The sequence below is a fragment of the Mirounga leonina genome, unplaced genomic scaffold (genome assembly GCF_011800145.1).
Source record: "Mirounga leonina isolate KUSES-001 unplaced genomic scaffold, KU_Mleo_1.0 Mir_174, whole genome shotgun sequence".
Classification (NCBI taxonomy): domain Eukaryota; kingdom Metazoa; phylum Chordata; class Mammalia; order Carnivora; family Phocidae; genus Mirounga; species Mirounga leonina.
This window is the reverse complement of record NW_023270451.1, coordinates 29,559,346-29,703,524: the sequence shown is the minus strand read 5'-3', so window position 1 is coordinate 29,703,524 and position 144,179 is coordinate 29,559,346. Positions and strand designations below refer to the sequence as shown.

The 144,179-nt window shown below is 38.8% G+C and overlaps 2 protein-coding genes across 4 annotated transcripts; both read right to left on the bottom strand.

Annotated features, from left to right (window-relative positions):
- Positions 1-5,743: 5,743 nt before the first annotated feature.
- Positions 5,744-9,676, bottom strand: ARL4A (ADP ribosylation factor like GTPase 4A). Of its 3 annotated transcripts, none has more exons than XM_035020657.1 (3): positions 9,503-9,676; positions 8,788-8,911; positions 5,744-8,344 (listed from the first exon to the last, which is right to left on the bottom strand). In XM_035020657.1, the coding sequence occupies exon 3, from the start codon at positions 8,256-8,258 to the stop codon at positions 7,656-7,658; it is 603 nt and encodes a 200-aa protein (XP_034876548.1). In that variant the 5' UTR covers positions 8,259-8,344; positions 8,788-8,911; positions 9,503-9,676; the 3' UTR covers positions 5,744-7,655. The 3 variants fall into 3 exon arrangements, with proteins under 3 accessions (XP_034876548.1, XP_034876546.1, XP_034876545.1); XM_035020655.1 differs by having other exon boundaries at positions 5,744-8,347; positions 8,788-8,916; positions 9,503-9,675; XM_035020654.1 differs by having other exon boundaries at positions 5,744-8,347; positions 9,503-9,675.
- Positions 9,677-54,409: 44,733 nt separating this feature from the next.
- On the bottom strand, positions 54,410-135,737 carry SCIN (scinderin). The gene is made up of 16 exons (XM_035020653.1): positions 135,477-135,737; positions 128,979-129,133; positions 124,457-124,618; positions 111,315-111,464; positions 90,275-90,367; positions 80,843-80,975; positions 80,340-80,428; positions 79,314-79,529; positions 77,172-77,293; positions 71,390-71,480; positions 68,279-68,449; positions 62,121-62,298; positions 61,722-61,843; positions 58,499-58,576; positions 56,506-56,566; positions 54,410-55,252 (listed from the first exon to the last, which is right to left on the bottom strand). The coding sequence occupies exons 1-16, from the start codon at positions 135,673-135,675 to the stop codon at positions 55,125-55,127; spliced, it is 2,148 nt and encodes a 715-aa protein (XP_034876544.1). The 5' UTR covers positions 135,676-135,737; the 3' UTR covers positions 54,410-55,124.
- Positions 135,738-144,179: the final 8,442 nt, after the last annotated feature.

Genomic DNA, 144,179 nt, shown 5'->3' with positions numbered 1-144,179 from the left:
TTTACTCCATATATTGCCTTTCCCCAAGGCTCTCTCAGATTTCCCTTAGCTATCAGATCTGAGACATCCCTAAATCAGACAAAGTTCTGAGTTTATTTTGACATCAAGGTCAAGCCAATAGAAAATCCCACCATACAGAAAAAAAAGGGGGATCTAAGACAGCCAGGTAAATGTTCACCTGGCCAGTTCTATTTATGATCTCTTTATTCCTGCCACTAAACATACCATCCCTCTGTCATCCCCAACAAGGCAATGGTTCTTAAAACTGACTGATGGAGGACTGTTAAAAAGCTAGAAAATAAATTACTGGCTCCATCCCCTAGATATTTGATTCAAAATGCCTGACGGAGAGTCTAGGAAGTTTTAAAAGCTCCTTAAGCCATTCTGAAGTGTAGCCAGTTTGGCAAAATGTTGTTGTAGGGGACCCCATTTTGTTACTGACCCATTTCAGGGTATCCCAGGTAGATGATGGATTAAGGAACGCAAGTATTTCTCATTTTAAAATTTAAAAAAATACATTGGCCCACTAGATACCCATGGCTTCCAAACACTTGCTCTTGGGTTATTCCATTTCTGCATTAAAAAGGAAACAAATGACTATTCATATTCATGTTGGCATTATATAGAGCAGTGGTAGAAAGGCAAGAGTCCTTTTTCAACCAGAGACTATTCTATGGCAGATGTCTTCCAATGCAAAAAACTTTAAAAAACTTTAACTGGGTAAGTCTATTTGATTTTTTTGAAGAAGTATTTTCTTTTACATGTGATGATATTGAGATTGTTTTTAAGAAGAGTGCTTCTGGGTGGCTCAGTCAGTTAAGCGACCGACTCTTGATTTCCACTCAGGTCATGATCTCGGGGTCATGATCTCGGGGTTGTGAGATCGAGCCCCGTGTCAGGCTCCATGCTGAGCGTGGACCCTGCTTAAGATTCTCTCTCTGCCTCTCCTTCTGCACCCTGCCCCACCATGCTCTCTCAAAAAAAAAAAAAAAAAAAAGTGCTTATCTTTTAGAAACACACACCAAAATATTTATAAATAAAATGGAATTTTTAGGACCTCAAAATAATACAGGGGAGGGGGGAGAAGAAAGGTGGCAGAGAAGGCAGTAGGTGGGAATATAGAGTAAAGGGGATTGGCCAGTTGATAATTCCTGAAACCAGATTGAGTGATACTTGGGTGTTCATGATGCTATTCTACTTTTATATAAGTTTGAGATGTCATAATAAAAGCTTAAGATTTTTTAAATTTATTTTATTATGTTAATCACCATACATTACATCCTTAGTTTTTGATATAGTGTTCCATGATTCATTGTTTGCACATAACACCCAGTGCTCCATTCAATACGTGCCCTCTTTAATATCCATCACCAGGCTAACCCATCCCCCCCATACCCCTCCCCTCTAGAAACCTCAGTTTGTTTCTCAGAGTCCACAGTCTCTCAGGTTCGTCTCCCACTCCGATTCCCCCCTTTATTTTTCCCTTCCTAATACCTTTTTTTTTTTAATATATAATGTATTATTTGTTTCAGAGGTACAGGTCTGTGATTCAACAGTCTTTTTTTTTTTTTAAAGATTTTATTTATTTATTTGAGAGAGAGAGAATGACAGAGAGCACATGAGAGGGGGGAGGGTCAGAGGGAGAAGCAGGCTCCCCGCCGAGCAGGGAGCCCGATGCGGACCTTGATCCCGGGACTCCAGGATCATGACCTGAGCCGAAGGCAGTCGCTTAACCAACTGAGCCACCCAGGCGCCCCTTTTTTTTAAAGATTTTATTTATTTATTTGGCAGAGAGAGACACAGCAAGAGAGGGAACACAAGCAGGGGGAGTGGGAGAGAGAGAAGCAGGCCTCCCGTGGAGCAGGGAGCCCGACGTGGGGCTCGATCCCAGGACCCTGGGACCATGACCTGAGCCGAAGGCAAACGCCCAACAACTGAGCCACCCAGGCGCCCTGTGATTCAACAGTCTTACACAATTCACAGCGCTCATCATAGCACATACCCTCCCCACTGTCTATCACCCAGCCACCCCATCCCTCCCACCCACCACCACTCCAGCAACCCTGTTTGTTTCCTGAGATTAAGAATTCCTCATATCATATGTGAGATCATATACATGTCTTTCTCTGATTGACTTATTTCGCTCAGCATAATACCCTCTAGTTCCATTCATGTCGTTGCAAATGGCAAGATTTCGTGTTTTTTTTTTTTTGATGGCTGCATAATATTCCATTGTATATATATACACCACATAAAAGGTTAAGATTTTTATTTAAAACTAGAGCATCACTGAAATGAATCAACCTCAACATCTCTTCAACCACCCATTTTTAGAATGCTACACTGCTACACATCTTAGGAGATTTAGCATACAGTAAACAAGCAAAGCTCTCTTCTCTTGTATATATGTGCATGTATAAAATAAATTTATAAGATATGACACATAAAAGATAGTGTTTCTGCTGGCTTGATTAAAGTTCATTCAACTAGGTTCTATTGGATGCTACTATAAATCAAACATCATGCTTTTGAAAAAGTATTTTAAAAAAGGCCTGAATCTTATGGTATTGGAATTGTCTTAATTCAATTTTTTTAGCATGGTAAGTGACTGGATTTTCTGTTAACTCAATGGTTACCTTTAACGAAAATCAGAATCACTTGATGGGCCCAATCTCAAATTTATATATTCATACATCCAGAATAGAGCCTGAGAATCAGCCTTTCTAGCAAGTTTCTTGGTAGTGCTAATACTTCTGGTCCAGGGACCACACTTTGAGAACAGATATGTTAACCCATACCAGTTTCAATCACTTAGAGGAGGTAAATACAGCACGCATACACACACACACACACACACACACACAGCTGCATTACCTGTTAGTCTTCAAACAGGAAGGGAAGGGCTGGGGAAAATGATCCAGATAATACTTCTATTCTGGCACTGCTTTAATTTCTTCCTTATTACAGACTCAGAGAGGACCAAAGAAAGTATGGGTTTATTTTGGCTAGTAACCCAGGATTTTCTACTCAACTCCTTTATAACCCAACACCTAATGTGGGTAATTTCAACTTCAGCAAAACATAAGCAGAACACATAAAAACATGACCCTAAGCTGAAAGTAATTGGAAAATAACACAGCACACACATCCGTCCGGCAAACACAAATCACCACCATCATCTACCAGATGTGCCCACAAATGTTGGCAAGTTTCCACAGAAGGGTCGGCCTACAGATCCCAACTTATTAGATAAAATCTGCAAATTGGTAACAACCTTGAGGCTTTCTGAACCACAATGTACACAGTTCCAGATTTTTAATTTCTGCAGTGAAGTATTCTATTTTGATTTGTGTCTATACCAAAAAATAACCATGTTTTTAAATTTTGTTTGTTTCTTACAAGGGAAGGTGAGATTATATTGTGCTAAAATAGACTGGTACTTTAGAAATTTAAGGAAATGACCCAGATTTCAAGAGAATTCAGTATGTTTAGTCTTTCCCAAGCTCCACCAAGCTCCCATTTGTGCCATGCTGCAGGAAAGCTAAGAAAAACAAATTAAGAGCTTTTTGTGTAACATTCCCCTCCAAAACAAGTTTTCTTTGAATATATTTGTCAAAAAATAGTCTGGCTATTAATAACAAAGATCCATTAAATGTTTACTATGTGGCAGGCATTCCCTAAATATCATACATTGTTTCATTTAAGCCTTTTAGTAAATTAAACCCAAATAGTTAGGCATATGCTTCAATTTGCCAGTGAAGAAACTAAGGCTGAGGAAAATAAATTGTCCTAAGAAAGTAGTACATGGTGGACCTAAGGCTCAAATCTGAATTTCTATAGCCATTGTCAACTGCCTCTCAACACCTATTGATCCATACTGGTTAACAATAACTGCTACCATTTATTGAGTTCTTATGAAATACTTGGTGAGGCACTAGTTTACATTATGTCACTCAATCCTCTCAAAATTCTATGTGACAGGCTTCATTTTCCCAGGAGGGCATTCACATGAGAAGTTTCAAAGAACAAGCCAAAAGGTCCCGAGGGCATAGCGGGAGAGCCAGGATTTGAACCTACTCTGACTCCAAAGCTCCTGCTCTTTTTAGCCAGTACACATATCCTCCTCAATGAGCCTCCCATGTAGGTATTCCTAGGTTTCTAAATGCATACACAGATTTAGTACATACTTCAGCTGTGGTTTGTTGAGACTATTATCTCAGATTATCATGTATTTTAGTATTAACTTTACAATTATGAGTTTACATGCTATATGTTCATACTGTTTTTTTAAAGATTTATGTGAGAGAATGCACTTGAGTGTGGGCAGGGAGGGGGACGACAGAGGGGAGGAGGAAGAATCTCAAGCAGACTCCTGCTGAGCACAGAGTCCAACGGGGAACTTGATCTCACACCCTGAGATCATGACCTGGGCTGAAACCAAGAGTCGGATGCCCAACCGACTGAGCCACCCAGGCACCCAAGTCATATTAAGCTTTAAACACTCCAGTGTTCCATAAAATTTCTAACTGAATATGATCTCTAAATTAGGATGCTCTCACTCTACTCTTGGCTGATTCTTGGAAACTAAGTGTACACTTAATATCATAAATTTTTAATTGTGGTAAAATGTACATAAAGTTTACTATTTTTAACCATTTGGGGATGTAGAACTCAGTGGCATTAAGTAATTCACAAGTAGTGATACAAGCATCCCTACTATCCATTTAAGAATCTTCCACTAAATTTAAACCTTAAATGTAAAATTCCAACTTCAAATGATGGTATATTCAAAGTTCCAACTTGTATTAGCTAAATGTTGACTGTTACGTCACCGAAAGTTCAAAAAAAACACCATTTTTTGTGTCTTTCATGATCACTGAAGAAACCATTGTGTTTATATTACTGATGAAATTGTTGTATTAAGTAGAACCCTGAAACACTCTACCAAAGACCTCCTTCCAGGTCAATATGAATAATTAATTAAACACTGTTTAAGTGTCAAATGCCTTGTACAGACAAAAACGTTCTAAGTCTAGGTCTTTCCCTCTGTTCAGAAACCATCATGCTTCTACAGGCTACTAATTCTCTCTCGACAGACATTTATTTTTACTAGTAACTTCACTTTTTGGCTTCCACGGATTTATTCACTTTTCCATGATTTTTCCATGATTCTTAGTGAACCTATGCTGTCTACATAAACTACACAACTTTTTTTCCTAAGTGCTTATAATCCATTTAGGAATAAGCCTAGATTTCTTTATAATTATCCTTGATAGTAACTTGAATTTAGAGTCATCCGGTCCTTGATTAATGTTGGGTATTAAACCAAATAACCTTAAATACAAGAAAATATTTTAGGAATATACTTTAGAAAAGGTGTACCTTAATAAAAAACTAGATATAAAAGCACTGTCTAAACTCTTCCAGGTGTATTTTGGGAAGACTCCGTAGCAGAGTGGAAAATATTACGAAGAGTTTTGGAGTTAAAAATATATTTTATAAATCAAAGCTAATATAGTATTCAAGACGTTTTCTTTGTTTTTGTACTTGTAAGCTAAATATGAAACACTTAGATAACATGGATTTGCTTATCAAATTCTTAGGCTACAAAATAAGGATCAACACACTTAAACTTTCAAGAGATAGTTAAAATAGTACGATTTTATGTATCAAGTATATAAAAAGTACAGGTGGGCTAAACATCTAGTCCATTCACTGATTTTGTTTTGTTTTTTTCAGCAAGCTTTATTAACCCATATCAGGTCTAGTGATATTGAGAGTATATATCATGATTTCATTTAGTGAAAGGTTAAAAAGAAATAAAAAAAGGTTCTCCCAGAAAACGGCCTTTGGTGCCTCTGTCACACTTGAGGAAAACCAAACTACTATGGGACTATGTAACCCAGCTGTAAGAGTTGTTTTTGCACACCTAATTAAAAGCTTCAGCAAATGGAAATACATTGAAACGCAAAGTCAAAACACTGTTCTCCTAGTGCCTCCATTAGTTTATTGGTAGTTATTATCCACATTTTTATAAATATAAACATTCTAAGTGACTGTCACTAGTGCAGGTACATTTAACAATGAAAGCTCCACAGGAAGCTACTTCATTTTGTGTGTAACAAGAAATCAAGGTTCCAAAAACTTAACCGTACCACTAAAAACAAGAGAACCCCCAAAACAGAAAAACCCAAATTGAAACAAAACCCTGCTAGCAAAGTGCAGTTCTTTTGCTATCTTCAGAACAAACAGCTGTTGGCTTTACACATAGAATTATGCTGAGTTGTTAATACAGGATCACTGGAAATAAGTCCCTGCTTGTGGATAAGCATTAGGCAATGGGTTTTCCTCCTTTTAATTTAGAGGGTCTTTTGGATTCCAGTGTAAACAGCACCAGCGAGTTTTACAAAACATAGCTTTGCTACTTTCCCCTTCATTTTCTAGAATCGTAATTCTTATCTGCAGAACTGTATCATTTCTTCCTACCTTATAATCAGGACTGGACTGCCCACTAACACTGCTGAGATTGTAAACAAAAAAATTAAAGCTCAGAGCACTTGCAGGACATCTCTTACATTCTCACTCCACAGTGCATCAGGTGTTGTTTATAAAGCTTCTGCTCCTCTCAAAACACTACAAAAATATATGAAACCACATCTGTGTTCAGCCAGCAAGGATCAATAAAACAAATATTTTACATCTGGAATACGTTAGAGACCATGTATTGTAATTACATCCTCTTGACTGAATTCGTCAACTGCTTTCTTCATAAATCCATACATATACCAAGCATATGCATTTATTAGTCTACATGCCCTAATTTACTATATAAAAGAATTAAGTAAATTATTTTAGGTTCTTCAAGTGAAAGTGCTTCTGATAATAAACTATTTCTGTAACAGCCCTAAATCCCCAAAAAGGTGTTTTAAACCTGACCATGGAGAAAGATGCATAGCTACTTCTAAAAAGTAAAAAACTACACACCAAAACATGCATTGTCAGGAAAACTAATCCATGCACTTGAATATGCCCCCAATACTTTATTTTTATTATTTTAAGTTAGACCAACTTAAACATTGTCTAGAATTAAGATATAGCATTACATCACTTGATTCCAGAAAATGTCAAAATTCATTTGGCCAAAACTTAAAAAAGCAAACACTTCCTCCTTATCCCTTACTGGTTGGACCAATGTGATCAATATAACCGTTTATATATATTAATTTATCTTAACATTTCCATTCATTAGCATTTTATCTTAACATACAAAGCCTTATATGCAATTTCCTTGTAAAGGCTTCCCCCCAAAAGATGTAAGGACAAAACACTAGGCAGACACTCTTCAAAGTTTTATTTCACTAACTTCAGGTCAAATTTCCACAACTGTTTTCTGGTCAATTTGCTATCCATGCTTGGCTTCCCAGAATGGTAGTACCAGAAGATTTGTGGGGTAGGGAGAAGAGACCATTTTAAGAAGCACTGCATTTACTCATCTTCCACAAGGCAAAAGAGTTGGGCATCTGATTGTTCAACAAAACAAAGCTTTTTCAGCATCCAGGAGGGCAGGCGGGCAAACCAGGCTGTAGACACTCTTCCATTTGTCAACATCAGGCCAGAGAAAACCTACTCCACACAAATATAAAAAGGATCACCATTCATCTCTTCTTTTTCTGTTGCCGCAACATTTTTCTTCTTTTAATGATCATATCATGTAGTTTCTCAAGTCCTTCCTTTAGTCCATCTCCTATGATTGCACAGGTGGGCTGCAAATGCCATGGAGTTGATGAGCTCAGTTCACCCATTGCTAACAATTTCTCAATTTCTGACAGAGACAGTGAGTTCCTCAGGTCTTGTTTGTTAGCAACTATAAGTACAGGGACTCCCTGATTTTCTGATATCCTGGTTATTTTATGAAGTTCAGTTTTGGCCTCTTCCATTCTTTCAACATCAACAGAGTCCACAACAAACACAATACCATCTGTGCATCTGGTATATGACTTCCACAGTGGCCTTAATTTCTCCTGGCCACCTACATCCCAGAAGTGAAAAGTGACTGTTTTAGAATTTCCCAAGGTTACCTTAATTTTTTCAGTGTTAAATCCTTTGGTAGGTACAGTATTTACAAATTCATTGAACTGCAGCCTATATAACACAGTCGTCTTTCCAGCACAGTCCAAACCCAGAATAACAATGTGAAAGGACTGAAACGAAGGCAGGCTGGACAGGATAGAAGTCTGGTCTGACAGGCCATTCCCCATTTCCAGGTGCAAGTAAGTGATCCCAACTGAAATGCTTTCTTCTCACTGCTTTAGAACTTCTCTTCCTAGGGGATCCAGCTACAAGGCTGCTGAGGGGGGAAAATGAATAAGTTATTCTGGTGAAATAACGTACTACAACTGTTCTTCTCTCTTTCTGCTTAAATAAGCAAGACGAGGAACTTGAAAAACCAAACTTGCTTCAGTAACAAACCAAATGAAATATGAAACGTACGCAAACCAAGGCAACCGACAGAATAATCCTTGTGATTGCAATTCTTTAACATTCACGGAAATTGCAGTAACACGTACTTCTCTACTTCCCTGGGTTCCCAAATCTCAAAGACCTCATTCCGAAGACAACCTAGTCACTAGTATCTGGTCCAACTCGCAATAACCACAGAAGTGCCTCTTTGGGCAGAAAACTCGTAACACATAATCCTATCTCGGGGATCTAATTTCACGTGCTTAAGAGCATACCCAAGGTTACTATTATCCCCCCGACCCCCCAAAAATAGCACAATGCTCTCACCTCCGGAATTGGAGTCTGGGTCCAATTGAGAAAGCATTTGTTAGGCGTTCTTCTAAGCGGGGTTTTTGGGGGAGAAGCACCCCACGTCCGCTCAGCTCAGCTCTCCACGCAGCTCTGGCAGTTGCTGCACTAGAAACCGTAGATTCAGACTCTGACCACGCCCACTCCTCACGGCCCACCCATGAGCCCAAATCCCATTGGTCCCCCGCGTCAGCGCGTCTAATTCACACCCGCCCCAGCGCACTAATTGGCGAGAGTAACTGCCGCTCCCAGTGCGGCCAAGCTGGCTTCTCTCTCGGTCCTCAGGCACCACCTGTTGCCCTTAAGTTAGAAAGGAAGGCGCCCGCAGAGGGAGCCGACTGGCCCCCGCAGGTGAGGGGACGTCCCGCCTGGGCCGGTCGGTCAGGTCGCCGCCAGGCCGCTCGCTCTGCCCGCCCCCGCGCACCTGCAGCGCGGCCCGCGGACGCCGCACCGCGGCTCCCACATCCGGGGCCCGCGGTCTCCGCCGGCGCGTTAACCCTTTGTCCGCTGGCCGGAGGGTGCTGGCTGTGGTCACGCCGGCCTCCAGGCGTGACTGATTCAATGTGCGGCGCCCGCAGGGGCGGGCCCACTGTTGCCGCAGCACGATCCCCTCACGTCGCCCCTCCGCACCCGGCCGGCTCCTCTCCTCCGGCAGGGCGTGGCCACACCAGCTGCCTGCCCCGCTGCGGCTCACCTGACTCAGTCCTTCCTCGTCCGGACCCGACGTCGCTCACAGCCGCTCGGGAGCACGCTGGTACCTGCGGGAAGGCACCAGTGAGGCCCGGTTGGTGGCCGGAGACGAGACGCCGCTTCTTGGGGCGCCGGGTGGGCGCCGCGCGCCAGGCAGCCTAACGGTGCTCTGCCGATCGCTCCCCGCGCCAGCCGCGGCCCCGCCCCCTTTCCTCGCTCGCTGGAGCGCCGGCCAGTGGGGGGCGTGCGGGAGCCGGGTCTCCTAGCAACGCCAAAACAAGGTCACGTTCGAACTGGCCTAATGGGGACCGGCAACCGGCGAGGTCGGGCGGGGCTTCCGGCTTCAGCCTCGGCAGCAGTTACGTCTCGCACGCTTTCTCCAGCCGGCGGCTGGCGTCAGGCGGGCCCCGCCGGGTCCCACCCTCCCTGCCTCCCTCGGGGCGTCATACGGTGTCCCTCTGGGCGGTGGCCGGTGACGTAGGGTCAGGGATTTCAGAAGACACCAGACGGGCTGGCCCCTTATATAACGGGGTAACGTGGGCGTGCCTCAGTAGCTGCCCTGAGCGCCTGGGCCCGACTAGTGCCTGAAACTCACCTTCCTTTTGCAGAGCCAATAAATTCGCTCTCCCACAAGAGCCTAGCAACATCCCGGTGAGGTAGAAATATCCCGGTTCTACAAATGAGGAAATAAACTGGAAGATTGAAGAGCTGTTTCTATTGACCCAAGGAAAGTAAGTGGTGGCCCCGGAACTCAAAGTCTACTAGTCATTAAATGCTTAATGCTTACCATTGAATAATTCTGACCCTAAATGTCAGTTCTGTGCTTGACCCATAAATTTGCAAATACTTACCGAACACTTAACAGGCAGTAGGCACAATTCTATGTGCTTGGGGATAGAATGGTGAGCAAATCACACATTGGCTTTGCTCTTGTGGAATATTGGTCTCATGGGAGAAAAAGAAAGTAACCAAATTGCCAAATGAATAAATTTTTAATGTAATGAGTAATAATTTCAGGGTACTTATGACAACATAGGAAGGGGGGGTACTGGGAAAGTGTCAATCAACAAACATCTTTTTCGGGGGGGGGCGCTGTAAGAGATTGAAACTTGGAAGAATTTACATGGTGCACTTTAAAAAACATTGCCCTTTTTATTTATTTATTTTTTTTAAGATTTTATTTATTTTAGAGCAGAGGAGAGGGGCAGAGAGGGAGAAAGAGTCTCAAGCGGACTCCGTGCTGAGCTGGGAGCCAGAGGACGGCCTCTGTCTCACCACAGTGAGATCAGGGCCCTGAGATCACCACCGGAGACAAAATCAAGAGCCAGATGCTTAACCAACTGAGCCACCTAGGCACCCCAAATACTGCACTTTTTATATGCAGATTGAAGTTTCCTCAAGAAATTTTTTTATTTTTCTCAACGCCATTATTGCTAGTGATATTTACTGCTAGTGATATTTACTGACTAGCACAGGAACAGTACTTATTTTATTAGTTTTTTAAAGTAACAAACAAAACCTTAGGACTAAGCACAGGGTATATTTTTAAGACAGCAACACCAATTTTGAAAATAAAGCTAGAAGTCTCAAATAGCATATTCTATCAAGTTATTGTATCTAGTATAAGCTAAAGCTTGCCATATTAGTTATAATTGTAGAACCTCATTAGCCATTTACAGTAATCAGCAAGTAAGTAATAAAGGGCTTGATGCAATGACTAGTCTCCTTTTCTTAGGAATTTAACAGGTAGGGGCGCCTGGGTGGCTCAGTTGGTTAAGCGACTGCCTTCGGCTCAGGTCATGATCCTGGAGTCCCAGCATCGAGTCCCACATCAGGCTCCCTGCTCGGCAGGGAGTCTGCTTCTCTCTCTGACCCTCCCCCCTCTCATGTGCTCTCTCATTCTCTCTCTCTCAAATAAATAAATGAAATCTTAAAAAAAAAGAGAAATTTAACAGTTATTCTTTATTAAACTGGAAAAACTTGCAAATTGTCATTAAATCAAGAATTAAAAACAAAAGTTTATAACAACCTTCTGTTTATAATAACTTTACAATCAAGTAGACCTTTCACATATTAGTTGCAAGGGTGCATATTTGTACAGTTTTGCCTGGAGCAAAATGGAGGAGATAGGAAAATACTGAGAGCTTCTACCCTTGCAGAATCCCTTTCACTGAATTGCACTTAATGCTATAACTTAGGCTTATAACTAGAACAGCGTTTGGCAAACTACAACCTGTGTGCGTGTGCAGGAGATAAGAATGGTTTTTACATGTTTAAAGGGCTGCAACACAAAAGAGAAGAATATACAATAAATGCCATTTGTGGCCCCCCAAACCTAAAATATTTACTCTCCTGCTCTTTATAGAAAAATGATACTCCTGCTCTATAATAACAACCATATGAAAACTGCAATAAATTATATAAAAAGTGATGAAATTCCTGGAATACACTGTCTATTTGGTTTGCACAATCTACCTATAGAAGGCAAGTTCAGATACTTTATTTAGATGCTATTCCAGGAAAATGTTCCCTTTAAGCTATATTTGGTTCATAGGCTTGAGGGACTCTGGGTGCCTCAGGAATTCATGGGGATTCTATGGGGTATTCTAACTTTTTTGAGGGAAACACAGTGCCATCTGTTGGACTCTGTTAACAACTGTAACTATTGTCTGGATCTATCCACTTAAATGTAATATTGGGGTATTTCTTCTGGCCTGAGGCACCATGAGAAAATTATTTAGACACTAGAGGCTCTGTGAACCTCGGCCTTTAGTTATGGTTTTCCAAACTTTGCTAATAATGAGAAGCATCTCGTAGTGCTTGTAAAAATACACATTTCTGGTCTCTATCACAGACCTGCCAACCCACAGTCAATAGGGGAGGGGCTAGTGATCTGTATCCAACAGGAATCCCCAGTAATTAATGATTAGATATTTTGAAGAAATACTGATCTTAAAAAATTGGTAAGCTTTCTCCTTTTAAATAGTACAACTGAGTAATTTACTTTGTTTCTCCTTTTTGAATACCAGGACCCAAATCAAATCTGATGCCTGTAGCATTTTTCCTGTCTTCCATAATCTGATTTTCTATGTTATGCCTAAATTAAGCAGGCACACGCTGTAGCTAATGTCCTTCATTACCTTTGCCAATCCTTATTTTTATATACTGTCTTCTCTTCTAGGATACCTCACTTTATTTGTTTCAGTAGATATTTACTGGAATCTCCCAAGTTTGAAGGTCTGGGTAAACAGAAGGCATGGACTATAGTGGAAGAAATTGGCTCAGTGGAGGCAACAGACACACAGCACATAATTGCTATGAATACAGTGGGACTTCTGGGTGGCAAAATAGTAGTTATTATCAAGTTCAATGCTTGTACAAACTTTATCTGACAGTCAGGTGGCTTAACAGAAAAAGATGTAATTTTATTTATTTTTTAAAGATTTTATTTATTTATTTGAGAGAGAGAGCACGAGTGGGGAGGAGAGGGAGAAGCAGGCTCCCCATCAGCAGGGAGCCCGATGCAGGGCTCAATCTTAGGACCCTGAGATCATGACCTGAGCTGAAGGCAGATGCTTAACCAACTGAGCCACCCAGGTGCCCAAAAGATGTAATTTTAAAGCTGACTATTAAAAGAACTCAACACCAGACAAGGTGTAGGGGAATAGAATTGCAGGTGGAAGCCACAGTATGCAGGGCATGGAAGCATAAAGTTTATGATATGTTCAAACACATCCAAAAAGAGGAGATTACAATTTCCCATAGGAAAAAAAAAAAAAAAAAAGATGTGTTAGGGGGACTTTAATACCCACTCTCAACACAAATAGATCATCCAGGCAGAAAATCAATGAGGAAACATTTGAACAACACTATAGACCAAATGGACCTAACAGACACATACAGAACATTCCATTCAACAGCAGCAGAATATACATTGTTCTCAAACCCACATGGAACATTATTCAAAGTAGATCATACGTTATACTACAAAACGAGTCTCAAAAAATTCAGGAAGATTGAAAATACCTCAAGTATCTTTTCTGACTACAATGGCATGAAATTAGAAGTCAATAACAAGGAAAACTGGAAAATTTGCAAATACATGGAAATTAAATAATGTATTCTTGAACAACCAATAGATCAAAGAATAAATAAAAAGAAAGAAGTATCACAAGACAAATGAAAATGGTAACACAACATAACAAAACTTATCAGATGCAACAAAAGCAATTTTAAGAGCAAAGTTTATAGCTATAAATACCTACATGAAGAAAAAATAAAGATGTCAAATAAACAACATTAATCAAGGTTGGTCCCAAATATGCAAATCAATAAATGTGATACACCACATTAATAGAATGAAGGATACAAATCATATGATCACCTCAATAGATTCAGAAAAAGCATTTGAAAAAATTTAACATCGTTTTATGATAAAAACTCTCAATAAATTAGGTATAGAAGAAATGTATCTCAGCATAATAAAGGCCATATATGACAAGCCCACAGCTACATCATCCCCAATGATGAAAGGTTGAAACCTTTTCCTCTTAGGCCAGGAACAAGACAAAAGTGCCCACTCTCACCATTCCTATTCAGCATAGCACTGGAAATTCTAGCCATAATAATTAGGCAATAAAAATAAAAGGCATTTAAATCAGAAAAGAAGAAGTAAAATTATCACTATGGATATGATCTTATATATAGAAAACATTAAAGACTCCACAAAAAACTGTAACAACTAATAAGCAAATTCAGTAAAGTTGCAGGATACAAAATCAACATACAAAAATCAGCTGTTTTTATACACTTACAAACTAAAAAACTATATGAACAAAATAAAACAAACCCCTTACAATAACAGCAAAAAGAGTAGAATACTTAGGAATAAATTCAACTAAGAAGGTAAAAGATCTGTACACTGAAAACTATAAAACACTGATGAGAGAAGTTGAAGAAGACACAAATAATGAAAAGATATTCTGTGTCATGGATTTGAAGAATTAATATTGTTAAACTGTCCATACTAACCAAAGCAATCTATAGATTTAATGCAATCTTTCTCCAAATTCCAATGGCATTTTTTCACAGAAATAGTAAAAATAATCCTAAAATCCGTATGATACCACAAAAGACCCCAAACAACCAAAGCAACTTGAGAAAGAACAAAGGGTCACACTTTCTGTTTTCAAAGTATATTACAAAACTATAGTAATAAAAACAGTATAGCACTGCAATAGAAACAGACATATACAACAATGGAATAGAACTGAGAGCCCAGAAGTCACCATGCATAAATGGTCAACTGATCTATGACAAAGGAGCCAAGAATACTCAATAAGAAAAGGATAACATCTTCAACAGAAGGAAATTGGAAAACTGGATATTCATAGACTAAGAATGAAATTGGACTCTTATCTTTAAATACGTAGATGTAAGACCTGAAACCATGAAAATTCTAGAAGAAAATATAGGGAAGAAGCTCCTTGACATTGGTCTTGGCAATGATTTTTTGGATATGATACCAAAAGCACAAGTTATAAAAGCAAAAGTAAATGAGTTGGACTACACCAAGCTAAAAAGCTTCTGCACAGGGGTGCCTGGGTGGCTCAGCTGGTTAGGCATCCAACTCTTGATTTTGTCTCAGGTCATAATCTTAGGGTTGTGAGATTGGGCCCTGCGTTGAGCTCCGCGCTGGGTATGGAGCCTGCTTTGGATTCTCTCTCTCCCTATCCCTCTGCCCCTCCCCCCTCTAAAAAAAAATAAAAAATAAATAAAAGTCTTCTGAACAGCAAAAGAAATAATCAACAAAATGGAAAAAATAACCTATGGAATAAGAGAAAATATTTGCAAACCATCTATCTGATAATAGATATGGGTTAATACCCAAAATATATAAGGAATTCATACAACTCAATAGCCAAAATATAAATAAATAAATAAAACAATATAAACAAAATCTAATTAAAATGGGCAAAGGACCTGAATAGACATTTTTCCAAAGACACATTCATGGCCAGCTGATATACCAAAAGGTGCTCAGTCATCAGGGAAATGCAAATCAAAACCACAATGAGATATCACTTCATACCTGTTAGAATGGCTATCATCATGAAGACAAGAGATAACCAGTTGGCAAGGATGTGGAGAAAAAGGAACCTTTGGGCACTGTTGGTAGGAATGTAAATTGGTGCAGCCACTGTGGATAACAATAGGAGGTACCTCAAAAAATTAAAAATAGAACTGTTATATGATCCAGCATTAAATTGAAATCACTGTCTTGGAGAAATAATCTGCACCCCTATGTTTATTGCAGTATTATTCACAATACTAAGTGTCTGTTGGTTGATGAATGAATAAAGAAAATGTGTTACATGTATACAATTGAATATTATTTAGCCATAAAAAAAGAAGGAAATTCTGCCATTTGCAACGTGAATGAACTTGGAGGGCAATAGGTTAAGCGAAATAAGTCAGAGAAAGAAAAATACTGTATGATATCACTTATCTGTGAATCTTAAATTGAACCATAGAAACAGAATAGAATGGTAGTTGCCAAGGGTTGGCAGGAAGGAAAAATAGGGAGATATTGGTCAAGGGTACAAACTTCCAGTTATAAGTTCTGAGGATCTAATGCACAGCATGGTGACTCTAGTTAACAATACCATATTGTAACTTGAAAGGTGCTAAGAGAGCAGATCTGAAATGTTATCACCACACACACACACACACACACACACACAAATGTGAGAGTGTGATGGATATTTTAACTAACCTTATTGTAGTATCATTTCACAATATATCAAATCATCACATTGTACACATTAAACTTACACAATGTTACCTGTCAATTACATCTCAATAAAGCTGGGGAAAAAAAACAGATGTACCAACAAAAGCGTATTTTCCCAAGTCCCAAATGATAGAATAAAAGTGGATGCATTTTATGTTTCTAAAGTGTATCAGTATCATTCATATTATGGTAAATTATTCATGTTTTATAATCTTATAGTCAGAAAGCTCTTTCATCACTTTTGCTGAAACATGGCCCTGCTCTTTTAGTCCCTGCTTTGGCTGTTGGTAGTTCATTTAATAGCCCCAAGTAGAATCACAGAGCCATTTTAAAAATTCTCTGACATCCCACTTACAATTAGCCACCAATGTCTCTTTAATCCATTTCTTTCTTTACATTCCATTTCCAGTACTTACATCTGGTTCTCATAATGTCTCTCCTAAACTAGTTAATTTGCCTCCTAACTGATTTCTCAGTTAATAGGCAGTGGTGCTGGGATTTGTCCCCTATGTCTGGCACCAGTGTCTCTTTTCTTCTTCATTGTGCTCTAGGGAGTCCACATTTGGGCTAACTCACTTTGATCAGCATAGCATAAAGCCAAGGTACAATTGGACAAGACTTTAAAAAGAAAATGTCAGAAGGGAAGTACAATCCCAAATTTACATAGAATAACTCCTAGATAAGAATTCACCAGGCCCACAGGTCCAAAACCCTCCCCACGAACTTCTTTTTATGGGCAGCTTCCAGGACTTCCCTCACCAGGTTTCAAGTCATGGGACAGTTCACCCCTTCCTCTGAGAGGGCCGTCACAGGCCTCTGGATACTTAGTCATGCCCAGCTGCCAAAAGACATGCTGGTGGAAAGGTCTCATGCCATACCGAACAAAGTCTACCTTCTATGTTCCTATTTCCTGGCCTTGGACCTCCTCTTCGGGCATGATTGACAGTGAGAATGTCCAGTCCAACAGGACCCCAGTAAGACTATCACATCAGAACAGAAAAGTCCTGATTCTTCTTGTTTTAACAAGCACTGTGTGTTGGGACACCTGGTGGCTCAGTTGGTTATGCGTCTGCCTTCAGCTCAGGTCATGATCCCCAGGTCCTGGACTTGAGCCCTGCGGCGGGGAGTCTGCTTGTCTCCACCGTCCCCCTCATGCTCTAGCTCAAATAAATAAATAAAATCCAAAAAACAAAAACAAAAGCAAACAAGCACTGTGTGTTATATTTGATTTCAACAGTCCAGTCCTGTCGTGTCCTTTTTACATTTCTATCTTCTATCATGAACATTGTAATCCTCCCCATCACATTCATGTCCTCTTGTTGGAATGCTCCAAAGCTCAGTCTTTAGGCCTTTATAATTTCTCCTTAGGTAATCTCATCCAGCATCAGGACTTTAAACACCCTTTACTCTCCCAAATTTGTTTCCAACCTGGACCTATCCCCTGAACTCCACAACTGAGATGAATATAAACATCTCAAACAATTCCTAAACCTACTCCTCAGCCTCAAGAATTCCCCGTCCTATAGACTAGCACCCAATCTACCTACTTGCTCCGAGCAAGAACCCGGGAGTCATCCTCCTACACCGTATCTAATCCATCCCACGGACACATACATCCAAACCAAATTACTTCTTACCACCCTACTGCTGCCTTACCATGCCACACTTCAGTCCATGTCCAGTGTGTCCCTGGTCCTCTTGCGTGGTGGTCTCTCTGCTTTTGGGGTTGGGGGAGAAAGTTGTTCCCTCAGGCTCAAATGTCACTCCTGAGAGAGGTCTTCCTGAACATCTTATCTAAAGTATCTGCCCTAGGGCACCTGCGTGGCTCAGTCGGTTAAAGCCTCACATTCTTGATCTCAGCCCAGGTCTTGATCTCAGGGTTAGGAATTCAAGCCCCATATGGAGCCCACTTAAAAAAAATAAAAACATAAAGTATCTGCCCTGACCAACCTCCCATCCCCCTCACCACTTTCTATCCCTTACTCTGCTTTATTTCTTCTTCCTAGAATTTGTTTATTGTGCACTCTCATTATCTGTCTCATTTTCCATTATAAGTTCCAGCAGGCAAACCTAATGTCAATGTCATGTGCCACTCTATTCCCAGTGTCTACTGCAGTGTCTGGCACATAGTAGGAGGTCAGAATTTATTGAATGAATGTTTCAGATCCTAAGAATAATTGCTCAAACAGAAACCAACTGATCTCTGTAGAAACAAGTGATAATCTTGAAGGCATAATTCTACATAGAGAAAAAACCAACAAAACAACTGTGCCTGTTTATTACTAAGTAGGCAACAGATCCTATAGAAACAGTTTTGAATGCACCACTATGACAAAATAGATTGCCTAGTTCCTCCATGTAAAATATCTTCATTAAGTTTAACAGCTATTTTACTACTCCTGAGGCTAATAGGTACTTACTGTTTTTACAACTAATGGACCCCTTCAAGTGGTTTTTTCAATCCCAAGAGCAGGGGGACCCAAAGTAGTGTTCAGATCTTTACAACTTTTGAGGCAGTAACTAATTACCATTTTGAGAATAAGAATTTCCTCTACCTTCAAACCATCCATGTTTCAATCATTTTAGCTTAAGTTTCAGCCAGATTTTTCTGTTTTCAGTGTTTCCATTTCTTTGTTCGCACCCAATATTTGCTTCTTTGTTTTGTTAGTGGTAGTTATCCTGTGGTGGGGGTGGGAGCACTGTTATCAGAGTATACTTGATTAACACTGTCACACTGTTCCTCTTAGATAAGGAGTAAAAAACATTTTTACCACGAGTCAAGAGTGGGCAGAAATTCCCCTTTTCAATTTCTCAAAATGTATCCTTATACTTATAATGTCAAAGATTCATTTGTGCCTGGCATAAAATATGTAAGATTCACTTTTTGTTTTGTTTTGTTTTTGTTTTTGATGTAGTGTTCCATGATTCATTGTTTGCATGTAACACCCAATGCTCCATGCAGAACGTGCCCTCTTTAATACCCATCGCCAGGCTAACCCATCCCCCTCCCCTCTAGAACCCTCAGTTTGTTTCTCAGAGTCCATCGTCTCTCATGGTTCATCTGCCCCTCCGATTTCCCCCCTTCATTCTTCCCCTCCTGCTATCTTCTTCTTTTTTTATTTTTTTCTTAACATATATTGCATTATTTGTTTCAGAGGTACAGATCTGTGATTCAACAGTCTTGCACAATTCACGTAAGATTCACTCTTGAAATGACTGTTTAGAACCACTATATATAATTGAAGTGCTCCCTCTCTTGTCAAACACAGAATAAGGGATTAGATAACTCATTTCAAATTCTCTAATCTAAATTGAACATCTAGGGGCACCTGGCTGGCTCAGTCAGTGCAGCATGTGACTTCAGATCTCAGGGTTGTGAGTTTGAGCCCCATGTTAGGTGTAGAAATTGCTTAAAAATAAAATCTTTAAAAACAAAAAATAAAAAGAAATAAACTGAACATTTGTATAGCTAATGAGGGAAATTAGATGTTATCCAACATGGAATTGATATCATAGCAATTTTTGGTGTTTTAATTGAAACAAAATAATATTCTAACATCTAACGAAATGGTATGTAGTCGGAAAAAAAAGTCCCCATTATTAAAGAAATCCTAACAGTTTAAGGTATTTTTAAATGAGTCTTATGAATATACATAAACAGTAGATTAGTTCTCTTTGCAAAAAACAACCTAGTAAGTAATTTTATTGGTACAGTTTAGAAAGACTATGGCCTAATATCCTAGGGAAAATGAGAAAAGTTCTGTTACATTACTCTTAAGCCCATTTTATGTGTTTGTTAATTAACTTGCTTAAACACAAATTTCACAGAGTTTTTGTAGAGCAAGTAGCCTAGTACTAGAACAGATATTTAGAAAACCACAAGTTGATCTTTGCCCTAATGTGTGTGTGTGTGTGTATCTGTGTGTGGGTATAATGGCATTTGAGTAGTTGACCAGGTGAGGCAGTTTATAGTCTGGAAGGAAGACAAAGGTTAAGTCAAGTAATTAAATATAATTTACTATTCTGAGAAGGAATAACTAATTTATGATGGTAAATAATATAATAAACTACTTTGTCATTGCCTTACATTTAGCATTTAAGGGCAGCTTGAAGTTTGGTTTATTTTAAAATTATAAGTCAGGTAGAATCTTCACTTCCATTCTATGGTTCTCATGTAACAGTGAAAAACAACATCCTTTGTTGGGAGCTTTGCTCTTGACAGATGAGAAGAAAAGATTATTTAATTTAGAAAAAGAAGACAAAATACGTCACATGTGTTTGGATATCAGATCTCTCTCACTTTATAAATAATATATTTTGGCTGCCTATGGAGAATATTACAAAACCTAGATGAGCTTTCTGTTGTGATGCAGAATTTATAATTAAATTCTAACTCAAAATAGAAAGAGTCTTCTATATTTTATTTTTTAAAGATTTTATTTATTTATTTGACAGAGAGAGAGCACAAGCTGGGGGAGCGGCAGGCAGAGGGAGAGGCAGACTCCTCGCTGAGCGAGGAGCCCGATGCAGGACTTGATCCCAGGACCCTGGGATCATGACCCCAGCTGAAGGCAGACACCAAACCGACTGAGTCACCTAGGCTCCCCCTTTATTTTATTTTAAATTCCTATTCCTTATTTTATTTTACATTCCAGTTTACATCAAGAAAATCTTTGCGCACATCTGAGCGGCATATTGAATGCTTCCGTGCTACCAAATGTATGACATCAGTGATTATACTTTGAAGTTCATGTTGCTGAGCATATAGAACTTTCTTACGGTTAAAAATATAAGTGACGGGGGTGCCTGGGTGGCTCAGTCGTTAAGCGTCGAGCCCCGCATCAGGCTCCCTGCTCCGCGGGAAGCCTGCTTCTCCCTCTCCCACTCCCCCTGCTTGTGTTCCTGCTTTCGCTATCTCACTCTCTGTCAAATAAATAAAATCTTTAAAAAATATATATGTAAGTGACGACTGATAAAATGATGTGGACAAAATACCATGGTTCGTCCTTTGAGATGATATTTTAATAGTAAGCCAATATAAAATTATAAAATGATATAAAAATGGATATAAAATTAATAGAATAATTCAATGTCAGAAAAGATAAAGGCTCTAGCAGGGGTCTACATAATGCTGTGAGAATGGCCGAAGACATGGACTTACCTACAATCCAGAAGAACAGGCACACCTCACTGAAAAGATGCTATTGACGCTGAGTCCCACAGGAAGGCTTTGAGCCAGCGTGTGCTGGAGGAAGGCAGGACAGAGGAACAGGCCAGGAGAAAAAGCTGCATTCCAGGAAGAAAGAAGGAACAGCATAAGCAAAGGCACTGGAGAGAATAAGGCTGTGTTCCAAGGAAATAGCAAGTAATTTATCAACGAACAAGAACATAGGGCTCTGTGACATGAGGCAGATTCAGAAAGAAAAAAAAAAAAAAGAATTGACCCTAATAGTGGAGAGTCTTGAATATCTTGGTAAGGAAGTTGGACTTCAGCCATATGATTCATTGGTATTATCATCCTATACCAAGTTAGTTCCAAACTACATACAGGACTTAGTAGAGTGCCTGACCAGAGTAGTAACGCCTTAAAAGTAAGTGATAATGTTCTATTTCTTGATAGTCGTTACAAAGTTGTTTTCACTTTCTTAGAGGGTACCAAGCTGCACACTTATGATTTCTGTGCTTTTTTGTATGTATTTTATGTTTTTTGAAAGTAAGAATAAAAAAGATAAAAGAAGTATAAGATGTTACAAAAGAATGATACCGGACTGGGGCTGAACAAACTTTTGGAAGCAATGGTCACTTGCCAAAAATTATTTACCATGCAAAAGGTCACCGAGGACCTCCCAGAGAATAGTTTCAGTAGAGGTGGAAAAAAAAACAAAAACTATTCAATCAAGTGTCAATAAAACAACTCTAGTTATTACTAGAGAAACAGATTAAGTTTTAGTGTAAAGACAAAAAAAAATTATATCCCCATAAATTACCCTCCTTCCATCAGAAAGTAAAATTAATATTTCAGCAAAATGCACCATGTTTACACTATAGATTTCAATACCCCCCAGACACCTCCATGTTTCCCCAAAGTTGTAGTACTCCACTTTGTAGAGCTTTGATTACTGTTTTTTTTTGGCTTCCTTTCTACTTCATCAGCTACCCTTCCCTCATCCCCACCCTCATTCCTGTGTTCCATCCACACAGAACTATTACTTCCCTAGGTTTTCCCTGGCATACCACACTAATTCATGCCTTTGTCCTTTTTATACGATGCCCACAATGTCCCGTGTCTATCCCCTTTCCAGCCCTGCACTGACCCTCATCCCCTTGGAGATCTATTTATTGTGCAATGCAAAGTTCTGGAGGCTGCACCTTGGTGAGGTTTTTCTCAATTTCCCAATCAGAGGAAATCACTCTTTCCTTTGGGCCACGTCGGTTTCACGTACCTACCACCACTTAAGCACCCATCGCTTTGAAATTCTGTTTTCACATCTAATTCTCCTGCGAAACTCTTTGATCTCCAAAGCCTTGCACAATACTGGTACAGAATTTATCACAGCAAGGTGATTTATTAGGCTGATTACTTTTTTAATCCAAACACATCTGCCATGTACAAGTTGCCAGTTGCCTCTCTGACTGGGGGTAAGTGTAAGTCTCCTTGAGGCATATCTTTGGTTGTAAAGAAGCAGGTTAAATGCCCTTTTTAGCTAAATAAATGCAAGGCAATTAGGTAAAGATTGCCTAGGGAGTGAGACAGAATAGGGCCCCTTTTTGTAAACAGTATTGCCACTCCAAATGGAATTGTTACTTAGGGAAAGTTACAAAACGGTGTCTGAAGTCAAGGAATTTCTTGGGTGGAAGAGGAATAAAAGACCTTGTATCTTATTGAATCTTCTTTTTCACGTTGACATGGTCTCAATCAAGGTCTCTAGCAGGAAGGGCCTTCAAGTGGGAACTTCTGAGAAGTGGCGGGAAGGTCTGCCCTGGGACCTGGACTCCACAGCAGCGTTTGAACAGAGGTGGGAGAAAGGCCCAGATCTGGTGCGTCCTGGGGATGAATGCAAAAGTCCCCCCTCATCCTGCCTTCCCAGCGTGGAGGACTTCCTCCGGATTCAAGCTCGCTCTTCCTTTATGTCAGAACTACCGCAGGCTTTGCAGAGATCTTGACCAATAATCACCTTATGGATAGTAAGTGTTTGGAACAAGCAACACTGCAGTACAGACCAAAACAAAGTGGCTGAAAGACAGGCCAATGGGAGACCGGTCATATTATCCTTGACTCTATCATCACAAAGTACTTAAAAGTAAGGCTGGCTCTTTAAGATCTCATGGGATCATTCACAGGTGAGAAGAAGCCCTAGGAGGAAAATAGTGGTCTTCCTGCTAACCAAATATTTGATTCTGAGGTGGTCTTACTTTGAAAAATAAGCTCTGTGACCTTCCTTGTACCCTCAGCTTCTGAGGTGGGTCCCACCAATTACAGAAGGAATAGTCAAAGATTTTTTTTTTTTTTTTTCATTTGAAGACGGCCAATTTCAGATCTGTGTTTTAGGAAGACTACTCTGGCAAAAAAAAAAAAGGGTTAAGAGTAGAGCGGGGAGGACTAGTCAGGCAACTTGTTAAGACTCCTGGCTAGAGGTAACAGAAGTCCTAAATAAGGCAACAGAGAAAATGGCTTGATGGGGAAAAAGGGGGCTAAATAATTAGGAGAGAAGATTGACAGGTCCTAGAAACTGATACATGAGGTGAGAAGGGGGTCACAGGGCTCTTATGTATTTAGACAGAACAACCAGGAAAATGTTGGAACCATTAACAAAAAATAGGAAGCACCAAGGTGAAATCAGCCCGGGAGAATTTAAGCCCTGCGAAGTGAGAACGCAGGCCGGACGTGCTGGCGAGGCAGGTATACACATACGAGGCAGGGTAGCCTGGTGGTTTTCCAAACTCACATCAGAATCACCTGGTGAGGGCTGCTGGTCTGTTTAATGCCGAAATTTCTGTGACAGTTGGAAGTTTTAGATGACAGATAATGTCACGATTGATTAAGCAGGTAACGCATTTTGATTTCCTCACACTGCTACAAAATGCCTGAGAACGTGACCACGAGCAGAAAGGAGCACGGAAATAATGATTGGAAACCAGCAGCAGGCATTAAAATAAAAGGTGTTTTCTTGGGCAACAGCCACTTCATGTGGCTTTACGCCTCCTAGGTCAATAATTTTTAAAAGTCTAAGTTGTATGTAAGGATTCCTGTGCTGATAAGAGTTCTGGAAGGGCACTATTATGCAACTCGATGTAAAATCGTAGCTGGATGTGCTTGGTTTTGTATCTATTTTATAGCTATACTTACTACCATTTTTTAAAAAAGTGTAGGAAAATTTTTCTCTATATGACTAAAAATTTTTAGATTCTAATTCTCTTGTGTAATTTTTCATCCAAACATTTGCTTTAATACTGCACTTTGTGATAAGGCATGGTCTCTTAGGCATACAACTCTGATGTATGGTCGAAAGATTTTACAGTTTTCCCATCCACAGCCACGAAATCAGACTAAGGCTAAGGTCTAAAAAAAAAAAAACCTTCTAGAACGAAAAGTAGCTGGAAACCTCTGACTGAAGTAGAGGACAGAAGTCAGTACAGAATACATTTCCAGCTCCTGGCCAAATGCCGGGTAGGTGTGATTACCAGAGACAAGGGGAGGACAGAAACTTGGAGGAAAGGCTGTGTTTCCACGTTCGTAGAAATACCTAAACGTTGCATTACTTTGTACAATTGTTCGACGGTCAGGAGGAGGTCAGAAGAGATGGTGCCAGAAGAGATGGGAGTCAGAAGAGGTGTGTTTGCTGTGGCAGGGGAGACTGCTTCTCCGTTATGCAAACGATCCAGGCCAGGCTCTATGAATGTGGTGGCGTTTGTGGGCAGAACTGGGAGAGGGCGTGGGCAGAGGCCCAGGAAGGAGTTGCTACTGGTCAGCTACATTGAATCAACACTGATACACCAGTCTTCCTTTCCTTAGGCGGGAACGCAGGGCATGCCCCGCCCACTAAGGCTGTGCTGCGAAAGTAGAATCAGTTTACAGTGGAGAACCGAGACAGGCGTGAAAGGGCGCCCTCTGTAGGTGGCACCAGAGTCGAGGATGACTCCAACAACCGTTCTTAAAAATTCTGCGAGACCCCACCTGTCAACTGATGGAGGCCTTTAGAAAATATTCGGAGAGTGAATAAATAAGCAAATTAAGTGTGCCTCGGGGTCTTTGTTGTGCTTTGCTTCCTCGTTGGCTTGTTTTGGGGGCATTGAATGAAGTTAGTCTGTGCATAACACCAACAATGCTAGATAAACTAGTACTTTATATGATTTCATAGCATAAAAATGGTATTTTATTTATATATGATTACTTTTATTTTTTAGCTTCCTGAAGCTCACAGAACTTATTACCTAAAAGCATTTTATTTTTTTAAAAGATTTATTTATTTATTTGACAGAGAGATAGAGAGCACAAGTAGGCAGAGCGGCAGGCAGAGGGAGAGGAAGGAGCAGGCTCTCGCTGAGCAGGGAGCCTGACTCGGGGATCCATCCCAGGACCCTGGGATCATGACCTGGGCCGAAGGCAGACGCTTAACTGGCTGAGTCACCCAGGCGCCCCTCCTAAAAGCATTTTGGTTCTAAGTAATTAGAGTTTAAAAATTACTCTAAACTATTGAGATTTTTTGCATAAAACAGGTAAACAGAGCAAAGATGCAGCATCATGTTTGACCTATTGAAAAGAAAGGTAAGATTGTTGGCTATTGGGCGCCTGGGTGGCTCAGTCGTTAAGCCTCTCTGCCTTCCGCTGGGGTCATGATCCCAGGGTCCGGGGATGGAGCCCAGTGTTGGGCTCCCTGCTCAGCAGGGAGTCTACTTCTCCCTCTCCCACTCCCCCTCTTGTGTTCCCTCTCTCTCTGTTTCTCTCCTGTCAAATAAATAAAATCTTCTAATAAAAAAAAATGTTGGCTATTTGTAATTTAATGAACAAACTCTTAAATTTGATATCTGATAAATCATTAACATTTTATAAAAATTAATTTGTTAAGTAAATATATGAAGAGTAGTTACAGTGTACAAACTTATTTAAAAAGGGGTTTTCCCCATTCATCAATTATCCTCCAAACTGCCTTATAAGCAAGATCTGTATGATTTGTCCCAATTTTATAAATGAAGAACTTGAGGCTCTGTGCAGTTAAGTGATTTATTTGCCAAGGGTCACTAAACTAGTGTTTTTCTTTTTTTTTTTTTTAAGATTTATTTATTTATTTTAGAGTGCGCTTGCAGGGGCGGGGGCAGGGAGGGACAGAGGGACAGGGAGAGAGGGAGAGAAGCAGACTCCCTGCAGAGCCTGGATCCTAACAGCGCTTGATCCCATGACCCTGAGATCATGACCTGAGCCAAAATCAAGGGTCAGACACTTAACTGACTGAGCCACCCAGGTGCCCCACTAAGCTAGTGTTTTGGAATTGTAACTTGGCTAACTCCAGATAAGAGCTCTGTCTGTGACCACTTGCTGACTTAATTCTGGGATGTGGAGAGCAAGGAAGGGAAGTTATTTCAGAAAGTTTCCAGGATAACAGATTAGGGCAGCAAAAAAATAAGGAAAGTCAACATGTCCTTGTTTTGAATGTACACTTTCTGTTTTTAGCACATTAATTCTTAGTATGCTTCATTTATCATGAAGACATAGTATTTGAGGATTAATAACTATCAGTCTGGAATCTACTGAGAGTTGGTAGCAAATTTATGATATTCTCAATCCAAAAGGATTGTATGGTCTTAAGTCATATCCAGATGTGTTTCAATGAAATCAAGCGGAATGAAATCAAGTTTAAAGCTTAACACTCACAGAGAAACAACTGGTGTTGAGGGACTGTCCTGCTGTCTTCTATTTAAAGATAGCACTGCCTTTTAGTAGAAAATTGGGGCTTTTTTTTTTTTTTGACAGAGAGAGAGAGAGTGAGCAGGAGGAGCAGGAGAGCGAGAAGCAGGCTCCCCGCTGAGCAGGGAGCCCGATGCGGGGCTTGATCCCAGGACCCCGGGATCATGACCTGAGCCAAAGGCAGCTGTTTAACCAGCTGAGCCACCCACGCGCCCCATTTCTTGATGCCACATGTGATGTGATCACCAACTGGTCTTCAAATGTTCTTTAGATAATAACTCTCTGTGATATAAATTGAAAGTGTGCTGGATGGCTTATTAAACTGAGAGTCAATATGCTTTGTCAGAAATCTAAAAATTAAATCATCCTAATAGACAGAGAAATCACTTCTGTTATAAGTTATAACTTAAGACATTACATAGAAATATTGTACCAAGTCAGGTTCTCAAACATTTCTATAATGCTGAAATTAAACTTGTCTCCATGATGCCTACATACTAAGTTTAATAAGGTAATGTTGTGTTTAACAGAAGATCTGAAATATTAGAAAGCTGTGTATGTGAATTATTACAAAGATAAATAGTGTTCAATTTGAAATCCTGCTTGTAATATAGAATAAAATAGAACCCAATCCTATCCTTTTTGTCTCAAACCAGAAAAAAAATTTTATTTCATTCTAAAACAGAGGTACAGAGAAAGTATAAATGATCCACCAAAATATGTTAACATTTGATTCTAACAATATATGCTAAATTATTCGTAGCAGAAGATCAATTTAAAATGTAATGCTTTGTATCTAAGAGTAATATTATACCTATTTTTAGTTCTGTTTATTCATACATATAAATGGGAAATATATTTGGAAAATAATTTTGTACATTCTGTTTTAAAAAGGAAATTATACATGATGAACATGGTTAATATTTTCTACTTCTTTTTTTTAAGGATTTTATTTATTTGACAGAGAGAAACACAGTGAGAGAGGGAACATGTTCATGCAAAAATTTGTATATGAATCTTCAGAGCAGCATTATTCATAATAGCCAAAAAGTGGAAACAACCCAAATGTCCATCAAAGGATGAATGGATAAACAAAATGTGGTGTATCCACACAAAGGAAAATTATTTGGCAATAAGAATAAATGAAATACTGTTGCATACTATATAACATGGATGAACCTTGAAAACATGCCAGGTGAGAGACATGAGTCACAAGGACCACTTACTGTATGATTCCATTTATATGAAATATCCAATTTGGGCAAATCTGTAGACAGAAAGCCTATTTGTGGTTGCGTAGGGCTGGGAAGAGAGAGGGATGAGGAAAAATGGTAAGTGATGGCTAATGGGTCTTGGGTTTCTTTCTACTGTGATAAAAATGTCCTAAAATTGATCTTGATGATGATTGTATAACTGTGAATATACCAAAAATTATTGAGTTGTTTTTTTTTAAAAAGGAGGATAATAGCAATCTCTCAAAAACTAATCAGTTTGTACAAGTAAATCATGTTTGTTTGTTTGTTTAAGATTTCATTTATTTATTTGTCAGAGAGGGAGAGCACAAGCAGGGGGATTGGCAGAGGGAGAAGCAGGCTCCCTGCTGAGCAAGGAGCCTGATGTGGGGCTTGATCCCAGGACCCTGGGATCATGACCTGAGCCAAAAGCAGACTGAGCCACCCAGGCATCCCAATCATATTTCTTTTAAAAAGACTTACACACTCATCCAGACACCAGCATATCTAAATCTAGCACATTCATAGTGGTAAAAATAAAAAAAAACTCCTGGGGCACCTGGGTGGCTCAGTCGTTAAGCGTCTGCCTTCGGCTCAGGTCATGATCCCAGGGACCTGGGATCGAGCCCTGCATCGGGCTCCCTGCTCTGTGGGAAGCCTGCTTCTCCCTCTCCCACTCCCTCTGCTTGTGTTCCCTCTCTCGCTGTGTCTCTCTCTGTCAAATAAATAAATAAAATTAAAAAAAAAAAACAAAAAACAAACTCCTACTCCAGCTCTCCAGGATAGATGTATATGCTACCATTCATGGTGTGTTCAGAAGAACAGACATTCGACTGAATTCTTTACAGTTCTTTTACTTCAAAGGGCAAACTCTATCAGGCTTTAATAGCTCTTGAGTTTTGGTATCAAAATGTCTGGTCATCTGAAGAGTGATTGCCTGACAAGTAAATAAAGAACATGAACTAGCTTCAGTTACATATGCAAGACTTCCCAAAACAACAGAATGCCTTTGGGGGATTCAGTTTAGGATTGTGTCCACTATGTTTCCATCTCACAGATAATTCACTCCAAATAAAGTATAAAAATTGCACGGCTACAACATCAAAGAAGAGGACTAAACAAAGATTAAGTGAAGGTATTTGGCAATCCACTGTGCCAGTAGATGGAGACACAGATCTCAGTTTTGACAGCTGTGTTTGTATACATTCTAATCCAGGCTGAACATTCGGACTCCTTACTGAGCTGAACACTCATGTGACGGGTAAAACTTCGGCATAAACACAGACAGTGTTATGTATATGAATTCCTTTCTGCAGCCTGATACTTACGTCTTACAAATTAAACATGCACGTGTACAAAGGCCGGGTATATCTGCACATTTGTACAATATTTATAGAGTCTCTTCTTGCCAGCATTGTGCTTGGCTCTGGGGAAATGAGATGCATATTGATACCTATTTATAAAAAAACATGTAAAAAATTACAAGATGTTCTTTAACCATTGTTACAATAGATCTCGCCACATATTATCTTCCTTCATGAGGTTAGTGCTAAACACACTATAAATTATTTAATCAAATACATAGAACGCTGAAATTTAAATTTGCTTGGTTTTCCCCTGTGCCTCTTCTATGTACATAACTTTAAGTGACTAAAAGAGACCGGGACACCAGATTTCTCATTTGCCATCCTGAGGAGATCTGACAACACAACATTTCACACATGGAAGAAAGAAACTCTGGGTTCTTTCTTAGATTTTTAAGATATCCGAAATTATCTACTAGAGCAACTTTGGGGAACTCTCCCGAGAGGACAGAACTTTCTGCATTATCCACCAACGTTCTGGAATCACAGCCCTCACTGAGGGAAGAATTAAAGGTGATTGCATCAGAAAATCATATTTTTTTCCTCAGGAAACCCTCAATTCCAACACTTCGGTCTGCATGTAGGTTCCAAGCTGCCAACAAATGAAATCAGTTCCACTTAGTTGAGCAGAAAGGGAACATATAAAAATGTCAGATAGCTCTTTGAATCTTCGGGAGAGCCAGAGACCCTGGCTTAGGGGCTGCACAGCCAAAACCCCTGCCAAACTTCTTTCAAGAATTTCCTGTACTAGCTTTTTCTATGATGTCACCTCACACTCCCTCCTCAGCCTCTGAGCTCCCAGGGTAACTGCTCTCCGAAGTCAGCAAAAGACTGTTAGAGCTGCATCTGACAGACAGGGCTTGGATCTTATCTTCCTTGATCACTCAGCAGCTTTTGAGACTGAAGACACCTCTTTCCCCCGAATTTCTCAGATATCACAGTCTTGTTTTCCTTCCCCTCCTTCTTGGGCCTTTTCTTCTGAGTGCCCTTGGAAGCCTTTATTTTCCCTACTGTATTTTTTAAAATGTTATTCTTTCCCAGCCTTTGACCTTGACCTCACGTTTTCTTTCTCCACATACCTCTCTTAGGGCTTCCGCATTTCCTCTCATGGTTCTGAATATCATCTAAAAGATGATGACTCCCAGATCTATATCCTAGAGACACAGCCTGAGCTCCTGATCTGTGTTGCCAACGCTTACACTCGCATGGCCTCATGGACATCACAGACTCAGAATGCTCAACCCAAGCTCATATTCCTCCCTCAAAGCTTGCCTGTTTCCCACTCTCTCTCTCATGAAATGACAACACCACTTGCTCAGCTGACTAATCCAGAAAACTGCCATCACCTCTGCTCGTCTATTTGTCTCACCCTTTGCATCCAGCCATATGCAAAGTTCTTCCTGTTGATTTACTACTTCAGTATCTGTCAGAACTATTCACTTCTCTCCATCCTTGAAGCGACTACTCTAGTTTTTACCATTACTGTCTCATGTCTGGATGGCTGCCAGCTTCAGTTGGTGGTTCTGCCTCCACTCTTGCCCCTTCCAGTACATTCTCTACACTGCAGCCAAGGGAACTTTCTATTATGCAAATGTGACTACTGGCTTCTTTATCTAAAAATCTTTTAGTGGTATCCCAAAGGCTCCAAGGATAAAGTCCAAACACTTTAACATGTTTTAAGGTCTTTTCATTGAGCTTGTTTCTGCTTGCTTCTCAGCCTTAATCTTCACACACAATGCCCCAGCCATCTGCACTAGATGAGATTACATCCAGCTATATATAAATGATGACCCAAATAACTGAAATTGGAGGGGTGGGTCCATTATTATTATTTTTTACCATATCAAGAAATTCAGGGGTAGACAGTTCAGGGCTAGAACAGTGGTTCCACGATATCATCAACCTCGTAGGCTCCTTATTATATCTTTTAACACTACCACCCCCAGCTTGGGCTTTTCTCCTTATGGTTACTTCATGGTTTCAAGATGGCTGCTCCCCCTTAGAAGTACATCCATAGTCCAGATAGGAGATGAGGGGGGAACAACAAGGAAAAAGAGATAGCACCTATATCAGGAGAGCTAAACTTACTCAAATCACCTAAACAACTGCTTATGTCTCATTGGCCAGAACTCTGCCAAATGGCCTTTAACTGTAAGTCAAGCAAAAGCATGTAGTATTTTTTTGTGTTTGTTTTTATATCTTTTAACCTAGATGCTTTTCTCCTTTGAATAAAATCAGAGTTCTGTTCATAAGAGAGAAGTAAATATTACATATGGACTAGGGATGCCTGCGTGGCTCAGTCGGTTAAGTGTCTGCCTTCAGCTGAGGTCATGATCCCAGGGTCCTGGGATGGAGTCCGGCTTTGGGCTCCCTGCTCAGTGGGGAGTCTGCTTCTCCCTCTCCCACTCCCCCTGCTTGTGTCCTCTCTCTCTCTCTCTCTGACAAATAAATAAATAAAATCTTTAAAAAAGATTACATATGGACTAAATAATAGCATTTACCATAGAAGCTTTCTCTGAGTTCCTGAAATAATGAAACATTCTCTGAAAGGTCCCTTTGTTGTTGTTCCTGTAACTCTTTCCCCTGGAACAGTTTTTCATGACACTTATTTGCCTGGCTAACATCCTACTTATACTTCGGGTCTAGCTTAAATGTCACTTCTTGTAGAGCATCTTCTGTGAGGCTCTCCTATCCTACTCTCCCTCAAATTCCAAACTAGCCTCCCTACTACTCTCAGCATGATTGGCTTTTTAAAATGTGATATAATTTTCTCTTTAACACTCTGACTTTTCCACTGGACTGTGTCTATTTCGATCACCACTGCATGTTTGTAGCACATTATGTACTCAATATAAATTGCTGAATAGATATGAAATAAACCCGAATAGGATAGTGATTGAAAAGATATATATACATAATACATTATATGTTATATATATTCCACATCGTATAAAGAGATCCAAAAAATTAGAATATACTTGAAAATAAATATGGGGTGAATCATAAAAGATGGATTAATTTTATTTGCAATTAGTAATATATCCCTCTGCCCCCTGTCATGGTACTAGAATTATCCTTCTCTGGGCTACTTGCTTATTTTTCTCAGAGGTATCTATCATACTCAAGTGTTAGTATATTTAAAACAGATCGACGAGATTCAAAGGAGCTAGTTATTTTGAAGAAATGAACAACTAATATAAGGATCAGGATTAAAGAATATATCAGGTAATGGATCAAAAGGGAGATTCTAATATTTCTCTCTTTCACTTGGGCAATGAAAGCTTCCTAACTAGAAGAAAATAGCTTTATTTCCACTTTATGAATTCTTACTCATGTTTTAAACTATCAACATCAACTTTCAAATGTTATTATGCATCCTCTCACACTTACCAATATCTTAGCGGGCACTAAATAAATATTTTTGGATGAAATATGTACCAGGAAAGTGGCCTTTCCCTCATATTAGGAGAAAAATAATGGAGGTTTGATAAAACCTAGCTTAGAAATTCTCATCTAGAGATTTGCATATTGGATTGTGCAGAAAGTAAGACTCCAGGCATGCTTCCTAGTCCTAATTTTTTCTCAGTGCAGAATGCTGTACTTCTTTGCTAATCACTCTCTTATGATCTGTACTGATGATTTAACACAGAAATCCTCTCTTTTGGCTAAACACGGGCTCAAAATCTAGATAAATTACTTATGAATTAATGCTTTCTGAAAATTAAAGAAAAATTAAAATATAAACTGAAAAGTAAGATTCAGGACATGTTTATATTTGCTCACTTCATTCTAAGTAGGACAGCCAGAAGAGACAAGACTTTGGGAACACGAGCCTTAGCTTTGAATCAAATAAACAATTTAACTCTAAACTTTCGCTAATATAAATAATGTAAGACACTAAGTGATGACATCTGGGGTGAAGCATTTGTAATTTCAGTGAGCTATCATAAGGTCTAGAACACATGATGAAAACAATTAAATAAAAAATAACTTAAAGGTATAAGTGAAGTCAAAAGTCAACTTGTAAATAAACCATTCCTTATGCATTTTATATATCTTCATCTAAATTTCTCACATGCTGTAATATGAGGGGTCTCCTGGATTTTTCTGGGCAAATGTTTGCTCCCAAAACTAGAAGAAGTATTTCCCCATTTTTTCTCTCATTTTATTTTTCCCCTGTATTGAGGTATAATTGGCACCTAACATTGTGTAAGTTCAAGATGTACATGTTGATTCAATGTATTTATATGTTGCAAAGTGATTACCACCTTTTTTGTGGTGAGAACATTTAAGATCTACTCTCTTAGCAAAGTTCAAGTATATATTACAGTATTATTAGCTCTAATCCCCATGCTAAATATTAGATCCTCTGAATTTTCTTTGTTTTCAAGTTATTTCAGTGGGCCACTGCCAAAAAGCTCAGAGCCCTTATTTGCTCCACTGGCCATTGGAACATCTACCTCCATGCACATCATTGCTTCCCCGTAGAACTTGCCAGACTCTGCCAGGGGAATTATTTTTTGTGCTTTCATTGTTCTTTAATCAACTCTTTGCTTTGGATTCTGCTCATTCTCTTAGCCTGTTTCCCCAGCTTTAATTTTAATTCATCCTCTAATTATGCTTATGATACTTCCAACTCAACTTCCGTGCCAGGCTGTGCTTCTCAGCTGCAGCCAGTTTCCTATTAGGGGATGAAGAACTTCAACTTTAGTTTCCTATCCTTACACTATTATATTGCCTGGTGTCTTAAAAAGGATGCAGAGGTTAGCAGAAGCTTGCTCCGTATTTGTTAATAGGAGACCAAACTATTGGTACTTTCTCCCTCTCACTATCCAAAATGTTTTACTTCTTCCAGTCCAAATAAACCCCTTCTCTTATAACTGAATCTCCATCAAAAAAACAAAAAACAGGGCGCCTGGGTGGCTCAGTTGGTTAAGCGACTGCCTTCGGCTCAGGTCATGATCCTGGAGTCCTGAGATCGAGTCCCGCATTGGGCTCCCTGCTCGGCAGGGAGTCTGCTTCTCCCTCTGACCCTCCTCCCTCTCATGCTCTCTGTCGCTCATTCTCTCTGTCTCAAATAAATAAATAAAAAATCGTTAAAAAACAAAACAAAACAAAACAAAAAACAAAAACCTACCCACTGACAACACCCAAGAGCCTTCCTTTTCCCTGCTTAGATGCTCTTGCATCATAAATACATCACTCAGGCTTGTCTTTGGAGAAGTCAGAGTGATATGGGGTGGTAGCTCTGCTTTGCCCAGGCTGATTACTAGTCAACAACACCCTGGCCTCTCAGAATCCCTGAAATGTGTGTTTGGGGACACATGGACTCCAAAGCGTTAATGCATGCCAAGCCATACTCACCCCTCACCTTGTCCAGTCTCCTTTCTTAGAAAGTTTCAAGGACATTTTTCATGTTGAGCTGTCACAAGGTCACAGTCTTTCTAACTTCTGAGGGATAAACATATAGATGGTCCATTGTTGATGTGCTCAGGATTTCTCAAGGTATCGAAGCACACCCCTTCCTCTCCCGATAAAGGCAGGGATGGGGCAGTGGTTCCAATTTAGTCCTGGCTGATTGAAACTATCTTGAAATAAGAAGATACTCCCATCTTTCACCTCCTGCTCTGAGCTATATTCTGTATTTCAACTATAGAAAAGGTGCTCCAAGTTCTAGTGTAGGTCTGGGTGGTGGGGAGTTGGCATTACCAGGTAGAAGCACTTAGGCAGTCCTGGGTATTGGCTAATGATGGGGCATAGAGGTCAAAAGTATATGCTCTTTGTTCAAATCACAGATCAGTCAGTTTTACTAGCCTACACCCTGGACATTTTCAGGGAAGATAACAGGGAAAGACATATGTCCATCTAGGCTTTTATTCTGTGCATAGTTATACAAGGAAATTTGAGTTGGTAGTGTTCATTTGTATCTGTGAATGTGACCTCATTTCAAAAGAGCGTTCTTGCGGATGTAACTAAGGCTCTTAAAATTAGATCATCCTGCATTAATGGGGTGTGCCCTAAATCCAATGACAAGTGTCCTTATAAGAAGAAAAGACACAGTGAAGGAGGCCTTGTGAAGGATTGGCAATGAGCCAAGGAACACCTGGAGCTTCCCAAATCTGAAAGAGGAGGAAGGATTCTGCCCTAGAGTCTTCATAGTGAACATGACCCAGAGGACACCTTAATTATGGATTTCTGCTTCCAGAACTGTGAGAAAATAAATTTCTGTTGTTTTAAGCCACCAAGTTTGTGGTACTTTGTGGTGGCTGCCTTAGGAAACAGACAATTTGGGAGAGTAATAAAATAAATACAATTAAATTATAAGATTTGCAATCCTCCCAACTCCCCCTCCCTTCTAAGGAGGCAAGCATCTCAGCCAGCTATTTTTTTTTTCTTAAAGATTTTATTTATTTGACAGAGAGAGACACAGCAAGAGAGGGAACACAAGCAGGGAGAGTGGGAGAGGGAGAAGCAGGCTTCCCGCCAAGCAGGGAACCTGATGCGGGGCTCGATCCCAGGACCCTGGGACCATGACCTGAGCCGAAGGCAGACGCTTAACCATCTGAGCCACCCAGGCGCCCCATCAGCCAGCTATTGTTTGCTTGTTTGTGTTTGTTGTTTTTGTGTTTGATCATGTTGAAGGGTGAAAAGGAGAGTCAGGTTAAGAGCAGGAATTGGGCTGGAGGGTGTGGAGAGGGAGGGTGGGAAGAGACTAAGTAGGAAATACGGCAGCTACTACAAAGAGAAGATTTGGGGGAAGGGCTCCTCTATGTTCTACTATATTAAACCCCCTTTTGTTGCCTTCTCAAGAGAACTTCAACAAACCGTGGAACTACTTCAGAGGCTTCCTGGAGTTGGGTCTTTGTCTCTTTAGGTTGCATAACTAGCTGATATTAGTGTGGTGGTGAGGGGCACATAAATTAGGTTACATTTTTATAACCAGAAAATAAAGGTAATTTCTCCTTGCCAAAACAAAATGTGTGTGTGTGTATGTGTGTGAACACCAGGGTACTCTTGATATCTTGTATTCAGAGATGGCTATAGATGTTCAGGAAAAGAAAAGATTCCTTTACTTCTGCCCTGGCCAGGGGCACCCTGACCCATCCAGACTGACAACGCTGGATCTATGCCTCCAACTGGACAACAGATATTTTCTGCTAGTCTTGAGAGCTCCTATCGCTGCATGATTTGCCTGGGAAACTGACCCTGAAAGTATTATTCCCTTATCTAAAAATGGAAATTGCCTGTCCAGTCTGCCTTCTGGGCTCTGTGGCACTAATCCAGTTACAATCTGCTGTAGCTTAGAGCAGCTATGGATAGCCCCCAGGCTCCTCCTTCTTTGGCCCCATAGCCTGCATGCGTTAGCACTGCAAATATGCCATAATCTACAGGCAGGGTGTTTCCCCAAAACAACAATAGCAGCAGCAATAGCAATATTATGGAACCCCTTGAGTCCCAGCAGTCAATGTACCGAAGAGGCCCAAACATGAGAATACCCCCACTCTGAACACTTTGCTTTTGTTAGTTGCCCTTTGATTCTGAGTGAGTGAAGCCATTGTGTGTACCAAATACTTACACACAGCAGGCTGCATATATAAAAATTCCAAGGCTAAGTGTGGTGTGACCTGTGCAAAGTTGGGGGCTGTATACGTTGCGTGGGTTAACCTATGGCCCGGATTTGCCACGACGCCATTTTAGCCAACCACTGTATTAAACATATTAAATGTGGTTTAGAATAGGGACAGTGGTTTGTATTATGTTTACTCATGATATCTGTCTCCAGGTCAAGTAGTAGTAAAATGGATTATTCAAACCATTTTCTTCCCCTGCATGACCATAGAGACACTTATTCTGGATTTCATCTCCTTTATTAATACAATGCTATCATGGAGCCCCAGTTCGGGGAATCTCCTGACTCCATGGACAGGTCTAGCTATCTGATGTGTGGCTTCTGATTTTTAAAGGTGGCGCTCAGATTGTCCGTATTTGCCTGTCTACTGTTTACCATCCATAGAAAAGTGGGTCCAATCCATAGACAAACGGATGAGCAAATGTACTCTCAAAAAGCATATGCAGTGGTGCCGAATTAAAAAATACAGCAGCTCCACCCAGAATGGGTTATGCTCTCTAGCAACTACTATTTCTATTTCTCATATTCCGTGAACTCTCCAACTTCACTGATAACCCCATGGTAATTTGTATCTAAAAGAAATAATACGATTGATATATATATACCTCCGGGACTCCTTCCATAGGCAAAGGGCAGGGAAAAACAGCAAGCTAGAGACAGATCACACGAATGAGCCTTGGCATGAGCTTTCGTCACAATCCCCCTTTCCAAGCATCTGATCCTTCTAAGATGAAGGAGACAGTCAGCTCCATTTCAATTGCCTACCTGCCTTTTTCATCTTATTCCCTGAACTCTATCTGACATGAGCTCCGTGGCGCATAACAAAGACCTAAAATGTTTTCCAGAAGATATTGTTGCTGAAGACTCCATATTCAGCTGCTATTTCCAGTTCATTGGAAAAGGAAGAGGTCAAGAGGGATTTCCACCTGTATAGCATCTTTGGTGGCTCAATGTTCCAGTGAAAACATGTCCCCGTTCATCTCTTCCTTTGACCATTCTGAGGAGTTGAGGGCCATCCCCTGTTGTTCTTGCTCCATTGAAGCCAGGGATCATCGGTTCCCTGGGAGGAAAGATCTTATAAAATATATCCCAGCACATGCTAATGTCAATGTCAGATAATTAGGAAAATTGAAATTATCTCATTCTTGTTTATTTGTTTACTTGGGAGGTGACATTAGCCAGAATAATTTGGATAACATCAACATTAATCTTAATTCATGAATTATTAAAACCTTAGACTGTGTCATAGTAAATTTGCAGGAATAATATTTTAATTCAGTACTGTTTGTAATCAGTATGGAAACACATTTTATGATCAAGCATTTTTAATAAAGGTGTCATTTTTATCATAATAACCTTAAACATAATCCCTCTAAAGAAAATGGACTTTGTCATAGTAACTACATCAAAAGACCTGTTTTTTCAGAGGTTCTAGAAAACATTATGACTACTGAATTCTCATTCTGGCATTAGGAGGAAAATGTATTGGAAATCATCATTCCGAAGACATGGAGACCGAATGAAATACATGCAAATATCATAGTCCATTCTGTGCTGAAAATGACATCTTAATACTGGCCTGGTGTTGTCAAATAAGTCAGCTGCCATTCACGTCAGTGTGAAAGAGAAAAACACAACACAAGTTGCAAAGCACAAAGCAAATAATAGCTCTGATTTGCCTTCCACTGATTGCGTTATATAAGGAAATTGCCCATCAGTATCTTTGTTTCTTTGCCAACGCAAAAAAAATATAAATTTATCACTTAAATATTCAGTTATACCTTTTGGTGCACTTTTGTGTGCATATCTGATGGGTATATATCATGGAGTGAAATTTCTGGGTCCTGGGGTACATACGGATATGTTCATTTTAATCGAAAGCGAAAGTTTTTCAAAACCAACGTATCAGTTGAAACTTGAACCAGCAGTAGATGAGAGTTCCAGATGCACCACATCCTCACTAGTATCCTTCCTTCCTTTACTTCCAAGTAAAATATTTGATTTTAGCCATTCCCTAATGAATACTGAAGTTGAAGTGCTTTTTATAGGTGTAATGGCTTCCTTCATATTGTTTTTGGTGAAGTGCATTTATAAGCCTCTCGCTCCACCCCCAGGTTGTTTGTCTTACTCAGGGGACAACAGCTAACCGGAATGAATGGTCATTCTACATATGCTGGGCATAGGCTGGCCTCTGAACGAAAACCCTGTTCAAATGCATTAGTCTTAAAATAAATGTTAGGGTTTTTTTCCTTCTAATTCGAAGTAAGTTTCAACTTACTATATTTAGTCGAAGGGTTGGTTGCTCTATACAACAGTATCGTCGCTCGAAGCGTGGAGCTTTGGGAAATGGTCGGCAGAGCGGCTGTGTGGCCGAATGATGAGGCTGGTGGACAGATCCTTAATGTTTGAATCTATAGGGCTTCTCACCATTACTGGAGGCCAAACGTTGCTAAAAATACAATATGGAGGCCGTTCTCTTTACCAGGACTGTTAGAAGTAGGTGGTGTGAAGACTAATTCGATAAACTACTGAGATAGGAGATATGAATATCAAGAATTATGCTGGAATAAGTACAGACGATCTCTAAATGGCACTTCTGACGGGCTGTATTTTCTTGTAGGAAAATGTATCATATTTTTTTCTTTTATGCCTTCTGAGAGCATATGCTTTTGCTGTGATGCATTCAGAAATCATATAGCTCTGCTTTGTTCTCTTCTCATTTTGGGCAGGTTACAACTCCGCAACAAAACTGAATAATCGTTTTAGGCTTTCACAACATAATCATATTGCCACCTATCCCATCTGAGATTGCCATTCAATAGTTATTCACTGAGATCTTTCTATATGCCTAGAAATCAGAGAAGAAAAAAACCACTAAATTACAGAACCATCGTGAAATACAATTTACACTGAGCCACTAATCTTGCTCTTTATTAACTTTGTGAAAAAGTGCTATTTCCTTCTCATCAGCCTTAAACAAGTATAATATTAAGCTTGCCTGATACTTATAAATATATTTTTATTATTTTTCATTCTGTTACTTTCTTAGAAATAGTTAAATGCCTTCCGATACCATTTTTGTCGAATGTTCAAGTGCCATCTTCATTAGTATACAGGTTAAACCTCTGTAGCAAGAAGATTACTTTTTAGGTAAATGTCTATTAGGTAAACATCAGTACTGAGTCATGTGGTCACAATGGGCTCCAAATAAGGCTGAGAAATTTCATTTCTACCTGGTCAGCCATGTATTTGCTAAAATTTTGGTTAGTTCTATGATTAGAAGGAATTAAGGGATACTGAATACTAGGGGACACTAAGTAGCTTCTACCATGACCTATTTGCATGGTAACTCAGTTATCTCCTGTCCCTTTCATCCCACACACGTCTTTTCCAAGAGTGAACAATGTAGAGTCCAATCCAGTTTAGCTCAAAATCTAGAAAGTCTGCATTACAGGATTTCCTTTCCTTTAATGCCCGTGGTTCTTGGTCATGCCACTGGGAAGAATGAAGAAGTAGATCAGATGAAGAGTGGTGGGCAGCAAAGCATAGCTTATTGAGTGACAGAACAAAGCTCCTGAAGAGGGAGGGGACCCGAGAGGGTTGCCTTGGCGTTTCTAAGGCCAGGGGTATTTACGGGCTTGTTGATGGGCTGTTTTAATCTGATTAACCCTCCCTGCACCTGTCACCCAGTCAGGTTTTTGTCCACGTGGTCATCTACCTATCAGGTAGTTATTCACATGGGAAAGGGTGGAGGGCTCCTTCCAGGGTGGTGTGTAGAATAAGATGGGGTCTTTTTCCTTTGAAGGGTAGTTTCCTCTTAGGATGGGGCCCCTTGCCCCTGCCTGCCTTTCTTCCAACTATCTTCCATTATCTAGGTGAGGCAAATTACTTCCATGAACCCCGATGAGGCTTTGTCTGATTCCTGTGACCTATAAACTAGTAGATACTTTCACTGCCATGCCTCCAGCACCCCCACACAAGTGCAAATACCCTGACATACAGCGATGAAATAGAACTAGGAAAACTGTAAGAAAAATTCCTACTTGGACATGCAAAGAACGGGAAACATACAGAATCACTTGTTTAGAGCAGTGCTGAGATCTTGCTGGGCAGAAAGTGTGAAGACTACCCTCATAGTGGTGGAGAAAGTTCCTTAATGAAATTCTTCTTTGCTCTCTGAAAAAGTCCTGTGTCCTTTTGGTCTCCAGGCTTTGTTCTTTGCAAACTCTCCTCTGGCCGTAATCCCCTGGGACACAGCTACTATGCGTGTTGGAGAGCATACCCTCTTTTCCATTCTAGATGGGATGATAGACAAGGAGTTCTAGGTTTTGAGCAGAATGTAGCACAAGTTTCTCAGCTCTCTGCTGAGAAGATCTCAGGAGGTGCTTTATGGTTAAATAATTGCAAATGTTTGTAGACTAGACTTGTAAGTTCTTTAGTAGTATAATTGGCTCAAAACCAGAACTGATTTCTTGTCTGCTTGGTTCCAGGTAGCTCTATATGAGAGAAACCACAATCAGAGGCTTTATCTGGTTATCACGGTACGAATCATCCCTCTCTCCCTTAAATTAAGAGCAGCTACATTGAGTGGGAAAACACCCTTAATCTGATTTTGGATTGGCTCACATTCCTGGTTGAGAACACTTAAAGGAAGGCTCTTGAATAAGGTCCTGAGTGACAACTTTATCTACTGTTATTTTGTTTATAGAAACAGTTGGCTTTTCCAAGTTACTAATGCCTTAGTCAATTTAGATTAAAGGCCACCTGCTGAGAAGAGAGCAGACTTAGATCCCCTTTCATCTCTGCTTTAAACTGATTAATTCTTGCCTGACTTCATCTCTCTCTGAGAGCACATTGCAAAAAGCTGCAAGGAACAGCCAACACACATTACCACTCTGCATTTTCTCAACCTTAGCCTGAATCTGATCTGCCTTCTTAGTTACCACTGGTAACAGTTTTATTTAATAGTTTTACCATATAAAGGATTACGTGCAGCTCAGCCTAAAATATCTATTTACTCACTCTTAGCAAGTCTGTCATTAAGGCGGGATGCCATATATTAGAACATTTTTATGAAAAACTCTACTTCTGATATCAGTTTTTATATTAATGAAGGTACAGGCTAAACTGGTCTGAAAAGACTCCACAATACAGTGGCTCAAATATGACAGAATGTTCTTTCTTTTTATTTATCAATCTTAAAATAAGCAGATCCAAGTCATAGTAGAGAAGGTCTGTCATCTACTACATGTGGCTTCTGTCTCTGGACCCAAGGGAGCCATTCAAGCTCCCGTCACTTTCCAGCGAGTGGGAAAGGGAACAGAAAAGTGTAGGACAGAGGACTTCCTTTTTAAGGAATTGACTAGAAACCTGCCCTTATAATTCAAAGAACTTCTGCTCATATGTCATTGGCTGGAATTTAGTCAGACGACCACACCTTGCTTCTGGGAATGAGAAGAATATGAACTATGAAGGCATGTAGGTGGGTTTCTATTACTAAAAGGAAAAAGTCAAGAATGCATAATACAGACTGATTAGCAGATACAGATATAACATTAATATGTTTTGTTCCTCCCTTGCTTGTGTTTTTGACATCACTTTGACATCATATATTTAGAAACAGTATTTTTAGCTCCCAAGTTACATACAAAATTACATCTTTTCAATCTATATTTCATATCTTTTGAATATTCAGACTGTTTATCAGCACCAAGTCACAATCAATAAAAATATTATTTATTTGCAATACATTCTGCTTTTTTATTGTTCTTTGTCCTTTAAGTTACACTCATTTTTTTTTTTTTTCAGAGCTAGAGAGAATACCTCTCTAAACTTCTACCTTCTACTTTCTGAATGTTCAATATAATTGCAATGTCTTACTGATGTGCTTGATGGTAGAAGACTCTATCTGGTAAATGCAAAAAGTGAGTGGATATATAAAATGGTTAATAACATTCCTATATGAGGTGGATATTTTTCTCCCAAAAAATTCCTTCCCCAAAAATTTCTTCTGTAAATGAAGGAATTTTCCCTACCTTCTATATAGGTGTTGTTTATTTAATTTTTTACTTCTCACCTTTGCTTATATAACAAATCTCATCGAGCACTTCAAAGCAGTAAGAGAGTTTCTGGCACTCAGTTTTCTTCAACATCGCCCCACCCTCACCACCATTATTGTTTTATTTATTCTACTCAATCCTTGAGCTTCTCCCGACACTCCCTCCTTTTCTTGCCAAGGTTTCTATGAGTAGTGAATAATTAATTAAGCTTATTACTCCATTCCTCAGCATATCCACTTTTTGACACGTCTGTTAATTTTGGCTTTGTTCACACAGTTTATCTTGCCTTCTCCATATTCTGTACATCAGAGACTGGCCATGCTCTTGTTCATTGTCTCCTTCTCTTGTCATTTGGCTTAGCCTGGGGTGGCAGCCCAATGACCTCCTCTGACTTCCGGTGTTTTTCCCAGCATCCACACTCACCAGTGAAGGCTATCTTATATGTGGATTGTAAGGTGAGTAGGCAAGCAAATGTATGCTTACCTATTAGAGAACCTGAGGTTACAGAGTAATTAAGCGATTTACCTAATATCCCCGTCCCGACTAGTAATGATAGAGCCAGGGTTCTTCCCAAGGTCTCTTTTAGTTAAAGGACCTATGAAGACACCATGCAGTGTTCTTTAGTGTGGCGTTGGTACCATAACCAACTTTCTGACAAAACAAAGGAAGTCCAACAGATCAGTAATCTTTCCATTATATTTATATTAGGTGTCACCATAGGGATGCCCAGGAGGGCATCTGGTTCTGCTGAGACTGAGTAGTTTCCTTTCTGTGGGAAAAACCATGCCTGGAATGAAATCACACCCTTTCCTTTTTGGTCTCATGTAATGATCACCCTAAAAGTCCACAAGTACTAAATACATTAAAAAATAAAAACCCATAGAGCTAGAAATTTCAGGATCATAGAATATTTTAACTAACTACAGAGTACCTCTAATCCTTACCAGGAAATAGAACATAATAACTTTGCTATTAATGTTGTTTCATTAAAAGCTGTGGACTCATTATTCTGTGTTTATTTTTGCCTACACATTCTTTTGAGCTTATGGCAGTTTTGGTACTAGAACATGAAATGGTTTGCTCCCATGTGTCTTTTATAAAATTCCTTGAGAAATACATGGTGTTTGGCAGCAGTCTCTTTTCCTAAGGAATATCATCATGGGAACATGAAGCAGAGGGTTGTGTGGATTCTGTAGGAACGGTTAGGCATTGTACCAATTTTCCGCTTTGAGTGACCGATGACCTCTTGGGGCCTAAAACATTACAAAGGAAAGTATAAAATACAGACTTAAATGAGCAGCTGATTCAAGGATTGTAAAATCAGATGTTATCTGTAGTGCCCTCATAAAAGTTCATATAAAATAATACTTGACCTAACAAAAATATGACCTTTTTTGAAATACTCTTATATTCAGAAGTCAAAATTTCAGATAATGATTCTTCTCATTCAAACCCAGGCTGAATATTATGTACCATTAGAAGCCTGTTGGCTAACCTCACTGATGACCTGCTGAGACTATTATCATTCTAGCAATGTCTCTACTGTATCTTCAAACACAGGGCATTCACAGATATGTTGTGCCTGAGAATAGAAAAATGCCACTCTCAAAAACCAAAGCGCAAAAATCTCTTATTGAACTGGATCCTTAGTTGTTCAAAATATTTTGTTTTTGGCTAAAGCCCCATGAAATATTGTACCTACTCCCTTGTCCCCATAATTGTCCCATATTTACTTTTGTCTTTTCAAGTAGTGTTACTATAATCCTACAGACAGCAACTGCCTTACATAAGCCCAGGATAAGGGATTTTTTTCTGCCTCCTTATAAGATTCTCAGGTTGGAGCAAGAACAGCAACTTGGCAAGAATTAGGAAAGAGATGAAATGCTGATTAGATGTCCCCCTAGCTACAATTATATTTATTTTCTATTTCGGAAATGAAGGTCTAAGGCTGAAGGAGGAATAGATGGAAGAGAGTCGGAAAATCTATCAGTTTCTCAGCTTTCCCCCAGTATGCCAACGACTAGAATACTGATTTCATTGTACACCTTTCTACCCAGTGTGGTAGGTAGAATAACAAACCCTCAAAGATGACCACAACTTGTCTGGGACCTGGGGATATATTACCTTACATGGCAAAAGGACTGTATAGAAGTGATTAAATTAAGGATCTTAAAATGGGGAGATTACTCCGGAGGACCCAACATAATTAGAGCGGTCCTTACAACTGAAGGAAGGAGTGAAGGTAGGAAAGTCAGTCAGAGAAGGAGACGTTACTGATGGTCACATAGCAGAGGTCAGATAGGGAGAGAGAAAGATTTTTGAAGATGCTACACTGTTAACTTTAAATATGGAAGAAGTGGCCACAGGCCAAGGAATGCAGGAGGCCTCTGAGAGCTGGAAAAGGCAAGGAGAGGGATTCTCCCCCCAGGACCCCCAAAAGGATCACAACACTGATGATCCATTTTATAATTCTGAGCTCCAGAACTGGAAGACAATACATTTGTGTTGTTTTAAAGCCACTGAATTTGGGATAATTTGTAACGCAGCAATAGGAAATGAATATACCATGATTCAACATCAATTTTAAATATAGCATCTCAAAATTGTAGTGTTTAAAACTGAATAAAAGGATCTACACACACATTTGTGTTCATATATTTTAATATCTGCTAAATAACTAAGTCAGGTATAGGATCTCTATTTCATGATGATAAGAATATGGCAAATTCAGTTAGTTAATTTGAAGACCTTATTTGTCCTTTATGTGAAATATCATGTTAAAAAAAGAACGCAGCTGTCCTATCATTTGCTAACGTCTCATTTTAGCTTCTTTCCTTAAAATTTCTCTGTGGTAACTCCCTACTTTTTTTTCCATTTGAAATGTAGTTCCTCTAGGTTTGGGATTCTTGGCCTCAGCGATGTTGACATGTCGGACTAAATAATCCTTGTCACGAGGTCTCTCCTGTGCTGTAGGATGTGGAGCAGCATCCCTGGGTTCCACCTACTGGATGCCAGTAGCACGTGATGTTCCCTCATGTGACAACCAAAAATGTCACCAGACATTGCTAAGTGACTCCTGGGGAGCAAAATTAGCTCTGGTTGAAAGTCACTGCTTTAGGTAATGCACAATTTGGTGATAAATGCCCCATAAGCATCCACTACAACATTCACAAGAATATGATTATATTGTGGGAATATTATCAGAAAGGCATGGGTTGTTGTATGACTAAAGGAGGCCGACAGCCTCAACCATCATGGATGCCCTTGGATTTCTTGCCTCACCATCCTCTTTGCTGCTCCTCCCCACCTCTCGCACCTCTCCACAGTGAAATGTCCTGGGACTCAGTTATCCTGTCAGATGCCTTCTTTATCTACACTCACACCCCATGTCATCACATCTGCTCTCATATCTTTAAATGTATCCATGCGCTGACTCATAGCAAATATATGTCCCTGGCCATGAATTCTCTATTGAACTTGAATAGCCTACATGACAACTTCCATTGACAGTCCAGTAGGATAGGCATTTAAAATAGGAACATGCTAAACTCCTGTTTTCCCAGTCAAACCTCTCCTCCCACAGCATTTCCCAGCTCAGTAAATGGCAATTCCTCTGAGAGTCAATTTCTCTCATTTTCTCACACCCATTATCAAATCCATTATCCTCTTATTGGCTTCATATTTCAAACATATCAGAATCCAGTCCCTCCTTGCCATTACCACCATCAGCTCTGGCCTGGTTTATAATCAAAGCTCTTTACTGGCCTCTCCTAGGCTTGCCATTCTCAGTCTCTTCTTGACTCAGCAGCCACAGCCATCCTCTTAAAATGTGAGACAAATCATGTCACTCCACCGTATCTCACCCAGAGGGAAAATGGAAATATCATAATTTCTAGGTGATCTATGCCTCTACTGCCTTTCTGCCTCATCTCCCGTACTTCTCCATCTGTCTCAATCCTCTCCAGCAACACTGGCCTCCACACAATGCCTTGAACAAGCCAAGCAGCTTCTTTCCCAGGGTATCTGCCCAGAGATATGTCCAGGGTATTAGTCATTAGTCATGATTCTCCAGAGAAACAAATCCAGTAGGAGGTGTGTGTGTGTGTGTGTATAATTGAGAATTATTTTTAAGAAATTTGCTCACGTGATTATGAAGGCTGAGAAGTCCCACGGTATGCTGTCTATGAGCTGGGGACCCAGGAGAAACGGTGGTGTAAATTCCCATCTGAGTACCAAGCCCTGAGAACCAAGAGAGCTGATGGTGTAAATCATAGTCCTAGGGCAGAAAACTGATATTTCAATTCAAGCAGTTAGACAGAGAGAGCCAATTCAACCTGCTGCCACATTTTTGTTCTATTCGGGCCCTCCACAGACTGGAAGATGCCCACCCATACTGGGGAAGGCCATCTGCTTTACAGTCTACCAGTTCAAATGCTAATCCCTTTGAGAAACACCTCCACAGGGATGCCTGGGTGGCTTAGTCAGTTAAATGTCTGCCTTCGGCTCAGGTGATGATCTCAGGGGGAGCCCCGTGTCGGGCTCCCTGCTCAGCAAGGAGTCTGCTTCTCCCTCTTCCTCTGCCACTTGCCCTGCTTGTGCTTACTCACTCGGTCTCTGTCTCTCTCAAACAAATAGATAAAATCTTAAAAAAAAAAAAAAAAAAGAAGAAGAAACACCACAGACACACCCAGAAACAATGTTTAACCAGATATCTGGGCATCTCATGACCTGGTCAAGATGACATAAAGTTAATGATCACAGACTCATCCCCTCACTTCCTTTAGGTCTCTGATCAAATGTCACCTTAGAAAGGCCTTTCCTGTTCACTCCATCTGAAATGGAATCCCTCATCCCACAAATGCAATCCTCTCTGGCCTTATTTTTTTTATAACACTTATTGCTATACAGCAGAATACATATTTGACTATTTGCTTCTTTTCTGTCTCTATCCACTCAATTGTAGCTCCATTGAGGACAGGGCATCCTTAACTATCTGCTCTCTACTGTATCACCAGTTCAAGGATATATACCAGCATCGATCGATCAATAGATCTGTATCTATATAATATAGATATAATAGATATTACAGATATAGACATATATCAATATAGATATATAGATATAGACAGATATCATATATATATATTAGATAGATAGATAGATAGATAGATAGATAGATAGATAGATAGATAGATAGAGATATGCTAGGATATACATGCCAGGCTATCTTGGCATGAGCAAATATATTACAAAAATCAATACATGATTTCACTCTGTTGAACCTCAAATTTAGAAGATAGTATAACATATTTTTAGAGTGAGAACACAGCCATATTTGACCTGCCTAGAAGCACTATTCTTATTTGACCTGCCTAGAAGCACTATTCTTTTTCAATCTAAAATAAAATAAATGACTGTATTCCTCAGTGTTTTGACCATGAGGTCGGTCTTTATTAACATGGAGAAAGAGTGCCCTCTACTGTGCTGTTTAGACGTATACAGTTCTGAAGGTTTTTAAAAAATGTCTTAATTTTTGGTTTAATCAGGCAGAACACTGTTTCAATGAATTTGAAGAGAGTTACAAATAGATAACTTCCATTCTTATTGCTTTAAAATAAAAATCTATTTCTAGAGTAAACGGAGAATAAATCTTATGCTGTTGGCGTGTAGATTTCTTGTAACGGAGTATTCACTGCCTCAAATTTGTTTCGAGGCTAGAGTAGGACATGGAAAGAAGTTTTAAGTCAAAGGGATGTTTGGCAGTTATCAAATACTGTGTTTGAAAGATAAATAATTATCGTTTTTGCTGTTCCTGCATATGAAAATAATATAAGTATGCTCCCTGGTTAATGAAGAGGGCTCTAGAGCTGGAGAGAGCTGTATTTGATTTGCAGAAGGCTCTGTCCTTGTTGCATATTATAATCACCTGGGAGCATTTAAAAACTATTAACACCCAGATCACTTTCACCAAGAATACTTCTTCTTTTTCAATCTTTGAGTCTTTAGCTCTTTCTCTTATTAAAGTTGTTCTCCACAGAGGGGCCATTGTGCTTCTCTGTCTCCCTAAGGACATTTGGAAAAGTCTGGAGGCATTTTCAATTGGTACACCATCGGTAGAGGAGAAGAGTGCCACTGGTATCCGGGGAGCAGAGGCCAGAGATGCTACTAATCATCCTGGAATGCACAGCACAGCATCACCTACTTAAAACAAAGAATTATCAAAATGTCAATAGTGCCCAGGTTTTTTTGTTTGTTTGCTTTTTGTTTTTTAAAGATTTTTAAAATTTATTTGACAAAGAGAGAGACACAACGAGAGAGGGAACACAAGCAGGGGAAGTGGGAGAGGGAGAAGCAGGCTTCCCGCGGAGCAGGGAGCCCGATGTGGGGCTCGATCCCAGGACCCTGGGATCATGACCTGAGCCGAAGGCAGACGCTTAACCATCTGAGCCACCCAGGCGCCCAATAGTACCAAGGTTTAAAAGCCCTGCCTTATTAGACTGCTTATAACCTCCAGTAAAATATGGAATAAGAAAGATGAGAACAAACAACTGTATTTTGCTCCAGATCTTACTGGGAAACATTTGTTTTCCTTTGTCAAATAGGATATACTTTTTTTTTTTTTTTTTGGCAGATATCCCTTTCAAAATCGAGGAACTTCCATTCTATTCCTTTGTTGAGAGTTTTTATTATGAATGTTTATTGGATTTTATTAAATGCTTTGCTACATCTATTCAGATATTCACATGGTTTTTCCTTTTTAGTCTGTTAATATGGAGAATTCTTGACACATTCTTAAATGTTAGGATGGGTTCCATGATAAACTTCTTCAATTTTTACATATTGTTGGATTCAATTTGATGTGTTTTCAAGGTTTTGGTATCTATGTTTTGAGAAATGCTGGTATGTAGTTTTTCTTTCTTATAATCTGCTTCTTTTTGACATCAGGGTAATACTGGCCTCATCAATGAACCAGGAAATGTTCTCTCCTTTTTCTTTTTACCAACATCTTCTAGTATGTGGAAGAGTTTGTATAGAACTGGTTTTATTGCTTTCTTAAAGGTTTGATAGAAGTCACCAGTGAAGTCCAATTGAGCCTAGGCTTTTCTCTCCTAGGAGGTGTAACTACGAATTCATTTTCCTTAGGATGCACACGTTTTGCTACCTAGGTGGCTGTACTCCTCTGAGTTAGCCTTACTAGTCTGTCTCCCAAGGAATTTGCCTGTTCATAATGTCAAATTTATAAGCATAAAATTATGTTTCTTATTTTTTTAGTGACCATAGGTTTTATGGACTCTTTTTTCCCAATATCAGCAATTCCTATTTCTTCCCTTTCTCTGGAGGAGTCCGTATTTGTCGTTCCTGGGTCTCCCTGCTTTCTTTGGGTTTAGTTTGCTCTTCTTTCAGTTTCTTAAGGCGGAAGCTTCCATCATTGACTTAAGGCCTTTCCATTTATCTTATGTTAACATTTAATGTTATAAATTTCCTTTTGAATACTGAGTTAGCCTTACTTTTGATAGGTTGTATTCCAATTTTCACTGAAATAAAAATATTTTCTCATTTCCCTTGGGATTTCTCCTTTCATCCAAAGATTTGGAGATTAGCCAGATATCTCCCTGTCATTCATATTTAGTTTAATTCCACTGTGGTTAGATACCATTGTATGATTTTTCAATACCTTAAATTTGTTGAAATTTGTTTTATGGCTCAGAGTATTATTTTCTCTCTTGGTGAACATTCTAAATGCCCTTACAAAGCAAATATGCATGCTGCTATTACTGGTGGAGTGTTCAGTACATATCAATCCGGTTAAACTGGTTGAGAAAGTTGTTTGAGACCTCTAGGTCCTGACTGATTTTCTTCTCACTCTACTAGCTATTGAGAGATGATTTCCCTATTGAGATGTAATTCTGTGTCTTCTGTTTTTTTCATAGTTTCCTTTTCAGTTTAACTTTTTGAACCACATGAACTTTATCTCGGCACATACATGAAAATGTGGATCCAACCTTTTCTGTTTCTTCTCCCACCACCGAAGTAGCTCATCATTAATATTTTAGGTAGTATGGTAAGATGGTATTTGAGAGAAAATTATTTTAGATAATTTGTAAAATACATGGCATACTTTAAAAATATCTAATGTAGTCTTTAAAACTAAAAGGGAAGAAATCATAGCAGAGAAAAAATAAGACAGCAAGAAAAAAGTTTCGATGACACATTTTTGAACTACAACATATGCATCCTGTATACATAAAATGAATACTATTATTCTTTTCTTTATTTTGACTAGAATTCCATCCCTCTGAATAACCTGTCCAATGTAGAAGTTATTTTGAAGCCAATTCTGTAGTGGTCTTGCAAAATAAAACAAATTGATAAGACAATTATTTTACATAGGTTCCTTGTTTCCTGGTCTTTTGCTCAAAGTTAATGTCACAATCTGATTTCTTATTTAAAATTCCTGATATTGGGGTGCCTGGGTGGCTCAGTTGGTTAAGCGTCTGCCTTCAGCTCAAGTCATGATATCAGGGTCCTGGGATTGAGCCCCGCGTCAGGGGCTCCCTCTTTCTCTGCCCCCCCACCCCAGCCCCTGCTCGTGTTCTCTCTTTCTCTCAAATAAATAAATAAAATCTTAAAAAAATAAAATTCCTGAGATGTGCTACTTCTTACTAGAATACTTATTTCTGGTTAGCACTTGGTTTTCCTGTGCTAAATTTTGTTTTCTAGTCACGCATTTCATACAAAAGAGTGTACTATATTATCTGAAGCAAGGAAAGGTCTGTAAAAGCACTAGTCACTGAGAAACAACTGTATTTGTTTTGGTTTTTCATTCTAAAAATCTTTGAGGAAGATCGAAGAGAAGAAAGAAATCTAAAGTTCATATTAAAAATTAATAAGCAATAGCTCCAAAAAAATAGGAAGTTATGAAACTTAAAAAGTTAGGTTGCATGAAACTGCATTTTAAATCCAGAAAACTAACGTCTATGAGGGCTTACATATATTTTGAGTTTTAAGGCTTTCACCTAATATTTCCTGCCCTCATTCCCTACATATCTTTCCTCCATAGAACTTATATTTTAGTATATTTTATAATATACAGTAGTCCCCACTTATCCACAGGGGATACATTCCAAGATCCCCAGTAGATGCCTGAAACTAAGGTTAGTAAGAACCGTATATAGGCTATTTTTTTTCCTATACATACATAGCTCTTGTTGAGGTTTAATTTATAAATTAGCTCTTACGAAATCTCAGTCGTTAGGCATCTGCCTTTGGCTCGGGTCATGATCCCGGGGTCCTGGGATCGAGCCCCACATCGGGCTCCCTGCTCCGCGGGAAGCCTGCTTCTCCCTCTCCCACTCCCCCTGCTTGTTTTCCCTCTCTCACTGTGTCTCTCTGTCAAATAAATACATAAAATCTTTTTAAAAAATAGAACAATTATAATATACTGTAATAAAAGTTATGTGAATGCGGGCTTTCTCTCTCTCAAAATGTCTTATTGCACAGTACTCACCCTACTTCTGGTGGTGATGTGAGATAATAAAATGCCTGTGTGACGCAATTAAGTGAAGTGAATGGCATAGCCATTGTGTTGTCGCGTTAGGCGACTATTGGCCTTCTGAATATACATCAGAAGGAGGATCGGCTGCTTCCACGCCACAGCTGACCGTGGTTAACTGAAACCATGGAAAGCAAGACTGAGGGTAAGTGGGATGACTGTATCTACTTACTGGCTTTGTTTTTGTTAGCTTCTTCCCTGGAATATAAACTCCATGACAGTTTGGATTTTGTCTGTTTCATTCATGTTGGCTCCAAAGGACTTGGAATAGTGCCCCACACCCAGTAGATGCCTAATAAAAATATTTCCTGACTGAATGAACAGTCTCTGGAAGTGTAGTTTCTCGCTGTTTCCTCACCACTCACACATGCTGCAGGTCCCCACAAGACCACTCACTTTTCCACCATAACGGTCCTGGGCTCGATTCTCCACGCCAGGACCCATGCCAGGATCCAGTCCGAAACACATCCACCATTCATTTCCCCCTGAGGAAGTGTGAGAATTCCTCAGATCATTCCTTGGCTCTGAGTCCCCTTTCCACGGAAAAGTGGTTCCTGCTCCTCCACAGGCCACCTCCTAGCCTGCTGCCAAAGTTGGTTTCTGCTTTACTGGCACCCCACCTTCTGCCCCGACTCCTGTTTTCTGGGGCCGGTTAAATCAGTTAAACGAGGAGGCCATTAGACTCACGTGGTTCTAATGCTGTGGAGACCTATGTAAGCAAACCAAAATCTAAGCTATAAATGCCTCCAGGTTACGAAGTCAAAACCTGAGGACAACCAAGCACAGTCAAGTGGGCTTTCAGCCTAGCCAATCAAGAATTCCCTACTTGGGGTGCCTGGGTGGCTCAGTCAGTTAAACGTCTGCCATCGGCTCAGGGCATGATCCCGGGGTCCTGGGATCCAGTCCCCGCATCGGGCTCCCTGCTCAGTGGGGGGGCCTGCTTCTTTCTCTGCTGCTCCCCCTGCTTGTGCTCGCTCGCTCTTTCTCTCTCTGACAAATAAATAAGTAAAATCTTAAAAAAAGAAAAAAAGAATTTCCTTACTTTGCTTTACTTTTTCTTTAGAAGAGTCTTTCCCTGCGCTCCTGCTGGTAGAGTTGGGCACTGCCAAATCCAAATTGATTTTTGCTCAAATAAACTCTTGAAATGTCTGATACGCCTCAGTTTATCCTTTAACAGGGCCCAGATGTCATATGTACTGATCTTCAAAATCTTTCATAATTATGTAACCTTGGAAAAGTTGTTTAAGTTTGACTACTTAATGAGGATGAATTAAGAAAGATTAAATTCATATTTATTTATGCATAAAAGTATTTAACCTTAAAACTGTGTAATTAACTCACATGTCATATTTAAATAAACTGTCACAACAAAAAACCTTTCCAAAAGAGATGCATTTTAATGATGAAAGACAGCATTAGTGAATTTTTTCATACATAACCTTTGTGGTATTAAACATGTCAAATACATACATACATACATACAACCGGATAAGACTGTAATTATTTTGTCATGAAAAAGCTGTGATTTCAAAGGCTCTTTAAAAGGCAAAAATGTTAAAATTACTCAGAAAAAGATACTTAGGAGTGAATGGTATCAGAGTCACATTGGCTGAAGAAGGAAAATAACAACAAACTTTTAAACCATCTTAACATAAACCTCACTGCAAATATACAATTCTTTTGAACACAGCACATGGAAAGGAGAATAACCTCAAAATTATGGCTTACTTCTCTGGCATATTAAAGAACAAGTTTGGCTAAAGTTTCCTGAATTATAAAATTCCCTGATGAACTCCCCTAGATTACGTGCAGCTTCTCACTTTTAAAAGGTCATATAAAAAGATATAAGTCAGTTTCCAGCAGAGTTAACATTGGTCCATAGCAAAAATTTCCTTTAGGTTATTTTAAAATACTAACATAAGAAAATTCTAGTTTAAAAAGAATTTCAAACCAATAGTAGGCATTAAAAAATAGTCATAGGGCCGGTTAATTTTCTAAAACCAAACAAACCAAAAAACCTTTCTTCCCCTCAAAACAGCAATGGGACAGAGGCTCCAAAATATTTGCTTGTTTTTTTCCTACAAAAACCAGTTTACCACCTTCTGGAATCCCAGCCCAGGAACCAGCCTGTGAACGTGGCCGGCTCATGGCCCTGCTTTACGATGACAATTGGCGTCCTCTTGTCTCTTCCAGAAGGATCTGTCTCAAGATACATTTTGGCTATAAAGAATTGAAAAACAAACACATTCAGTTAGTTGTTTTTTTAAAAAAAATTATTTAAATTCAATTTAATTAGCATATATTGTCTTATTAGTTTCGGAGGTAGAATTCGGTGATTCCTCAGTTGCATACAACACCCAGTGCCATTACTTCAAGTTCCCTCTTAATGCCCGTCACCCAGTTACCCCATCCCCCACCCACCAACCCTCCAGCAACCCTCAGTTTGTTGCCTATAGTTAAGAGTCTCTTATGGTTTGTCTCCCTCTCTGTTGTCCTCTTATTTTATTTTTCCTTCCCTTCCCCTATGTTCATCTATTTTGTTTCTTAAATTCCACATATGAGTGAAATTATATGGTATTTGTCTTTCTCTGACTGACTTATTTCACTGAGCATAATACCCTCTAGTTCCATCCACGTCATTGCAAATGGCAAGATTTCATTCTTTTTGATGGCTGAGTAATATTCCATTGTATATGTGTGTGTATACACACAACACACACACACACACACACATCTTCTTTATCCATTCATCTGGGCTCTTTCCATAGTTTGGCTATTGTGGACATTGTTGCTATAAACATTGGGGTGCATGTGCCCCTTCAAATCACTATGTTTGTATCCTTTGGATAAATACCTAGTAGTGCAATTTCTGGGTCGTAGGGTCAGTTAGTTTTGATTAAACTAAAATAACCATGAAATGAAAAGTCTCCCAATAAAAATAATGAATCAAATTTTCATTGCCCTGAAGTAGCCAAATACCGTTCCATATGAACAACTCCTTATTGATTTCTCTCATCTGCCATGGATTGCACATGAGAGTCTAATGGTTGCCTAAAAAAATTTCAAACTTTATAGAATTATCCTTATGGCATAATTATTCCTGTACTTTTCAAAAATAAAAAAAAAATTGTGCAGAAAGAACAGCATTACTCAAAAAACTTTAAAAAATCTAGGTTATCATAGAGGTTTTACTATTTCTATAATACAATATTGTTTAAGTGAATTTAAAGTTTTCAGAATAAACTGATGTAATCATGTTCTAAATTAGGTAATAAAACATTCTTCTTATTCTTATTCTGAAATTCTTCAGTTCAAAAAAATTCCATTACACTTAAGTTCTGAAAGCAAAAGCTTATTAGATTCTGCTCAGTTTTAATATGTGGTTTTGAAGAATGTGGTGAAAAGAGCAGTCAAGAGCTTTGTAATAAGCACTCAGGATAAATGCCATTCATTGTCCATGGGATCTCGCTTACCAGACTTCAGAGATTCTGTTCTCTCAACTTCATTGGCATCTTTGCCGACCCAAATAAAAATCTGAAAAGTGAAACAATAATATGTACGGTTCGGGAAGTAAAGGCTCAGTGCGAGCCCTGTACCAAATGCTTCTCACACATTGCTCATTTCACCTTCACAGCAAGCCCCCAAGTTAGGGATGTGGAGAAGGAGGTGCAGAGAAGGCCCACCACTTTCCCAATGTTTGCACTTATTAAGAGATACTCTAGATTGATATCCAGCCAGTTTGACTCCAGAATCCACATTCTGATATTTCAGGTTTATATAGTATTTTCTAGTTTACACACTTTCTCAAAACAACATATTGGCTGTTTTCTGCAGCCACCCATTTAGGGTATGTAAGGTAGTCATTATCCCCATATTATTATCCTGGGGGGACCTCAGCCTCCCTTGCAAAGCCTCTGCCATAAGCCTGTAGTGTACACCTAAAACTGTATCTTCTAACACTTTGGTAAAAGTGCTACAATGTTTAGTATTTAGTTTTTTTAAAAACTGATATAATTACATATTCTGTATGTATCCTTCTTGTCAAATGTATAGGCTGTGAACTTCAATGCTGAAACATTCTCTTGAATTACCTTATATTTATTTACTTTAAAAGATTTTATTTATTTATTTATTTATTTGAGAAAGAGGGGGGTGGGGGGAAGCACACACATGCGAGAGCCAGAGCGAGGGCGCACAGGAGCTGGGGGAGGGCCAGAAGCAGGCCCCCCGCTGAGCAGCAAGCCCAATGGGGGGCTCGATCCCAGGACCCTGGGATCATGACCTGAGCCGAAGGCAGACACTTACCTAACAACTGAGCCACCCAGGTGCCCTGAATTACCTTATATTTAAATCACTTTAAAATAACTTGTTGGCAGAGAAATTTTGGCCAAATTAGTTTTGATTGTATTCTAATTCATACTGAAAGTACTGAAATATTTGCTTGCAGGGCATAGAACAAACAATGACAGCTTGGTCATGTAAATGAAAAAAATGATTTAAAAAATAAAATGTAGTAAGGGAAATATTCTCAAGTATCCTTGACTGCAGAACTGACTACAAATGGACATAATTATTTTGAATAAGGAAATGCCATTCTTATTTTGTAATTCTTAATATACAAAGGTGTTTTATTGACATGACATTTTAAATTTCCTATCTATAAATATGTGATCCATTCACCTGGGGAGAATCTGTGACTAGATTCCAAATTCAAATATGGCAATTCTATACCAAGAAGCTAAGGGGTAATATAACCAAATGACTTTAGCAATTAAGAACAGACCTAGAAGTAACAATTACTAGGGTTGACTCTAAGAGTGGGCCTAATTCAGATACGGGTTTCATAATTGTTCTATACATTTTAGTTCCTAATATATTTATTTTTCCCTTCCACTATTATCAGTTTACACAAAGGGTAAAAAACAACAACAACAACAACAACAAAAAACCCCAACTATCAGATATGGCATGCCAAATCCCCATTCATTTTCTTCCAAATAAAGATATACATAACAGCAACATATTTTCTGTGTAGATTCAAAACTATTCTATGTCTGTTTCTTTGTCAGGGGAAAGGCCCCCTATGATGACTTCTCATCAGATTTCAAGAAAAATTCTGAATCTTTGACGTCCCCATGGCCCTGTTCCCCCATGGCATTATATCCACTAATGCATTTACTAGTTGAATGGATGAATGCATGAAGAAATTAGGAGTGAATCAATTTTAAAAATAAATGAAAAATGGAAGTTTTTCACCTAAAACTATACAGCCACAGACAGTAGCCATGGAATTTTTTCCATTTTAAGAAATCAATTTGCTACATGTATCAGTTTTATTTTTTGCCAAACTGTGTCGAGTCTTTAGAATACAGCCTAAATCCATAGGTCCATTTATTATTAGACTTGCCATTTTTCAAAGCAGGTTTTGTCAGCTCCCAAGTACAAGCACACCAAATACAGTTTTACCTGTTCCCAAGCATCTAGTAACATGACATCATCTTCTGCTAAATCATCCTGGGTGAACTCTCCTGGAACCTCTTGAATCTGAAATGTATGAAAAAGCCTTAGGTTCAAAGAGTAAAGCAATAATTTTTCTAATATATAGGATACCAATGCATTGTATTATTTTAAAGCACCACAAAAATAAAGTTTGTTAGTCATCTTTTTTTGTTCTTTCTGGGTAATAAAGATTTAGATAATTGTTGGGCGCCTGGGGGGCTCAGTCAGTTAAGCAGCTGCCTTCGGCTCAGGTCATGATCCCGGAGTCCCAGGATCGAGCCACACGTCAGGCTCCCTGCTCAGTGGGGAGTCTGCTCCTCACCCTGCTCTCGTCCTCTCTCTCTCTCTTTCTCTCTCAAATAAATAAAATCTTAAAAAAAAAAGATTTAGAAAATTGTTTATTTGTTTCATCGTCTATCACAAGCTGATGGAATCTTATCTGGGAAGCACAGTGCTGACTACGAACATGGCCCCTGAATGCCTCAGGGAGGCTACAGGCAGTCGGACCCCAGTTCCACTTCCGGTCCCTTGTGACAAGCTGCTTCACAGATTTCCATTGCCTTCCTCGTCCCTAAAGACATTTGAGTTTATGGTCTAAGTATTCAATTGTTTTTTATTGTGTAGGTCAAGATTATTTTAATAAAATCAATAGGTCTGGTCATTTTCTAAATCAACAATTTTTGACAAGATGATATAATATTTCATATGCCAAGTTTTCTTATTATTATTATCTTAGATGTGTTAAATCATGTTCTCTGTAGTTAACTTTAAAGTTTGCTAGGGAGGTTTAGTTTAACACACCCACTACCAGTGGGCAGGTATTAATCCAAAGTTCCAAATTTTTAAAAGATTCTGGATAACGAACCCCCTGACCCTTAGGAAGGTGTGGTAGATAGGGTTGTGGTTCTTAATTCTTCACTCCTTCCCTCTGCTGTGTGACTTTGTTATAGTACAGTCGAGTGAGTGGAGGTGGCTTTGGCCTTGGCCATGTCATATTAGCAAATGTGACTCATCAGGGGCCCTCTTGCATTCCTGGGCTCAGTCGTGGGAAAAACAGGCATGAATCCAGCCTGCAGCCCAAAGGAGAACCACCCAGCTGGGCTGGACCTAGGTTAACTTGGTCCCAGGCAACCTGCAGCCTTCTGAGCATAACACATATTTATTATAACCTGATGAAATTTTGAGACTGTTATACAAAAACAGACAAAAACTACTTACAGAAGGCAAAAACTTAGTTTATATCATCTTTTTTACAGAATATTTACCAATCACATAATGATTTAAAAAAGCAAAAAATTTTAAATATCATTCCATGTCAGGCACTGTTCTAAATCCTTTATATGAACAACGAATTTAATATTCACACAACTCTATGAAGTGGGTACTAGGATTATCCCCATTTTACAGATGAGAATACTACAGCACAGAGAGGGTAAGTAACCAGCCTAAGGTCACACAGCTAGTAAGTAACATCACCAAGTAAGCGATATTGCACAGGCAGACTGGCTCCAAAACCTGTGTTATTAACCCATAGGCTCTGCTCTCTTGTGTGAATCTATATGTCTAAAGCCTGCTTTTTGATTATGATAACTAGATCAAATACTTTTCAGTGACATTTCTTTCCTTAAATTGTGAGGGGAATAGTCGGGAGTTCCAAATACCAAACAAGAAAATCAGTTGGTGTAGAGGAAAAGTCCACCCCATCCCTCCCACCCCCCACCACTCCAGCAACCCTCAGTTTATTTCCTGAGATTAAGAATTCCTCCTATCAGTGAGATCCAAAGACTAACAGATTTTTTTAAACCTGACGGAGAACAAAGCCTAGGTATTATTTTTGTAAAATACATCTTCATTGGAGACAAGCAGGTTATTTACAATAATATTAGCAAATAATACTAGTAAGAAATTATAGAAGCATTAGTTGAAAAAGAAGTTGGTTGGATGCCATACCAAATTAACAGTCAAAAGAGTAAAATAACAGATTTTTTCTGACAAGTTGCTAAAATACAAGGATTTCCTAGAAAATAGGTGAGCTACTGTGGTGCCCAACAACCAAATATTTATCACAATTCGAATCTTTAATTTGAACCTTCAATTTTCAGGTCAAATCACTTATCATCTTCAAGTGTGGTTTGAATATGAGCAGTTTCTTCCTCAAAGCATTTTATTTCTAGCAAACAATGTAGCTGGGAAAAGACAGACGATTTTCATGTGCGTGTTGAAAAATAAAGCTTGTATTCACCAGGACATAGTGACCAAATCTTTAGATCAAATTTTACATAGGAAAGAAGTTTGTCCTTTAAACAAAAAATTTACTCAAAAACCTACATGTCAAACAGAGAAAAGAGAATTTTTATGCTTAAACTGAGATGAGGGGCTGCACTCCAGGATATTTTGGAGCCCAATATAAAATCAGTCTGAAATTTAAAACCTGTGAATGGGGGCGCCTGGGTGGCTCAGTTGGTTAAGCGACTGCCTTCGGCTCAGGTCATGATCCTGGAGTCCCGGGATCAAGTCCCGCATCGGGCTCCCTGCTCAGTGGAGAGTCTGCTTCTCCCTCTCCCTCTGCCTGCCTCTCTGCTTACTTGTGCTCTCTCTCTATCTCTCTGTCAAATAAATAAATAAAATCTTAAAAAAAATAAATAATAAATAAATAAAATAAAACCTGTGAATGACTATAAAATAAAACCTTCTTGCTGATTTCATTCAATTTGCAGGTGCATATGTAGCTTTTTATGATGCTGCCCAATGATCATAATATTTTCATAATATCTCTAGTCAGTCAACATGGTGAAACTTTTTATTCCCTGGGAAATTGAAGTGTAAAACTGACACAGTTTGATCAGAACCCACCACGGTTTCCCACAGAAAGTGTCAAATTATTAAATTAGGAAATCCAACCATATGCATATTCATATAGCAACAACCTCATGCTGACACAGGTGCAAAGTAGTTGATATTTTCAAGAGCGGCTTGATTTATATAGTACTTTACAGTATTCCTATGCTTTCACATCCATTATGTCATTGACTCTTAAAACAAGCCTGCGTAGAGAGCTAAGACTATCATGTCTGGTTTGCAGATAAGCAAGCTAAAACTGAGACCCAGAGCACCGACATGGCTGAAAAGTGCCAGAGCCACCCCTCCCAATGTTGTTCAGTTTTACCCCAGTGTTTTGCAAGACACTCACGATGAATCGTCCAGTTTTGTTAGAGCAGCCGTAAAGCCGAGGCGGATGGTCTTCAGCCTGGGTTTCTAGCAGTGGAGAGGTCTGGTAGTGTTTTTTCCCTCCAAGGGAATTCCAAAACTCCTCTGTGAAAAACACAATGAGTTATCCAGTGCATTTCCAGGAGCACAGGGCTGGTCTTGCCTTACATTAACGAATGATGTGATTTCACCTTGATTTCAATGTTAGGAAATTATTTAAATATAGCGGGTACCATCGCCCAATTTTGCAACTAATGGAAGGATCTGTAATGCCCTATAACTGTTACAAGGGTCCTATTTATGAAAAAATAAATAAATTACATGATTAGCAATTATGCCAAATGTAAGTCCTGGCTCGTGTCCTTGACCCCACAGTACACACCTGGTTCCTGGCCCTCCTGAATCTTTGTGGTTTTGCATTTGAGGACACTTGCCACATACTCTGCTCCTTTCTCCTCCTCCTGGCTAGCACCTTTTCCTATCCAGATGAAGCCACTGTTTTGTCGCAGTTTCAAGACAAAAACATCATTGGAATTCAAAGAATGTGCACCGACATCTACCTAGGGTATAAAGAAAAACAACACCGTGATTCAGATTCATTGCTACTCCCTCAATAAACATGTCTGAGAAGCTGTGACAGGGACAAACCACCCGTCGCCTTCCGTCCTGATCCCAAGGTGGCACTAGGACACCACTCTGGCATTAGAAACCTTAGTAGCTCTTTGCTCTGTATCACTTTAATGCTCAACTGCCCACAGACAGCAGCACAGGACTCTAAGGATAAAATTAGCCAAACTTAAGTGAGAAGTAACAAAGATAATATTCAAAGAAGCCATAAGAACAAGTATGGGCTATAATTGATGTTTGGGAAGCGGGTGTGATAGACACAAACGACACACATAAAGCAAAGATGTTCAGTTTTTCTCTCCCCCGCTAAAGAGGTTTTCCAAATAATCAAAGGGATACCTACCCAAAGCAGTCTACAGATTTAATGCAATCCTTGTGAAAATACCAACGGCATTTTTCCATAGAGCTAGAACGAACAATCCTAAAATTTGTAGAGAACCACAAAAGACCCTGAATAGTCAAAGCAATCTTGGAAAAATACAGACAAGACTAGAGGCATCACAATTCCAGACTCCCAAGGTATATTACAAAGCCGTAGTGATCAAAACAGTATGGTCCTGGCACAAAAATAGCACACAGATCAGTGGACAGAATAGAAAACCCAGAAATACAGCCATGCTTATATGGTCAATTAATCTTTGACAAAGAAGGCAGAAATATGCAATGGGAAAAAGACAGTCTCTTTATCTAACACATGGTGTTAGGAAAACTGGACAGCTACATGCAAAAGAATGAAACTGGACTACTTTTGGGTGCCTGGATGGCTCAGTTGGTTAAGCGTCTGCCTTCGGCTCAGGTCATGATCCTGGGGTCCTGGGATCAAGTCCCACATCGGGCTCCTTGCTCCATGGGGAACCTGCTTCTCCTTCTGCCTCTCTCTCTCTCTGTCTCTCATTAATAAATAAAATCTTTAAAAAAATATATTAAAAAAAGAAACTGGACCACATTCTTACACAATACACAAAAATTAACTCAAAATGGATGAAGGACCTAAATGTGAGACCTGGAACTACAAAAATCCTAGAAGAGAGCATAGGCAGTCATTTGTCTGACATTGGCCGTAGCAACGTCTTTCTAGATATGTCTCCTGAGGCAAGCGAAACAAAAGCAAAAATAAACTATTGGTACTACATCAAAATTAAAAAAAAAAAAAACAAACTTTTGCACACCAAAGGAAACAACCAACAAAACTAAAAGACACCCTACTGAATGGGAGAAGATATTTGCTAGTGACATACCTGATAAAGGGTTAGTATCCAAAATATATAAAGAACTTAAGTAACTCAACACCAAAAAAACAAATAATCCAATTAAAAGTGGGCAGAAGACATGAATAGACATTTCTCCAAAGAAGACATCCAGATGGCCAAAAAACACATGAAAAGATGCTCAACATCACTACTCATCAGAGAAACCGCAAATCAAAACCACAATGAGGTATCATCTTACCCCTGTCAGAATGGCTAAAATCAAAAACACAAAACAAATGTTGGCGAGGATGTGGAGAAAAAGGAACTCTCGTGTCCTGGTGGTAGGCATGCAAACTGGTGCAGCCACCCTGGAAAACAGTATGGAGGTTCTTCAGAAAGCTAAAAATAGAACAATCCGATGATCCAGTAAAGGCACTACTGGGTATTAACCCACAGAATCTGAGAACACTAATTTGAAAGGATATGCACACCTATGTTTATTGAAGCATTATTTACAATAGCCAAATTATGGAAGCAGCCCAAGTGTCCACTGATAAATGAATGGATAAAGAAGAAGGGGTATATATATATATTATTCAGCCGTAAAAAGCAATGAGATCTTGCCATTTGTAACAACATAGATGGATCTACGGAGTATAATGGCAAGTGAAATAAGTCAGTCAGAGAAAGACAAATACCATATACCACATATTCACTCATATGTGGAATTTAAGAAACAAAACAAACAAAGGAAAAAAAAAAGAGACAACCCAAAAAACAGACCTTAACTATAGAGAACAAACAGGGTTACCAGAGGGAAGGTGGGTGGGGGGATGGGTGAAATAGGTGATGGGGATTAAGAGTACACTTATCTTGATGAGCACTGAGTAATATATGGAAGTGTTGAATCACTATATTGTACACCTGAAACTAATATAGCACTGTATATTAACTATACTGAAATTAAAAAAAAACAAACCTACAAAGGGACACCTAAAAATCAGAAAACAGGGACTGGAGTCCAATTTTGGCAAAGAGATAACAATGCAAATTCACTAAAGGGGTCTCCAGGCTCAGATAAATTATCCCTCAAACTGTAAAAGACTGTAGCGGATTATTAACACAGCACTGACATACCCCCTCCTTTCAACCAAGAAACTGTGGCCACTGTCTGGGATCGGCCAGGTGAGCACAGTTGTGCTCCCTGTGGCCACAGAGGAATGAGGAGGACCCACCTGGGCCCAGACTCTGACCTGAGGGGGAGGCTGAAGGCGGACCGCAAGGGCAGGACAAGCATGTGCAGTCTCAGCCCTGGGATTGAGCCCGAGGGTCCTATGATGGGCTTCTGCCTTCATGTCTATGATCTTGGGATTCTATGACTCTAGTCAGACTCTGTGAGAACCTCTGTCTGACCACATGGCTATGTGACTAGGACAGTACGTGTCTGGCTTTCGGCACCACCGTGGGACTCAATGTGATGAAGAAGAACCAGCGGGCAAGTCTGAGATGGAGCAGCCATGAGAGAGGAAGGAAATACAAGGGTGGTGTTCTGGAGGCCAAGTGCAGAAGGTGTTTCAAGAGGGAGGAGATGCTCAACTGCCAAAGGATGGCGTTTGGCCAACTGGGTCGAGCTGCCATCAACTATGTGGAGAGCTGAATGTCACCAGGTTTACCAGGACACTGTCTCCAGAGAGGGCACTAGAGGAGGAAGGAATGGTTGTTGGAACTTTTATTTTTCATTTATTTATTTATTTTTAAAGTATAGTTGAAACACAATCTGTTGGAAATGTTAGATGTGTTCCAGGGGTTGCTAACATTCAGGGAAGCGGGTATCGTCCTTTTGCAGGAGGAACAAGGCCTCTTGGACCAAGATTTAAAGGAATCTACCAGATGTGACGACGGAGACTGATAAGAACCGGGACTGCCAATTTCTCATCCGAATGTCTCCTTATAGGTACAGAGGGAAGAGTTTGGATGACAGACAGACAGGGGACAATAGACCCACACACAGACTAGTGTGGCATCAGGGAAGTAGTTCCAAAATAGAACATTATAAAGCTTGAGCCTCCCAGAAAGCCTTACAAACAATGATTTTGATGAGCACATTTCAGAGAGGCTGGGAATGTGAAGGCCAGTTTGACAGGCTGCAAGCAAACAAAGGAACCATATCACAAACAGCTTGCATGTCTCATAAAGACGTGCCTGCTGGGAAGAGATTAGGAATGCAAGGATTCTCGACTCTTCCATCTGAAGTCAGCTGAGAGTGCCTGCGGAGGAGAGCTGTTCATGGCTAACTTGATAGATTTAAAAAAAAGTCATAATCGAATACATGAGAATCCATGTACAGAATGTTCTAGATGAAGTCAATACATATGATGTCATTTAAATGATATGACTGAATGAGATCGCCATGGAGAGGGCCAAGACTGAGCCTTGGGGGTTTGGAGGACGGGCAGAGGAGGAGCAGCAGAAACCCAATTGGCATAAGTGGAGTGAAAACACTCTTCGGAAGCTTGGAAGAAATCTTGGTAAGTGTGGTTGCTCCAGAGTCCTAGTGAAAAAAAGTGTTTCAAGAAGCTAGGGAAGGGCAACTGTGGAAAAAGCCAGTGGAAGGCTAAGGAAAGGGGTCAGAAAAGATACTTCTGACCTCTTGAAAGACGGGCACTAGGTAACAGGCTAGGAGTGGCTGGAATGATGCCCAAGGAGAGTGGCTTTACAGAGAAGAGGCTTACCCATGTAGGGACAGGGAGTGAGTGAGGCCAATGCTTTTGAGGATCTGTGCTTTTAAGGAGGTCGGAGAAAGGATATGGCAGCTGGGAGGATCGGGGTTAAGAGATAGTTTTTAATGGAAAACGGGAGTGTTTTGAAGGCATGCTTGTATTCTGAAGTAAATGATCCGGAAGAGAAGAATACACTAATGCTAGAGAAGAGAAAGATTACTGCCCGCCATAATGATGAACTGGACATGAGGTAAGAACATGGGACAGAGGGAAATTCAGGAAAGTAGGAAGTCAAGAGGGCGGGGGGCGGTTCTGGATGGAAGTTGGGGGTTGTGGTGGTAGGAATTTCACCTTAGGACGGGAGTCACATTTTATTTGTTTATGTAATATATTACTTTTTACAAACATTACTTTGTAATATTAATTTATGGATAAGAGCATGTTGATATTAATTTTTAAAATATTTAGTATTTATATGTAAGTAACTATTATAAAATACTTATAAATTGTTAAATATAAATAAATTATATTTATTTCATGAAACAGGCAGGAAGGAGAATATATATGTACAGACAGGGGCACGTTGGTGACACCGGTGGGGGGTAGATAAGGTGACTCTTGTGTGATTACATTTATGTTCTCTGAGAACTCTGACTCAGTGCTCAGTGGAGAGCAGGCATTTTGGAGGTTTGGAGAGAGAAGACACGAAAGGTGTGATGGATGGAGAGCGTGCATGGATTCAGGTTTGAGACTGGAAATTGCTGGGATGTGCATCCTAGAGCAAAGGGGCCAAACGACAGGAGAGGGTTGTCAGAGATTAGGTGTTGGAAACAGATTTCCAGAGGTGCTAAAATTATAGTAAGGTTTAGTACGGGACCACAAGAGTGTGAGATGAAAGGGTCAAGGACAAGCCAGAGGGATGGAGTTAGTGAGACAATGGCCAAAGCCACCAAAGAATAAGAGGGGAAGGACGGGCAGCTCCATGGATGATGGCACAATGATGCCGAGGGAGGGAGAGACTGATAAAAGTCAAGGAGGCAAGAGTGAGCAAGGAGGGTAGCCCACCCACACCCATACCTGGTAAGAGGGTACTGAGGAAAAACAACTTCCCCTCGTGAGGGTCGTATGGGAATCTGTATCCTCAGAGGATAGCCATAGAACAAGAAGGTTAATTGGGAGGCTGGTTTAAAGAAGAGATTGCAAGTGGAGGGTATGCCATGACCCAGCTGGTTCCAAGGGCTCGGCCAAATGGCTTGTGCAAAGGGGAAGGCTTAGCAGGTGGGTCCAGGTGTGGGGATTTACAGAATACGTTGGGCAGTTTAGGGGTGACGGGAGAGACTTGGATTTCAATAGTGAGAGAGATGTCTAGATCATGAAATGTGATGGATGGTCCTAGAGGCAAAACGCTCAGCCATTTAAACACCTGGGCCTGCTGGCTTGTCCATACCTAGAGGTCTTCTTGTCTTCTGACCTGTGACATGGGGTTTGATTTCTTTCTCAGCTGCTGTCAGAGACGGCTTATTTGGCCAGTTGAGTTATGGTTCCGGCCCGATACGGTGAAGCTGGCTTTCCACATTTGTTACACTTGTACACCCAAGGGCTTTCCCTCTCGAATTTCCCATGTGACCACTTGACCATCACCTGCCATCCATCTTCCCCTAGGCCTTTCGAAGATAAAGCTTCGGGCCTTTGACCATTTGATTTGTTACATTACTCTTAAAATTCTTCTTCTTCTTCTTCTTTTTTTTTTTTTTGGTACAATGCAGTTGAAAAGTGTGAGAGGCCTGGTTTCCATCGTTAACTTTTAACTTGGTTCTCCTGCCTTTGGGTTTTTTTTTTTTTTTGGTTTTTGGGTTTTTTTTTTTTTTTGTGTGAACAACGGATTAATTATTGAAATAGACGGAATTTGCTTGCCAATTTTTTGAAAACTAATATTTGTTGATGGCTCAGGTCCACTGGGAAGTCCATAAACAGGGCACATTTTATTGAATGCACGACATTACCTCCATGATTCTGGTGATAGATGCCAGGTTTCTCCGGACTTGAAAGAGGCGTGTAGGGGGAGCAGGCGCCTGACCTCCTTTCTTTGATGTTCCATTCTTGTAAATAATGAGCGGTTTGTCTTTGAACAAACTCAGCAGGTGAGCAGGCTCTTTGCCTTGGGAGACTCGGATCTGGAGGGGGCGGGATAAAAGAAACGTAATGAAGGGTGCAATGAAGGAGGGTTGTATTTCCACATGTGTTATTTTCCTTTTTGAAAACAAAACAAAAAATAAATAAGAAATCGAGAGCAGGAGGCATGACGATTAACAGACAATACAGGTTAATGCTAATCAAGCACAGTTTTCTGGCTGACTTAAGAGTCTTAGACTCCAGACACAGCACGCTGAGCCATTTCTTCTGGGGGGAAACATCACCGTATGGCACCACTTCCTGCTTCCAGAAAGTATAAAGCTGTAAGTGTGTTCACGTACGTCTCCATAAGAGACAAACCAACAAAGTGCGGATGTATGCCATCGTTTGTGAAAATGACTTTTTTCAAGAGCACCAACACTTGATGGCTGTGTAGTGACACACTTGTTTCTGAAATGTTTTGGATCTTGTTCAGAAGGTAAAGAGATGTGCATTTAAATGCTTCCAAAAATAAGAGGACACCAAAGCGTACTCATTATTTCTACATCTCTGTAACTATGAAATGAAAAAATTATGACAATCTGGCCTCCAAGCATCAAAATCTGGCAAAAATAAATAGAATATATTTTCTACTTTTTATTCATAGAAATGGTAATAGATTTGCTTAATATAAGCACTTTAAAAGTATGTAATTTAAGGACTTTTCAGGATAAGGAAATTGAAGAAAGTAAATGGTTAATTATTTAATTTCACCTATTAGTTTAATACCAGATATTGGATTAGAAATGAGTTTCTTATTTCTTACATAAATTATTGATGCAATTTTTTACATAAAGAGTTCAACTTTTGTGTCAGCTCTCTACTTTTTTTTTCAATTATTTTGCCCTATGCTAAAATTGAACTGTCTTATGCACCCTGGTGTATCCTTTTCTAAAAGCCAAATAAATGGGAATGCAGATGCAATACCATAGCAGGGAGGCCTAGGGAGCACTGAAAATAATTAACTTCACAGATATCTTTCTTTTTCATTTTATTTAAAAAAATTTTTTGAGGAAGTTCTATGCACAACATGAGGCTTGAACTCACAAACTCAAGATCAAGAGTCACATGCTTAATGTCCACAATAGCCAAACTGTGGAAAGAGCCAAGATGTCCATCAACAGATGAACGGATAAAGACGATGTGGTATATATATACAATGGAATATTAGGCAGCCATCAAAAGGAATGAAATCTTGCCATTTGCAATGACATGGATGGAACTGGAGGATATCATGCTGAGTGAAATAAGTCAATCAGAGAAAGACATGTATCATGTGACCTCACTGATACGAGGAATTCTTAATCTCAGAAAACAAACCGAGGGTTGCTGGAGTGGTGGGGGGTGGGAGGGATGGGGTGGCTGGGTGATAGACATTGGGGTGGGTATGTGCTATGGTGAGCGCTGTGAATTGTGTAAGACTGTTGAATCACAGACCTGTACCTCTGAAACAAATAATATGTTAAAAAAAAAAAAAAGAAGAAGAAGATAGCAGGAGGGGAAGAATGAAGGGGGGGAAATCGGAGGGGGAGACGAACTATGAGAGACTATGGACTCTGAGAAACAAACTGAGGTTTCTAGAGGGGAGGGGGGTGGGGGAATGGGTTAGCCTGGTGATGGGTATTAAAGAGGGCACATTCTGCATGGAGCACTGGGTGTTATACGCAAACAATGAATCATGGAACACTACATCAAAAACTAATGATGTAATGTATGGTGATTAACATAATTTAAAAAAAAAGTGGGAGAAAAAAAAAAAAGAGTCGCATGCTTTACTGACTGAGCCTGCCAGGTGTCCCCCATAGGTATCTTCCAATTAGCAGTGGAATAAGCAAGTAGCAACTTACAGAAATGTCTTTTAAATCACAATCCCAAAGCTGTTGGGGTGAGGTTAGCTAGGATTACCTAAAACTGTTGCTGGCTTGGAATTTCCCATAACGTTGGGAAAACCTCAATCGCCAACATAAAAAAAAAAAAAAAAGAGGGCCAATGATTAAGACTCATTTTCCACTGTTAAATTAAAATAAAAGAGATAAAGCGTAAGTTGAACATTTTTCACTACTGTTAACATACTCTACCAACGACTGGAGTTGTTTATACATTATTGTAAATTACTGCCACCTAGTGACTAAACTAAACATACCATTTCATTGTGAATTTAGGATGTGATAGGCTAACAATGGAAATTCTTTCATGGGTATATCAAATATTTTATTGCAAAATACAGAACTTATAAGTCACAATGCATGTCTTCAAAGTTTTTGCATAATTTGGTAAGGAACACTTTAAAGATCAATTAAATGACACTCATGTCAGTTCTTATCTAGAAAGATTTCATTCAAGAAGTGAATATAATAGTTCAGGGGAAAGTAGAGTTCAGTGCATTTAAAGAATTCAGTCACCTTGCTAATTTGTAAAAAAATAAAAAAGTTAATATGAACCTTTAAATTTAGATCTAACTTGCTTTATATATCGACTAAGAAGTACCAAGATGGGAAAGAAACCAGCTAGAAGACCAAAGTTGGCGTCCACATCTTAGATTTCATGTACTAAAGTATCTGACTTACCTCTCTGTTTAATTATTATCTTTTAAGAAGTAATTGCACATTTACAAAGATCTGAAAACTGGAAAGTGATCAGCTGGAGGTAATAACTTGTGTAGAACGGTTTTATGTCAAATAACTGTCGATTCTTTTGGTTCCTTAGGTCTGTTAATAGTTCTTTGTTTTTGCTTTTATTTTTCAATTTTGTTTGCTCCCTCTTTTCCAGAATCTGAGAGAACTAGTATGGCATGAGATTAGGAACACTTAAGTTGCAAAATGAAAAAAAATATATTTAGAAAATGTCAAATTCCCATCCCAACTTGGGAGGAAGGCTTTAACTAGTCATTGAGCTAGCAAAACTTTAACGTGGATGAGTTCTGGGAGTAAAACTATCCCAACCTGCACAGCCTGTCCTCCAAGGGACCGATCCAACTGAACAGTCAGAAATGCAGATGTTGTCAGCTCATCTCTCGTGGCATTTGCTCCTTGCCTGGAGGAACCAAAGTAAAGTAAATTAGCTTGTATTTAAGTTTTAAGACTTTCTAGTGTAGGCATTTCAGAGACTTAAGTCATTAGGAAAGTTCAAGATGAAACCGTTTTGACATGATATGGCCACAGAAGCTATCAGGTGTTTTTTTTTCCAAAGATTTTATTTAACTATTTGAGAGACAGTGAGAGAGAGAGCACGAGAGCAGGGTGGGGGGCAGAGTGAGAAGCAGATTCCCCACCAAGCAGGGAGCCTGATGCGGGGCTCAATCCTGGGACCCCAGGATCACGACCCGAGGCAAAGGCAGATGCTCAACCGACCGAGCCACCCAGGCGCCCTTATTGTTTTTTTTTTTTTTTAAGTACTAACATTGAGCCATGAATTACCCTGTGTATTGCCTAGAACTACACATGATAATTATATTTTTATCTTCATTTTATAGGAAAAGAAATTGAGGCTTAGCTCCTTACATAACTTAGCTAAGTAATCGGGTCTGTCTTATTTCAAGTTGGAGCTGCCTATTTTGGGAAACCATCTCCACAGTAAAAATAATCCATTTGAGTAGAATATGAGCTTCATCTATTAGGCTGGATTTTAGAAGCAACCTATCTTTACCTGAACATTTGGTGACCGTAGTAACAAATGTCTGGACCCAAAAAAATCAAGGAAAGAAACATCAGAAGTAGGTGATGGAGTGGCCCCATTTTGTCATTCTAGCAATTCTTTAAAGGAGTTAGTAATAAAACCGTAGGAGTGGCTCAACTAACAGAGACCCAGATAGGGGTCAATAAATCAGTTCGTCCAGTTCATTTGCAATTTCTCTTTCTAAGGTAGCTTGTGGCTATAACTCCAGTCACTAGCTTAACCTGTATAGGAACCTTTGGGAGATCTGCTTGTTTGATGAGTTTGTGGGAGGAAAAGCCAAAGCACTGAGCATGGTTTGTTTCTAGCCAATTCTCCCATCTCTGTCTGACTAGGGGTTAGCAGGAAAAATATAATCCTGGAATCGGATTTCAGAAGTTTACCCTATCAGGATGTCTGGGTGGCTCAGTCAGTTAGGTGTCCGACTCTTGATTTTGGCTCAAGTCATGATCTCATTGGTCTCTCTGCTCAGCGGGGAGGCTGTTGGAATTTCTCTCCCTCCCCCTCTCCCTCTGACCTTCCCCCCAACTCACACACACCCGCTCCCTCCCTCTCTCTCTCTAAAATAAATAAATAAATCTTAAAAAAAAAGAAGTTAACCATATCTTTTCTTCTGAAACCTTAAGAGTGACCTACTTGTCCAATACCCAGAAGAGATTAGCAATAACCTCCCATCCTGGGCAATACACACATACACATACACATACCCCAAACACTGGGTACAGGAAACACATTTTGTTTATTTCAGAATATTTCATTGCATCAACAGAGTCAAATGATATAAAAATGTTCTACAAAGGGGGGCAAAAAAAAAAAAAAAGGACATGCTCATGTGAGGCACACATTTAAAAGAAAATAAAAAATGTTTTCCCTAATAAAGACACTCATAAAAATATAGTCTTTTAATGCCAATAGCCTAAATTTTCCAGGAGGCTATAATGTCATCAAACACTTCTGTGAGCCATGGGAGCAGAGTGGGGAGTAACAGAGAGCTGAGAATGACAGCTGGGTCTGTGACCACCTGTCTTTTCTCTGTCACATCTGCAGTTCCCTGCCTATTTCTCCATTTCCTTTTTTTTTTTTCTGTAGGAAAACATTCAACTGACTATAGACAGTATCAACAAACTTTTGTCCCAATTTCTGTTTCTTTTCCCCTAAAGTATTTCAACCAGCAAACCTGGAAAGCCTCATCAAACTCCCGCCTTCTGACACTCGCAATAAATTTTTTACTACTTACCTCCAGCCGCTCTGCCACTTCACGTCAAAGTGACCCTTGCTCCCATCCACACAGATTCAGAGTAATTTGCTTTATGGATCTGTGACCCAGGGGGTCAAATAGTCCACTACAACTAAGACATAATAAAGTCGCTCTTTGCCTCGAGTTTTGGAAACCTATGCTTAGGGGCGGAGGTTGGGGAGGGTGGAGCGCAATCTACTTTGACATGATTTCTTCTTTATAAACCTTTGGCACTTGTTACTCATTAAAAATAAATGCTGTGAGAAAATAGAATTTACTGCTTTCAGAGATTCACCACTGCCATTGTTCAATGTTTGTTCAATTTCAATTACCTGACATTCCAGAAAAAAGATCACTGCTGAAATTATTTTTCTCCTACCATTTTAGAATATAAGTGGTTTCAGAAATTTAAAATAAGCCACAACAAATATGTGTATTCAGCTGTTGATTTAATTCTAGTCCTTCCCCTGGACTTAATGTACCTCTGGACTTAACCATTTATACCCCTGCATCAAAATTATCACATAACCTGGCAAGTTGTTTAGTCTGAAAGCTAATCTTCAAGAGATTTGCTTATTTTCTAAATGTCTCTTCACTGCCTTTATAGAAGCTTTTGAAGTCCTGCAAACCATGCAATGTTAACAAACTTACATATTTAACATCCATGATATTAAATGGCAAAGACTCTCAAAAGGACTCTCAAGTATCTAACTTATCTTCTTGATATCTCAAAAAAATGATAAATTATCATAGAAAACTTGAACACATAAAATTGGAAAGAACAAATTAAATGACCTCTCCCTCCATCCCAGTCCCATCCCAAAGAGAGTAACTATTAAGAGTGTGGCATATTCTCATCTTTCTTCCCTTTGAATTTTTCACAGTGAGGGCCAAACCTGCCCTCCTTCTACGTTTCTTATCTCAGTGAATGAAACACTACCCACGTGTGTGCATGGACCAGAAATCTGAGGTCACCCTTGATTTGGCCATCTTCCCTGTTTCCCATAGCCAGTCTTTCAGATGCCAACACCTTAATACTACAAACTCAACTTATCCTTTCCCTCCCTGTTGCTCTAACACTAAGTTCTGGCCACATTATCCTTCAGTTGGATTACTGCAACACATTCCCAATGGCTTCCCTGCCACTGATCTTCTCCCACCAGCCCATTCTCGTAGAGGTCAACCAGAATAATTTCTCTAAGAGGAAGGCCAATCATACCATTCCCCTGAGCAAATTCTTTGACTGGTTCCCAATGCCCTGAAAAATAAAGTTCATCTATCCCCAACATGGTTACAAGGCCATTCACAGGTTGGCTCCTTCTGATTTCTCTGATTTTATCTTTTGCTCCCTAACTTTGCTCCAGCCATATGTCATTACTGGTAAGTTAGAGCACACTTTCCCTGCATTGCTTAGAACAACGTCTCTATTTGCTCGCTTGCCTAGCTGCTACTTCTGCTCCCACTTAGATGTCACTTCTAGGAGCCCTAGGAGTGGGCTTGGTGTCTTGCCTAGAATTCCCCAAAGATCAGCTTGGTTTTATTTTTTAAATCCTTCATACTTCATTGAAATGCCTGTTCAGTGCCCTCATTGAAATCACCTGCTTCTTTTTAAAGTATAAAATCTCGGGACACAGCTCATTTTTTTTTAACCATTATATCTTTAGTATCTATCTAGCACAGTGCTTGGCACATAGAAAGTGCTCGGTGAATACTTTCAAATGATTTGAGAAATAGTAACTACATTTAACATTTATCATCTGATTTAGTCTGTTTTAGTTACAGCTACATAGTTATTTACATAGATTGCAAATTGCTAATTTTTCAAAATATTCTCTTGAATTGCTTATTTAGTCTTTCTTGTTTGATCTAAGTGCCACAATCAATTATATTTTTTATATACAAATCAGAGTTAAGAGGAAGACCAAGAAACAGAATGTAAAAGAAAAGCTGACTGAGAACAACTGATTTATCCCTATAAATGCCATGCTTTGCACAAACACTTTTCCGAATTAAAATTTTGGAAGAGGAAATTGCAAAAGAAAGACATAGCTTATACCAGGGTATAGCTGCACTCAGCTTTAGACTTAAAGAGAGCTGTAGATCAGGGTGTGAAATGTTGCTTCACTAGTTACGATAGTTGTGAATTTGGGTTATGTTACTTAATTTGTCTGCTTCTCCCCTCCCTTTTTGTCTTTCGAAAATAACCTGGTTGTGAGGAAGAAACATAACAAATGGAAACATCTAGCACTTTGCTGGCACAAACATGCTGCCCCCAAAAATGGATGCTATGAAGATGACATCATAAACACAGAGTTAAGTAGCTAAATACATTAATCTCTGACAGGATATGATAGGAACCATTGCCTAAGGCAGTGCAGTGCCTTAGTCGTGAAAGTGCATGTGAATCATCTGGGGATCTTGTTAAAATGCATGTTCTGCTTTAGTGGGCCAAAGGTGGGTACTGGAAATCTACATTTTTAACCAGCTCCCAGGGGATGCTGATGTTTCTGGTTCCCGGACCACCCTTTGGGTACCAAGACCCTATAGAATAAACATAATCATCCCATCTCCTGAACTTGGTTGGGCTCAAGACACTGGTCAGGGTAAGTGATAAGTGGTCACACTGTCAGGATAGAGGTGACTCTGTCATCTGGTAGGACCCTCACCATAGAGAAATGTCACCATATCAGCAGAGACCCATGTCCATGACACTCCATACACCCACTGAAGGTTGCCATCACCATGTAGGCAAAAGTAGGATCCTGCTTCACCCCTGCACCTTCCACCCACACCTCTCAGTTTTAATATCTTTTTGGAAATTTTTTTTCTTTTTTCCAGTCTCCTCAGAAATATTTTATTTTACCTGATTTCACTTAGTAAAAAGTTTGAGAGTCCCACACTATATGATTTGTTGCAGAATCCCCATCCCTTTGGAACAGCCCAGCATGGTATGTATACTTACCTTACCTGATTGGACATTCCCCATTGATCAGAGCCTTGGCACTGGACTCTAAGTATCTTAACCTTCAATTAACTCAAATCATTATGCAAAACCATATAAGATGTGGATACACTGGCATTTTTTCCTCCTTTATTGCCACAAATTTCATGGGGACCAAGAGTAAAAAATGCATCAATTTGAGGTTTCTGGAGTATGAAACAGTATAAATGATATATATCCCTTAGAGGGTTTGCCTCACTGCAACTCTGCAGCTCCAATTAGGATGGACCTCTGTGAATTTTAATAATAAGAACACACGGTAGCCAGTGCTGGCCAACTGGAGTTAGTTTGCCCCGGAGGTGAGATATTCAACTACATATCCACTAAAAGAACACTACATTTAGATACCAAAATCTTTTTCCTAGACTAGAAAGGATGTTTTTTAAAAAATTTATTTATTTATTTGAGAGAGAGAGAGCATGCAAGAGTGGGGGGAGGGGCAGAGGGAGAGGATGAGGGAGAATCTCCAGCAGACTCCACTCTGAGCACAGGGAGCCCAACCCGGGGCTTGATCTCATGACCCTGAGATCTTGATCCTGAGATCATGACCTGAGCTGAAATTAAGAGTTGGAGGCTTAACCAACGGAGTCACCCAGGTGCCCCTAGAAAGGATGATTTTTATTTAACCCTTCCTGCTTGTGGACAAGGCTACAAAATACAGTCAAAAATCATATTGAAAGAAAATACCACATGCATCACCGGGGTAACTATAGGATAATTCTACCCCATAGCCCATGGAATTTGATGAAACGTAACTTTGGAGCAAAATCTGTCCTCCTTGGAACTCGAGATCTTAAGAAAGAGGAAAACTTACCAGGTGTAGATAATCTGTCCTCTGGGATGAGTGTAGAGTATAATGTAGCAGTCACCACCATAGAATTCGCCATATGAGTTTTGATCAATTTCGATCCTACCATTATTTTCTACACGCCAAATCTGAAAGGAATGGAATGTGTGTAACAAAATTAAAATTTTCTTGATCTAATAGTACTTCTCAGGAGTTAATTTTGGGAGGGGGGTTAGATCTATTGTTAAACAACTTTTAAATACTTTTCTAACTAGCTTACAAATTAAGCAATGGGAAGAAATTTTATCAGTTTGACTGTTTGTTCACTATTAATACATACCTCCTGTTTGATTGATTAGTGAAAATAACACGAGACTCCGGTGGAATAAGGAACTAAAATATTCGGCTCAGAAATATGTCTCTTAACTTGCATAAAATATTTCATCCATTAGGAGATAACTTGTTTGTTAAAAACATTTTTTCCCCTGCACTGTAAGGCATGAAACTATTATTTCTTTAGGCACGAGTGGCAGATTGGGGCCAAATAATCAAGATGCCAATTACTTGAGTATTTTTAAGAGGCATCATCTAGGCATAAGACTGAAAAGGTAAAAATAGGCAGAACCAGTTTTTGTTTTTGTTTTTGTTTTCTAGTTTCTCATCCTCATCACAGATTAAAGACACTCCAAGTTGGAGAGATGAGAGCTGCAGATGAACCAGGAAAGTAACACTAGAGAGCCTGCCAGGCACTGTGCGCATGAGCACCCTCCTGGGGAGCGTGAGGCTACACCCCTTCCCTTGAAATCTGGAGATGAAGGAGCAGCAGTGCTTTCAGAGAGACGCACGACATCCTGGTGAGCAGGGGAGAAACAACAGCACTATCGGGCTAAGCCCAAAAGCCTAGAGAAAGCCCCCAGGCTTCTGAAGTCCGGGGACGACTCAGGAGGACATCTCGGAGACAACATGACCCAACACAAGGAGACTGCAGCTGGGACATGGTGCTGGGGAGCCACATCTGCCAAGAGGCCCTGCGGCTGTGCAGAGCTGCAGAAAAGCACGTGTGAGCAGGAGACAGGCTCAGACCGGAAGCTGATACCCCTGGAACAATGGCCACGAGGTGCCTTTCTCCCTTTGCACTTCCCACAACCCCTCGATGGCTTAGATGCATACTTCATGTCTTTGAAAAGAGGCAAAACTACTTCCTAAATCTCTTTCCCATTCACTTTGCTCCAGACATTGTAGTAAGTCTTGGGAATACAAAGATAAAATAGTCAATTCCTACCCTCCAGGAACTAACGAGAGCACTAGGAAGAAAAATAAACAGTTTTGCAGTCCCTAGATGATGGTTCTGTGAAAAATATCACTTATGGTTTGAGCACAGAGAGCTGCTCCAGGGCAGAGGGAGGGCTTCTCAAAGAGGTGCAGCTTGTGACTGAACTGAATTAGGCAGGAGGACGAGTGGAGACTTTAGCCAGAGGGAGGAGGGTGAGGCAGCAAGGAGAGCAAGGATCAAATCCTGGAAGACCTTGTGGGCCCAGCTGAAGATGGAGTGCCATTAAAATATTTTATAAGACATAACATTACCCAGGTCTCATTAAGTTAGATGACTTAAGAGTAGAGGGTGAAGAGAGTTGAATTAGGGAGAATTATAAGGGGGTTATGAGCAATTTTTTGTCAAAAAATGGGAATAATCAACAAACAATTTGAATGCTCTAAAAATATTTATGAGTTTAGCACATGCCCAATTTGCTTTTGTGAATGCCTGTAAGATACAAGGAAAGGTCTAAATAATGGTCATTGGTACATTCAGAGCAACTCGCCCTCACTGGATAATCCCAGTTCCAGGAGCGGGAGCAATTCTGGACCAGGAAACAAGATGACTGGGTTCCACAACATGTCTCTAAGATGATAATGAGGTGATCTTGCACAAATCACCTAACTTCTTGAAATCTCAACACACACACTGTAAAATAGGATTGAAGGTCAGAGAGTATCTCTTCTGGATTTAAACTCCCTGATTTAATATACAGTCATGGTCCACCTTTATTAATAAGTAAAATTAACAAGTAAAATGACAAGTTTGTAGTCTTCTGAAATTACATTTCCAGGTGTACTGGCATAAATGGACTTGATGAAAACAAACAAACACAAACAGGAACAGCCAAATACCTCCACTTTGCCGGAACCATCATCCACCATATTGTGCTGGGCGGCCATCTGCGGAGAAGTATGTAGTTTTGAGGCATCAAATGGAATTTGTTTTATTCGAGCCACTTTCTCGGTGACATAGACTTTCCCGAAGCCATCACTCTGATCTTTCTCTCTCCAGTCCTTAAAGAATTGTTTGAAGATTGGTGTTTCCCCTCCTTCTGGAAGAACTTGAATCTAAAATTTAAAACAATAATAATTATTATAAAAAGAAAATAGAGGAAAAACATTCATCCAGGAATGGAGAAAAAACTAAGGAAATGAAAAGACTGTCTTGGTTTCTGTGATGACAGATGTAAATTAGAAGCCGGGATCCATAAGTGAATGTAAAATGGAAGATTATCAGATATGAAGGTAAAACAATCCAACTGTACTTTTTGTCACAACTAAAGTGATTGCCACTGAATTTGGATGTTTGAAGTAAGAACAAAGTTCTTTCGTGTTACCATTACACATATGACTGGTTTTCTGCATTAGGTTTATAAGAGATCTGTGACCTGGAAGAAATTATCTCATTGTGTTCCTTGTGCCAGGACATAAAACTGAAGAGAAAGGATGAGGCTGAAAGACTCAGAAAAGGAAGAGTACCTAGTCAGGTGACTAAGCTGATGTCAATGAAGCCAAATATTATGTGGGTATTAGCCCATGTCTGCACAACTTGCTCTCAGGACTAACTGAAAAGTGCTCTCAGTGCATTCAACTGTGGTTGATCATCTTGACTGAAATGCCATGGAAGAAACAGATGGGGTCTTTTTTTTTATCATGCAGCCCCATGGAAGGTCTGATCTCCAGTTTCTGCAAAATTCCATCCTCCACAAAGCTATGGTTCTAGGGACATGGGGCACAATGTGGCACACACATAAGGGAAGAATGACTTCCATGCATAGGTTACTTTGAACCAAATTCTCTCATGAGTTTTATGGAGATAGGATGAGCTCCCACATTTTAAATTTTTTTTCTAGCCAGCTCATTTTCACGCACACTTACTTGGGTATTGGTGGAATAATTCATTTGCTTCAGAAATTCTTCAGCTGTCTTCATTGCAGCCTTTCTCTCCTGGGGATTAGCATCTTTACCTAAAATAGAGGATAAATGAAAAAGACAGAATCCCAGAGAGGGAAGGTATTACATGATTATTAAATACTTGCACACCAAGTAATAAACATAATTATAATTTAATTTAAATATGACACTGAGAATGGCAAAAATGTCCTGGTATGTTAAATATATTTATTAATATCATAATGATCGCTATATATGTATAAAAGATTCGTTTTATATTGCCCTAATGCTTTCTTTAACCCCATCGTTCCTGGCAAACGATACTAGTAGGAAGAAAATATGGTTTTCATGTCTGCGTTTTACATGAGCTATTTACAGATCAAGTCTCAAAATCATAGGTTTTTTTTTTAATCAGAAAAGATGTTTTCTTTACCTCTTCAAAGAAATAGCTGTAAATCTGAAGCACAGCTACAACGTCAATGGTTTACCTTTCCATACGAAAATCTGTTTTGCAGCACCGTGGTCCAAAATAAAGCATTCTTCAGAAAGCAGCATTGCCATGGAGAAGGGGTTCTCTTCTGCAACCACAGTCACTCTCATGGATCCACTGGCATCTGAAACCTAATATAAAAACTGTTAGCTTGTTTGCAGATAATAAAAATGTCCTAAAATTACATTATGGTGATGGCTGTACAACTCTGTAAATGTAACAACAACCATTGAATTGTATACTTTAAATGGGTATGGTACGTAAATTATATCTCAACAAAGCTATTTAAAAAAAAAAACAACAACAAAAATCCATGAGCCAAATTATACCCTAAAAGGCTTCTTCAAAGTCCTTTGGACAATCAACAAAACTAAAAGACAATCTACGGAATGGGAGAAGATATTTTTGAATGACATATCTGATAAAGGGTCAGTATCCTAAATATATAAAGAACTTACATAACTCAACACCAAAAAACCCCCAATAGTCCAAGTAAAAATGGGCAAAAGACATGAACAGACATTCCTCCAAAGAAGACATACAGATGGACAACAGACACATGAAAAGATGCTCATCATCACTTATCATCAGGGAAATAAAAATCAAAACCATAATGTGATATCACTTAAACCTGTCAGATCGGCTAAAATCAAAAACACAAGAAACAACAAGTGTTGGCAAGAATGAGGAGAAAAAGAAACCCTCATGCACTGTTGGGGGCAATGCAAACTGGTGCAGCCGCTGTGGAAAACATTATGGAGGTTCTTCAAAAAATTAAAAATAGAACTACCATCTGATCCAGTAATTCCACTACTGGATATTTAACCAAGAATACTAAAACAGTAATTCAAAAAGATTTATGCACCCACACCTATGTTTATAGCAGCCAAATTATGGAAACAGCCCAAGTGTCCATTGACTGATGAATGTGTAAAGAAAATATGGCATGTATATAAACAATGGAATATTACTCAGCCACACAAAAGAATGAAGTTTTGCCATCTGCAGCAACATGGATAGATCTAGAAAGGATAATGCTAAGTGAAATAAGTCAGAGAAAGACAAATACCATATGATGTCACTCATATGTGGAATTTAAGAAACAAAACAAACAAACAAAGGAAAAAGAGAGAGAGAAAGATACCAAGAAACAGGCTCTTAACTATAGAGAACAAACTGATGGTTACCAGAGGGGAGGTGGGTGGGGGATGGGTGAAATCTGTGAAGGGGTTAAGAGTACACTTATCACGATGAGCACTGAGTAATGTACAGAACTGTTGAATCACTATATTGTACATCTGAAACTAAGATAACACTAAATGTTAACTATATGGAATTAAAGTCTTTTGGAGTAAAAGAACCACTAATAAAAAGTGAAGTTTCAACACTGGACCTAAAGCATGAGAAAATAATAATGATAATAGTAATGGCTAAGGTTTATTTTGTTCTCTCATTAATCTATTCTCCTCTGCACAAAATGACAAGACGGAAAAAATCACCTCAACAAAAAGAACAAGAGGTAGTACCGACTGCCAGGGACCTACTCAATATGGACATTAGTACAATGTCAGATCTAGAGTTCAGAATCATCACTTTAAAGATACTAGCTGGGCTTGAAAAAAATATGGAAGTTATTAGAGAAACCCTTTCTGGAGAAGTAAAAGAGCTAAAATCCAACCAAGTAGAAATCAAAAAGGCTATTAATGAGGTGCAATAAAAAATGGGGGCACTAAGTGCTAGAATAAATGAGGCAGAAGAGAGAATCAGTAATATAGAAGATGAAATGATGGAAAATAAAGAAGCTGAGAAAAAGAGAGATAAACAACTACTGGATCACGAGGGCAGAATTCGAGAGATAAGCGATACCATAAGACGAAACAACATTAGAATAATTGGGATCCCAGAAGAAGAAGAAAGAGAGAGAGGGGCAGAAGGTATAATGGAGCAAATTATAGCAGAGAACTTCCCTAATTTGGGGAAAAAAACAGGCATCAAAATCCAGGAAGCACAGAGAACCCCTCTCAAAATCAATAAAAATAGGTCAACACCCCGACATCTAATAGTAAAACTTACGAGTCTCATAGACAAAGAGAAAATCCTGAAAGCAGCTCAGGAGAAGAGATATGTAACCTACAATGGTAGAAACATTAGATTGGCAACAGACCTATCCACAGAGACCTGGCAGGCCAGAAAGGACTGGCAGGATATATTCAGAGCACTAAATGAGAAAAATATGCAGCCAAGAATACTCTATCCAGCTAGGCTGTCATTGAAAATTGAAGGAGAGATAAAAATCTTCCAGGACAAACAAAAACTAAAGGAATTTGCAAACACAAAACCAGCCCTACAAGAAATCTTGAAAGGGGTCCTCTAAGCAAAAAGAGAGCCTAAAAGCAACATAGACCAGAAAGGAACACAGACAGTATACGGTAACAGTCACCTTACAGGCAATACAATGGCACTAAATTCCTATCTTTCAATAGTTACCCTGAATGTAAATGGGCTAAATGCCCCAATCAAAAGACACAGGCTAACAGACTGGATTAAAAAACAAGACTCATTGATATGCTGTCTGCAAGAGACTCATTTTAGAACCAAAGACACCCCCAGATTGAAAGTGAGGGGGTGGAAAACCATTTACCATGCTAATGGACACCAAAAGAAAGCTGGGGTGGCAATCCTTATATCAGACAAATTAGATTTTAAACCAAAGACTGTAATAAGAGATGAGGAAGGACACTATATCCTACTTAAAGGATCTATCCAACAAGAAGATCTAACAATTGTAAATATCTATGCCCCTAACTTGGGAGCAGCCAATTATATAAGGCAATTAATAACAAAAGCAAAGAAACACATCGACAACAATACAATAATAGTGGGGGACTTTAACATCCCCCTCACTGAAATGGACAGATCGTCTAAGCAAAAGATCAGCAAGGAAATAAAGACTTTAAATGACACACTGGACCAAATGGACTTCACAGACATATTCAGAATATTCCACCCCAAAGCAACTGAATACACATTCTTCTCTAGTGCCCATGGAACATTCTCCAGAATAGATCACATCCTAGGTCATAAATCAGGTCTCAACCGGTACCAAAAGATTGGGATCATTCCCTGCCTATTTTCAGACCACAATGCTTTGAAACTAGAACTCAATCACAAGAGGAAAGTCGGAAAGAACTCAAATACATGGAGGCTAAAGAGCATCCTACTGAAGAATGAATGGGTCAAACAGGAAATTAAAGAAGAATTAAAAAAATACATGGAAACCAATGAAAATGAAAACACAACTGTTCAAAATCTTTGGGATGCAGCAAAGGCAGTCCTAAGAGGAAAGTATATAGCAATACAAGCCTTTCTCAAGAAACAAGAAAGGTCTCAAGTACACAACCTAACTCTACACCTAAAGGAGCTAGAGAAAGAACAGCAAATAAAGCCTAAACCCAGCAGGAGAAGAGAAATCATAAAGATCAGAGCAGAAATCAATGAAATAGAAGCCAAAAGAACAGTAGAACAGATCAACGAAACTAGGAGCTGGTTCTTTGAAAGAATTAACAAGATTGATAAACCCCTGGCCAGACTTATCAAAAACAGAAGAGAAATGACCCAAATCAACAAAATCATGAATGAAAGACGAGAGATCACAACCAACACCAAAGAAATACAAACAATTATAAGAACATATTATGAGCAACTCTATGCCAGCAAATTACATAACCTGGAAGAGATGGATGCACTCCTAGGGATGTATCAACTACCCAAACTGAACCAGGATGAAATAGAAAACCTGAACAGACCTATAACCGCTAAGGAAATTGAAGCAGTCATCAAAAATCTCCCAAAAAACAAAAGCCCAGGGCCAGATGGCTTCCCAGGGGAATTCTACCAAACATTTCAAGAAGAATTAATACCTATTCTTCTGAAACTGTTCCAAAAAATGGAAATGGAAGGAAAACTTCCAAACTCTTTTTATGAGGCCAGCATTACCTTGATCCCAAAACCAGACAAAGACCCCATCAAAAAGGAGAATTACAGGCCAATATCCCTGATGAACATGGATGCAAAAATTCTCACCAAAATACTAGCCAATAGGATCCAACAGTACATTAAAAGGATTGTTCACCATGACCAAGTGGGATTTATCCCTGGGCTGCAAGGTTGGTTCAACATCCGCAGATCAATCAATGTGATACAATACATTAACAAAAGAAAGAACAAGAATCATATGATCCTCTCAATAGATGCAGAAAAAGCTTTTGACAAAGTACAGCATCCTTTCTTGATCAAAACTCTTCAGAGTATAGGGATAGAGGGTACATACCTCAATATCATAAAAGCCATCTATGAAAAACCTACAGCGAATATTATTCTCAATGGGGAAAAACTGAGAGCTTTCCCCCTAAGGTCAGGAACGTGGCAGGGATGTCCACTGTCACCACTGCTATTCAACATAGTATTGGAAGTCCTAGCCACAGCAATCAGACAACAAAAAGAAATCAAAGGCATCCAAATTGGCAAAGAAGAAGTCAAACTCTCACTCTTTGCAGATGATAGGATACTTTATGTGGACCCCAAAGACTCCACCCCAAAACTGCTAGAACTCATACAGGAATTCAGTAAAGTGGCAGGATATAAAATCAATGCACAGAAGTCAGTGGCATTCCTATACACCAACAACAAGACAGAAGAAAGAGAAATTAAGGAGTCGATCCCATTTACAATTGCACCCAAAACCATAAGATACCTAGGCATAAATCTAACCAAAGAGACAAAGGATCTGTACTCAGAAAACTATAAAATACTCATGAAAGAAATTGAGGAAGACACAAAGAAATGGAAAAACGTTCCATGCTCATGGATTGGAAGAACAAATATTGTGAAGATGTCAATGCTACCTAGAGCAATCTACACATTCAATGCAATCCCCATCAAAATACCATCCACTTTTTTCAAAGAAATGGAACAAATAATCCTAAAATTTGTATGGAACCAGAAAAGACCCCGCATAGCCAGAGGAATGTTGAAAAAGAAAAGCAAAGCCGGCGGCATCACAATTCCGGACTTCAAGCTCTATTACAAAGCTGTCATCAACAAGACAGCATGGTACTGGCACAAAAACAGACACATAGATCAATGGAACAGAATAGAGAGCCCAGAAATGGACCCTCAACTCTATGGTCAACTCATCTTTGACAAAGCAGGAAAGGATGTCCAATGGAACAAAGACAGTCTCTTCAACAAATGGTGTTGGGAAAATTGGATAGCCACATGCAGAAGAATGAAACTGGACCATTTCCTTACACCACACACAAAAATAGACTCCAAATGGTTGAAAGACCTCAATGTGAGACAGGAGTCCATCAAAATCCTAAAGGAGAACAGGCAGCAACCTCTTTGACCTCAGCCAAAGCAACTTCTTCCTAGAAACATCGCCAAAGGCAAGGGAAGCAAGGGCAAAAATGAACTATTGGGACTTCATCAAGATAAAAAGCTTTTGCAAAGCAAAGGAAACAGTCAACAAAACCAAAAGACAACCGACAGAATGGGAGAAGACATTTGCAAATGACATATCAGATAAAGGGCTAGTATCCTAAATCTATAAAGAACTCATCAAACTCAACACCCAAAGAACAAAGAATCCAATCAAGAAATGGGCAGAAGACATGAACAGACATTTTTCCAAAGAAGACATCCAAATGGCCAACAGACACATGAAAAAGTGCTCAATATTGCTCAGCATCAGGGAAATCCAAATCAAAACCTCAATGAAATACCACCTCACACCAGTCAGAATGGCTAAAATTAACAAGTCAGGAAACGACAGATGTTGGCGGGGATGTGGAGAAAGGGGAAACCTCCTACACTGTTGGTGGGAATGCAAGCTGGTGCAGCCACTCTGGAAAACAGTATGGAAGTTCCTCAAAAAGTTGAAAATAGAGCTACCATATGATCCAGCAATTGCACTACTGGGTATTTACCCCAAAGATACAAAAGTAGGGATCCGAAGGGGTACGTGCACCCCAATGTTTATAGCAGCAATGTCCACAATAGCCAAACTGTGGAAAGAGCCAAGATGTCCATCGACAGATGAATGGATAAAGAAGATCTGGTATATATATACAATGGAATATTATACAGCCATCAAAAGGAATGAGATCTTGCCATTTGCAACGACGTGGATGGAACTGGAGGGTATTATGTTGAGTGAAATAAGTCAAACAGAGGAAGACATGTATCATATGATCTCACTGATATGAGGAATTCTTAATCGCAGGAAATAAACTGAGTGTTGTTGGAAGGGGGGTGGGGTGGGAGGGATGGGGTGACTGGGTGATAGACACTGGGGAGGGTATGTGTTCTGGTAAGCGCTGTGAATTGTGCAAGACTGTTGAATCTCAGATCTGTACCTCTGAAACAAATAATGCAATATATGTTAAGAAAAAAAAAAAAGAAGAAGAAGAAGGTAGCGGGAGGGGAAAATGAAGCGGGGGAAATCGGAGGGGTAGACGAAACATGAGAGACGATGGACTCTGAAAAACAAACAGGGTTCTAGAGGGGAGGTGGGTGGGAGGATGGGTTAGCCTGGTGATGGATATTGAGGAGGGCACATTCTGCATGGAGCACTGGGTGTTATGCACAAACAATGAATCATGGAATACTTCATCTAAAACTAATGATGTAATGTATGGGGATTAACATAAGAATAAAAAAAATAAAAAAATAAAAAAAATAGTAATGGCTAAGGTTTGTTGAGATTTCTATATAATATGCACCAAGTGATGAACTTTACATGATTATTTACTAATTTTTATAGCAATTTTTTCAACTAGGTAATAGTCTTATACTCATTGCACACACACAAAAGCTAAAGCTTAAACATTTATTCATTTAACATTTACTGAGTGCCTACCATATGCCAAGCACTATGCTAAGAAGGCACTGGCACATTACAGTCTATGCTTATAGACTGTTTTCAAATTAGGTCCTGCAAATTGTCAAAGTAAATTTCCTCTGTCACAAATAGTTATTTACTTAGACTCTTGAAGTTTGGAAATAACCACACAACATTTTTTTTAGGGGCGCCTGGGTGGCTCAGTCGGTTAAGCATCTGCCTTCAGCTCAGGTCATGATCTCAGCGTCCTGGGATTGAGCCCTGCATGGGGCTTTCTGCTCAGCGGGGAGTCTGCCTCTCCCTCTCCCTCTGCCCCTCCTTGTGCACGCATGCTCTTTCTCTCTGTCTCAAATAAATAAATCTAAAAATTAAAAAAAAAAATTTAAAAAGAACAATTTTTTAAAGTTAAAGGTAGTCTTGCAAAATTGAAAGTGATATTAATGCCCAGGTTAGAATTCCGTTTTTCAAAGGCCAGCTTATAGGCTGCAAGGTAATCACCTGGGCACTTGATAAATATGCAGATTCCAGGGCCCTCCCAGTGGTGGAGTTTTGCAGCATTGTGGTGGGACTTGAGTTCTGTTTTTTTAGAAATTGCCTAGGTGACTCTGCTTCCCAGCTTTGTTCTGCCATCCCAAATTAAAGTATTTTCAAACAGACTTTGTATTTTACATATATGCAATACATTATATATCCACTAGAGGGAGCAATGATTCAGGATTAACATCTTCACATTTAAAAACATTTCTTCATCAGTTCCTAATGCTGCCCAAGAGGGAGAATCGTTTTATTTGATGAGGCAGCATAAAAGGTATTTGTTAAGCTGTTGAAAATGGGTTTTAGAAGCAGTAACGAAAAAGAGGTGCCATGAAGTCTTAATTTTTAAATTTTTATTTATTTGAGAGAGAGAAAAGAGTGCGCATACAAACGGGGGGAGGGGCAGAGGGAAAGGGAAGAGAGAATCCCAAGCAGACTCTACACTGAGCTCACAGTCTGGGGAGGGGGGTGGGATGCCGATCCCTCGACTGCGAGATCACCACCTGAGCCGAAACCAAGAGTCCCACGCTCAACTAACTGTGCCACCGAGGCACCCCCTCGAATTATTTAGAATAACAATTTCTGTGTGGCTTATATTAAAATCATGAGTATTTAGCAGCAGTCGTGACCACATTTTCCTTTGCCATCTAGGAAGAAAATAATTCACTTCCCCTTTACAAAACGCAAGTTATTAGACACAAGTTAGTAACTTGATCGTCATTCAAAATCAGTTTCTTTTTTTATTGTTATGCTAATCCCCATACATTACATCACTAGTTTTTGATGTAGTGTTCCATGATTCATTGTTTGCGTATAACACCCAGTGCTCCATGCAGATCGTGCCCTCTTTAATACCCATCACCAGGCTAACCCATCTTCCCGCCCCCCTCCCTCTAGAACCCTCAGTTTGTTTCTCAGAGTCCATCGTCTCTCATGGTTCGTCTCCCCCTCCAATTTCCCCCCCTTCATTCTTCCCCTCCTGCTATCTTCTTCTTCTTCTTCTTTTTTAACATATATTGTATTGTTTCGGAGGTACAGATCTGTGATTCAACAGTCTTGCACAATTCACAGCACTCACCATAGCACATACCCTCCCTAATGACTATGACCCAGCCACCCCATCCCTCCCACCCCCATCACTTCAGCAACCGAGTTAGAAGTTCCCTTCAAGAATAGCAAATATAACTCCTTCCTGTGATGACTGATGACTATCTAGTTCTGCAGGGAGATTAGAGCTCTAAATCATGCTCTTGGAAAGTTACAAGGGGAGGGAACTCCTGAAGGATCCCATTTGAGCAGTCTCAGATACCGGTGTATCTGTGACTTCTGTTACCTTCACCAGCAATAAAATCATAAAATTCTGGAGTTGTAAGGAACCTGAATAATCTTCTAATGGAATCTGTCTTTCTTTTTTTCAGATAAGAAAACTGAGACCCAGCATGGTCATATCTTGCCCAAGGTCATCCAGGGGTCATCACTACAGCAGTGACATGGAACTAGGAGTCCAATGGCCAGGACAGGGTTGTTTTTACCCTGTTTCCTCCCAGCTGTTTGATTTGATAGATTTGCCCTCCTGTAACAAAAAAAGCCTTCATTATGGCTGAACAAGATATTTAAAATAACGTGAAGCTTTTATAGTTTATCAAAATTTTATAAGAAAAACCTTACTGAGTATTTTTATTCCATGAAGGAAACATTTTATTGAATGTCATGTATCAAAACATATTGTTGCAAACTAGCACGGCAACACTATATAATTTTATTTAAGTTGTAGCAGTAATTTCACTGATTATTTGACATTTTTAAAAAAAATAACAAAAAGTAATAAAAAGAAGAATTTTAATAAACATACTAGAGCATAGAATGGATTCTACCTACACACTTCTCTTTGAGAGCAATGAGAATTATCAGCTACAGCAGAGTCCCTTCCAGAACAGGTCTCCCGGCTGTATCCAGTCTAGTAAAAACAATAGAACTCACTAACAGTGAACTCACCATGTAGAGTTTAGCCATTTTCCTGTTGGTTATGTCTGCTACGGTGTCGTCATCATCGTCTCCATCCCTAAGCTCCGGCTTTGTCCCTAAAACCTGGAAAAAAGTGAACAGATAAAAGATAAAGACCGCTCATTAAAGAATGCAGAGTTAAAAAAAAAAAAAAAGTAAACTATCTTATATTTCTAAAGACATAGATTATAAAATATTTGCAATTAAAATGACCAGGCTCAAACATTTCTCACCAATCATACTGCATTGGCCTTTGCTCATGGATCAAATGAATGAATTGCATTCAGTAAACAAACACTGAGTTTGCTCATGATACTAACTTCCAAGAAAGTAAAATCCTACACTTGAAAGCATAGGTGTTCATATTATTGAAGACTAGCAGGAATCAATTAAAATATGAGTTCTAAATTCACTTCTGTAACAGATTTCTTCTTGTGACCTCTGCTTCTAGAAGCAATCTATAGGTTTAATTACAAAAAAATCTTGGATCAAATTATTGAGGGTAGAGTACCATTATCATCAGATAAAGAGCAAATTCTTAACTACATGATGATATATTTCCTGCTGTATATTTGGCACTTAGAACAGTGTCTGGAACATAAGAGATGCTCATTAAGTAATAGTCAAATGAACAAATGAATGTATTTATGTATTTTCTGCATATACGATACAATCCAAAAGTTTAAGTACATAAAGCATTAGTAGAAAGTACATTTAAATCTGCTTTGATTTTCTACATACTATAATCACAAAAAAGGTATATAAAGCAACTTAATTATTAAATTAATTGACACAAATATAGAATGTTAAGGACAGGAAAAAAATATAAACAATCTAAACAATGTGCCTTTTATAACAACATAAGCATAAATTCAAATTTAGAACATGCAAAGAAGGTATTCATTTAGACTCAATAAATATTTCATATACAATGAAATTCCTTGCATAATGTGTTTTATGTTTACTATAACACGTTGTGTGAAAATACATACTGCCAAATACCAGGGAACAATAAAAATGTGTATAAATTCTAATCCTTGTTCAACTATGGGCACTGCCTGGAGTTTCAAAACACATTAAAGAAGTTATTTTCAGGCACCTGGGTGGCTCAGTTGGTTAAGCGACTGCCTTCAGCTCAGGTCATGATCCTGGAGTCCCTGGATCGAGTCCCGCATCGGGCTCCCTGCTCAGTGAGGAGCCTGCTTCTCCCTCTAACCCTCCCCCCTTTCATGTACTCTCTCTCTCTCATTCTCACTCTCTCAAATAAATAAATAAATCTTAAAAAAAAAAAAGAAGTTATTTTCTCTGGGAATATGCTCATCTTTTTGTTGACACAGTGATCAATAAAACATTTTAATTATTGTACATACTAAATGATTATAATACAGTTTTTCTTTTTTGCTAAAAGTGGGATCAAGACACAAAACACTTGGAATCAAAGGTGCTTTTTTAAAACACCTTTACTGTGCTAGAAGTATGTATATCTTCTAAGAGCAGGAAAAGGCTCCTTATATACCCTTTTGTGATTCTACTCTAACCAATACAGTAGTTTGGAATCAACAATTTGGTTGAGGACATTTCTAGTACTTGGAACTTTCCCAGTGGGCCAAGTAAGTCTGAGATTTGGGGTACACTCTAACTTTTAATTTTCAGACAATAATTATTCCCATATGAACCAAGGTTCTTAATTAGCCTCTCAAATTGCATTCAGTAAACAAACACTGAGTTTGCTCATGATACTAACTTCCAAGAAAGTAAAATCCTACACTTGAAAGCATAGGTGTTCATATTATTGAAGACTAGCAGGAATCAATTAAAATATGAGTTCTAAATTCACTTCTGTAACAGATTTCTTCTTGTGACCTCTTGTGACAGTTGGGAATTGAACCCACGGGATTTACCAGAAACAAGCTTAACTGCAGGGGTAGGGGGATGCTGTACATTGTCCAAGAATCATTTTAAAATTCAGTACAACAACTAAGCATTTACTAAAAACCTCATTGGGGTATACAAATGAGTTTCTAACCATCTTCTCAAACCTTAAGGACTTTACATCTTATATAGAATGAGGAAAATAACTAAACATATTCTCTTTATCAACTATGCCATACATTATGATCTTTGAAATAGACTGTAAATACAGCTTCTTTTTTTTTTTTTTTTTACAGGTAGGATAATGCCTAAATTTTAAACAGTCATTTTAGGTTTGTCAAGTGATTAGCATTTAACTCATGTAATCCTTGGTGTGTGAAAAAAAAAACATATATTTTGACAATTTAAAGAGGAAGGGAGGGGCACCTGGGTGGCTCAGTTGGTAAAGCGTCTGCCTTCGGCTCAGGTCATGATCCCGGGGGTCCTGGGATCAAGCCCCCTGCTCCGCAGGGAGCCTCCTTCTCCCTCTGCCCCTCCCCCTGCCTGTGCTCTCTTTCTCTTAAATAAATAAAATCTTAACAAAAATTAAATAAACTTTAATGAGGAAGGGAAACAGAGAAGCCTTATCTGATGATGTTTCTTAAAAATTTCATCTATTGTTCCAGCCAAGACCTGTCACTCAAGCTTGGAGTCTCCCCACCCCTCCCCTTCCTTCAATTATTTTCTGTAAATTTCCACTTAAAAGTATCATCATCCTTTAACATGCTCCAAAGTGAACTTAGCTTTCCACAAAACTGGCCATTCTCAATTCTCCATTTGTGTCAGTGAATCTCTTTTCTGTTCACCTGGACTTAAAATCAGGAGATCAGTTCTGAATACTGCCTGTCCTCCATATTGAATCTCCTACTCACTTAGTCATTAAATTCTGCTTCTTTATAATGTTTGGAGTCACCTTAATTCCCACCTCAGTGAAGTCCCTCATCACCTGAGCGATGGGTTACACCTACTCCTTTCGGTTCCCTCCTGCCTTCAGGTTCACCTCATTTTTTCATCCAGAAAGTTATCCTGTACACTGGCTGGAAGGCCCCTCATTTCACTTTACTCCTAAGTTTCAAGAATATGACTCCAGAAAAAAAGGCTTATATCCTCTATCTGCACCAGTGACTCTTAAAAAGTTCAATGTGCTCAAGCAACATCTGGGTAACCTGATAAAATAAATCTCAATAGCCAGCTATTAAGTCGTCAGGTCTGGGGTGAGGCCCAGGGAACTGCATTCCAGATGATGCTGAATTGGCTGCTTACTGACAGAGCCAAAACTTGTCTGGATTCCAAAGCCCCTTCAGAGGCTGGATGTTACCGACACTGCATTATTTCTCAGCATTCTCTACCACCTCCCTTCTCTCATCAAGCTGATGTTTTCAGTGTCCCTTGTGGGAGCCACACACTTTCCTTCCCCAAGGCTCTCTGGAATGCTATATGTAACTTCTACCCAGGTTGACTGGGTGTGGTAGAAGCAAAACTGAGCAATTATTCTTTGGTTGGTTCAGCTAATCATAATTGGCCCAGGAATAGTTACTGCTTATTGAGTGTCTACTATGAGTCACGCACTGTCAGGAGCTTTGGACGTGTATTGTTTCATCTTTATAAGAGATCCTATGAGCTAGATACTGTTATCCTCATTTTACAGAAAAGCTCACCGATGCTCAAAGAGAAGTGAATGTTCCACAGAACTGCTAAGTGTTGAGGCTTAAATTCCATCACAGATTCCTTCAATGTCATAACTTTAATGATTTTTAAAATTTTTCTATTTTTAATTTTTATTTTTTTAGAGAGAGAGAGAACGGGGTTGGGGGGAAGGGGTAAAGGGAGAAAGAGAATTTTAAGCAGGCTCCACACCCAGCATAGAGCCTAACCCTGGACTCATTCTCATGCCCTCGAGATCATGACCTGAGCTGAAATCAAGAGTTGGACACCTAACCGACTGAGCCACCCAGGCGCCCTTCAGTCATTTTCAGAATAATTAGTTGCATACTTCCCTAAATCAAGGGAAACTAGGAAACTCTTGGAAACAAACAAAAAGATTCTTTCCAAGGATGGTGTCTAGGGGCTCCTTCTGGTGATCTGATACCATAAAGTTATTTTCTTTCCTTTTCTTTATTTTCTAATTCAGTAGAAGATTGATAGCAGCAAATGATTTCGTCCACAGAGATGCACAGGAATTTTTTTCTGGTGGAGATGAGACTAATTTCTCCCCTGTGGAAGAGGCCAGCTTTGCATTTGTCAGCAAATTCATCTTAACACTGATCACCCATTCACTTATCTGTTCTTTAGATTCTTCTTTGAACTAATTACAATATCTTACTAGTTCTCTTATTTTTTTTTTAAAGATTTTACTTATTTATTTGAGAGAAAGAGAAAGAGAGCATGAGCAGGGAAGAGGGGCAGAGGAGAGGTAGAAGCAGACTCCCCGCTGAGCAGGGAGCCCGACGCGGGGCTTGATCCCAGGAGTCTGGGATCATGACCTGAGCCACCTAGGCTTAATGACTTAAATAAAAATTTTTGATATGGGTTATTTTATATTTGTATGAGAGTCATGATTTTATTTGTTTGAAACTACCTTTTAACACCTAGTACCCCTCTTGTCTAAACCACATGTATTGAAATCTGTTTACATATTTATTGCCTTTTATTGTGTATTACATGTCTTCAGCTAACACTTCTCAAGTGCTACTGTGTGCCATGCCTGAGATTTCATAAATTTTGTTTAAAATATGCTTCCAGGGGCGCCTGGGTGGCTCAGTTGCTAAGCGTCTGACTCTTGCTTTCAGCTCAGGTCATGATCTCAGGGTCGTGAGATCGAGCCCCACATCAGGCTCCACCCTGAGTGTGGAGCCTGCTTTGGATTCTCTCTCTCCCTCTACCCCTCTCCCCACTCTTGCGTGCTCCCTCTCTCTCTCTCAAAAAATAAAAATTAAAATAAAAAAATAAAAAAATTCTCACATAGCCCTACTTACTAGACACCAGTCTAAGAACATTAGCTTTATTAAGTCATTTCATCGTCACATCAACTGGGCTCTCTTATTATCCCATTTTATGCCTCAAGAAACAGACTAAGTGACTTGCCCACTGCCATGCATCTTACAACAAATGACAGTCAGGATGTGAACTCTGGCTCCAGAGTGGGTGCCTGTAACTCGCACGCCGTGCTGCCTCTGTGGGAGCTTCAGAAAGGTCTTCACACTTAATCGCTCAGGCCTTGCCTCTGGAGATAAAGCAGAAAGTGTTTCGCAGCAGAGACTGTAGAGGGGACACTCTTAGTTCTCTCTTTCTGAGGAGAGCGGTTCTGGCACATCTACCGCGCAGCATGCACGCCGGTCGATACCGCGACGGTGTTCCGCCCTCCTCCCTCCACAGCCATCCTCATCTCTCCCCAGACCGTCTCTCCGCTCCCCTTCCTGGTGGCTCTGCCCATGCTGGGGGCCTCAAAGGCTGACAGAGGGAAGGTCTTCCATCACATCAGGGTGTCGTGAGAACAAACAGCGCTTCAAACAAGATACACAGTGTCCAACCAACCTGAGTGCACTACCAAGGAATGTAAAATAAGGCAATAATACTTCTTTACCCATAAAATTGTTACAAGTTAGGAGACAACTGACAACATCCGATGTTGGGAAAGATGCTGTATTCTACTAAGCACTCTCTGGTGAGAAATAGGTAGCAGAAATCCAAGAAACAGTCCAATTATTTAACCCAGTAATTCTATTCTAACGGTTCATTCCAAGGAAATAATTAAAATACAAGCAAAGGATCAACCTAATAAATACATCACAGCATTTTACAATATTAAAAGACACAAACCACGTAAATGCCCAACATGAAAGGGATTCATTGAGTAAATTAGGCTGTATCGATAGAATAGAAAACTATACAGACATTAAAGTATTATAAAAATTAGGCGATGGTCAGGAATATGTTCGTAATATCTCAAGTATAAATTTAGTTTGCGAGACATTATCTATAGTATGAACTCTTTCTTGTGAAAGCACAGAGATACGTACATGAAAACAAAGATTAGGAAGGATTTAGTTATTTTTTCCTCAAAGGTGAGACTTGGGGATATATTTTTTCTCTATTGTGACTATACATATTTTTTAAAATTTCAATAACAAGCAGGTATTTGGGGGTGCCTGGGTGGCTCAGTCGTTAGGCATCTGTCTTCGGCTCGGGTCATGATCCCAGGGTCGAGCCCCACATCAGGCTCCTTGCTCAGTGGGGAGCCTGCTTCTCCCTCTCCCACTCCCCCTGCTTGTGTTCCCTCTCTGTCTCTCTCTCTGTCAAATACATAAAATCTTTAAAACAAACAAACAGGTATTTGTCCTTTAATAAATAAAATTGTAAAAGCTTTTATTAAACAAACAAAAAAAAATACTGACCTCTTGTTTTTGTATTTATTTTCTCTCTCCAGTGGAAGAAACAGTTGCATTTCATTACCTCAAATGGAATAATTATAATTCCCTTTTAATTTATAAGCCACCTTAAGCTTCTCCCTCAGGCTTCCTCATTCAGTTCATCAAAGCATAGTAACTATTCTTGATGGATTCCTAAATCCTCTAGGCATTTTGATCAGAGAAACTTTTGTTAATATAAAGACCTAGAACTGGCTACCAGTGACAAAGGGGCCTTAATATTTCAGCTAGAAATTAAGTGACTCCAAAGGTCACAGGTACTATTTTGTTATAGATGTGATCTGAGTAGAAAAATGGGAGTATCTCTATCTTCTCTCTGTCAGTAACATAATGGAAATGTTTAACAACTTAAGACACTACTCTAAGTACATTAGAGAGGCTGGAAATTTGTGGAAATAAAATTTTGTTCTATGCCAAAGTAGACCTTCTGTTGTGCTGTTCACTCTTTGCCTTCAACGGGCGTTCAATTCAAAATAATTCAGAAGATATTTATATTAAATCATTACAGCAAATACACCAACTTGCTTTAGATTCACAGTCCCACAGCTTCAGATTTTCTGGGTCCTCATGACATGGGTCAAGACTATCCTTAGAGTCCTGTGTTTTCTCTCAATGACCCGTTGTGACTTTTTCTTTTAAAACATAAATGGGCCTATGTGTAAATTTGTTTTAGAAAGAAGGACCAGGAAGTTAAGAAAAAAGTTGCTCTTCACAATCTTTACTTAGTTTTCACATTTGCACCAGCCTTTATTTATTTATGTTGAATCTTTTAGCCAGCCCCACCTATTTGGAATATGAAATTCCAACATTTATGATTTGCTCCCTCAAGACACGCTTTCTCTATTTTAACTTTCTACAGAAAAGTTAGGATGTTTGGACAATTTGCAGTAAGTATTTGGAGTGAAGAGTAGGAAAAGAAAGGATAATATGTGCTCTGGAGGAAGGACAATACTTAACTCAAGACTCCAGATCACTCAGGATGAAAATGTTCCAAGCTGGTGACAAGTCCCCAGAGGATTTAACATAGAGGGTCTTATATGTTTCTCAACTGTGATTTTGCCTTGACAGATCAGGAAATTGATGATGAGAGAAGTTAGGAGTTGTGCCAGAGGTCCAAGTCCTATAAAGAGTAAAAGCAAGGACGCAAACCCCAGGCTTCCCAGCTCCTACTGCAGTGCTCCCCACAGCAAGGGAGACCTCACAGTCTTCTTATGTCATCACATTAGTATGCATGGCTATCTCTGGTCTCACTAAAAAAGCAAAGGAGGGCGCCTGGGTGGCTCAGTTGGTTAAGCGACTGCCTTCGGCTCAGGTCATGATCCCGGAGTCCCCGGATCGAGTCCCGCATCGGGCTCCCTGCTCGGGGGGGGAGTCTGCTTCGTCCTCTGACCCTATCCCCTCTCATGTGTTCTCTCTCTCTCATTCTCTCTCTGTCAAATAAATAAATAAAATCTTAAAAAAAAAAAAAAAAAAGCAAAGGAAGCTCTCGGGTCCTCAGAGCTAACACTTTAATTACCTAGAAATTCACCTGTCTTATTTCCTTTCCCTAACTGGAAAAAAAAAAAATCAGTCCATCGTTAACATATGGTGAATAGATAAAAATTATAAAGGCGAAATACAGCCTTGTTATGGTATATATTCTTGCTTCCAGGAATTTTATGGCTTAGGTCAGACAAATATTTGATAATAGGAAAGACATACAGAGATATAAGATTACAGGCAATTCTGAGAAAAGCTGTGACCCCGTTTAGCTAGCTCCACCTAATCTTCCAACATTTGCTCTCCTGATCTCAGCGTGTGCTCTCCTGCCTCTGAAATGCTTCTATCCTGTTACTGATGGATCAAATAAAAAGGGTAATTTAATATATCAAATAGCGGGTAAAGTCATTCTAGACTGAGAGAAAGCATGTGAAGTACATGTTTGGATAAAAGGATAAAGTGAATGACGAGTCTGCAAGAGAGGTTTGGTTATTTAATAATCTGGGCTAGGACTGTCCAATAGAATCTTCTGTAAATAAAATATTTCATACTTGTCCTGTCCAACATGGTAGTCATTAGCTATCTCCAAGTACTGAGCACCTGAAACGTGGCTAGTGTAACCAGGTAACTGGATTTTTAATTTTAATTAATTTAAGTAGCCATCTGTGTCTGACAATGCTGTATTTGACAGTGTAGCTCTAGAGGACTCAGGGAACGCTGTGACCTTGGAAAACTCACCATGATGCAGGTCTGATCCTCAGTGTGACAGTAACATCACCATATTAGAGATTAGGTTTAGAGGGTCCAACTCACAAGAAAGTCAACTCCTAAGTGATTATAATATGGAGAGCAAATTGACAAGTTACTATACAATGGAAAGCTAACTTACAAGATACTATAACATGGAAAAAGCTAACTCACAAATTATTGAAATACATAAGCCAGAATGCCAAGTTATTAAATCAGAGCAGTTATCTTAACTGGCTACATATTAGAACCATCTGGGGAGTTATGATAATGACTACTAAAGTCTGAATGTGAGCCCAAAATTCTGATTGAAGCCCTGGTACGGTGTAATTTCAAAGCCCTCTGGGCCTGGTTCTGTGATATATTCAAGTTTTTAGTGGCATCAGCTTTGTTAACCTGGTTCATCCATCTCAACCATTAAGGCAGGTCTGCCAAGCATTTCTGATGTTCAAATAGCTTCTCAGGGAACCCTTCCCTGGACAAATGGTCATGGCCTGGCAGTCCGGAGGCTACCCCAGAGCAAATCTCAGGTAAAGATTTTAGCCCATCTGCTCTTTCTGGAAATCTTTTTTTTTTTTTTTTTTTGGTAAGACCGCAAACTCGTTTGGACACTTCTACCTGATTAGTACTTGAATAGTCACTCCCGTTGTTTGCCTCTGGAGTTTCTAATTAGTATGTTTCACAATGACCATCACACCTTTCTTCTTGACAATCCTCATTTGGTAGAATCTGGCACTCTGAGCTGGATGGACCCACTACTGGGTGACTCTGTGACTTTGTTTCCACACTTAAAATGGTCTAATAATTAATGCCATTCACAATCATCAGGATGATTAAGTGAAATAATGTATGTGAAGTGACTGTCACTATACCTGGCACATCGTGAGAACTCCACAAAAGTCAGGTCTCATCCTTTTTCCACCCTTATATACATTGAATGAAACTTGTCTTGCTCAAAGGGTCATTCTCTCTCTTTGGTATGACCTTGCCAATCACCACTCTGATTCTTTGCATGATGATTTTACCACTGAACTTCTTGCCACACACCTCCCTGTGGGCTTATATTTACTTATTCACTTATTACTTGTTTACATCTCGATCTAATGATGCCACTAAGTAGTCTCTATGTCTTGACCATGTACCCTTAAAGTCTTATATTTTAGACTTAAAACTACAAGTTGAAGACAGATCTAAATGTCCCTCTTCAAGCAAAACCTGAAGAATAGTCTCCTGTGTATCAGCAAGGGCATAATAATGCTGAAAAGGAAGTACTCTCTTCTCTTCTTTGAAGTTTCTCCACATTTGAGGTATGTAGGATGACACTGGTCCTTGGTTATAAAGCAGATTCTCTTGGCTTCCCATGTGTTTCAATCCTATCTCCCCATTTAGTGCTGTACACATGACCTTATCTTGGTGAGTCAGCACACAGCAGTTACAGTTTATTTATCAGTAAGGTTGATGTATGAAGTGTCTGTGCTATATCAGCACCATAGGAAAGAGCTGGGGCTATGATGATTAATAAGTTAGCCGTGGCCCCTGTCCTCAGTGAGCTGACTTTCAGTGCAGGGATGCTAAATAGGTTTTGCCTATCCTTGCTAAATGCTGGAGGTTGCTAGAGCAGCCCACAGGGAAAGATTCTCAGGTTGCTTCCAAATTTAGTGAGGAAGTCTAACATGATCCACCAGCTATTACACTCATGGACAAGCGGTAGAAGTGGCAGGACACATTCCATTTGTTTTCAACCCTAAATACATGAAAATAGCCTGCAGGGATTCTCAAACTCAGAGATGTATAAAGAGTGTATCTTATCCAGAGAGGATCACCCTTCTCTCAAGATTGGCTCTCTATCATAATGCCTTTAGGCTTCTCCCCTCATCACTTACTGCCTATTTTCACCAACTTTGGAGATTACCAGAGGGAAAACTACTATTGGTTGGGTGAGGGGAGGAACGGAGAAGAAGAAACTGCCTTTCTTCTCCAGATTCTTCTTTTGAGGCAACAAGAAGACAAAGACCTACACAGAGCACCCCTACTGTGAGAACATGAGCTAAACAAACCTCTAGGAGTATTTTCTCATTGTCCCTTATCACCACATACACATATGCACGTATTTACACAAATTTATTTCATTTTATTTCCTTCTATCCCTTTAGAGAGAGGTAAATAAACCTGATTTATATATTCCCTTTAACTGGGTTAAGCCAAGTTTTATGGTAAGAGAGTTGTGAAAACTTCCTCTCCATCGACATAATTCAGAAAATTTCCCCATACCAAAATTTAACCAAGCAAACTCAAAAAGGCTTTCATATACTCTGAGGTGCTTGAAAAGTATTTCCATAGTTTTTATACTCACATTAAAAAATGTATTTTCCTTCCAAGAAAATGTCTGCCCCAATTACCCTGTATTACCTTCCATAGTAAGGACGAAAGATTTTATGCTGACAGTAAGAGATATGAAACAAAGGGACAAGCCAAGCTACTGAGTACAAACGTATGTTACTAAAGGTATTATGATATGGAATACATAAAATAGGTATGATTGTCAGAAGCATGTGGCATGATTTTGGAAGTTCTAAAATAACTTCCCAGCAGATGGGATTCCCATCTCTCCGTATGTTCAAGATGGTTGCTCTGTAATGAAGACTGCCTGGTGAGTTGCCACTCTCCCATTCCCACACTCCCTTGGGCAAGTTAGGCAGGCTCTCCATGACTTACTTCCTTCATCCATAAAGTAAGGGTATAGAGATCCCATTTGGTGCTCTGCCCATCCCACCCTGGTCTACCTGAGAGGTCATCTATAGATAATTTCTTAAAGGTCAAAGCCTCTTGCTCTTTGTCTGATGGCATTATCTGGCCACCGAGCTGTACTATATCCACACACAAGGAAGGCTGGAATTCTGGGGAGTTAACACCCAAGGAGCAACCTTCAACTAATGAAGGATGGGAAATTATTGGCTAAATCCTGTAGCAACCTCAACCACTTGTGGGCTGACTCTGAAGGGTGTTCCATAGTTTTCATAGGGTTCCTCTGGGACTAAACCCCAGTGCCCCATAGCTGTAAACTACTTATTTATAAAGTATTGCCTCACTTTACTCCTACTTGCTGTTTCCAGGACCATCTTCCAAATAATCGCCTGCCCCCAAGTCCTTGTATAGAGTTGGCTTTTGGAGGAACACAAACCAAGACAGGGGATAACAGACGTATCCACTTCCTGGGGTTGTGGTAAGAATGAAATGAGCTCATTCTTGTAAAGCCCATAGAAGAATGCCAGTCACAAGGCAGGCACTGGATATTTGCCATGATGGTGGCTGTTGTTACCTCCTCTACAGCAAAAACAAAAACAAAAACAAAAAAACCATCACAGATTTTTTCTTAGATGATGGAATTTCTGGGTTAATGATCAGAAGTACTTGTATGATATAAAGAAAGTGCAACTAGAGAGATTAAAGAACACACAGAAAATTCAGCCCGCCAGCGAGCCACTTGCCTTTACCCCTGCAGAACAGCAAGATGAGAGAAATTAAGTCATCACATAGCAACAGAGCTCCACGACAGGGAATAAATACCACAGCAACTGACACTTAACTGTAGTGCATCTGCTGCTTGCTTTGAGATGGCTTTTGATTAACCTATTAGTCTTGTCGACATGCACTCTGTCAGACTTCATTAAAATCTATATTCAGTTTGGGTTTGCTTTTTAGTTGCCAGCATTCATTGAAATTGAGCATTGATATTTAATTTATCCACTATGCATGGCAGAGGACTTCATTTCCCTGTATATTTGCATGGCTCTTGTTTGTTTGCGTGCAGGTACTTAAAATATTTTAATATTTTTTAACAGTATGTTAGTACTTTTTTCCTGATTAGTAGAGTGTTATTCCCAGAACTGAGGATTGCCTCTTGCTTTCCCCTGAAAATATACTTTATTTACCTGAACAAACCATGCTTTCCTGAGAAAGTCACTTTAAAATCCCTTTTTATAGATAAATATGTATATGCATATTTAGACAGATTACATATACGTGTATACATATGCACATATATATATCAGGATAAGATGAAATTGTCCTAAAATTGCTGAAATATACTCTTGTTAATTTTTTTATTACATAGTATCACTAATATTATAACAAACATGAGGAATAATATAAAATTAAAATGAAACCTGCCATTCTAGTTTAATATTTAAATTAAATTTATAAATCTTAAATAGTTAATATTTAATATTCTAGTTTAATAATTGATTTAGTTAATTCCAATATGGACCTTGTGGGGACAAAGATCTATTCTTCTATATAGTCCATCTGTCCTAGAATTGTACTATCTTATTTATACGTCTTACCACACTATTCCCTCACTTCAGCCATAAACTAAAGGAAAAATTGCCTCATTTAGAAATGACTGCCAAGTGTTATCAATTTGGGTTCATTAAATAAAAGTGACACCTGATCAGTAAGGTCGCAAGTCTTCATGTTGAACTTTGGTGTGATAAAGTGGAAAATTATTTGAAATATTATATTGCAGCATATGGTTAACTATACTGTTACTATCTTTCTTATCTTTGTTCAGAATATTTCAACTTCCTGGAATGCCTGGGTGGCTCAGACAGTTGAGCATCCAATTATTGGGTTTTGGCTCGGGTCCCGATCTCAGGGTCCTGGTATCAAGCCCCACATCAGGCTCCACGCTCTGGGGAGTTAGCTTGAGATTCTCCCTCTGCCCCTCCCCCAACTCATGCACGCATGCGTGAGGGCTCACTCTCTCTCTCTCTCTCTCTCTCACTCAAATAAATAAATAAATCTTTAAAAAAGAGAATATTTCAACTTTCCCCGCTGGATGAACTGGCAAGGAACAAAATGAGTACGTGAATTAAATACTAGAAATCCAAATAAAAGATTCATTAAAATAAATGACAACAATGAATGGTGCCTTGAATAGTGCCTGGGACATAGTGAACTATCAGTAAATGGTAGATAAAATTAGCTATACTAAAAAAAAAGAGAGAGAGAGAGTGAGAGAGCTATAGCAACCACAGTGTTCTTTAAAGCATTATAACCCTGCAGCATGTGCTACTTGTCACTATAATTCTTTGGATTTTGAGTACGTACTAAGTATCATGGCTGTAAAGAAAAATGGAGAAAATGATTTAATTATAATGCAATAGAAGAAAAGGAAAGATTTCTATTTTCTGGTCCTCTGATACTTTCTCTCTAGGCAGGACTAAACTAGAGAGAGTGACAAATATTTTGAAACCTTTTAACTTAAAAATCTTTGAATGCGAAAGCCCATAAATGGACCTCCTCTTTCTACATGGCTCTCATAATAATGTTATTTCAGACAACAAATACTAATGAGCACCTATGTACCAGACACCATGCTCCAAGACTGGGAAATTACAAAATGTTTAAGACATTGTTCAATTTCCCAAGAATTTACAAAAAGACCCTGGAAAATAAAGGAGGGATAAACAAGGAAGCTAAAGCTGCTTGGACAGCACACAGGAGAAGTGTTTTCTCTGACAAAATCTTTGTCTCTTAGTGTCAAAGTGTTTAATGTGTCTATTGACAAAATTAATATCTCAAGCTACTCAAATTTCTGCCCTTACAAAGTACAGAGTTGTGACTAACAATGAAATCAATAAGAAGGCAACAGAAAATAGTTTACTGAGTGATTTGTATGTGTGTGTGTCTGTGGCTATTAATAGCTCCACCCAGCGTGGAGCCTGATGTGGGGCTTGATACCAGGACCCTGAGATCGGGACCCTAGCCAAACCTACAAAACAACCTTAGGTCTTACATATAAGGCGCTAAAATACCCATGTTTGTTTCCAGATGCTAAAAGGCAATGTGATTTTTATTCTTGTATTACTTTTCCATAAATTTTTAGACACTTTAAAAAAATACTGTATACTCATTGTTCCAAAATGGTCATGAGGGGGATTTTCAAAACAGCTCCCCATTCTATTTTTGGAACTTCTAAGGTTCATTTGATATTCTACAAAGATAAATGGGAATTGATTTATCTAATCAAAGATCATCCCCAGGAAATAGTTTCTCCCACTCTCTATAGAATCATGTTCAAAATGGTCATGCTTGATTTAAGTATACAATAATATTTAAGTTAAAAGGTTAAAATGCAATCTCATGTAAATCCAAATACCCAAGATTATGCTATTAAACAAACATTTCCAGAAAGAAACTTTAAGGAATGTTGGCAGAATTCTAAATTTCCAAATTCCAATTTTTTTCTTTCTTAATCTTACTTTACATGTTGAGGTATGAATATTCCAATGCTTAGGTTATTTAATGTTCAAAATCACTTCTGGTTTGACTTTTCTGTAAATTTAAATTGTATTAGAACTTGGGAAGCATTAGTAATGTGCACAGCCTTTTGATGTTGGGGGAAGAGTAAGACAAATATATTAGGTGATTTCAAAAATAAAGCTCTATACTTGTGTAGTTCCCTGGAGTTCATGGGGCATGTTCACTTTTCATCTAGTGATGAGAAGGGGCAGCACCAGGGCTGTGGGGAACAGCCAAGCAAAATGGTCAAGGCCAGTGGACAGCAGTGTTGTGTGCTAAGCAGTGAGAGAAGTGGGTTTTTGTGGTTGCTGGACACAAAATGGGGAGGTTACCTGACCTGCGAGGAAGGATTCTACAGATAAGACTATCCAACTACAGCTCCGAGGAACATGCATTTTATCACAAAATGAAAAGTTTTAGACCCAGTTACTTATTTCTTACTGTGCTGCATGCTTTCACTTGAAGTACATGCAGCCTAATCCGTGGGAAAGTATTGCAGTAAATATAAACAAGCCCAAGATTCAGTTACGACTTTCCAAAAGGTTAGTTGTAACTATCTGCCTGCAGACAGAAGACTAGCAAAATATATGAATTGTCCTTATCTAAATACCAACTGCTCTTATATAAATACAGTTGATTTTAAAGCCATCAATAGTGTGGCTTTTTTTAAATCTTCACCAACACTGTTATCTAAAAAATAGTAAAGATACTTTACGAGGTCCTACTATCCTCTAGAAAACAGAAAAACAAATATAATGGGTTTCTGGTACCCTATAGTTCACAGTTAATTGCATCAATTATCCAAATATGAATGAGCAATGAGAGCTGTAAAGGTGAGATAGACATAAAGGCAGTGTACTTCTACTTCCTTCCCTCAAGGAACTTAGCACGGCAATGATAACATATAAATTTTATTTAATTTATTTTTTTATTAAGGATTTTTATTTATTATTTATTTGAGGGAGAGAGAGAAAAAGAGAGCACAAGCAGGGGGAGGGGCAGAGGGAGAAGGAGAAGCAGGCTCCCCCGCTTAGCAGGGAGCCTGATATGGGCTCCATCCCAGAACCCTGGGATCACGACCTGAGCTGAAGGCAGACGTTTAACCCACTGAGCCAGCCATCCAGGTGCTCCAACATATAAATTTTATTTGGCAAAATACTCTGGGAAAATATGACTAAAATTTTACTCGTAGCCTAGATAGACATCTCAAAGAATAATTTAAAAAATATCTGCACTATTCAACTCTAGATTTTACTTACAAGATATCCAGATGGGCACGTCGTACATATCCAATCAACTTGCCAAGAGAATGACTGAAAGGATTATTTTATTTTCAAGCTGTCAATTATGACTTATAATAAGATGAATACAAGATCTAGCCTATATGCTATTATCATACAGTCTAAAATACATGAATTTTATCGTGAGAAAGCTTTCAATAATGGTGGTACCCAGCTATGCTTTCTGGTGTTTGCGGATCCTCACCATCTGCTCCCACTTTCTGACTCTGTCTTGATCTAGAGTGTGCTTATCTCAATCAGATGATAAAATAAGCAGTTTCTGAGCTTCACTGGGAACCAACCCAGTGCTCAATAAACACTTATTAATTGAGATGGAACATGATATTCCAACTTTCCTTCCAATTTCCTTTCTTTTTGTCCAGAATCCAAAACAATGATTGTGCATGACTTTCCAGGGGGCCTTCGTGTTTTTATAAAAGTGAGAAAGGCTAACAATTCAGCAATATAGTAGTTGCTTACAATCTCCCTATATTTTTACTGCCAGTATTCCACCACAAGCATTTACAATTATTGTAGACTTCATAAGTTCATTAAATTATATTGAAAAGAGTCTTTCTGGATTAGAAAAATTACTTGATTTTTGGTATCATTTCAAAAAACTTGCCCCTTCTGCATTCTCTTGTTGATATCCTCCAGATGTTCTTTTTTAAAAACTGGAAGTCTATAAAACAGATAAATTATTGACTTTAGCAATTTTTCCTCAGGGCACTTTTTTAGCTTCCCTCCTAATGTTTAGAGGATGAATTGGACCAATGAAGAAAGTCTGGAACCTTAGGGTTAGTGACATATTTAAGGTTCCTTCACATTCACAGACTGTTTATTTTAAATAAAAGAAGAAAGAGTAAGAAAAAGCTTTACATAATTTATGTGCAGCTTTTCCTGGTAAATACGTTTACAGTGAAGAAAAAACACGCACAGGGTAAAATGTGACTTTGGTTACAGGCCTTAGTTAGTTCCATGTACAGGATAATTTTCATATTTAGGCACATGAGTTTTTAAAAGTGCTCACGATAACAGGTAAGAGGCTGAACATACACCCTATTTCCCCAGACAGTCTTGTTAATACATGTTGTCTCCTAATCCTGTCTGGTTAGTGCCCCCCTATTACTCTCCAAAGTGCTTTGGTTTGAAGGATAAATTTATGATCATCCTAGAGATAAGCCATGTTAAAATGGTATGACTATAATAGCATGAACAGATAGCTGAAATACCCAGAAATAAAGATGAATTCTTAAAAAAAAAAAAACTCTCAGAAAAAGTACTTTTCACTATTTATAGTGTTGAGGACTTTGACGTGTTAGAAAGACACACTCTGAATATTCTGCATCAAATATGGAGTAATGATAATAGCATCATGGACCTGGTTTAGTTACATGAAGTCCTTGATTTTAAGCTATTAGTTACATCAACTAAGTTATTAGTTAATATTTTAAGCTATTAGTTAGTTACATCAATTTAGTTACAGCAAGTCCTTGATTTTAAGTTATTACTTACCTTCATATAGAGACTTCCAAAGTTTTTGAAGATAAATAACTTTAAAAGAGTCTTATTAAAAATGAATCACTTAAAAGGACAGTTTTAAAAGATATTTTGAGAGAGTTTTAGATTTTTGGAATCCTTCTCTAGCAATATCAATAGTTCCATTAGAGTCTCAGAAAAAGAAATGACATTCCATTGTCTTCAACAAAGAAACCTTTTGTGTGCGTGTAATATTAACCACTTGGGATAATTTCCGAAGGCTATGGGCCCCTTCTAAGAAAAATACTTTCTAAATGCATAAAATAAGATACAAAGTATTATAATGGAAACCTATTATATTGGAATATAGCTATCAAAATGTATTTTCTAAATGTGATAAAGTAATATATGAGCTTCTTCATTTACTCATTATATAATATTATTGAACAGCAGGTCTAATAGCTATCATAATTACCAAGAAGTGATGAACACAAATAATATTTTAAAGTTATCTACAATAACTATAATGTGATCTGAAAAGTCACAGATGCTGCTCATGCTACTGGTTTGTCAAATACATTCACAACTGGAGAAAATTTTAATTAAGAGGTTAGTGAAAATAAAGTAAATTTTTCCCAAACAAGTTCATGACCTCTTTGAATTCTATCATTATGGGTATAATACTAAGCCTAGAAAGTCAAACTAGTTTATTATAGGTGCATAATTAATTCATCAAACAACTATTTAAACAATTATTTAATCAGGCTACAAAACAACATTTGTGAAAACAAAGAGCCCAGCAAATGCTTTTTAAAAGAAAGAAAAATGAAAATTCATTGTGTAAATGAGAGTTGTCAAATATAATACAGTATACATTGAATGCACTGAAAAGAAAGCACAGTAGGTGTTTTCTAGAATGTTTTAAAAAACAAAAAATGAAAATCCCCTAACACATAAACATCACATTTTACATTAAGGATTATGTCCCTTATCCCTATCACTAATATTTTAAAATTGAAGTTATATTTTTACAATTTTTCTCTTCAGGTTTGCATTTTCTTTTTAACTTTCACAGTGTAATGTATTAATTAATGTATTAATTTACTGCTTAACCTTTTTTGCCCTCAAAACTCTAAATGAAATCCAATAAGCAAGCAAACGTATACACGCACAGGTTAGGCCCTCAGCCTGTGGCTTCACTTCCTGGTACAGAGTTCAGACGATTTGGTAAACACAGAAACTGCTTAAAAGGCAAGGTGGGATCACAGATCATTGGAAACTAAAGGGACCATAGAAGCCACTCTGTCTAACCCTGCACTTTACAAATGAGGAACCAGAGACAACAGAGGTTAAGGGACTTACTTGGGACCCAAGATGACAGAGGAGAAGCTAGTCTGATAGTTAACAGAGCACCCCCTTCACTACTCCACCAGGACGAGTCCTGGGTCCACTCTTAGCAAAGCATAGTTATTGAAACAAGACATACAATCAATTAGAAATATATCTTATTTACAGATTTTTGCTTCCAAATATGAAATCTGCAAGACTTAAACAGTGATTATATCTCTAGGACAGAGGCCTTGAAAGAATATTAAAAGTTCAAGAAATTGTTTTGAATAGTTTTCAAAGTCTAATTTATTAGCGATGTTATTATGACTATTGGAAACTGAGTTAATCCCTAATTTTACTTTGTTTTTTTAAGTTGGCCTTTTTTTCCTGATTATAAAAGGAAAGCACATGAAAAAATAAAAAATAATAATAAAAGGAATATACATCTATTATAATACATTTTGAAAATGCAAGGACAAATAAAGAAAAAAATAACAAGGACCCATATCTCAAGAGTCAAAGACAATATTGGTAATATTGTAATATTTCAGCCTATTTCTTCCCAGATATATATGTATATACAAATATATACCTATATTCCTACATATAAACTTATATTAAGATATTATTGTATATAAAATTTTATATCCTGCCTTTTCTCTTAGCATTTGACCATGAACATTTTCCCACTGAATAAAAGTCATTTCTAAAACATCACTAACATGAAAGTCTAACACACTAACATGTGTTTGGTGGTTATTAAAAAAAATTAAGTTTAAAGACATTATGACAATAAAATTATCCCATATAATTTTTGATCACTGGGCTACTGAGGCTATCACTACATCAAGTAACTCTAATGCATGAAATCACTCTAAATCAAAATTATTAAAAACACGTTTATATGAGAGAGTGTTTAGAAAAACTTGAGTGCAGATAGCGAAAGTCATTGAGGAAAATGTGTACTATCCCAAGAAACGAAAACTCACAGAGACACCACCTGCTACTATTAAATGCAGGAAGATTCAGAATGGTATTATTACAACAGTAAATTTTGACAGGGTTCTGCGAAGTCATGAGGGAATAAACATTGGTACAAACATTTAGGGCCTGATATACCATAGGAGTTCAATAAATATTGTGGAATGAACATACGGGAGTCAAAGTACCAACATGTATCAAGACACCTGAATATGATTACACCCTTGACTCATAATCTTAAGGGAAAATAAAAAATATATATATTGAGGCACTCGCTGCAGTTTTCTTAAAGGGGAAAAACTGGTCACAACTAAATGTCCAAGGCTGCTATCATTGTTAAGTAAATAACAAAGGTATAAAGAGCCATGGAGATAATTTTCAAATTAATTTAACAACTATACTAAAATCGTAAGGGTCTTACCAAGAATTCTTAGTTTAAAATGATTGAAATATTTAAAATATTGGTATATTTGTTCTCATGGAATAAAATTTTATTTCATCCTTTTAATAAAATAATGAATGCTAAAATTGAAGAATATCATGGCATTAAAGAAATATATATTCAGAATCCCACATGAAAAAACTATTATTTGCCTTCCAAAATATATTCTTATATTCAATGTCAAAGTGTTACCCATCTGTCCGCCTATACAACAGAAGATGAAGTCAGAGTCATACCAGTGGTGAAAGAAAAGAGTCATGACCTTCTATTTTCTCTATATCATGACATAGATAACCTTGATGTTTCCTCTTACCGAATCTTAGCCTAGGCCCAGTATTAGAGAATTTGTTAAAACTAACAGACACAGGGCGCCTGGGTGGCTCAGTTGGTTAAGCTACTGCCTTCGGCTCAGGTCATGATCTTGGAGTCCCGGGATCGAGTCCCACATCAGGCTACCTGCTCAGCAGGGAGTCTGCTTCTCTCTCTGACCCTCCTCCCTCTCATGCTCTCTGTCTCTCATTCTCTCTTTTGCAAATAAATAAAAAAAAAATTAAAAAAACAAAAAACAAAAAACTAACAGACACACACACACACATACACACACACCCCACTTACAGTGATCAACCTTTAAAAAACAACACAAGTCACAATACCTTTCTGAGCTCTGATGGCTCACTTCCTTCTTCCACCACAATTAGTTGAGATCTTCCTTTTCTTTCGTTGTCCCGAATGCCAATGGCAACCTGGCTTGCCTTCAGACGCTCATATTTGTTGCACGAGGAACCACACCATTGGTAAATTTCCTAAAAGAAAAGGACAGATCTTTTGACCCTGAAATACATGGAGGACATTTAGCCCTGTTGTAATACTCACTGTTAGTATTAGGAAAAAACAAAAAGATATTTAAAAAAAAAAAAGAAAGTTATCTATTGTTGAGGTATATATAATTTTACGTACTTATACCTCATTCTGTATCCTGTTGTTTTCAGTTAGCATTATAAAGTAACCATTTTTTAAACATGGAAAATATAAGTATGTATCTCACCATTCTTTGGGTATATCCACTAATTACAATTTACGAAAGTAAACTTGTATGTTACCTAAATTTAAAATAATAATTTTACCATATTTCAGAAAGGTAATAAAGAATCTGTTACAGTAACGTGCTCTTGATGATTATAAAAATTGATCTAATGCTTTTGTAAAGCAATTTAATGAATCTTATCAAAAGCCATAAAAAGAATTAAGACATATGACCCAGTAATAATACTATCTGGAATTCATTTTAATAAATTATTCATAAAGATTAGGAAGAAACCATATGTACAAGGGTTTTTATTGCTATATAATTATATTAGTGAGGCATTGGGAAGACATTAAATGTTCTATAATAGGATAATAGTATATATATTTATGATACAGAGAAAAAACAGATACTTAATAGCAAAGTTGTATTTTAACATAGAGATTTATAAAAATAAAAATAGAATGACAGTTCGATATATTCTAAAATCAGTAGATTATATTAGCTGCCATTTAGATTAAAATATTATATATTTTAGACTTGGGTACAGTGTTCAGAAGATATAGATAAAATTTAAACTAATAATAAAATATCATTTTCTCCATTAAATGTGGTTTTAATGAAAGAAAGAAAAATTTAATGGTGCCTAGTCTTGGTGGGGGAGTAGGAATGGGCATTATCACAGTCTATTTGGGTTGTATAAACTGATACACAGTCCTTTTCTGAGGGAAGTTTGGTATCGTATCAAAAAATTACATGTGCTTTTAGGATCAGGAAATTCAATTTCTAGGACTCTATGCTACGGAGGTATTCAAACATGGTTTACAAAAACAAAGAAACAAAACAAAAACCCCACAAATGTCCATCAGTAGGGTGATGGCTGTGTAAATGTTGTTATATGGAGACTGCAGACTGTTCTTTAATGCCTAAAACCTGAGAAAAGTGTTTAAATGCCGACACAGAAAATCATTCAAGGTATACCATCAAGAATAAAATAAAGCCACGAATAGTATAGTTCCATTTAAGTGGAAGCAGAAACATAAGCTCTGTTTCTGTGTTTGCAAAGAAAGATTTTTAAAGATATACAGTTTTAACAGGTGGAGAGAGGCATGTATATGTAGAAAGAGAGCCTTCAATTTTTATCTAATAGCTTTTTTCTTTTTTTTTTTTTTAATGTCACATATATTAGGTGCCTATGATGAGCTAGATGTTGGGAATAGAGAGAAGAATAAGAGAAAGCTAGCAAGGAGAGATTGACATGTAGACAACCAATGCTAATAATGTATTTGCACTACACTTGCTTTCAAAACAAGTTCCACACAAACTGTGTGCAGTCCGTCTTGGAGAGGTGGTTAGCGCAGTGGTTAAGTGTGAAGGAGACAGACCCAGGCTGCAACTTACCAGCTATAGGACCTTGTGTCTGCAATGTTTAAAAGAGCACATCAATTAATAACAGCAAAATAAAAGAGCACCCAGGCATCCACAGACAGAATGGCTCTTTTCTCTGATGATAAAACATTTCCAGCCCAGAGTCATTTCTTTATTCACAAATAGTTTACCGATTGCCTAAAATGGGCTCTCTTCCAGGCCCTGGGGGCCCAAATTTGAATCACACAGGCCTGGGGGAGATTCTCTGACCCCTCACCCCACCCCCAGGTTCCTTATGCACTTATTCCATATTCCTCTTTGAGAATAAAATACACATTTTAGCAATTCGAGTCTTTATAAGAAGTAAAATAAAAAAAGACTATGCCTTGCAACTCTTCTCACTCTAGAATCTATCAAGGGGCATTTCTTTTCCGTTTTTAAAAGAATGGTACACTGCTGTTGTTTCTCATTTCTTTTCTACATCTGGGCATCTGAATATGAGACTCACATTTGGAATCAATTGAATACTATGCCCAGGTCAGCAATTACAAAGAGTGAAAACAAATGGTCCCCAACGATTAGTCAATGCCTATCACCGTGCATTAGGATCAGGTGGTGGCGTAGGAAGGTGATTTTTAAAAATACAGAAAACTGAGCACTACCCTTAGGGACTCTCAGGTATGTTCTGGGCAGCCCTGTTTTTTGAACACTCCCCAGATGATTCTAGCATTCAACTGAGAATCCCTGCTGGTGGTCTTGAGCACAGTGCAACTGGCAGGCATTTGCAGAGAATCTGCAACATCTAATTACCCAGTGCAGCAAAACACGCTACTCTGCTAAATACACGTGGGCTCTCAGCTCTGATTTCTTCCCTATCTTATTCCATGAGATTTTGCCACTGATTCTTTTCTCAGTGGGTCTGAGAAAGCAAACTTCTAATATTTACATTACAGCGAAATATAGGAAGCAGATCAGAAGATTAGATCTCTAGATTTCTCACTTGTTAGTAACTTTCACTACTGACTTTCTCTGCACTTATATAATTGTCCAACAGATGTTTATGTTCTCCATATAAGTGACCTTTCATCGACTTCAAAGAGATTATATAAAATCACACTAAATTTTATTAGCTTCTGTAGTACATTATGGAAGCTTGGTAAAATGTGTTTAGAAGAGAAATGTAGATAATAATTTGACTAACATAATTATTTAATGTAGAATTTTACAGTATTCCATGGATCCCCAAATATTTTCTATGACATTATCTTGGGTTGGGAGTTTTTATGTGCAGTATCAGCTCACAGGTAAATTCAGTTGTAGAAAATATTCTTCACCATTACTGAAAGACCTCAGTTTATACTTTTAAAATAGCAAAAAGAACAAAGCTGGAGGTATCACAATCCATGATTTCAAGATTTACTACAAAGCTACAGTAATCAAAATAGCATGGTGCAGGTGCAAAAATAGACACATAGAACAGAACAGAGAGCCCAGAAATAAACCCATGCTTACACAGTCTATTAGTCTATGACAAAAGGGCAAGAATATGCATTGGGGAAAAGACAGTCTCTTCAACGTGTTGGGAAAACTGGACAGCTGCATGCAAAAGAGTAAAACTGGACTACTTTCTTACGCCATACACAAAACTGCACTCAAAATAGATCAAAGACCTATATGTAAGACCTGAAACCATTATATTCCTAAAGGAAATCACAGGCGGTAATCTCTTGGACATCAGCCTTAGCAACATTTTTCTGGATATGTCTCTTCAGGCAAGGGGAAAAAAAAGCAAAAATGAACAATTGGGACTACATCAAACTAAAAAGCTTCTGCACAGCAAAGGAAACTATCAACAAAATGAAAAGGCAAATATCATAAGATTTCACTTAAATGTGGAATCTAAAAAATAAAACACACAAAAACCAGAAATATTATCATAAATACAGAGAACAAATTAGTGGTTGCCAGAAGGGAGAGGGATGGGTGAAATAGGTGAAGGGAATTCAGAGGTACAAACTTCCAGTTATAAATAAATCACAGGAATGAAAAGCACAGCATAGGGAATATAGTCAATAATATTGCAATAACATTGTATGGTGACAGAGGGTAACTACACTTATCGTGGTAAACGCTGTGTAGTGTACAGAGTTGTCAAATCACTATGTTGTACACCTGAAACTAATATAACATGGTATGTCAACAACACTTCAATAAAAAAATTTTAAAATAGCAAAAAACATATCTAGGAAATGCTCATGAAAACAATAAAACTGTTAAAAGTAAAATTTTCCTTTTTAACTCAAAGATGACCCAATCACTAAAGAAAGTGTTACAGAAAATTTCTTATTGGGCATGAAAATGAATGCTTTGTGTTATGCTTACTCTTTTATTATTTTCACTTAATTCTGTGCTATTTCTATAAAAGTGACATACCATCTTATTTCCTAGACTTAATTTTTAGTGGTGAATTCAGACAAGAAATACAATAAAATATGGACTTTAATTATAAATTGCCAAAAGCCAGAATTGTTTAAGGAGTTCTATTAATTTAAAAAACCCTTTTCTTTCAATGCGACTTAAGTTTTTCTGCAAATATATTTTATTCAATCATGGTAGCAACACAGTTAAAACATGCTTTAGATTTTAAACAGAAAATTTGTTTAGATTTTAAACAGAATTTTAGCAATTCATTAAATTTGAGCAATTTAAATTCTATCATGGATGGATGATGTAGTTAGGACATCTCATTTTAACAAAGCTCTACTGTGCTAAATAAATGTGTATAGTACTATTAATAAGCTGCACTACCAACACTCTATTCAGAGGTAGTTGGGCAAGACCACTTCTCTGCTCTGTGCACAAGGAAACTCTGTGCTCAATTGGCCCCATGCTTGAAAAATGTTCCTATAATTCAACTTACCCTGTTTTTTGGAGGGAGTGAGCTAAAAAAAACCCAAGAATGCTACACAGAGCTAAAAAAAATGCCCAAATTGATGTAACAGGTTCATACTATTATTACAACAAAAAGTTTTCATAATTTAAATTGTTTTATTTATAATACTTTGATGGGATTTAGATAAAAATTCTTTTGTAAAGGTGATTTAAGCAGATGAGACACTGAAAATGATAAAGCAAACATGGTTTCAGAGGCAACTATTTACCGTCTAAGAGTCTAAAGAATTAACAATTCAACACTAAGTGTTATACTTCTTTGGGGGAAGGGACATAAAGCCCCCTGTCAATATGAAAGGATCCATTCAATTCAGACTGAAATGCACTTAAATTTTGGCCAAAATCTGTTGATATACATATTGCCCATGAACACCCTGTGCTGGAGTTTGTCAAATTATAATTAACTCTCAATATACAAACTATTAAAGGAAAACAAAACTACTCTGGATAGCTGGAAAAGTAAATAAGGGAGTAAAGACAAATCTGTTACAGGCAATTTGTTTGGACCACCAATAACAAGAAATAATAGTGAGTGAGTGATATTCATGGAAACAACCGTACTGGGGACAGACTAGAGGTTTCTAAAATTTCCTTTAAACCATGTGGTCAGAGTTAACAAGTAAAAACATCAAAGTGCAGCCAAACCTCATTTGAGGGCAGGAAATAAGAGGAGAAATAAAACAATGCTCAACGATGCCCTTGAAGGGAAGCAAGATTTCAGAAGCTGAGTTTAAAGGAGCACCCAGACCAGCCCATGTGATGTTGACTCATAACATGTGCAAAGAATTCAGCATAGCCTTGTTACTCTTTTGTCCTTTGCTAAGTTATTTATTCTAAATACATCTACAATTTTATAAAAGGAGAAGGGTGGCCAGACCCCTTGCTCTCCCTTGCCTCTACTGGCTTTATTTTTACTGTGCTTACTTTTCCCTTAGATCTAGTTAACAAAATATAAAAGCTCATTCAGATATCCTCTCTGCCTGAGGCTCTAGTCTAAGCATAACTTAAACACCATACTGACTTGTGAGATACCTCCAGGAATCTAACTTTTTCTATTTTTAAACTTTAAACCATGACTTTTTTTTTTAGTTTTTGGATGAATGAGTGTTTATTTACATCCTATCTTGTTGTTGTCCAAAGCCAAACCAACTCAATATCATTCAATGACACATACATGTATTTTTAAAAACACCTCTGATTGAGGAAGGGGAGATGAATGGAATGGGTATGCATGGCCACTGAAGGCTCGGTGACCAGAAAGGAAGTGATTGCATGTGAACTAGGGCAGAGCAGTGGCTATGGAAAAGAGAGGAATCAAGGGATAGCTAGAAGGTTAAAGCCTCCAGGATTGGTCAACAATGTCCTTTGGATGTAAACTGGAGGACAAGGAGAAGTGGAAATGACTTGGACCCCTTTAGCTTGTCTGCTGGTAGTGATGTCACTTACTGGGACCAGGTGACAGCTTTTGGAGCATTCTTTTCATAGCAATAATGAGAGTTGGTAAAATTATGTTCTCTATACTCTTCAGAGTATTTGGATCAAAGAAGTTTTATAGTCACATTTCATCAAAAATAATTTCTGTCAGCCACATAAGTTGGTGACTTAACTATTTTTAACTGATCTACTATTCTTTTCAGATACGTAGCCCTGAATTTTCCTGCACCTTTAGACATTTCCCATATTGAAATGGTTCTCAGTGTTAACTGTATAATAAAATGACCTGGGGTAGGGCCTAAAAAGTACTTACCCCGAAGTCCCATCCCAAAACTTTAAAATCAGAATCTTTAGGGGTCATATCACACATGCATCAATATTTTAAAAACTTCTTCCTAATGATTCTAATGTGAAACTGTGAGAATGAAAACATAAATCCTAATACCTTGGGAGTTGTCTTTCCTAGTCCCTCATCTATTCTCTAATTGTAATGCGTCTGTGTCTCCATCCCAGCCCTTCCTAACTTCTACCTCGTCATACTCCCAGCTGTGTATCTGTCTGTGCCTCTCACCATTTGACAGCACGTGGAGGTCAAAGACTATTTGGTTTCCATCTTTATACTCCAGCACCCAGCACACACCAAGTGCACAATAAATACCATTCATCCCTACTTTTGTTGAAGGGTAAATTTTAGAGATTTAACATTAGGTTTATTTTTCCCATTATCTTTTCTTGTTGCCTCAAGGCTTTCTCCTTATAAAACTAGTGGAATGGCTTACTTTCAGATAAGGACAAATTTATCCAGAACAAAGAAGACTTTGCTCAGTTTTTTGTTCTTTTTTTTTTTTTTTTTAAGATTTCATTTATTTGACAGAGAGAGACACAGCGAGAGAGGGAACACAAGCAGAGGGAGTGGGAAAAGGAGAAGCAGACTCCTGGCCGAGCAGGGAGCCCGATCTGGGGCTCAATCCCAGGACCTTAGGACCATGATCCGAGCTGAAGGCAGATGCCCAACAACTGAGCCACCCAGGTGCCCCTAGTTTTTTGTTCTAAAATAAACAGTTTAAGTCATAGCAGAGACAAAATTCCAAAAGCCAACATAGGTTTAATTTAAAAGAACCTTGATTTTGTGAGAGTAAAGTTTTCTGAGGGAAGGAGTGAAAATGCAGCAATTTACAGAAAATTGGTTTTACATATCAAGAATCAAGAGTCTTGGCTTTAGGGACTAAAGTGTATTGCAGGAACCACACAGTAGGCAACACTGTGAAATGGTATAAGACTGGTTGGTCAGGTCCAGGAAGAGAAAAGTATGGGGATTACAAGAGAACTAGGAAACTCGATCAGATGCAATGAATCTCTGAGAAGAGCTCAGTACATTCCCCTCCAACACATTTGTCATATATTCATCCATGACCCTGAACATTAGTTAGAAACAACAGTGGGCAGTGTCCATGCAGTTGGACTGAAGGGCACTGGTACATGTGGGTACAGTGTCCCCACAACAGCATGTGGTACGGGAAAAATAAGGCAGAATTCCAGAGGAGCTACTATAATGGCTGACAGAACCAGAAAGGGTGGGCATATCAAAAGACCAAAGTAAGGCCATGGATATTTTCCAGCAAAAGTCTTGGGACAGAGGCCAAAGTTCAAAGCTCAAAGCTCAAGAATTAATGAAATGGCAAAGCCTCAGTGAATGTTAGAGAGGAGTGAGGGCTAAACTATGCAAATCAGACTCACTTCCATTCTCAACCCGGTCCCCCATTCTCAGGCCATAATATCACATACACACATCCCCTATACCTGAAGGATGGAAAAGGGGATGGGTGTGATAAGTTTGATTTGCTTTCATGATAAACAAGGTTCACCTTAATAGGGCAAGATCATTTTATTTTTAACCCTTCTGTGGAAACAGAAGCTTGGCTATGAACACAGGTTGAGCTACAGGTGAAAAAAAGAAAATTATATCTCTATCCACATGACTGCATGAGACTGTATGCTTTGTGTTGGACAGGTGTACATTTGTTGAGTGACTGTAAATTCTGGGTCTTCTAATAAGGACAAAGTGAGTGAGTGAGATTGATAAATGAATGGACAGGCAATGTGGAAAATGCTCAAGGCAAGTCTGCAAGGTGATAGGAAATATGAGATAAAGGCTTGCCTAATTCTACAGGGGTGCGAGGTGGGACTGGGGAAGGACGGAGGAAGAGACCAAGGAACACATCATAAAAAAAGCAACATTGGAGTTGAATATTTAAAGATGAGATGATATTGGATGCTTTCCAAAGAAAAGTGATAGAGAGCAAGAGTGGATTTTAGGCAAAGGAAACAATGTATACAAAGCAAAAGCATGGTGACTTGAGGAAAAGTGTCATGTGCAGGACAATGAGACAGTATCATGGTGATAAAGAGCATGGGAAGGATTCAGGAGACACTCAGGAGGTAGAAGAGAGTAGGCCCAGTGACCAGTTGAACATAAAGCCTCTGGGAAAAGCCATCTGGATGATTTCTAGATTTGGAGTTTGAGGTCTGAATGACGGGTAGCTCCATTCAACATTATAAGAACAATAAGAGGAGAAATCATTTTGGAATGAGAGGGTGAAGTTGACGAGTTCCATTTTTAGACTTGTTGAGTTTGAGGTTCTTGTGATACAAGAAATATCTGGGAGGCAGTCTGAAATGCTGACACAGATCTCCCGTAAGAGTTCTGAGCGAGACTATAAAACTGAGATTTACCAGTGGGTGAGTAGTTGAAGCTTTGGGTGAGGGTAAGTTTGCTCAGGAAGAATGTATAAAAAGACAATGATCAAAAGTGGAATCCTTAAACAAAACAAAACAAAACAAAACAAACTTGAGGGGATGGGCAGACCATGCAAAGAAGAATGAGAAAGAATGGCTTGAAAGGGAGGAAAAGCAAGGAGCCAGAGGAGGAGTGAGGCTGAGATAAAAGGGAGTAATCAACAGTGTCAGTTGCAGCACAGGGATGGAGTGGATAATGAACAGTGTCCACTGGATTTAGCAGAAGCCATTGCTGCCGTAGGATGAACAGACTCAAAGAAATGGTGGGAGCAAAAGTCAGGAAACGTGGGTTGCGGACCAACTGGTAAATGAGGAAGCGTAGACTGCTGTTTCAAAGCAGCAGGAGGGAACAATGAGAGAGGGGCAATAGGTTATAAATAGCAAGGCGAGTGGGGCAAACTGACCAAACAAGTTAACAAGGAAACGGAACATGCCCAACAGCACAATTAGTAACTCACCACAGAAATTCCTCCGCCTGTGAAACCCGACTCTCCATTAGTGGCTGGCTCGGACACATATTTCCAAAAACATTAGCTCCAGATCCCAAACTTTGAAATTATAGACTCTTTCCATTATCATTCACATTCTGTAGTTACTGATGGCTTTGTTGCAATATATTTAGATGTGATTTTGTGAGTCATTTCTACAACTACCTCAACCGCCTCATAGCTTTAAAACTGATGATTGATAAATTCACCAACGTTAAAATACACAGTTCAAAAGCACTTCTCCAAAGATTCGATAAATTCCAAATTGCTAAGATCTAGCCATGTTCCATATTATTTTCTGAGAATACACTAAATATAAGATAGCTTATCCAAATCATCCTCTAAAATGTTGATGATTTCTTAAAGTTCAAAGGGATTAAATGGGTAATTTTATAATCTCATGCTTTTGATCGAGGTGGTTACATGGTCATATCAGGAAATATTTTCTGTAGTCTCAAATCCTATAACAGCATATGTTTCAAAGGTATATGGCATATCATATTAATACTAGTGATTGTTCATCAAAAAAGTTGACTTCCCCAAACAAAATCAAAATATAGGATTTAGGTTATGTCCATAACCTTAGTTTTGGCCAGCTGGCTCTAGTTGGATGAGAACTTTGGAGGTCCAACCTACTTTTTTCATACCTGGATAATAAAACAAACTTGAAGAAATTGCACTGGCTTCCTTTTGTACTCTCTAATGCAGAAGGTAATTTTGAAATCATGAACTCATTAAGCTTTTATAGTAGAGAAAGTTTTGGTCCCATGTCCTTCTTTGTCTACCGTGACACACCCCAAAAATAAAGTCTCCAAGGTAATTGCAAGATCTTATCACCATTCAGAGATTGTTGGCAACATACCAACTGGTTAAAGGTTATTACATAAAAAGAGATCATGTGAATAAACGACTAGAGTGTATGAAGTACTGCTTGATTCCTACCAGGGTATCCCTCTGGGGTATAGTATACTTCTACAACATAAGAGATAATCAGCTATCTCTGCAACAAAATCATTCCATGTCTCTCTAACCAGGCATGAGAGCAGGAGACAACTTGAAAGTCATTAAAGGTAATTAACTCTATAAAATAGATAATTTACTCTTAAACAGATAAATGTCCTTGAATCTCACAATAGTGGCTCTGTCCGTATTACAGGAGCCTGTACTTACTGGTCATACTCCCATGGCAGACATTACCCACGGGAAGACAGAATATGGCACTGGAACCACCATCTGCCTACCACAGCACCCAACCATCTAATCCACTGTGGAAGCGCAATACTTGCTCAACAACAACATGATTTCATTAACAACACTACTTTGAGAAGATTTTAAGCTAGATTAGACATAATTCTGAATTGAGCAGATTCAGAAACTATCACAAGATACTCTGTTATAGAGCCATGCCATCTTATATCCCACCAAGTTAGCTTAGGGTAGTGGAAAGAATGTAAACTAAGAATAGAAAACCGCAGGTCATCCTCAACCTGTATTCATGCAAATGACTTGCTCCCACCCTCTATGGCTTTTTTTCTCTTGTGAAACCACGATAACAACTGTCATTTCCAGATGTGACTCTGTGTCAGAGGAGAGTGAATCATAGTCAGCTAAGATTAGAAGCACCATCAGAAATCGGAGTCAAGATGAAAACAATAAATGAGGAAGTTAAGGCTCTGGAGAGGTTAATAACTTGCTCAAGATTAAAGAGCAGGTAGAAAGCTGAACTGGAAGCCATTCATGGTAATTAAAGAGATTATTGAATGTGTGGAGCAATTACATTACACATGAAAAGCTATTTTAAGAAAGAAGTGTGTTCACGTAATGGCAGTGATGAATTACATTATCAACGGAAAGTGTCTCTTCTGTGTAGAGGCCCCAGAGATCATCTAATCGACTTTTATAGATGAGAATCTAAGATTAAAGTCAGCTTGGAGGAAAACTGAGGTCTCTTTTTTCTATGAAAAATACTATCTTCTATGTTAAAACACTTCATAAATTATCAAGGGATAAAGGGCTATAAAAATGTTAGGAGAAGCCGGTTAGGGGAACGGGTTAGCATTTAAAGTTGAAAAGGGCTTTTCCAAGAAATTCACCGTGAGGTTCAGGACAGTGGTACTGCCATTTTCGGTGCAGATGTGTAAGTGTGACACTGAGAACTGTACTTTGGGCGTTATTAACATGATGATCGCAACTCTGCACACAAGCTGGTGTGATCCAAGGTAGCCGAATTACATTAGCAGTAATAAAACTATAGGTGTATCCTGAGAGAAACCCACGAAGTTTATAGCCTGGAGCCATTTTCCAAATGATTTATAACCTTAGCACACTTAATCTCTGTGCTGTTGCTAAGTTAATATTGCCTTAACAGAACCTTGACTGCGGGGCTCCGTTTTCAAAACCCTTAGTGTCCCTTCTCTCTGCATGTGGAATAAACTCTTTTGGCTTTTGTCTGATGCTTTTCCCCAAAATACTGCCCATGGAGAGGCAATAAAATAAAATGCTCAGGTGGGAATCAGACATCCCCAGGGTGGATTCCTGGCTTCACCATCCACTGGCTGTGCACTGGGAAGAAATTCCACAGCCGGTGCAAGCCTCAGGCTAACTGAAGCAGCACTGGTCAGAGCAAGTCTCTGTACAATGCTGAGCACAGAAATGTTCCTGACGACGAGCAGGATGCTGATATACATGGTGTAATGAGAAGGATGACCATGAGGAGGAGGAAAAGGGCATCATAAAGGCTCTGGGCTCTCCTGCTTTCTCTGCTTCGCCCATGGGTTTTCAATGGTAGAGAATGCCTTTTATTCCAACTTTATTTTATTTCTACCTTACAAAGTTTAAAAGACCCAACTTAAATCCCACCATCTAGAGTCTAGCACAAGACTTTGCAATAATACCGATAATAACGATTTGCGGCGCCTGGGTGGCTCAGTCGGTTAAGCTTCTGCCTTCAGCTCAGGTCATGATCCCAGGGTCCTGGGATCAAGCCCCACATCTGGCTCCCTGCTCAGTGGGGAGCCTGCTTCTCCCTCTCCCTCTGCCCCTCACCCTCGTTTGTGCTCTCTCCCTCTCTCAAAATAAATAAATAAAATCTTAAAAAAAAATAATTATTAGTAAGTATACGTGAACTCAGAGGGGCCTCTTTTCCTGGAAAAAAACATAAGTCAGATATTGCCCATCCCATTAAGATGATACTTAATATCTCTACTTGTGCCTTTTCTCTTAATACCCTAAAATAATTAAAAAGTATGAAAGAGTATGGTGTAGTAAATGTGTGATATATATCCCAAAATATCCCCTAAAATCTCCTCAGGCAAGTTGTTTAGACTCATCCTATGTCCATTTGAAATCCTAGAAACTTTGCTTTCTGGAGGAAATTCCATTTGCCCCTCAAATAATGTTTTCCCACACCCAATTAAGGACAAAAATAATTAGCGGAAGCTCCATTCAGACAGAGGGTAAATATATTAAAAACTATTCTATGTGTGTTCTATGGTAGGAAGAACTAAATCATTACTCCATGCTAAACCTATCAAAGAAAATAAAAACTTTGAAGTCTCACTTTGTGTGATTTAAATACTTGCCAATTCATCCTATGATATGATTGCCTCTCACGTAAACATGACCTGTTCCCTGTGTGTCGAAAATGTGATTATCCTCCACGGCACGTACATCTGATTTGATCTGAACACAATTTACTCTCCGTTAGACGTCTGCATGTGTTAATAATACTTACAGTGCCAAGGTCAATGATGAAGCAGTCGCCCTTGTTGAAACTGTCCCAGCTAAGGGGAACTTCCGTGGCCCTGACCACTCTCCGACCCTTCACATGCAGGAGCCTCTTAGCGGTCAAGTCATTTGTGAGAACATGATTTAGTCCAGATGCCACACCTCCGGCCTGATCAGTGGGAGGAAGACAGAAAACAAAACAAAAAGAGATGAGGCTTCTAACTAGATATAAAAACACATAAAACCACAGGTGTACGTGCCAAAACTGCCTGTCAGCCCAAGACAAAATAGCCACCTCAGAGCATGTGAAACAGCAAGGACACAGAAGAGAATGCCTTGGCAAATCAACCCATTTTTTTTTCTTTTAAGGCCTTTTGTCCTTCCTGTTTTAATCATTCAACTTAACATTGCAGGTATTTACTAAGAACCTTCAGTGGATAAAACCTGTGACATAAATGAAAAGAAGCAGTAGCTCAGTGCGGGGTCTGCTTGTCCCTCTCCCTCTGCTCCTCTCCCTGTGTGTGCTCTCTCTCTCTCAAATAAATAACAAAATATTTTTAAAAAATTTATTCATAAACATATATAGTAAATATAGTAAATCCAGAGAAAGAAGTTAAGCTGCCTATGTAATCATTAGCACATTCCTGAAATTTCCACTGACTTTATTTTTTTTTAAAGATTATATATTTATTTATCTGTCAGAGAGAGAGAGAGCACAAGCAGGGGGAGCTGCAGACGGAGAAGCAGGCTTCCCGCTGAGCAAGGAGCCTGAGGTGGGAATCATCCCAGGACCCTGGGATCATGACATGAGCTAATGGCAGACATTTAACCAACTAAGCCACCCAGGTGCCACGAAATTTCCACTGACTTTAAATTACCACCATTTTCCGGGAAAAGACCCTCATGAATAGAAAGGTTTTATTACAATAGGCTAAAAGTTGACTTCAAGACGATTATAACCACAAATTTTATGAACTGTATAATAATTTCTCAGTCCATAATATTATCAAGATTGCCATAAATGAGCAAACTATTATACAATAAAAATAAACACAAGTTTTCATCTATATACTACCGTTCTTGGCCATTTCACTTTTCAAAAAAATAAGTACACTGTGATCTGATAAACAGTGTAAGAACGCTGTCATCTGAAAAAAGTTATAAAATATAAAACAGACTGAGGAGACTTACGTAACATTTAAGCTACTGTCATATGGTGAACCATCAGAGTGATATATCGTCTGTGAACATTTAACAGTGCTTTAAAAATTAATTTTGTCTTAATAAAATTTGATGTGAAAAAGGCACAAAAGAAAAACTGTAAGTTTCATATATGTTGGTATTTGATAGTAAGTATTTCTGGAATAGTGTTTGAATTAACCCTCGAAGCTCCCAGTCTCTTTCTACCTTCACACAGCAGAATGAAAGCAAGGTGGATGATCCTCTAAATCAGTGACACCGTAAACACAGTTTTGCTGGCTGATGGATGTTTGATGGTCACTATTTACAATCATGGCTAAGAGCCGGGTCTTGTTGAGCTTGGGAAAGAGATTTAATATAAAGAAGCAGTGGTAAGGGAGGCCTGGGTGCCTCAGTCGGTTAAGGGTCTGCCTTTGGCTCAGGTCACGGTCCCAGGGTCCTGGGATCAAGTCTCCCAGGTCGGGCTCCCTGCTCAGCGGGGAGTCTGCTTCTCCCTCTGCCTGCCACTTCCACTGCTTGTGTGCTCGTGCTCTCTCTCTCCGACAAATAAATAAATACGATCTTTAAGAAAGGAAAAAAAAAAAAAGGAAGTAGTGGTAAATATTACTCCTCTAGAACTCCCCCAGCCTAAAAAGCCTCATAAAAAGAAACCTCAGGGAGGGCGCCTGGGTGGCTCAGTTTGTTAAGCGACTGCCTTCGGCTCAGGTCATGATCCTGGAGTCCTGGGATCGAGTCCCGCATCAGGCTCCCTGCTCAGCAGGGAGTCAGCTTCTCCCTCTGAGCCTCCCCCTTCTCATGCTCTCTCTATCTCATTCTCTCTCTCAAATAAATAAATAAAATCTTTAAAAAAAAAAAAAAAGAAACCTCAGGTGAATTAAATGACCTGACAAGATGGTCTTAATGTTGCCTCTCTGAATCTTTCCCTTACACACGGCAACTAAATATGGCAGCTGCTGGCTTGGTAATGGTAGGCTTGGCCAGACTGTGTCCATTCCAAACAGACACGATACCCTGTTTCACAGAGTAATCTTAAATAAAAAAATTCATCCTGATATTTGAGCCATTTATTTATATTGAGAGCATCATAGTATAGTGATTACTAGCTTAGGCACTGAAGTCAGATGGTCACCCAGTCACATATCCACTGTTAGACCTTGCTAAGTTACATAGTTTCTCAAAGCTTTTGTTTACTTATCTTAATAGGGTGACAATGATAGAAACTGCACCTAGGGGGTGTTATTTGGATGAAAGGAGATAATAGACATGAAATCCTTAGCACATTCTTGTAAGTATGAAATTAAGTACAACATAATGGTCTTTGCTATTCTGGGATACCTGGGTGGCTTAGTTGGTTAAGCATCTGACTCTTGATTTCAGCTCAGATCATGATCTCAGGGTCATGAGATTGAGCCCCGTGTTAGGCTCTGAGCTCAGCATGGAGTTTGGTTGAGATTCTCTCCCTCTCTCCTTCTGCCTCTGCCCCTTCCCCCGCTTGTATCCTCTCTCTCTCCTTCTCTCTCAAAATAAATAAGATCTTTAAAAAAATAGTCTTTGCTATTCTGGGTGGCAAATTATCCTTGCTTCCAAATTTCTTATCAAGTACTTTGCAACTGCACACATTTTCATCTGCTCAATGTCACTAATGATAAGACAGTGAACTGATTTTTTTGCTGATAAATTTGACCTCCATTAGCAAATACCATCTTTCTAAAAAATGCTGATTTGTGATTTTGATGTAGAAGATAATTACCTTATAACTGTAAAATTGCTTTTTCATGTCCACCTTTAAATATATATCCAGGAGTTTGATTTCAGAGGTCCTGCTAACAGCCAGAAGGATTAATAATATCACAATTTCCTACTGACTGTATATGCACGTTATTATTTAATTTGATCCCTAATCCTTACAACACCGATATGAGGAAGCTGTTGTTATACCCATTATATATTTGAGGAAACAGCACAGAAAGCTTACTTGCCCTGAAGTAAACAAGTCATATGTAGCAGAAATGGGTCATAACCAGGATGTTGTCACATTACATGCTTTTAGTAACTACATGACCCAGCTTATTCAAAATGTTGGTTTCATTGACATAAAGGAAGTTTCAGGATCATTTGACATAAACTGTAGGAACTCATGTGAATTAAATGAAATGAGAAGTCATACATTGTTTCATATCTAGGGTTGTTCATAACCTAGAGTGAAAAACATCATTTCAAGAGAGAAGAGAATTTATATGTGTTTATCCTCACCTCAATAGCATCACAAAATATTCACTAAGGCTCTGATCAGGCAAAAGTAGAAATAAACCCTGGCATTGTAGTAGATAAATTCAATACATATTCAGAATTCTAGTTTAGCTCTGAGGTTTTAAGTCTTTAGTAAGCTAACAGGCTTAAAGGGTGAGGTGGTGGGGTCTGCAGAAGACCTGTTGGAGCATGTCTGATTTTGAAAAGGATTGCTTCTGAAATGTTTGTCTAGGGAGGTATTTCTCACACTATAACTGAACACTCGGGGGCAGGGGAGATTGTGAAGAGTGGCCAGTCCACAAGGGTCATGGAGGGAATTCCCCCCAAAAAAAGGCTGTCTTTCACTGAAGGTTGCCTTAAAAGAATAGAACTACTTAACTTGTTTTTTTTTTTTTTGTTTTTCCCCCAGGAGAAAAGCCGGTTGATGATCAGTGTTTCAGGCCAAAACACATAAATTGTGGGCAGGTGTGTGTAGCAGTGTAGGTATATTCGACTTTGTGAGGCTGAACCACACATATATTTAACTCAATGGTTTGTTTCATTTGTATCATTTCCAAGATCAAACCACACTATTTGAGAAATGTGTGTATAGTTCTTTCTATAGAAGTAGCTGGAATTATAATTGTTATAAATATTGCACTAAAACATTCCAGAACAACTGAGATTCCCAAGTCTTGGGTCATTTGCAGTAACTTCAGAGGTTCTCTAGAATGGCATTAACAGAAATTGTGAATACCCAAGTTGCTAATATTTAATTATCGAAGTAACTCCACAAAATTTTAAAGGGCTTTCTTGTGACAACATTACTGAAAGCTCTTAACTTTATTAAAAATTAACCTATTAAATGAAATCAATCCAGAACATTTCACATATTACACTCATGTTCCACAAACATTTATTGAGTACCTACTATGTATCCAGCAGGTACTGGTATGTATCAGTAAACAAAACATATTGAAACAAAAACAAAACAAAAAAACCCTGCCCTCAATGAACTTCCATTCTCTGAAGACATGAGGTGTGGATGCATAGGAGGAGAAAGGGGGTCATAATGGAAAGAGTTCAAGAGAGCGGCTTACCTTGTATTTCAGACCTCCTTTGAAGTAGCCAACAAAATCAGTAGATTCATAGCCTTGAAGTTCTCTACTCTGCACTGGCTTGCCTCCCAAATAGTCATCCATCTGAACAGTAAAGATGGCAGCCGCTGTGCTTTCATCCTGGGTGCACTCCTTTCCTGAAACAGCAAAGGACAGCACTGCATTTCTCAAGCCAGGAAAATGACTAAGGCAGAATTTTTGATACGAAAGGCTCAGAAATTTTCTTTGAATTATATATACATCAATACAATAAACCGTCTTCAGCAGGACAATCTTTTGACAGAAATGTTGTAATATAAAAATATTATTTTGTTAATAGCTACAAGAATTGTTTTGTTCTTGCTTTTCAATTCTTTTTAAAAACTGTTTAAAAGAAGCACTGCTGGGGGCACCTGGGTGGGACAGTCGGTTAACTGTCCTACTCTTGGTTTTGGCTCAGGTCATGATCTCAGGGTCGTGGAATGGAGCCCCATGTTGGGCTCCGTGCTCCTTGCAGAGTCTGCTTGGGACCCTCTCTCTCCCTCACCCTCTGCCCCTCCCGTTCATGCTCTCTCTCCCTCCCTTTCTCTCTCTCTCTAAAATAAATAAGTTAATCTTAAAAAAAACAACACATGACACTGCTATCTGTATATGCTCAAGAAGATATAGCACTATACTCTAGTAGGATTCAGATTCATTTGCTAATCAGATCAGACTATGAGAATGTTTTCCAATTGTTTTAGTTTTTTTAGCATCAATATGCCAATATGTTAATATTTGTAAGGAATATGAACATCATAGGCTATAGATAAATAGCTTTAGAAAAGCAAGTGGTTTTTAGAATGGGAAAATGAGTATCACTTGACCTTATCCCTATTTTTAAGTCCTAGTGCCCCCACTTCATTATTTTATTGGTGTAAGATCATATTCTCTACGTGGAAAGGGAGAATAAGAGATTAATAAGATTCACATCTATTGAATGTGAATGTAGGTGTTATTAACCCAAGAATTTAACACACAACACACATTTAATTTTCACAGTTCTAGTATAAATCCCATCCAGGCAACCTCGCTGAGGTCAAAACACCAATTCTTCAGCCCCGGCGTCTTCCATGTGCCCAAGGATCCGAGCCAGTCCTGAGGGAAACTCAAATTTTAGAAAACACACTTCAAAACCCTTACTACATAAGAGCTGTGTAAAAATCATCAATGATTCTAGAAATAATAATAGCCAACATTTATACATTTATACTATCCTTGATATGGGCCAGATACTATGCTAGTGGTTTACACGGATGATCTCATTTAATCTTCAAGCTAACACATGCAGCAAAAATATTTTCCACCACGTACAACAGATCCAGTAAAGGCTTCGAGAGGCCAAGTAACATCATAAAGTTGGCCTCTGGTAGAACATGACACAGAGGCAGGTTTCTGTGATTCTGAAGCACAGGCTCTTAGAAACTACAATAGCAATTGATAGTTCTTTATACTCAGAATTTCATTAGCAGTAACATTTTGTGGTGACGGGGTTATGCTATTTTCCTCCGCAGATAACTGATGTAGAAAAGTTTAGAAGCCGTAACAATACTACAGTTCACAGGAAACCCCAATTGAGAGTATTCACCAAAACTGAAAGGGAAACAGCTATATTAATGGAAAAACTGTATTTCTTTACATTCCTCCCTTACTCTCAAAGGGAACCTGTGTAGCAACTTACCTTCTCAGGAAAAGAATCCACTAGCTGTAAGAGTATTTGACATGGTAACAATTTTATAAACTTGTGGTCACAGGAAAAAAAACACATATGCGACTTTGCAGTCAGAAAGAACATTAGTGCCATTCTGCCCACTTTCCCATCCATAAATGAGAATACTAATAAAGACATAGATGTAGATTTGCACAGAGATGTTTTAAGAGGGAAGTTTAAATCAAGATTAATATCGAAAGTGTTAAGGATAATGTGTTTGACATAAACATTCTTACTTGAGCACAAGTTGAAACGCAAATTTCTTTACACGGATATAAATGGACAGGCATGCAATTAATGAATGAACTGAAAGTAAGTTAATTAAATTATGCTATCATTTTTTTGATGCTTGTGTACTCTGCTTGGCCAAGGAATATCAGTATGAATAAACTAGAATCCTTGCTCTAAAGAAGTTGAAAGATCCTAAAGAAGCCAATACCAGCCTTTGAATGTGAAAACTAGAATCCAATTCAGTGATATCATGATGCAGTTTTAGCAATGTTCAGGAACATATGAACTTGCTCTATTAATTTTGCTTATGACCCCATTTATTTTCCCTTTTCTGACGTCTTTTACCAATGTCTTTCAAGTTATGATATGTTCTTTTGTGTTATGTTATTTTATATTCTGTTGCCTTACATTATATTTGTACATATGCGGCAAACTTCCTAAAATTGTTTCGGGGATGTGATGACAGGTACGTGATCTATATGCTAAAAATTATACAACGTTAATGAAAAAAATCAAAGACCTTAATAAATATAAAGACATAGTGTTCAAAAAAAAAAAAGATATAGTGTTCATGGACTGTAAGACCCAATATAATAAAGATGTTAATTTTCCCTAAGTTGATCTACAAGTTTAACACTATTCCTATAAAAATCATAGGAAGGTTTATTTGGATTATATAAGTTTACTGTAAAATTTATATGAAAAGGCACAGGCCCTGAAAGAGTTAAAATATCTTGACAAAGAAAAATAAGAGGAATAACTCTATCTGATATTAAGGTTTACTATACAGGTACAATAATTAAGACAGTGTGGTATTGGTAGGAGGAGAGACATAGATCGACAGACCAAACTTCCCCAATTGGTAACATTTTTCAAACTAGAGTATAGTCTGGTATACCACAATATACTAAACCAGAAGCATATAAGCACAGTACAGTACAGAATGCAAAAATCAGGATATTGAGGCTGACACAATCCACTTATCTTTCTCATATTTCCCCAGTTTTACCTGCACTCTTCTATGTGTGTTTAGTTCTCTAAATCACCTGTAAATTCATGTATTCATCATCCCAGTCAAGATACTATATAGTTATATCGCCAAAAAATCCCTTAAGTTGCCCTTCTATAACTACCCCATCTCCCACCTGTATCACCCCCTCCCCACCCCATCCCTAACCTCTGATAACAGCAAATCTAAACTTGTTATTTCAAATATGTTATATAAATGGAATCACACAGTATGGAACCTTTTGGCATTGGTTTTTTTCACTCAGAATAATTTACTGGGGATTCATCTGAATTGTATGTATCAATAGTTTGTTCCTTTTTCTTGCTGAGTAATATTCTCTGTTATAGATATGCCACAATTTGATTAATCAGTCACTCGTGGAAGGATATCTGGACTGAATCAAGTTTTTGTCTATTCAAATAAGGCTGCTATGGACATGTGTAGGTTTTTACATAAATATAAATTTTCATTTCTCTGGAATAAACGCCCATGAATGCAATTGCTGGGTCATACGGTAGTTGCAAGTTTAGTTTTGTAAGAAACTGTCAAACTCTTCTTCATAATGGCTGTACCATTTTATATTCCCCCCCCCCAGCAATGTATAAAAATCTGGTTTCTCAGCACCCTCACCAGCCCTTATATATTATAAGTTCCTTGAATTATACACTGTTTATTGTAATCTAATTCTTTGGATTCCCTGTGCCTTGCATAGAAGCTAGCACAGACTAGATATACTACAAATGTTTACTGCTCTCAAATACATTTATGTAAAGTTTAAAACTGGAAAAGAGAAATGATGAGGGTGGGTGTTTGTAGCGTAGGTCCAGGATGTGACTGAGTAGCTTTATCATCCAGCTGTGCTCATAGACATGATGCTCTAAGTAACGAGAAGCAGAAGGCAGATGCATTTAAACTGCTAGGTACAAAGCTGAAATGGTTTTTATGGAAGGACCAGTGCAACAACTTTTAAGTTATATGCAACAAATTCTTACTTAGTAAAGTAAGTAAAAAAGAAAATAATAAAAGGAAATAATCTGAGATACGTGAGGGTATCATGGAAAGCCTCTGAGAGACAGGGCAGGAAAGAGGACTCTTTAGTTTCTGAGTTTAGTTCTAGTTTAGTGATTTCCTTTAGTTAAACTTCCTTTCCCCCTGAACTTTCAGCTCTCCCTCTTGGAACGTTTCCTCAATCTGTCTCTCTGATTAATCCTCATAAATTCATCCAAATTTAGGTCTTAGGGTAGAAGATTTTGGATGAAATCCAGCTTGCTTCCGGGAACTAAAGTAGGAAGAGCTGCCGAACAATTCCATCGAAAGGCCCAGTGGACCATTTTACTCTAAACTTTTCCACGTTCCCCAGGATTCTCTCTTGGACAAGATCCCTTCCAATCACCCTCATTTTCCTTTTTTCTGTCAAAGCTTCTCTCCTTCCCTGCTTCCCCATAACTACAGACACTGTCTCTTTCACAGCGTTTAGCCGTTCTGCCTGTGTTATATCACTTTTTGTCTTATTGTATCTTTGAGATTATAAACTTTCGGAGAAGGTTCATAAATCAGTCACATGCAGAAATGCCTTACACAATGCTGGGCACATTGAATAATTATTGAATGAATTAACTTATTAATTAACACACTATTAACTTCAGTTTTAGTAGATCTTGACAATCATGAAGTGTTTTTGCCCAAAGCATTTTCTATTACAGTTTTCAAAATTGGTGAGCACTAAATGAATGATTGAGTTAATGTGAATCTGTAAACCCTAAAAAACAATTTGTTTAATGAGCGAGCTTCTTTGGATAAGAAAGAACCCATAGAATAACCACCACTACCCCCAAAAAACCCCCACAAACTGTGTTCAAAGCCTCTTGCAGTCTTCTGAAAAACTGTTGTCTACAGCAAGATATGAGGTCCCTTCATATCTTAATTCACCAAAATTACAAATGTGGCATTTCAGACGCTTTTATTCATTCTAGATCCAAGTTCTGAATAGAAAGACCAAGATGAGGACATTACTATTCTGAACATGGTTTTATATTAACGTTTCAGTGATTTCTGGTATAAAATATAAGTAGATCACTGTCTATTTATCGTAGGAATAGTGACACTACACTGGGAAACCAAAAAGTGTTTGGAACTCAGCTTGAGCTTCGTCAAGCAAGCACAAAATTTTAACATCAAACGCTATAATAAAAACAATCCTTCTCCCCTTTGTATTTCTCACTTGGAGTGTCTGTTTCAGGGGTTCACTACCGTTGAGAACATCACTTCTTAATGGTTTCTGCCATGTTATTTCTTAAGTTCTTCAGATGTTAGAAATAAAAATGATGGCTTTTCAAGGACTTCAAAATGCGTGTGTGTGTGGTTTTGTGTGGTCTCCCCACAGGCTCAGGAATAAAGCTAAAAATAAAGAATGAGAAGTCCAGGGGAGGCAAGCTAGTTTTAAAAGAAGGCCCTAAGTCTCAGATAATCGGCACGTTGTTAGACGGGGTGTGTCCACTGGCGCAGGATCCTACAGGGAGAGGTTGGACATTCAGGATGTTTACGAGTAAAAGTAGAAGGTGGAAAAAGTAGAACACACAAGGCCCAGTATTCTGACAACCTGGCCCAAGTGCCGCCCAAAATAATCACTATTGCTGAAGGAGCTGTTTTGTTTCACATTGTGTCCTTGGTCAAATAGATAAATAACAATAATACAAATAACTATTATAATAAAGCAACTCATTTAAGTAATACATGTGCCATATAAAGCTATTTATTTATATTGACAAGAGCGGTATTTTTTTCTCTTTTCCACCCAGGGTCGCCAACATCCTGATCAGCAGGAATTCGTTAGCCGACCGTGTGAGCAGTGTGGAGCAAGTGGATTCTGATTTAAAGTCGCCCAGAGCATTAATTGCCAAAATGTGTGGAGAAATATAAGCTGGGGCCCAAGGGCAAAAAATAAAAATAAATTAACTAGAGAAAAGGGAGGCGGGGGTGTTTGTGTGTGTGTGGGGGGGTACCTCTCCACAGCTGCGGCGGATTCCTGCAAACTTGTTTGACTTCATCTCCTCCCTGACAGGGAAACCAGGACTGAACTTGCCGGAAGGTGAGCGGGGCTTGGTCAGAGCCAGGGTGCGCTAAGCAGCGGCCCTGGGCGGGAGCGCGGTTTCCAAACTGGAAGGTGCAAGGGGGAGAAGCGAGAGGAACCAGCCTCCAAGCAACAGAGGTCAAAGCCCGGGGGGACCGGCCTGACAGAGGTCAAAGCCCGGGGGGTAAGACTGCTCCCGACCACTCTGTGCCGCGCGTTCGCAGCCGCGTTCTCAAGAGCGGACTCTGGCGTGGAGAAGGCGGGCAGCCCAAAGGGGGCCGCCCGGAGGGGACGCGACGGGCGCGACGGGTCCCAGGCCCTTCCCGTGTGCGGTTCCCCCCCCGCCCCAGCCCCACCTCCAGCCTGCCAAGCTCAGCCTCCCGCGGCCTCGCCCCTCCACGACCTGGGCGCGTCGGGGTCCCGCTGCCTGCACCCCCTTACCCAGCCAGAAGTGCAGGCGGTAGGTGAAGCCCCGGCTCGCCTTGGCGGTGTGCAGCACCAGGTAGGCATCCCCGACGTAAAAGTCGCCGTAAGCGCTCTGGGGCACCGGCACGAGCTCGAGCTTCTCGACCCGCCAGACCTGCAGCCCCGCCTGCTTGCCCGCTCGGGCGAACTCCTCGTGGTACAGGCCCTGGGACATGGCTCCGACGGGCACTGCTCCGGGAAAGGGGCGCGTGATCCAGTCGATCCCCAAGTGGGACTAATCCGAGACCGGCCGGCGGACCCGGCTCGCCGCGACTTTATAGGACTCGCCCTGCGGGGAGGCGGGGCTCGGAAGCGGGAGGGGCTAAGTGCCCGAGCCCCAGTCGCTCCGGGAGTAGAGCATCCCTCTCCATTCTCATAGCTGCGCCCAGCACCAAATTTCTACGTCCTACTCCGAGTTAGCAGGAGGATCAGAATCTCAGAAATCCTGAGAGCATCTGTAAATTCCGGAGGGAATTTACAGAAATTCCTGAAACTGCCTCCTAGTCTAAGAAGGACATTTCTTTCTGGTAACACATGGAGGAGATCAACAATTTAAACTCTGGTGGGCGCATCCTTCTTTAAAAAAAAAAAAATGGCTGTCCAGGCAACAGTCATCTTCATCACCAACTCCTTCATTTCACTGGCCAGTCTCTCCATTCCTGATGGCCGAAATTTCTGTCTTGAGCTTTCCAATTTGAAAATGCTGTGACAAACAACAATGTCAGCTTTCTTGGAGGGGATGAAAACCTGGAAGGCTGATGCCGGTCCTATGCAGAGGACAGAGCTCTTGTAAATCCCCTGGGGTTCAGGAGCTGTGTTTTTGCCACCTGCTTCATTTGGCCAGGAAAGTTGCTGAAAAAAAAAAAATAGCCGTCCTCCTGGGGTGTTCTCACGCTGCGTTGTTTGTGTTTGCGGTATTATGCGCAGTTTGCCTTGTGACCTACCTGGTACCTGTCTTCAAGGGCCCGATTTCTCATCGTTTACCCTACAGTTCTTGCTTTTGCAGCCCTGTGTCATACATGTGGAAGTTTACTCTTTATTTTGCATTATTTTAACCAGCTGAAAGGATTTTGTTATTGAAAAAGCAAATTGCTCAGGATCTGAAGATTAAGAAAACTGATTTTTATTCATGTGCATTTTCTTTCACTGTTTCCCAAATTACAAGAGTCCCCAGAAGGTCCCTAATCATGTACAATTCAATTTTCCCTTAATTAATTTATGCTTTTAATGTAGGTATTACATGACTACGGGAAAAGTTTCAAAAGTACAAAGTTGTGAAATAAAAAAATTAACTTCATTTCACCTGCCACCCAATTGCTTTCCCCAGAGGCAACTAAGTTACCAGTTTCTTAGGTATTTTTCCAAAAACACTCTTTTAGCGACTAGAATATATTCTATTTTCTAATAGAAACAGTATTATACACACTGTTCTTAAACAATATTATCAATATATATTAATACACAGTGCTCCTAGAGCTGCCTTTTTTACTATGTGGTAAAGAGAAATATCATCTTATAAATGTACTGTAGCTTCTTTAATCTGTCCAAGTTCATAGACATTTACATTTTTTATCTTTTGCTAATACAGTGTTATAAACAACATTTCTGAACATACTTCTTTATGCACATGCATTATTATAACTGAGTTAAATTCCTAGAAATATAATTGCTGGAGGGGTTGGAATTAAATGGTTTTGAGGGTGGTGATGATAATTATGAAACACTACAATTTATTATTCTGCAGTGATGGGCTATGGCACATCAATTCCTGCCTACACCTCTTAGTTCTGAGGCTTTCGGCAAGTTAGCAAATTGTAGTAAATCTCAGGCTCCTCATCTATAAAATGGGAAAATAGTAGTATTCACCATAAAGAACATTATCTGAATGAAATGAAATGACACAGTAAAGCATCTGTGTCTGTTACATAGAAAATGCTTGCTAATCATGAGCTATTATTTTTGTGGGAGTCAGCTTTCTTTTGCTCCTCTAGGTGCTTTCTCCACCCTTCTGCATCCTACAGTTTTCCCTTAGGGCTGACTTGCATGGAATAAAGCAACTGGTCTCTGATAACCTCTAGCTTAGGGTTTGGTTGGAAATCAAAGGAAGAAAGAAGAGTGAGGTCAGAATATTTATTTACGTGGTCCCTTCTACCAAGTCACTGTAACTCTATGTCGCTTTTTCTCTCTCTTTGGTTTCCAGCAACCAGGTGCATTATCCTTCTTGGTTTTTCTGTCCTTCTACTTCTATATATAGCTTACTAAAACAAAACAAAACAAAAACAAAAAACAAAAAACGTCTGGGATTTTCCTATTTTGTGAGTATCATGTGCTTATAGGTTGAGATGCTGATTGATAAATACCATTAGCTATAGTCTCTTCCCCCCACCCAACCAAAACAATAAAAGGTAGGTATAATGAGGCTCATTTTATAGATGAGAAAACTAAGTAAGGCTTTGGAACTTGTCAAAGGTTGCCCAGCTGTAAATGGCTGAGGGGGAATGCAAGGCTGTTTACCAAAACTCATTCTTTCAGTCCAATTATTTAGCTAAGATTTGCTCACATAAATATACTTCATATTTTTTTTTCTTCCAATTTATTCCCAGGGAAGCTTCTGATCTAGCATGTCCCACGCAATACCAAGAAGTTTAGTTTTAACTTTGTCACTGAGTCATTATATGTCTTGGTTTCCTTATCTGTAAAGGAGAAATTGTTTGTTCTCTTCCTTCTTCTTGTGAAAAATTATGAGAACTGGTGATCTGGACACAAGGTAACTTAAAAACCAGAGTCATCACTTAAATTCAGTTTCAGTTTTAGTAATAATTTCTTTCCTGCTAGTGAAGGAATTCCTTTTAATGAAGAAATAAAAAATAAAAGGAAATAATTTCTTTTTAGTGAAGAAATAAAAAAGAACTTTGGTACAGATAAGTGGAATTTCCTCTTTCTTCGGCCAGGACTAAGGTAAGACAAATGAAGCATCTGCCTGGGATGCAAAATTTCGGGATGCAACAAAAAAGCCCGGTAATCAAGATCAATTCTCTCCCTCTTTCTCTCTTTTTAGCCCTGACTTTACCAGTCTCTTTCTGGAGAGAGAGAGAGAGAGACAGAGAGAGAGAGAGGAGAGGGAGAGGGAGAGAGAGAGAATCTTAAGCAGACTCCATGCCCAGCATGGAGCCTGACTATAGGGCTCAATATCACAACCCTGAGATCATGACCTGAGCTGAAATCAACAGTCAGATGCTTAACTGATTAAGACACCCAGGCGCCCCAAGACCAATTCTCTCTTAAGGCAGTATTTTAACAAATCAAAATTGATGCAAAAATCACGATAAAAATTAAAAATTTTCAAATAAAGGTAGAATTGTTAATAATGCTATCTGGGGCCATATTGGAGACTAAGGGAAAGGAAAAATACTGATCTTTCTTAAAATTTTGATATTTGGGTTGTCATTTTTTTGCATTGATTTTGATATTTTTACAAGTATCACATTGAAATATTATTGATCTTGATTACTTTTTTTCCATTCCCCTTAAATTTTGTGCCTGAGGCAGAATCATACCATTCTGTCCTGGCTAAGCAGCCTTCAGACTTAAATTTGCAGCTTCCTGCTAGACAGACCTCCCTAAATTGATCCTGCCAAGTTCAAGTTCAGCATGTTCAAAACAATCTCATCATTCCCTCCAAACATGCTTCTCCTCTTCCTAATTTCATTAACATGATGTAATTTTGACTCAGCATTCTCATTTTATCTCCACATTTAATCAACTAGGGTAACCAAAATGTTTCGCAGTCCATCCCAGCTGCCCACTTTCTTGCTATGACTCTGAGTCCCATCTTCAGGAGAGGCATCCTCGAAGTGAGTGCCCTAGTGTATAGTAGGGCCTTGACCAAGCTGAGTAATGGCTCCTGTACTTTTCAACTGATTGAGCTTGGACAAGTTACCTAACATTACTGTGTCTCATTTTTCTCACCTGTGGAATGGGAATACCAATAAAAAAAAAAAATACCTCGTAGGATTGTCATGAATATTAAATGGATAAATAAATACAACCTAGAATAGTGACTAGTGGCTAATCCACCTCTCTAAATGCACTCCTATAAGGATAATGTCTCTAAGTCTAACTGAAATAAGGACTGCCCATTTTCCACACAAGAAAGTTTCCTAAAACCAGATAACAAATTCCTGTCTGTGCCTATATTTTCTCTCTCTTATACCCTAGATTCTTTTTTTTTTAAAGATTTTATTTATTTATTTGAGACAGAGAGAATGAGAGACAGAGAGCATGAGAGGGAGGAGGGTCAGAGGGAGAAGCAGACTCCCTGCCGAGCAGGGAGCCTGATGCGGGACTCGATCCCGGGACTCCAGGATCATGACCTGAGCCGAAGGCAGTCGCTCAATCAACTGAGCCACCCAGGCGCCCTATCCTAGATTCTTAAAAGTGGATTCTTTTCTCTCCTTTGTGTTATAGTCCTTCTTCCATATCTATCTTACCAATTCTTTAAGGTTTAAGTAAAGATACACAGACTCAACATCATTATTACCCTGGCTCTACTGAATTTCAGCATCCTGCATGCTCCCAGTGCTCTTGGTATGCAGTTACCACACTGGAAAGTGTGTTTTCTCTCACAAGATTGTAGGCTCGCTCAGTGACTTGTGTCTCATCATTTTCTTCTCTGGCCTTATGGTAATACACACTGAATCGGTGTGGTTGAATAGTTGATTTTGGATTACATTACTTTTTTTTTTTTAAATCAATTTACCAATACTCTTTTAGTCCAGGTCTAAACAGGCAAGGTAATTAAGTCTTTTACTAAGAATCAAGAGGTTTGAGGTGTGAGGGCTGTGTTTAAATTCAAGACCGGTGTTCTTCTAGAAGGCTAATGCTCAAGGGGAAATGTTGCACAGTTTAATCCTTGAAATAAATAACAAAATTAAAGAATATAATTGATTAATTGTGCTATTAATTGGGATGAGTTGATAAAACAAAAATAAAAACATACAAACAAAAATAAATTTGTTTCCAAGTGATCTTCATTCCTCAAGTTGCAGAATCAGAGCTCAGACGATTTTATTTTATTTCCATCACTGAATTGTGACCACAGAATTGTTGAAATTAAATACATACAGAAGACAGGAAGTGTATATTTTTTTTTTCCAGGAGAGGGAAATGCTTCAAGTTTGACATTTATTTATTTTCTTTTGTCTATGAATAATGAAATAATGTAATTAAAAATACATTTGTTTTATTGGTAGTCTTGTTAAATAGCAATCACTTTTGTTTGATTTACCAAATGATTTGAGAGTTTAAGTATGGAACCTAGAGTCAGAAGAGTTGAGTTTTGTGAGGATTAAAAGTGATAATGTATGCCAAAGCTGTGAGAACACAGTCAATAAACACAGTTAATAATTAGCAAGGGCCCTTAGCCCCAGTACATATCAAAGTTGTGTGATTATTAAAAGGGAAAATACACTCTAGGGAAGTCGTAATTAAATTGTTCCTGACCATACTAGACAAACTAGAACTTTAAAAAAAAAAATTCACCTTTTTTTTCCAGCTTCAGTCAGAATCTATGATTTTCCCTTTCATTAATTAATTATAATTTTAAATAAATTATACATAACACTGTGAAAACATTGTCATGACTCAGTACTATGGTCACGATTTTATTGGTCGTGAATGTCTGCTGTTTTGATAAATAATTCATTTCTTGTAAACCTACTTACTACAGCAGGTTGATTCAGCAACTTTTTTTTTACTATTTTCATTATATAAAAAGTCATTTATTATTTTTATTATGTAGGAAATAGCTAACCCCTGCAAGACTATTGGGAGAAAACACCATCATTATTTTAGGAGTTCACATATTAGGGAATGCTTATGACAAAAGGAAAGGTTGAGGATCTGAAGTCCCATGAAGATTTCTGATTTATGATAATTTTTGCTTTAAGTTTGTGTTTATGCAGATAGAGATCTAAAGATAATTCAGGTTTTAAAATATGATAAAATTGAGGCTAACATGCTTGAGACTATAGCAGCTTTTCTTTGCCTGATTTTTCTAAATATATCTATTTACTAATTATCATTTATCATACAATTAACATTTCATTCAGTTTCGTGTGTAACCCTGTGAGAAATAACTTCAGATTTTCATGGACTATGTCCACAACTACTTAGAATATTTGAATGTCAGAACGGTATGACCATAGAGAATGATGGAAATGAAACATGATCAGATCATCATTTTGTGTGCACATACTTACAAAAATAAGGTTAATTACTTCACCTAAACAAAATGGCAGGTTGTTTAAAAGAGTTAAGGCATGAAGACCTGCTTCTCACTTACAAAAAATCACTTCCTTTAGCAAATTCTCTTCTTGACTCAGTGTCTCTTTATATGAGTTTAAATTAAGCAATTGGTTATTCCTTTTACTCTTAGCTTCCTCTTACCTCGATATTTTGAGGTTTCCCTAAAATCACAGGCTTTACGGACTATCCAAATTGATTGAAAGGATTTTTGAAGAGTTCTGTTTTGCTTTGTCTTACGTGTTTCAGAGAACACTGCTCTGAACCTGGCAAAGGGTTCCTCATCACTTCCAGATCTACTCAGTCCGTCTCCTGAAGTGACAAAAATTAAAAGTAAGCCATTCAATAATGATTCTCTAGACACTTGGTGCTCATTTTTCCAACTGAGGCCCACTGAGGAGAAAATAGAAAGCAGTTTGTTTCACCAAAGAAACTGTGGGGCACTAAGATACTTGGGAGACTTTTGAAAGGCAAGAATCTTTTTTATTTGGGCTCCTGGGTGGCTCAGTTGGTTAAGCAACTGCCTTCGGCTCAGGTCATGATCCTGGAGTCCTCGGATCGAGTCCCGCATCGGGCTCCCTGCTCGGCGGGGGGTCTGCTTCTCCCTCTCCCACTTCCCCTGCTTGTGTTCCCTCTCTCTCTCTCTCTCTGTCAAATAAATAAATAAATCTTAAAAAAAAAAAAGACCATTAGAATATAGCTGAAAGAGAAGAAATATTTTCCTCCTTTTTTTTTTTTTTTCTTTTCTTACTCTAAGTACTCGCTAAGCTTCTTCCTCTTTGCTGTTTCCTTGATTCAATAAATAAATACATTTTGGGGTCATTGTAAGTTTTGGAACTAGACCACAAGAAAGGCCATATATGCAACCTAAGGCATTTTTTTCCTTAGCCATCATTGAATGTAATGATAGTTTGTAGGGCTGCAAGATTTCCGGTCACAGAAACAAGTATTTTTCCATGCATTCTTAAGCCAGATAGCAATAAAATAGTAAATTAGTAACCCACGTTTTACAATCCATGTGAAACACTTCCTGAGTTAAAGGTTTTCCTTTTTGTCACACAGCTAAAAGAATATACAGGGATAAAAGGGATTAGAACCACTATATTCATCTCCAATAATTCTCTCTGTGCTATTCTATAGGTCTCCTTAATTTCTTTAAATCCCTACATAATTTTTTATTATCATAGGTCTAAGTTCTATGTAACTTTTATGTACTGATATGCCAACATTAAAAATATATATATATCAGATAGATTTTAAAATTTTGTTGCTATTTCTATTTTATTTGCCTTGGGATTTTTGGATCTCAGGTGCACAGAATTGAATTCCTTGGGTCATGGCAAATTTTTATTGTCAACCAGTGTTTTATTTTGTGATTCTTCCCATTCATTCCTCCATCATCAATCCCCTTCCCACACCCACCTGACACCTGCTCACATGCAGTTAATTTGCACTCTTCCATGCAACAATCCACATAGTTTGTGGTCATTTGTAAGTATGTGCATCCTTGAAGTTTCCTTCTTTCTTTCTTTCTTTCTTTCTTTCTTTCTTTCTTTCTTTCTCTCTCTCTTCTCTCTTTCTTCTTTTTATTTCAGAGAGAGAGAGGGCACAAGCTGGAGGGGCAAATGCATGGAAGATGATGAGGACTGCTCTGGAAGTCTGTGCAGAGTAGGCTTTCCAATAGGATAATGGAACCAGCTGGCTTCCTCCACTTGTCATGTCAAGTAAACCAAACTCATTCTTTAGAAAAGGGTCACATCTTTCAAAAGGTCATCAGGCGGTTGACTTTCTTGTGTCATTTGGATGACCAGGACAGGTTTTCAATTTTTCTAGCTTTCAACTTTCCCTCTTGAGATTATGAGACTGTAAAAGTGAATCTTCTCTGCAGAACGTGCTCTGTCCATCTGCTAAGAGAAGTTGAAAAGTTTTATGATGAAATTAGAATTTAAAAGTTTAAAGTTCTACTTTGCTAAAAGGAAAATAGTTTGACGTTTGAATATTTTTACTTTGTATTTCAACCAATGAAAAAATGGAATGTTCCTCAACAGTTTTTAAAAAATAATGGCGGTTATCTTGGCTTGATGTTGTATCTCCCATCCTAGACAATGTGGAAAAGACATTCCTCAAACTTCAGAGAAAAATAAAAAGCCGTTTTTGTGTGTGTATCAAATTTTATAGACAAACAAATATGTCAAATACTTTGTAGTTTAGGAGATGCAGTTTAGCAGTTGGTTTTCCAGTGATAAAATTAGAGATGAAAAGATACTTGAAGTCTGTTTCCTGCCCCCTGCATGGTTATAGCTCTTAGAGGCACTGAGTATAATAGGAATCTGGAGAAACAGAGCTACTTAGATTTTATTTCCAGATGCTCCATTT

Excerpts from the sequence above, each read along its gene's own strand:
- SCIN (XM_035020653.1), bottom strand. The coding sequence starts at position 135,675 with ATGTCCCAGGGCCTGTACCACGAGGAGTTCGCCCGAGCGGGCAAGCAG. Across the intron at positions 79,530-80,339 it reads ATTATTCCACCAATACCCAA|ATTCAAGTTCTTCCAGAAGG; the intron begins GTAAGTGTGCGT and ends TTTAAATTTTAG. Across the intron at positions 56,567-58,498 it reads TACTAGATGCTTGGGAACAG|ATTTTTATTTGGGTCGGCAA; the intron begins GTAAAACTGTAT and ends TTCACTTTTCAG.
- ARL4A (XM_035020657.1), bottom strand. The coding sequence starts at position 8,258 with ATGGGGAATGGCCTGTCAGACCAGACTTCTATCCTGTCCAGCCTGCCT.